This window comes from Stenella coeruleoalba, assembly GCF_951394435.1.
Source record: "Stenella coeruleoalba genome assembly, chromosome: 3".
NCBI classification, from domain to species: Eukaryota; Metazoa; Chordata; class Mammalia; order Artiodactyla; family Delphinidae; genus Stenella; species Stenella coeruleoalba.
The window spans coordinates 168,985,174-169,111,937 of record NC_137148.1 but is presented as its reverse complement, the minus strand read 5'-3'; the positions used below and the strand labels follow the sequence as shown (position 1 = coordinate 169,111,937).

At 49.3% G+C, this 126,764-nt stretch overlaps 5 protein-coding genes and 1 pseudogene across 10 annotated transcripts; 2 read left to right on the top strand and 4 right to left on the bottom strand.

The window, feature by feature from the left end:
- Positions 1–43,884: 43,884 nt before the first annotated feature.
- On the bottom strand, positions 43,885–46,941 carry TNFSF14 (TNF superfamily member 14; the record flags this gene model as incomplete). Of its 2 annotated transcripts, none has more annotated exons than XM_079917236.1 (4): positions 43,885–44,312; positions 44,918–44,959; positions 45,205–45,241; positions 46,723–46,941. In XM_079917236.1, the coding sequence occupies 4 exons, from the start codon at positions 46,939–46,941 to the stop codon at positions 43,885–43,887; spliced, it is 726 nt and encodes a 241-aa protein (XP_079773362.1). The 2 variants fall into 2 exon arrangements, with proteins under 2 accessions (XP_079773362.1, XP_079773363.1); XM_079917237.1 differs by having other exon boundaries at positions 46,831–46,941.
- Positions 46,942–51,316: 4,375 nt separating this feature from the next.
- On the top strand, positions 51,317–52,831 carry LOC307185120 (C-terminal-binding protein 2-like; annotated as a pseudogene). Its single transcript has 2 exons — positions 51,317–51,932; positions 52,140–52,831. The product of its transcript is annotated as a C-terminal-binding protein 2-like (transcript).
- Positions 52,832–56,743: 3,912 nt separating this feature from the next.
- On the bottom strand, positions 56,744–91,612 carry C3 (complement C3; the record flags this gene model as incomplete). Its single annotated transcript, XM_079918717.1, has 41 exons — positions 56,744–56,944; positions 57,034–57,169; positions 57,258–57,341; positions 57,784–57,867; positions 58,030–58,119; positions 58,524–58,629; positions 60,528–60,614; positions 60,733–60,820; positions 62,999–63,050; positions 63,172–63,262; positions 63,386–63,445; positions 63,594–63,752; positions 64,770–64,933; positions 66,408–66,564; positions 69,148–69,246; positions 70,257–70,416; positions 70,688–70,763; positions 71,273–71,476; positions 72,198–72,284; positions 72,381–72,447; positions 73,828–74,040; positions 74,133–74,275; positions 80,058–80,143; positions 80,411–80,522; positions 82,380–82,577; positions 82,759–82,830; positions 83,108–83,237; positions 83,600–83,758; positions 85,046–85,252; positions 85,365–85,574; positions 86,242–86,388; positions 86,489–86,604; positions 86,756–86,882; positions 87,006–87,108; positions 87,205–87,295; positions 87,400–87,482; positions 87,586–87,680; positions 89,694–89,764; positions 89,862–90,024; positions 90,846–91,038; positions 91,542–91,612. 41 exons carry the CDS (start codon positions 91,610–91,612, stop codon positions 56,803–56,805), a joined length of 4,983 nt encoding a protein of 1,660 aa, XP_079774843.1. The 3' UTR covers positions 56,744–56,802.
- A 5,988-nt stretch (positions 91,613–97,600) lies between these two features.
- GPR108 (G protein-coupled receptor 108) lies at positions 97,601–104,327 on the bottom strand. 3 transcript variants are annotated; one of them, XM_079917234.1, is made up of 18 exons: positions 104,188–104,327; positions 103,360–103,479; positions 102,500–102,550; positions 102,188–102,270; positions 101,240–101,364; positions 101,062–101,123; positions 100,907–100,975; positions 100,706–100,810; positions 100,362–100,495; positions 100,178–100,253; positions 99,610–99,683; positions 99,405–99,522; positions 99,188–99,318; positions 99,059–99,102; positions 98,758–98,807; positions 98,493–98,576; positions 98,263–98,390; positions 97,601–98,072 (listed from the first exon to the last, which is right to left on the bottom strand). In XM_079917234.1, the coding sequence occupies exons 1-18, from the start codon at positions 104,305–104,307 to the stop codon at positions 98,000–98,002; spliced, it is 1,647 nt and encodes a 548-aa protein (XP_079773360.1). In that variant the 5' UTR covers positions 104,308–104,327; the 3' UTR covers positions 97,601–97,999. The 3 variants fall into 3 exon arrangements, with proteins under 3 accessions (XP_079773360.1, XP_079773361.1, XP_079773359.1); XM_079917233.1 differs by having other exon boundaries at positions 97,602–98,072; positions 98,257–98,390; XM_079917235.1 differs by lacking the exon at positions 100,907–100,975 and having other exon boundaries at positions 98,257–98,390.
- Positions 104,328–106,408: 2,081 nt separating this feature from the next.
- On the top strand, positions 106,409–115,001 carry TRIP10 (thyroid hormone receptor interactor 10). Of its 2 annotated transcripts, XM_079916334.1 has the most exons (15): positions 106,409–106,527; positions 107,700–107,815; positions 107,900–107,956; positions 108,822–108,969; positions 109,046–109,108; positions 109,312–109,416; positions 109,503–109,631; positions 110,244–110,390; positions 110,510–110,704; positions 111,752–111,919; positions 112,183–112,292; positions 113,792–113,924; positions 114,140–114,282; positions 114,362–114,483; positions 114,594–115,001. In XM_079916334.1, exons 1-15 carry the CDS (start codon positions 106,504–106,506, stop codon positions 114,740–114,742), a joined length of 1,809 nt encoding a protein of 602 aa, XP_079772460.1. In that variant the 5' UTR covers positions 106,409–106,503; the 3' UTR covers positions 114,743–115,001. The 2 variants fall into 2 exon arrangements, with proteins under 2 accessions (XP_079772460.1, XP_079772461.1); XM_079916335.1 differs by lacking the exon at positions 111,752–111,919.
- Positions 115,002–115,840: 839 nt separating this feature from the next.
- Positions 115,841–123,328, bottom strand: SH2D3A (SH2 domain containing 3A; the record flags this gene model as incomplete). The annotated part of the gene is made up of 10 exons (XM_079918716.1): positions 115,841–116,111; positions 116,937–117,122; positions 117,656–117,767; positions 117,856–118,030; positions 118,187–118,302; positions 118,436–118,908; positions 120,416–120,492; positions 120,862–121,211; positions 122,842–122,978; positions 123,325–123,328. 10 exons carry the CDS (start codon positions 123,326–123,328, stop codon positions 115,951–115,953), a joined length of 1,791 nt encoding a protein of 596 aa, XP_079774842.1. The 3' UTR covers positions 115,841–115,950.
- Between the last annotated feature and the right edge of the window lie 3,436 nt (positions 123,329–126,764).

The window sequence follows — 126,764 nt, the reverse complement described above, 5'->3', positions numbered from 1 at the left end:
GGGAGATCAGCTAGGTGCTTTGTGTCCAACTAGAGGGGTGGGATAGGGAGCGTGGGAGGGAGACGCAAGAGGGAAGCGATATGGGAATATATGTATATGTATAGCTGATTCACTTTGTTATACAGCAGAAACTAACACACCATTGTAAAGCAATTATACTCCAATAAAGATGTTAAAAAATGTATTGAACAAAAGTTGATTGCTTACTATAAAAGGTTAAGTGATAAAAGTATGATATAAAAGCATGCGTATATAGTATTATCTCAATATATGTTATATATATATGCAAAGAAAAGTATGTAGGAAAAAGCAAAAATATTAATAGTTATGCTTATTTTTGAGTGGTGGAATTATGAGTGATATTATTTTCTTTAAATTCCCGTATTTTTCAATCTTCATTTGAGCTTGTGACTTTTACAATTCAAAAATAAATTTTCCTTAAAAAAAAGATTTCAAAGGCAAATACAGAACTGATCACTTAAAGGGTAAAGAAACTTAAAATCTGTTATGAAAGGCAGTTCAACTTCTTAAGAAAACTTGTCCTCTTAACAGAGAGAAAAGCCAAATTCAAGTTTTGCACCAACTTACTTTTAAAACGCATTTACTCAATTAAATTTATTCTAAACTTAGTCAATCCTGACTATCCACAAAACTCTTTTCTCAGGGTCACTTTCCACAAATCTTTCATCACTTTCTGTATCCATCACTTTAGTTTCCCATCCAGAAACAGCCAGCTCTAAGTCAGTCCTACTCCCTCTTCCGTTAATAAAATGCAATTCCATTCCTCATACCTTCTTTACTGAAAACACATATCCTACTTTCCTTCAGTAACCATGAACTGTCCTTTATATCATCATTCTGTAGATTGGAGAACATAAATCCAAATAATAACTTCTTGAAAAATGGGATTTCTTCTAGAAAATATCTCAGTGTGGCACCAAACATATTTATTAACAGTTCTAAACTTTTCCTTTCTCTGTAAAAGGAAGCCAGTATTCGGTACTTAACGTTTCACTACCTTATTTTATTCGGAAATGACCTATTCAATAAACTTCCATTATTTAACTTAATTTAGCACAACTCTAACTTTTAAGTTGTCAAATATCTGGAGGGATTATTCCTAAGTAGACAATCCAAAAAAGTAATTATTCCTAAAAATTTACCCAAAGCTCGTATCTCGTTTGCATTTCCTTAAAATTTCTTCACGTTGAGTTATTTTCCTTGCTGACAAATTTATAACAGATGCAACAAGATTTTATTTAGCTTATGTTAAACTGAGGCACAATGAAAGTATACTTAAAAGTTGATGACTCTAAAGACATGTCTATATTAATTAGATCAACAAACAAGCATTCATACCAGGTCTTAATTGAATACTGAATATTTTCCAGTTCATGTGAACCTGAAATTCATGTAGCTTAATTTCTCTTGTATTTAGAATTGTTCGATTTGTAAGTGCTTACTTTTCCTTAAGGCAATTAAATAGAGCTCATTTACAAATTAACCTCAGCAGTATTATCCAAAGACAAAGACACATACTGAGACACACATCTACCCAGACAGACACAACGAGAGATCTAGCTTCATTTTCTAAACTTAGTCATGAATCAGATATCACAATATAAAACTCACTAATTTAGAAATAACAGTTGGAATAAGGAAAAATTTAAAAGGCTTCTTCCCGTTTTTTTCCTCAGTTTCAGGAATTAGAGATGGTCTAGATGAGATAAGTGTTCCTGAGAGTCCTGGTCTCAAGGCACAGGGAGAGAAAAGCAAGTTCTCCTAGAAGGACTTGTTCCTCAGGGTCAGAATTCTGGAAAAAAAAAAAAAGTATTGTAACAAGCTACACGTGCCACTACTGAAGCCAGTGTACCTGGAGCCCGTGTTCCGCAACAAGAGAAGCCACCGCAAAGAGAAGCCCAATCACCGCAATGAACAGTATCTCCCGCTCACGGCAACTAGAGAAAAGCCCACGCACAGCAACAAAGAACCAATGCAGCCAAAAATAAATTTAAAAAAAGAAAGAAAGAAAACAGAACAGAAAAACAAGCTAGCTTTCTCTAACTGCACATGCAAAAAGAACCGTTTTTGCAATTTCAAAAAAAGTTTTATCTTAACCAATTTTCTCCAGAGTCTAAAGAATATTGTGGCCACACTGTCAAAAATCATCTTTATTTTTCTGTAGTCATAGTTTCACAGCTAAAATTTAGACCAGATAGTGCTCAAATTGGCCCTGATAACAGGGGCAGACTGGCTGATAAAATGTTGTCCCAGCAGGGATTGTCCCTCCAGGGATGTGAGATCTTAGTTTGATCAGAAAAATCTGAAGGAGTAAGGGAACTTGCAGGAGTGGGGGAAGCTTCATTTCCCCCGAGAGTTGGGAGAAGTTAGACGGGGATCATTCAGAATGTCAGGAAAGTTTTCCTCAGTCCATTTTCCCATCCTATGGCAGTAAAGATCTAATTTGAAGAGACCCATTTTCAGGCTATTTTTCCATTCCTCAACTTAAATAAAGGCCAGGCAATATTACAGGAGGACCTAAGCTTTCCTTTTCTCAGCTCGTCTGGCTTAGCCGTGCTCCTAGAAATGAAGTCCGGTGTCCCGGAAACGTTACTAGGAGGTACCGGAAGGACATTCAGAGCATCCTCTGCATTTCCTTCGAATCCTGTGTTTGATGGGATTTTCGACGTTCTCTACTCTCCCATCAATCCCTGACCAGACGTCTCTGGTTGACCTGGTCCCTCGTGAGAGGGGTCCCCGATAGGGGATGTTTGCATTCCCAGGGCTCTCCTTGAAGGGGAGCACCGTGGTCTGCTTGAAAGTGGCCCACCCAATAGGCTGTCCATTGCAGTGTATGGACTGCCAAGGCCTGGAGTGAAGGGGGAACTCCCGGAGGATTTGGAGTTGGCCGCAACGGCTGCTTCTCATTGCGGTGGCTTCTCTTGTCGGAGAACGGGCTCTAGGCACGCAGGCTTCAGTAGCTGCAGCGCGTGGGCTCAGTAGATGTGGCTCGCGGGCTCTAGAGCACGGGCTCAGTAGTTGTGGTGCATGGGCTTATTTGCTCCGCGGCATGTGGGATCTTCCTGGACCAGGGCTTGAACCCGTGTCCCCTGCATTGGCAGGCGGATTCTTAAACGCTGTGCCACCAGGGAAGTCCCATGGGTGCAGATTCTTTTCAGTCCTTAATACTACAGTACTGAAGTGAGATGGGTACCAGTCTGGGCATTTACACCCAGCCTCCTGTTTGCACTTTGAGATGGAAATAACAACAGAAACAGCGTAAATAGCCAGGCTGTGTCCCCTGAGGACACTTTAAGATAACAGTCAGGGCAGGAACAGAGAGGGGCTAAACCCTGCTTGAGGAAAAGATCAAGAGGTCACATGTGTCCCATCCTTGGGGCAAGGGAGACACTGCACCTGTGCAGAAAGACTCCTTAGGGGGTCAATAAAAAGGAGGGGGCACCACCCCATGATAGGTGATGCCAAGGCCCCCCATAGCCCTCTGGGCTGGAATCCATCTTGGAAAAAAAGTTGTGCACGCGTGTTGGGGAGGGTCCTAGGGCAGGTCAGGTGTGGAAAAAGAAACCAGATAGTTGGCCAGAGGTAAACAGAGACCCGGAAGAACTGCCCTATATAAATGATGGACCAGCCTCTTTACTGCACTTCTCCTCATTAGGGAGGACGCCCACACCCTTTTCTCTACAGGTGTGTATCTCTGCCTTGCTTCTGTCTTAACTAAAACTGTCTCTCTGTGTGCTCTCCCACTTGTGCTGTGCTGTGCCTCTAATAATAAACTTTGCACCTGTTTTTACAGTTTTTGCCTCCTTGAAACATTCTTGCTTCGAAATGGAGGCAAGAGCCAGGGAAAGTTTGCTTCTAGCTGCTAGCCCAGCAAGTGGCTAGGATTCCTGGTTTTCATCCAGGCTACCCAGGTTCAATTCCTAGGCAGGGAACTAAGATCTCGCTTCAAGCCACCGCTCACTGCTCCCTGTCTGGAATGAGTACAACATGGTCAGAAAGAGGTTGGTTGAATCTGCGGAGGTGGAATCTCGGTCATGGAGGAACCACCTGTAGTGAAGGCTGACTATAAGTTATATTCAGATTTTTGAATGGGTGGAGGGTCAGCGCCACTAACCTCCAGGTTGTTCCAAGGTCAACTGTATAGTAATTTCCTCAAAGAATAAGACACTGCTGACCTGGTTTAGCTGAGCAATGAGCTCATCAGTCCTCTTTTTTTTCAATTTTTGCCACCATCAGTGTGAAGCTTTATTTTTAATTGAGCTATATTTTATAAATTAATACAATAAAATTCATTGTAATTGTACAGCATAATGAGTTCTATCAAATGTGTAAGGTCATATAACACCACCAAGATCACGTTCTAGAACATTTCTGTCGTCTAATCCATCCCTAGGCAACCGCTGATCCACCTTCTGCCCCCCGTAGTCTTGCCTCTCCTAGAATTTTGCATAAGTGGAATCACGCAGTACGTAATCTTTCATGCTTGACACAGTCTTCTTAGCATAATGTTTCTGATTTGTCCATCATGTTATGTGTTCAGTATTCTGTGTCTTTATTGCTAGTATTCCAAAGTGTCCACGTGCCTCCCTTTTTGTGTGCGTTCATCAGCTGATGGGCATTTGTGTTGTTTCCAGTTTGGGGCTATTATGAATAATGATGCTATGAGCATGGTGTATAGGTCTTTATTTGTACATTTGTTATCATTTCTCTTGGGCAAATTCCTAGGAGTGGGATTGCAGGTCATATGGTAGGGGTATGTTTAACTTTGTAAGAAACTACCAACTGTTTCCCCAAGTGTCCATCCCATATTTCTTCTTTTCCTTTTTTTTTTTTTTTTTTGCGGTACGCGGTCCTCTCACTGTTGTGGCCTCTCCCGTTGCGGAGCACAGGCTCCGGACGCGCAGGCTCAGCGGCCATGGCTCACGGGCCCAGCCGCTCCGCAGCATGTGGGATCTTCCCGGACCGGGTCACGAACCCGTGTCCCCTGCATCGGCAGGCGGACTCTCAACCACTGCGCCACCAGGGAAGCCCCTGTCCATCCCATATTTCAAGCAATCTTATCAATAGTGTATGAGAGTTCCAGTTCTTCCACATCCTCAGCGATCCTTGGTATGGTTTGTAACGTTAGTTTTAGTCATTCTTGTGGTAATTTATTGTATTGTAATTTGTAATTCCCTGATGACTAGCGATATTGAACGTCTTTTCATGTGTTCATTTACCATCTGTATATCTCTTTTTGGGACATATCTATCCAATTTTTGGACAGTTTTTTTCACTGAGGTTTTTGTCATCTAATTACTGAGTTGTAAGAATTTGTAAAATATATTCTAGGTACAAATCCATCTCTAGATGCATGACATAAAAATACATAAATATTTTCTCCCTCTCTATGATTGAGTTTTCATTTTCTAATTGTGTATTTAGAAGAGCAAACAATTTTAATTTTTGTGAAGTCCATTATATCACTCTTTTATGGTTCATGTTTTTAGTGTCCTGGTTAAGAAGTCTTTTTTTTTTTTTTTTTTTGGCCACACCATACAGCTTGTGGGATCTCAGTTCCCTGACCAGGGATTGAACCTGGGACTCGACAGTGAAAGTGCAGGAGTCCTAACCACTGGACCACCAGGGAATTCCCGTGGTTAAGAAGTCTTTACTTAATCCCTCTTTGTTTATCTCTTCTCAGGGATCATTGTCCTGTGACGCCTGTTGTTCAATGTCTTAAAATAATCTTTTCATATATTTTGGATAGTGTTTTAGTTGTTTAAGGCAAGAGGGTAAATCGGATCCCTGTTACTCTATCATGGCCAGAAAGTTCCAACTTTTAGCCATCTAAACTAATCACACTCAGAAACAGAGAGTAGAATGGAAGTTGCCAGGGGCTGAGAGGTGGGGGAAATGAAAAGATATTGGTCAAATGAAACAAACATCCGGTTATGAGTAAGTGGTGGGGATCTCATGTACAGCGTGATGACAGTTGTTAACAAGACTATGATTATATACTTGCAAGTTGCTCACTGAGTAGACCTTAAATATTCTTCACCACACAGACAAACATTGTAATTTTTTAGGTGATAGATGTGTTAACTAACCTTATTGCAATATAGATGTGTATCAAATCGTCACCTTGTCCACCTTAAGCTTCTGCAGTGTTATATGCCAATTATATAAGATCATCAGCACCTCAGAAGATTCCTCATAACCCCTTCCCATTGCTTCCAAATCTTGGACAACTCACATGGACGCACAAATATAATTGCATGTCAGCTCTGTACTGATCTGTGAACGAGAAGCCACAGCTGTATCAAAATGTGTGGAATCTCACTCTGCCAGAAGCCACAGCTACTGCTGAAGATTTGGAAAGTCTTGAGCTGTAAACTGTCATTGAGAAGAGAAAAGGGGGTTACCCTGTGGCGTTGCAGACAAACCAAGGAAAGAACACGACAGGGGAACAAGTAACGTCAGCCACGGTGAATTAGAATACCACTGGCCCAATCTGATGGTGAGACGCATAACCCTCTTCTTTTTTTCTCTTTTGGTCGCACTGTGCGGCTTGTGGGATCTTAGTTGCCCCACCAGGGATTGAACCCGGGCCCTTGGCAGTGAAACCATGGAATTCCCCACAACCATCCGTATATTGCTCATTATGATTCATCATTCTTCACCTTGTCTACCTCCTTCAAGAGTCTCTTAAATTGATGGTGACTATAATAGATTGAATTATGTCCCTTTAAAAGATATGTTCAAGTCCTAACTCCTGGTACTTGTGAATATGACTTTATTTGGAAATAGAGTCCTTGTAGATATAATAAAAATGTAAGATAAGGTCATTAGAATGGGCTCTCAATCCAACCAGGATGTTATTCTTATAAGAAAAGAAGAGAGGGCTTCCCTGGTGGCGCAGTGGTTGAGAGTCCCGCCTGCCGATGCTGGGGACACGGGTTCGTGCCCCGGTCCGGGAAGATCCCACATGCCGTGGAGCGGCTGGGCCTGTGAGCCATGGCCGCTGAGCCCGCGCGTCCGGAGCCTGTGCTCCGCAACGGGAGAGGCCACAACAGTGAGAGGCCCGCGTACCGCAAAAAAAAAAAAAGAAAAAAGAAAAGAAGAGAAACAGATTGTGATTCATAATAAAAATATATATAATTTGGTTTTCATCCCTGTTCCTGGCCCAAAACTCCTAAAATCCCTTGGAATTTCCTAAGTGAGGCGTGCGACATAGGTGTCTTTAGTTATTAATGAGGTGACTTTTGGAAAGCACCAAGTGAAGGGGGCGTGTTGCCAGGGAATCCAACTATGTAATCAGAATGTTGGAACTTTCAATCCCACCCCCTGATCTTTGGGAAGGAGAGAGGGACTGGAGGTTGAATCAGTCACCAATGGCCAGTGATTTAATCAATCTTGCTTATTTATTTATTTGGCTGTGTCGCGTCTCAGTCGTGGCATGTGGGATCTTTTGTTGCAGCACGTGGACTCTGTTGCGGTGCGTGGGCTTCTCTCTAGTTGTGGTGCGCAGGCTCTAGAGCACGCGGACTCAGTAGCTGCAGTGCGTGGGCTTAGTTGCCCTGCGGCATGTTGGATCTTAGTTCCCCGACCAGGGATAGAACCCATGTCCCCTGCGTTGAAAGGCAGATTCTTAACCACTGGACCATCAGGGAAGTCCCTAGTCAATCATGCTTGGTTAACGCAGCCCCCATAAAACCCAAAAGGCTGGAGTTCAAAGAGCTTCTGGGTTGGTGAACACGTGGAGATTTGGGGAGAGTGGTGTGCAGGGAGAGGGCTCCATGCTCTTTCCCCATACCTTGCCCTGTGCTTCCCTTCCTTCTGGCTCTTCCTGTTTATATCCCTTTATAATAAACCGATAATCTGGTAAGTAAAATATTCTTCCAAGTTCTGTGAGCCACTCTAGCAAATTAATCAAAAGCAAGGAGGAGGCTGTCGGAATGTCTGATCTATAGCCATGCAGTCAGCAGCACAAATGACAACCTGGACTTAAGACTGGCATCTGAAGTTGGGAGTGGGGTTCTTGTGGGCTGAGCCCTTAACCTGTGGGGTCTGACCCTATCTCTGGGTAGAGAGTGTCAGAATTGAGTTGAATTGCAGGACAGCCAGCTGGTGTCCGAGAATCTCTTGGTGTGGGGAAAACCCACACATCCGGCATCAGAAATGTCGTTGAGTGTGATAGTAGTGTGAGAGTACAGGGGGAGCACAGGAGGAAGGCTGAGTTTTCCCCAAATACACACACACACACACACACACACACACACACACACACACACACACACACACACACGTAAAGAAGGCCAGAGATTGGAGTGATGCAGCTACAAGTGAAAGAATGCCAACCATGACCACCAGAAGCTAGAGGAAACTAGAAAACAACCTCTTCTACAGTCTTTACAGAGAACACGGCCCTGCTAACATGTTGATCTTGGACTTCTGGACTATAGAACTGTGAGAGGACAAATCTCTGTTGTTTTAAGCCACTGAGTTTGTGGTACTTTGTTACAACAGCCCTGGGAAACAATACAGTAACCAACGGTTGCGAAGGCATATTTACAGCCCAGTCAGTATGCAGCTATAATCGTATGAATTTCCGTAACCACAGGGTGGGTACAATGACATAATGAGTCTTTCCACAATCAATAAAATTGCATGGTACAAGTCTCAAAAGTTTCAAGTAACAGAGGTATCGTTAATATGTTACTCTGTTGATATAATTTCACGACCCGTCATTGCATCTTCATTGTCACATACCCCTTGGTTTTTCTGAGTGAACACTGAGCCTTCCCTTCTTGCCCCCCAAAATGTAAATTTCAATCCCTTTCAAATGTAATAGTCTTTTGAAGTTGACTTGTGAGTATAAGGCTCTCGCCTCCCTGTGGACCCCAAAGGAAATATGAAAAATAATTTTGAGGCGGAATATCGAGCCTCTAGCTTTCGGAATTAAAATACTGAGGTATGGGGTTCCCTCCTTTCTTCCTGTCGCTCTTTTATATTTTTTAACATTTATTTTATTGAAGTATAGTTGATTTATGATGTTGTGTTCCTGTGGCTCTTCTAAATGGCAACTTCTGGTTTCAAAGTTTGGAGCCTGTGGTCTTTTTCTTCCCCCCATCAGAGCAGCTAGAAAATCTGGACAATGTATATAAAAAGAATCTGTTTGGATACATTGGGAGGACTAGCAAGACTGGGAAGAGTTGCAGAATCGGGATGCGGCACGAGGTCCAGAGGTCTGCAGCTGCTTTTCACACAGGGGTCGATCCATAAGTTCTGCCAGGGATGACTCAGAGGTGGAGAAAGCAAGCCGGGCTTTCAACATTCTTATGAAGCTGGAGGGACGAAAAATGGAGCTGAGGTCCACCGAGGAGAAGGGGGCCTGGGGAACACCCGAGGCATTTGGTAGAATGAGCAAAACCCAGAAATAGACTAGTTCTCACAGAGTTTAACGCAGATCATCTCAATCCCAGGGGGAATTAAAGAGATCTGGAAGGGCGAGGGGCCCCAGCTTAGCTGCCTAAACAAAGGAGAATATGAGCCTCTCTGGAAATGGATGATTTCATCTCCCAGGACCTCACATTGCCTCTAATTTTTTATATGGGATCTCTGGCATTCAACCAGTTACAAGAAGGCAAGATGGTGCTTGAAAAGCACGAGCCATTCGGCAGTTCAGATGACCTGGAGGGAGCTGAGCTGCCAGGTGTCCAAGGAGCCCATTACGATGAGTTAAAATGAAAGTCACAGTTAAGGCTCTAATGACTGACTGTGATATGAGAAAGAAGCAGAAAGTACTGACCTTCCCCTGTTCTACGTTCCCCAGGAATGGCATGCTGGTGGAGAGTCAGCTGGAAGAGCACGGATGTGGGGGTCGTCTCACAACTATGGGAACCCTGAACAAGAGGTCTGTGCCTTTTATGGACCCAAGGTCTGCGGGAGGGAAAGAGGAAGAGACAGAAGTAGAAAAGTACAATTACTGAACCAGAGTAGAGACGTGTCTTCAAGATTTCCCCTGTCCCTTGATACATGGATGACTATGCTTATATCAGGAACCATTATCAGACGTCTTCACAAGGAATGTACCCGGGCTAGGAATGCAACCACGCAAAAGAGCACGTAGCAAGCACGGTGTGAGAAGGGCAACCTCAACCCCAATACTTTTGCTCAGCTTACGTTTCTCTGAAATCTGTCCACACTGGTGTGGGGAGCTATGATTCCTTCTTTTGCACGCTCTGTAGGTGTAGATTCCTTCATGTTCTTGATGTTTCCGTTTCCTTCCAAATTTCGTGTAAACCAAAAATAACCGAACCACTGCAGCTTGACTAAGACGCGTGCCCCCGCCCTGAATAGCTAGTGTTGACTTAAAAAGTATGGGCAACCTAAAAGTTGAGAGTGATGTTTTATTCGGAGGGAGGTTTTAGGACTTCAAGCCCGGGAGGCAACATCTCAAGTAACCCTGGAGAACTGCTCCCAGGAGACGAGGGGAAGCGAGGGGGGAATCAAGTTATATATAAGTTTTGCAACAAAGGGCAGGTAGTCTGAATGTCAAAAGGTTATTGTTAATTAAAAGAAAACCGGATATTTCTAGTTAAGGAGTCTAGCGATTTTCTATGTATGGGAAGATGCAACAGGGCTCGCTGAAATCATTCCTCTGATATGCACCTCAGCTATCTGGGGCCAGTGTCCCATGTCTCCACACCCTGAGTTTCCCCAGGGCTCGACATAGGGAGTGGCTGCAGTCTGATGGCTGCTAGCCGGCAGGTATTCTTTCCTTCCTGAGTTCCCTCGGGGTTCACCAGCTCACTTTAGGCTGTGGCCGCAATCGCTGATGACTGTGACATCCTTTGTTCACTGGTATGGCAGGAAATATTCCATTCCTCAGATCCTCCTCTTGGTCAGGAATTCAACCAATATTTGGGAGACATTTCATGACTAAATTTTGTCCCATGGCGCTGGGAGGCTCTTCCCAGATCAGGCAGAAATTCTTGTGGCTATGCCGCTCCAGGGGCTAATTTCTGTTGATAATGAAAGATTCTCTGGGTCCTCTGTCTTTCTAGTCTATTATGATCCTGGAGATATTTTCCCCTATTGCTTCTTCCCATACCTAGAGTTGATCTTGGGTGGCCTCAGTCCTGCAGCAGCTTGAAGCAGGATTTCAGTTCCCGGCCAGTGACTGAGGTGGGGTCTCGGCGGTGAGAGCACCAAGTCCTAGCCACTGACCGCTGGTCAGTGACAAGACCCTGGCTCTTCGGCTCTGCAGAAAGAGAATTCCCCCAAAGACGAAAAGTAGTGAAACAGGTAAAGTGTTTATTAGGAGGAAAAAAGAGTGCAGTATGTGTGGATAGACACTTGGGCGGGCTCAGAGAGAGAGTCGCACCCTCGTGGTAGTTTGAATCACTTTTATGGGGCATTTCTTCCGGGTATCCTTTGGCCAATCACTTTGATTTGCCCGGTTCAGAGTCCGTATTTGGTATATCTCAGTATCCTCCCGTGTGTGCGTGTGCACCCCTTAGCCAATATAGATTCTAACGAAGAGGTAGAGGTAGAGGTAGTTGGCATCACTTACTATGGGGTGGCGCCCCCTCCCTTTTTGACCTCCAAGGAGCTTTTCTGTGCATGTGTAGTCATGGAGGTGCCCTGACTGTGAGAATGAGAGATAAGTGGTCTCTTATCTTCTATCTGGGCAGGGCCCAGCCTCCTCCCTCGATTGTCCTACTATTTTCTTTTCTTTTTTTTAATATTTATTTTTTAATATATATATTTTAATATTCATTTATTTGGCTGTGTCGGGTCTTTTTTGTGGTGCATGGGCTCAGTAGTTGCAGCGCATGGGCTCAGTCACACCACGGCACGTGGGATCTCTGTTCCCCAACCAGTGATCGAACCTGCGTCCCCTACATTGGAAGGCAGATTCTTAACCACTGGACCACCAGGGAAGTCCCTGTCCTGCTATTTTCATCTTGGAGTATCGGTCCACAGAGAACAAACTCTAACTTTTTGCCCCAGGGACCCATCTATCTCCTGCCTTAAATCCCCCTGAGAGACGTGAACCTCAAGAAATCTTTATTGGGAAGATGAAGGGCGAAGGTCTGTCTTCTGTAACTCTTTCAGGCTGGCAAGGGGCTCTACCTAGTTGGGGTCACGAAGCTCTCGCCCTGGCTCATAAAGGGGCCCCAGGGTGACTTCTGTTGTTATTTCAGCAGGATCTGCTGTGGGGAGTGGCTAGAGTCCCTGCATCCCCATTGTCCTGTCATGCCCTAGAGAAAACAAACTAAATAATTCGATTAGAGAAGCGGGGACTAGAGATTAGTAAAAGACTATTAGAATCAGAGATTCAAGCAAGGATAGGAATCTGGTTATACAAGGTCGGCATATCTTTGTTAATCTCAGGCTTAAAATTTAGTACATTTGTCTGTTTCTAAAATGGAAGGTCTGAACCTGTTGGTCCCAGGCCTCCTAGTTGGACTGAAAGGTCTTAGCGGTAGATTTGCAATAGCATGGAAGACAACAGAACGCTAGGCGAAATATAACATAAATCAGTATGGCTGAAATGAGGAAGGTTACAAGAAAATGGAAACCTCCCGTCAGAAAGGTTTAAATACCTTGGGGGATCCAGGAGAACAAGTTAGAAAACCAGTTTTCAATTTTCCCACCCAAACTGAATAGTGAGGATTGGTGGTTAATTGTCTGCTGAAGCCAAGTGGCTTGCTGTAGACTTTTCTCAATGCCTGTCTCTACCTGCGAAGAGGTGTGAATGTACACGCCCAACAAGAAGTGTTGGCAGCTGCACGTACTCCTTCTTGTCCTGCCAACAGATAATCCAGGGCCAGTCGGTTGTCAAGTACCACCTTGGCCAGCGAATTGAGAGACTTCTGTAAATTTTTTACTTTAAAATTTTAAAAAATTTATTTATTTTTGGTTGCGTTGGGTCTTCGTTGTTGCGCGGGGGCTTTCTCTAGTTGCGGCGAGCGGGGGCTGCTCTTGGTTGTGGTGCATGGGCTTCTCATTGCGGTGGCTTGTCTCGTTGCAGAGCACCTGCTCTAGGTGCGTGGGCTTCAGTAGTTGTGGCTTGCGGGCTTCAGCAGTTGTGGCTCGTGGACTCTAGAATGCAGGTTCAGTCGGTGTGGCGCACGGGCTTAGTTGCTCTGCGGCATGTGGGATCTTCCTGGACCAGGGATTGAACCCATGTCCCCTGCACTGGCAGGTGGATTCTTAACCACTGTGCCACCAGGGAAGTCCCAAGACTTCTGTAAATTAGTGAGAGAGGTAGCGGTACTGTTAGCTATGGCAGTAAGAGAGACAAGTTTCTAAGGACATGTTGGTGGCCAGCTACTCCCCACCATGGTTACAAGCTGTACCTAGAGAAATAGGTGTCTCCATCTGAGATGCCACCAGGTAAATCTTGAGTTAATTGAGCAAACAGTTTTAATGAACTAGCCCAGTGCTTGGATTCGTTTAAGGAGTGGATCGAGAAAGGAGTAATCAAGATTCCCAGCATACACTGTGTGGGCGTGGAGTTATCAGCATAGGCAATTAGTGGCCCACGGTTTCTTATCTACCTGGCAAACGAAAATGTATCCTGGTGGGGTACAGTAGACTAGCAGGCTTAAGGTTTTAAGGCCCAGCCATTCAATTCTATTGTTATGAAAATGTTCTCCAACCATATGCCCAACACTTTCCATCCACGTCCGTCCTGATACTTGTTCCTTTAATGTGGATCCTTCTTCCTTTGGGTAGCGAATTAGAGTTCGAGCACAGATAGCTAACTGGAATTCTGGCTTAGGAGGGTCCATTATAAAGCGCTGGGGTGCTTTATGCCAATTCTTCATCCTCCCAGTTTGACTTCATATTCTCCTTTTGTTGCTAAGGGGAGGGTTAAGCAAGAGACGTTAGAATTTTCTTCGGTAGGAACATGAACAATTCTGACTTTGTACATTACAGTTCTGAGCCTTGGGTCTCTGGTAGAAGACCATTTTCCATTAGGAACTTGGCTAAAATTCTTTCTGGGATGGACAAGGGGGTCGCTCTGGTCCGTGATGGACTTAGCTCGGGGTAAAAAAATCCAGCGTTCTGTCAACGGAGAGAAGGAAGCAAGAGTTTGTGCAATGCAAACCCGAGAGTTGTCTGTCCATCCTGTGGAGGCATAGAAAAGCTAAAGCAACTAGTAGCTTCATAGGAACACCAGTCAGGGTTATATTTAAATCACCCAGCGTGGGCAGAGAAGTTCAGTGAATTCTGAAAGCAAGGGTGAGGAAGACAATAGTTATCAGAGCATATCAATTATTCTGCAAGGGGATTGGACTGCCGGAAGGGAAAAAGGAAGATAGGGACTCTGGATACTTAGCCTGGGGTCTAAGAAATCTTTTGTCCTTTTTGAATAAGAGCTTCCGCGAGTGGCTCACTCATCCCCCTGGAATTTTCAGGCTGTCCTGGGTCCTCTGAATCCTGTGGAGACTCGGAGGATGGGGTGGATTCACAGGGATGGTTGGAATGCGGATCTTCAGGTTCCTGTAACGTATCCGTGGAGACAAGTTTAATCCTGGACAGATGAACCCAGCTGGTGACCCCCTGGAGTTTAACTGCCGTAGGAATGCTCAGCAGGACTTGCATTTTGGGAGTCGTTGGTCACCAGGGGACTCATTTTTCCAGGTCTTTAAAAGTACCCAGTCTCCAGGGTTTACAACAGGGTGTCCGTGATTGTCATCTGGAAAGGGCTGTACTCTGTTACCGTGCTCTTGGGTAGCCTTCTGGACTTGGTCTAGGTTTATAATGTATCTAAGATGAGCCCGGGTTTCCGGGTTAGTTAGCACGTCCAGAGGAAGGAATAGCCTTCGTATGTCATTTTGAAAGGGCTTAACCTAGGGGTTGTTTTAGGCGTTGCTCTGACCCGTAAGAGGGCTACTTACAGAGTTCGCCCAAGGTTTTCTTTAGAGTATGATTAGCCTGTTCTACTTTTCCTGAGGACTGAGGTCTTCAGGATGAACGGAGGTGGTATTTACTTCCTAAATCCTGCGAAAGCGGTAGCGTGACCTTTGCTACAAATGAAGGTCCACTGTCACCCTGAAGGTGACGGAGCAACCCGAATCTAGGAATAATTTCCTTGAGGAGAGGTTTAGCCACTTTGCTTGCCTTCTCTGTTCTAGGAAGGAAGGCCTCTATCCATCCAGTAAAAGTATCTATAACGACCAAGTAAGTACTGGAAGCCCTGGAAAGAGGGCATCTGAGTGAAATCTATTTGCCAGTCCTCTCCTGGGTAAGTTCCCCATCGCTGGACTAACGAGGGGGGGGGGCTTGAGGCTGTCCCCTGGATTATGTACGGCACAAAGGGCACGGGCTCGAGTAACTCTTTTAATTGTCTCCAGGAGCCCTTTCCCTGTAAAAAGTCAGAAAACAGTTGTAGACATTGCATCTCTCCCCAGATGGAGGGAATCACGTAGCCCTTTAATAATTTTCCATTGGTCAGAGAGAGGTATGAGCCATTTCTGATCTATGTGTCACCCGGCTTCCGTCCTCTTAGTTCCCCCTCCGTCTCATGCCCAGCTCTCTTCGGAAGCTGAGTACATTCAAAGGGGTAAGGGATGGGATTAATGCCATTTCAGTTATGGGCATCAGGGCTGCTCTCTTTGCTTCCTGATCTGCCCTGTTGTTTCCTTGGGAAATTTGATAAGTTCCCTTTTGGTGCCCACGGCAGTGAAGGACTGCTGCCTGTTTTGGTTTTTGAACCACTTCTGTGAGATGTGAACTCCCAGCCCCATATTTTTTGGGGGAATTTCTTGCATTTAGAAGTCCTCTCTCTTTCCAGATAGCTGCGTGGGCATGTAGAACAAGGGAGGCGTATTTTGAGTCGTTGCATATATTTACCATCTTTCCTTCCCCTAGGGTTATGGGTTGGGTTAGAGCTATCAGTTCAACCTTTTGGGCTGAGGTGTTAGGTGGCCAAGGTTTTGCTCCTGTGATGCTAGGAGCAGTCGTGATAGCATACCCTACCCTCCTGACTCCATCTTTAATGAAGCTAATGTCATCAGTAAACCACTCTTCCTCAGGGTTTTCTATGGCCTGGTCGGTCAGGTCAGACCTACAGGCATAGACGCGGTCAAGGGTTTTGAGGCAAGAATGTGAGCTCTGGGTTTTTGGTGGGCGTTAATGTAGCGAGGTTAAGAGTGTGACAGGTTTTGAGGGTTAGCTCTGGGAAGTCGAGGAACAAAGCCTGGACCTTAATGAGGCAGCCTCTAGTTAGCCAATGATGGCCTTTTAACTCTAGAATCCCCTGCACTTGATGAGGGGTCTGGACTTCCAGTGGCTGTCCAAAGGTGAGCTTGTTAGCTTCTTCTACTAATAATGCGGTGGCAATTACAGCCTAGAGACAGCCAGGCCAGCCTCGGGCCATAGAGTCTAGCTGCTTGGAAAAGTAGCCTATGGGCTGAGGAACGTCTCCTAGCTCATGTATAAGGGCCCCCAGTGATGTCCCCTGCTTTTCAGCCATGTACAAATGAATGGGTTTTTCAAACTGTGGAGACCCAGAGCAGGGGCTCTGGCGAGGGCTTGCCTGACATAATGAAAAGCCTTTTTCTGTTCCAAAATCATGGTTCTGTGTCTGGGTCTTTACTGGCTTCATGTAGGGGCTTAGCCATTAGCCTGAATCCTGGAATCCAAATTCTTCAAAATCCTGCCATGCCCGAAAAGGTATGTTTCTTCATCTTTGGAGGGTCTAGGCCTAATATAGCTTGCTTTCTATCTGGAGATAACGCTCTACTTCTGGGGTTTATAATATATCCCAGATATTCAACTTGTTGCTTTGAGATTTGTGCCTTTGTCTGAGAGACCTGTAACCCAGGGCTCCAAGAAAATTAAGGACTTCAACAGTACTTTTTTTTTGCGGTACGCAGGCCTCTCACTGTTGTGGCCTCTCCCGTTGTGGAGCACAGGCTCCGGACACGCAGGCTCAGCGGCCATGGCTCACAGGCCCAGCCGCTCTGCGGCATGTGGGATCTTCCCGGACCGGGGCACGAACCCGCGTCCCTTGCATCGGCAGGCGGACTCTCAACCACTGCGCCACCAGGGAAGCCCTTCAACAGTATTTTGATCTGAGGCCTCCATGGTGGGACTACATATTAAAATATCATCTACGTACTGTAGGATGGCACCTTCTTTTAGGTGTATTTCCCTTAGTTCTCTTCCTAGGGCCTGGATGAACACGTGTGGTCTTTCCCGAAACCTCTGAGGCAATACCGTCCAGGTATATTGTTGAATTTGGCCTGAGGCGGGGTTAAGTCCACTCGAAGGCAAACAGATATTGTGATGAGGAATAAACTGGGATGCAAAAAAAGGCATCATTGAGATCGAATACAGTAAACCATTTGGCGTCCTCAGGGATTAGGTCTAATATAGTATAAGGATTGGCCACGAGGGGATGTACAGGGAGCACTGCATCTATTACGGCTCTAAGGTCTTGTACCATCCTGTATGCCCCATTTGGCTTACCAGCTGGTAGAACAGGAGTATTGCATGGAGACTGGCAGGGCGCCAAGAGGCCATGCCTTAAACATTTATCTCCGAGGGGTTGTAAACCCTTCTTCACTTCCAGCTTTATGGGATATTGTCTGTTAGGGTAGGCAGCTTCTGGCCTAAGGCTAATTCTTACAGATTGGGCTTTCATGGCCCTTCCAGGGATTCCTTCATCCCATACTGAAGGGTCCACTGCCTGTAGAACATGGCTGGGAAGAGGACCTCACTCTTCTGGCTGGTCCGTCTTAGTCAGAGTCAAGATAAGGGGCTGCTCGGGGCCTCCTAGCTGTAATATGGCCCCGAGGGAGTGCAGAAGGTCTCTCCCCAGTAGTGGGGCGGGACACTCCGGTACAACTAAAAAACCATGCGAGATCAACCGTCGCTCAAATTGGCAAGCGAGAGGCCCAGGAAAGCAATGGGTGCGGGGCTTTCCATCAACACAGATCACAGTACAGCTTCCGGAGGAAAGAGGTCCAGCGTGAGAAATGAAGACAGAGTGAGTGGTTCCCGCATCAATGTAAAAATCGATCTTCTTACCTGCCAAGTCAAGGTCTACCCGGGGCTCCTCAGTGGACATAGACATCTCGTTGGGGGGAGCCGCCAGAATCCCCGGGCCGCCTCAGTCGTCCAGCATGGCCGTCGCGGGATCAGGCGTCCCCCATTCGCCTTCGGGACCGAGGGCAGTCCCTCTCCCAATGACCTGTTTGTCTGCAGGCTGGGCGTGGCCCGGGAGGCCTTTTCTGGCAGTCTAGGGCCCAGTGGCCAGTTGACTTGCCTATGTAGCATTCCCCCTTGTTGGTCTTACCTCCAGATGGAGAGTTCGACTTTCTTAGCTCCCTTGGGTTGTCCTGAGGTCGCAAGGTATGGCTGACAGTAACGGCTATCAGTTTTTTTGTTTTTGTTTTTTTTTCGGTACGCGGGCCTCTCACTGTTGTGGCCTCTCCCGTAGCGGAGCACAGGCTCGGGACGCGCAGGCTCAGCGGCCATGGCTCACGGGCCCAGCTGCTCCGCGGCATGTGGGATCCTCCCGGACCGGGGCACGAACCTGTGTCCCCTGCATCGGCAGGTGGACTCTCAACCACTGCGCCACCAGGGAAGCCCACGGCTATCAGTTTTGCATGAGCCCTTGCCTGTCTTTTCTCATGTTGGGGGTATTTCTTCTTCCTCAGCTGATCTCGATTATTAAATACTCCAAAGGCCACATCTAGGAGTTGGGGCATGGGGGTTTGTGGGCCAAATTGTTATTTGGGGGTTTTCTGCTTACTCTCAGGGGTGAGCTGGCTGATGGAGTGCTGTCCCAGCAGAGAATGACCTTCGGAAGTGGAGAGACCTATGTTGGTATACTTTCTAAAATCCTCCACAAGCTGCCCGTGAAAGAGGGCTGGGTTTTCTTTCTCTTCTTGGGTCACTCCTTTAACCTTTCCATAGTTAACTGACTTTTTGATACACTTTCTCATCCCTTCTAATACACATTGAATCATGTGCTTCCTGGCTTCTGTTCCTGCCTGGGAATTATAATTCCAAGAGGGTTCCTGATTTGGGACTGCATCTCCACCCGTAGCAAAATGTTTGGGTTGGTCTCTGGCCAGCTGGTCAGCATGCCCCCGGGCTGCTGTCCAGATTCTCTGTTTTTCCTCAGGGTTACAGCAGGTAGATAGAACTACTTGGACATCCTTCCAAGTTAAATCATAGATCAGAGTTAGGGCATGAAACACTTCAACAAACTTACTAGGGTCTTCAGAAAATCTGCCCAGTTTCTGTCTGCATTGGGGTAAGTTGGTTAAAGAGAAGGGCAACCCTAAGAGGACATAATTTCCCTGATCCTGGGTGATAGGAATCTCCACTGAGAGTTACCCCAGAGGGACTAGCCTCTCTTTCTTGGAGTAATGGAGGGTACGGAGGGACATAGGGAGGCAGAGTTTGGGGTCGGTCACAGGGACCAGAAGTAGGTGGCTCTGGAGATGTAGTGATACTGGCAGAAATTGGAGGAACTGGGTTTCCCTGCTGACAGATGGGAGAGCTGAGAAGGGGATCATCTAAAATGTCGGAAGAGTCTTCTTGTTCCCCAAGTTTTTTTTTTTTTTTTTTTTTGCGATACGCGGGCCTCTCACTGCTGTGGCCTCTCCCGCCACGGAGCACAGGCTCCGGACACGCAGGCCCAGCGGCCATGGCTCACGGGCCCAGCCGCTCCGCGGCATGTGGGATCCTCCCGGATCGGGGCACGAACCCGCGTCCCCTGCATCGGCAGGCGGACTCTCAACCACTGCGCCACCAGGGAAGCCCGGTTCCCCAAGTTTTGAATTACAAGGGCCGTATAGGGCGTGATTTTCGTAAGGGACCATGAAAGCCTGAATATAGGGAACCTCACTCCACTTTCCCATCCTGCGGCAATAAAGGTCCAATTGCAGAATGGCATTGTAATTTAGAGACACGTTTTCCGGCCATTTTTCTCCATTCCCCAACTTATACAAAGGCCAGGCACCGCTACAGTAAAACTTGAGTTCTTTCTTCCTTAGCCCTTCTATTTAAAAAAAATGTCCAAAAAAAAAAAAATAAATAAATAAAAAATAAAAAAAATAAAAATAATTAAAAAAATGTCCAGTTCTTAAGGATAAACTCCAGAGGTGTCTCTTCTGGCTTGGAGGGGGACCCTCCCATGTTAAGTAACCCGTAACCGAGAATGAGGGAGCTCTCCTAGAATGGAAGCCAGTGTCCCAGAAACATTTACCAGGAGGCTTTAACTTGAAGGGGTTCAGGGCGTCCCCCAAATTCCCTTCAAACCTGATGGGGTTTCAAGCATCCTCTACTCTCCCATCGATTTCTGACCAGAGGCCTTTGGCTTTCCTTGGAAACTTGCGCAAGGTGTCTCCCCCAACACGGCCAGCGGACGACATTTGAACCAGTGCAGACCAGTTGCCAGGACTTTCCTTAGGAGAGACCACTTGTCTACAGAGCTTATGTCCTTTGATAAGTCTTCCTACGCTGGGGTGTATTCCTCACGACTGAGCACCTACAAAGTTCGTAATTTGAGCTTTTGGGTAGCGGCCAGCCTGATAGGCTGTTTGTAGCAGTGTGTGGGCTGCCAAGGTCAGGAGTGAAGGGGGTCCGATAGACATAAAGACAAATCCTTGGAGGAACTGGAGTTGGGCGCTATGGAAGATGGCATGGGGTTCAAGGCTCAAGGGCTGGGAGGCGGAGAAATTCGCAAAGTAAATCTCTGGGCATTGAGTGAGCTGGGAGACTAGACAACAGAAGAACCCCAAATCCTTTGCCCTATCTGTCTCACAGCTAAGATAGAATTAGGAATCATCTGATGATTTTGTCTGAAACAGGCAGCACCGGGTTTGGCAGTGGCGGGGATGCGGTTTAGGAAAGATGTCCAGGAGATCCTTCCCTAAGGTGGGAAGGAAAGGCGTCGTGGAGGGTTCCATGTGGGGCAGTGAGAGAGCGAGCAAGAGCGAGAGACCCCCTGGGCTCCTGCACAGTCGGAAATCGTGTTTTCACCATGTCGCAAAGGACGGCGTCAGCTGTCACCCAAACGTTATTTGAATATTCGTGGCCTGGGGAATTCCCCCTGCCACCCTCAGTGTTGTTGGCAGGGGCCATAATGCTGTGAGCAGACAGAGCTTATGCCCTGTGGGTCCTGAAAAGAAAGCAAAGCGAGAGAAAGCAAGCAAGAGGGAAAGTCAGGGACCTCAAGCTGCAGCTGGGTGAAGCCCGCGGTTTATCTCGACTTCCCGAATTCCTGGGTTTTGGCACCAAATATGATCTCGGTGGCCTTGGTCTTGCAGCAGCTTGAAGCAGGGTTTCAGCTCCCGGCCAGTGATTGAAGTGAGGTCTCGGCGGTGAGAGCACCAAATCCTAGCCACTGACCACTGGTCAGTGACAAGACCCTGGCTCTTCAGCTTTGCAGAAAAAGAATTCCCGCAAAGACGGAAAGTAGGAAAACAGGTAAGGTGTTTATTAGGAAGAAAAAAAGAGTACAGGACATGTGGATAGACACACGGGGCAGGCTCAGAGAGAGAGAGTTGTGCCCTCGTGGCAGTTTGAATCACTTATATGAGGTATTTCTTCCAGGTTTCCTTTGGCCAATCATTCTGACTTGCCTGGTTCAGAGTCCGTGTTTGGTGTATCTCAGGGTCCTCCCATGTGTGTGCATGCATCTCTGAGCCAAGATGGATTCTAACGAAGAGGCCTATGGGTAGTTAGCATAACTTACTATGGGGTGGCGCCCCCTCCCTTTTTGACCTCCAAGGAGCTTTCCTGTGCATGTTCAGTCATGGAGGGCTCCTGACTTCGAGAAAGAAATATGTGGTCTCTTATCTTCTAACTGGGCAGGGCCCAGCCTCCTCCCTCAATAGTCCTGCTGTGTTTGTCTTGGAGTATTGGTCCACAGAGAATGAAATCCAACTGTTTGCCCCAGGGACCCATCTATCTCCTGCCTCAGAATCACACTATTACAGTTATTCTATGGAGTCATAAATGTGATCTATTTTTTCCAGATGTTTAACCATCAATTTTGTTGGAGGCCTGGTTACACATTGAGTACTATAAGAGACAAAATCTTATAAAATAGAAGGGATATAAGTAATGTCACTAGTAATATTGATAAAGTCATAGTGCAGCAGGAAGACACAAATCATAAACAATTTGGAAACAAAGAACAAATTAAAACGATGATTAGCACTTCCCCGGTGGTGCAGTGGTTAAGAATCTGCCGGCCAGGGCTTCCCTGGTGGTGTAGTGGTTGGGAGTCCACCTGCCAGTGCAGGGGATGCAGGTTTGAGCCCTGGTCCAGGAAGATCCCACATGCCATGGGGCACCTGGGCCTGTGCACCACAACTACTGAGCTCGCATGCCACAAGTACTGGAGCCCATGCACCTAGAGCCCGTGCTCTGCAACAAGAGAAGCCACCACAATGAAAAGCCCGTGCACTGCACTGAAGAGTAGCCCCCTGCTCACTGCAATTAGAGAAAGCCCACACGCAGCAATGGAGACCCAAAGCAGCTAAAAATAAATAAATAAACAAACAAATAAATTTATTAAAAAAAAAAGAATCCACCTGCCAATACAGGGGACACGGGTTCAATCCCTGGTCCGGAAAGATCCCACATGCCGCAGAGCAACTAAGCCCGTGCGCCACAACTACTGAGCCTGTGCTCTAGAGCCCGCGAGCCACCACTCCTGGAGCCTTCACACCTAGAGCCTATGCTCCGCAACAAGATAAGCCACCGTAATGAAAAGCCTGTGCGCTGTAACGAAGAGTAGCCCCCGCTTACTGCAACTAGAGGAAGCCTGCGTGTAGCAAACAAGACACAATGCAGCCAAAAATAAATACATACATTTATAAAAAATAAATAAAACGTGATTAGTAGAACTGCCACCGAGTCCAAGCTTGGTCTGCTCACTGAATGACAGGCCAATAAATTGGGAGGCCAGGTGTTGAGGCAAAGAATAGCAATTTTATTCAGAAACCCAGGTGTCCAAGAAGATGGCGGACTAGTGCCCTAGAGTACCATCTTATGGGCGTCTGGATGCTAATGTCCTTTATAGAACAGAGAAGGAGAAGAGGTGAGGAAGTAAAGTAAAAAGGCCATAAGTCTTGCAAAAATATCTCCTGGTTTGGCCAGCCTCAGAGAGGGGATGCGTTAATTTCTTTAAAAAGGCACTTTGGTTTAACATTCAGGCTGGTGGCAGTGCTCCCCGAGGGAGGCCATTATGTATTCTTATAGCTATAGACAGCATCCTTTTAGTGATCATAGTAACAAAAGAAACGGGAAGCAAAGGTTAAAGTAAAAGAAACAGATCCAACATAGAGTCAGATTTTGAGCTTCCCTGTTACATAACTAGTTGTAATCCAGTTGCAATAAACCCTAAAGTCTACAGGACAGCCAGCTGGAAAAGCCAAATTCTAGCAGGTTCAGGTAGAGATAAATGCTTCATCTTCGTTTACAAAGGGATGCTTTATCAACTTGTTGTAGGTCATAGCATGAGATAAGGTTGTTTTTTGGAAAACAAAGATTAAGGCTAGTATATTTCCCAAAGTCGTTATAAATCATATTCATCAGTTCATTGAGTCCCATGTAATTAATTCCTGTTGATCTGGATGAAGTCATCAGTTTCCACTAGAATTTTGTCATTTATTACCCAGTTCAGTAGTATTATCTGAAGGCTATCAGAAATTTATATTTGTTAAAAAAAAGTTATTTTTATGAGTCTTTTTGAAAATCTTCATTTTTTAAAAGCATCAGTGTAAGATAATGATTGTCTATAAAAGACAAAACTTAAAATAGCATGGTTAAAGATTCGGGTACAGTGCAATTAGCAGGAAACTTGGATACTTCTGTGACATATAACATTTTAGGATAATAACTAGAATTATGACTGATAAGATTATATCAAAACATATCAGATGTTAAGGATTCCATATCAATTTTGGAATATCTATATTAATGACATTTATCCATACACTATAATTTAAAACTCATCTCCAATCACTTGACAATATTTCTGAAGTAATTTAACATACCAAATAAACTTAATTAGTTTAACATTCCTCTCTGAGATGTCTCAGAGATGTTCCTTCATAGCATCTCAGAGTCAGCTGGAGGCTAAAGGAGCTGTAATTAGATTTTGATATTTGGGAAGTTTGTTAAAAATATCAAAGCTTTAAAACACAGCAGGATTATAGGTCATTGTGAAACGATACTTATTCATTTAACCAAAGTCACAAAACGATGAAAAGAAAACAACAAATACAGATCACTTGAGGGCACAGAAACTCACAGTCTGTTATCAAAAAGGAGTACTCTAACAGAGAGAGAAATTGCAGTCTTGTATTAGCTTACTTAACAAAATCCATTTACTTAGTTAACTTCGATCTAAATTTAGTTAATCCTGACCATGCATAAAACATTTTTCTCAGGGTTCCTTTCCACAGCCTTTCATCATTTTTTGTATCCAGATCAGCCTGTCCCTTATTTATTCATCCAAGTAAAACCAACCAGCTCTAAGACATACTGTCTTTCTTTTTCCTCAATAAAATGTAATTTCATTCCTCTTACCTTCTTTATTGAAAACACACTGTACACTGAGATGCTTATTATTTCTATTAGCTTTAATTACATGTTTAAATTAGAATTCTCAACTCTTAAAAATCTTAATTTCTAGTGAAAACTAAGAAGTAAGCAATTATGAACTGTCTTTTTTTTTTTTTTTCGGTACGCGAGCCTCTCACTGTTGTGGCCTCTCCCGTCGCGGAGCACAGGCTCCGGACGCGCAGGCTCAGCGGCCATGGCTCACAGGCCCAGCCACTCCGCGGCATGTGGGATCCTCCTGGACCGGGGCACGAACTCGTGTTCCCCGCATCGGCAGGCAGACTCTCAACCACTGCGCCACCAGGGAAGCCCTATGAACTGTCTTTTACATCAGCATTCTGTAAATTGATGAACATAAATATCAGTGATTATTTCTAAAAACATTTGTTTTCTTACAGAGAACATCTCAGTGTGGCACCAAACATTTTCATTAATAGTCCTAAATGCCTTTAGTTTCTCTATTTAGTAATTGATATCTCAGTATCTTTTTTTTGAAATTATCTATCTATTTAATAAGCTTCCATCACTTCAATTAGCACAACTCTAGAACTTTAAGTTACCAAATATCTGGAAAGATCATTTTAAGTAGACATTTCTAAAATATATTTTTAAAGAGTTTACCCAAAAGCTCTTATCTCATTTACATTTAAAGTCTCATCATATCAAGTTATTTTCCTTGTAACAAATATTATAAGGTCTTATTTGACTTCTATTAAACCTAGGTATGATACAGTACTAGACTTGATGACTCTAAAGACATGTCCATATTAATTAGATCAACAAACTTTAATACCAGGTATCAACTAAATATTTAATATTTCCCAGTTCATGTGAACCTGAAAGTCATTTTGGCTGGTTTCTTTTATATTTACTTTGTAAGTGCTTACTTTTAAACTAAATAGACCTCTTTATAAATTTAACTTTGATAATACTTTCCAGAGGCAGAGATGTCTCATATGTATAATGTATAGACAGACATATAATATAAATGGGCAAAACTAGAGGTCTCACGGCTTCACTTAAAAAAACTTAGTTATGAATCAGGTATTACAACATGAACTCACTAGTTTACAAAAGCAGTTGGAATACATTAAAGTTGCTTGCTCAGATGACTAAAGCTTTACTATTTGTAAAGTTTTGCTGAAGGAGCATTCCCAGCGGTTGGAATTTTAAAACTGTCACTTTGTCTCTTTCTTTTTTCTTCGTTTCAGGTCTTGCCTGATTTAGCTAATTAGGCTCAGTCCCAGGTCCTTGTGGCCTATATTTACATTTCTGGTTTGTAGAGATTTGCAAGAGAAAGACAGTTGCCTTCAGTTCCCCAAAGAACACATCTGTCACCTGAAGGATACTAAAAGATTGATTTGTCCAACTATATATCAGTGAGAAGATTTCTAACTAAACTGAAATTTATGAGTTCTATGTCCTAGAACTTTAGAGTTTAATTTATCATGACTTCAAAAGCTTGTATAAGGCATTAGCAAAGATCTTCATTCTGAGTTTGCAAGTTAAACCCAGAGCAAAACAACTATTTTTATTTTTATTAGCTCTTGAATGTTAGTTTCCAGTTTTTATTTATTTGTATGGCTCAGGTAACCCTATTGGTTTTCTTTAGATGTTCAATTAATATTTCCTGAGGCACTGATTTATATGCCATGCAGGGGAAGCATTCCCCAGTGAAACATGCCTACCCCACAATATAATTAAACAGAAGAGATGTAACCACCTTATATAAAGCCCATTTAAATAGACCAATTTTATACACTTTCATCTCAATTCTGTCAACTTTTATACGTTTTAACTTTGGTTTTCATTAGGATCTAGGTGGGCTCAGAGAGAGAGTTGAGCCCTCGTGGTAGTTTGAATCACTTATGTGAAGCATTTCTTCCAGGCTTCCTTTGGCCAATCCTCTTGCTTTGCCTGGTTCTGAGTCCGAATTTGGTTTATCTCAGGGTCCTCCCATGTGTGTGTGCACATCTCTTAGCCAAGATGGATTCTACCGAAGAGGCCTATGGGTAGGTTGACATCACCTACTATGGGGTGACGCCCCCTCCCTTTTTGACCTTCAAGGAGCCTTTCTGTGCATGTGTAGTCGGAGAGGTCTCCTTGACTTTGGGAATGAGGAATATGTGGTCTTTTCTCTCTTATCTGGGCAGGGCTCAGCCTCCTCTCTCCTGCTATTGTGGAGTATCTGTCCATAGGGGAGAAACTTTTCAGCCTGGGGCCCATCTATCTCCTGTCTCACTTTTATCTATTTTTGTATAAAAGACTCTGGGATCCCCAGAGGGGCATTGAGCCAGGGAACTCAGACCCTTTGGTCTAAGTCTTGCTCCAAATAATTGCTGGTCAGGTATCTCAGAGTAAATTTTTTTCTAGCTCCTTAGATATATTTTTCAAAACTGGGGTAAATGGAACAGAATTGTTTGGTTTTTAATGCTGGGGACCAGTAGGGGTCCCTTTTGGCCCATTTAACCTAAGGTAGTGTAGTAATATCGAAATTTGTGTTTTAATCACATAAATGTCCATTTTATTGATCCCATTTTAAATAATCATCTAAAGATTTCTTTATTCATTTGAGATAATTCCTTTTAAATTGTTTACCTTGTTGGAAATAGTATCTAGACTTTCCTTACAGGATTTTTCCTGTTAACATTAATTATTCTACTGCTTTTATTAGCATCTGAAAGACACATTGAGGGGAAGCCAAGACCACAAATGAAGCTTCCCAAGCCAGGTTTTCTTTGTTTTAAAGTAAAGAAGTTTTTAGGTTAATCTTTAGATATATTTCTTTCCACCTTTAATTTGATTTTTGTTTTTGTAGGTACCAATAAAACAGCTGTTTATAATGAGAGTGCTCTAGATTTACCAATTCGTTAGTTTCTCCAATTTTAAAACGATCCATCATTTGGCCATGAATAAAATATATATATTATAGTAACTCAGAGGTATTTTTATTTTTATTTTTTTGCGGTACGCGGGCCTCTCACTGTTGTGGCCTCTCCCGTTGCGGAGCACAGGCTGCGGACGCGCAGGCTCAGCGGCCATGGCTCATGAGCCCAGCCGCTCCGCGGCATGTGGGATCTTCCCGGACCGGGGCACGAACCCGTGTCCCCTGCATCGGCAGGCGGACTCTCAACCACTGCGCCGCCAGGGAAGCCCAGTAATTCAAACCAATAAGATGCAAGAGGCTTCTCCATAAGAGAGTGGGGGAGGATGTCACCTAGGTAAAACCCGGAGAGTTTAGTCTCAAATATAGCATGGCAGAGGTCAAGTTCTCAAAACACGTACATACACCTTTACACACAGATAATGTCCTAGGGAAGATCAGGTAGAACATTTACATCTCAAAGACACAGGAAGAGAAATGCATGTGCCCCCTAGAAGGCCTTTGTTTAAAGTCAGAAATCTGAAAAGATATTTTTACCGAGCCAGATTTTTAAACTTAATTTAACTTAACTGCATACTCAATAAAAGAGCCCCCTCATTTTTAGGGCAAGATTTCCTTTGATTTCCAATTAAGTAAGTACTTTTGTGGCTGGGGTATTATTGGAGGCTGGCAATCTATTGTTCCTTTTTCTTTTGTTTTCAAAGCTTTATTTCCCATTCCGAGGTCAGTTTGTCGAAATAAAATTGTTAGTGAGGATCGTGAGGTGGGCCAATGTGCTACGTGAGAGCTTAACTCCTTTAAGTTTTGCCCCAGAGTTGTTTCAGCCCCCTCTAACGTGTCTTGGGTTCTCCCAGTGGCCCAGAAGACTACCACGTGTGCTCAGGTTGAGGCATGGCCAGTTCTTATTCACATCCCTGCTTGAGCAGCTGGTTAATTAAGTGAGTGGGTTTCCCTGTAGGGACAGCTGCACGGCACGAGGTCTTGCCTTCACCACTCCTGCAAGTTTCTCAGTCACCTGAGAAGGCCATTGCCGGCCAGGAGGAGAGTCCCTTCTTTGGAGCTCAGAAGTTCTCATATGATTTCATTTCTTTATTTCGACAAACTCTTTTTTCTTTTTTAACATCTTTGTTGGAGTATAATTTCTTTACAATGGTGTGTTAGTTTCTGCTTTATAACAAAGTGAATCAGTTATACATATACATATGTTCCCATATCTCTTCCCTCTTACATCTCCCTCCCTTCCACCCTCCCTATCCCACCCCTCTAGGTGGCCACAAAGCACTGAGCTGATCTCCCTGTGCTATGTGGCTGCTTCCCACTGGCTATCTCTTTTACATTTGGTAGTGTGTATATGTCCATGCCACTCTCTCACTTTGTCACAGCTTACCCTTCCCCCTCCCCACATCCTCAAGTCCATTCTCTAGTAGGTCTGTGTCTTTATTCCCATCTTACCCCTAAGTTCTTCATGACCTTTTTTTTTTCTCTTAGATTCCATATGACAAACTCTTTTAAGGTAGCCAATTCAAGGAAAAATTATAGGCTGGTCTTCCCCCTAATAACCCACCTTAGTGTTTAACTGAGAAAAGTCTTCCTGAGGCAGGAGATAGATGGGCCCCAGGCTGAACAGTTTCTCCCCTGTGGACAGAAACTCCATAATAGCAGAAACTCCATAAAAGCAGGATGATGGAGGAGGCTGGGCCCTGCCCATATAATATCAATGTGACAAAATATCACATATTCCTCATTCTCAAAGTCAAGGAGACCTCCCTGACTACACATGTGCAGAAAGGCTCCCTGAAGATTAAAAAGGAAGGGGGAGCCATCCCATAGTAAGTGATGTCTACTACCCGTAGGTCTCTTTGTTAAAATCCATATTGGCTAAGAGATGTGTGCTCACACAAGGGAGGACCCTGCGATATTCCAAATATGGACTCTGAACCAGGCAAATCGAAATGATTGGCCAAGGGAACCCAGAAGAAATGTCCCATAAAAGTGATTCAAACTCCCACGAGGGTGCGACTCTCTCTCTCTGAGCCCACCCATGTGTCTATCCACACATCTTGTACTCTTTTTCCTCCTAATAAACACTTTACTTGCTTCACTACTTTCCGTCTCTATGTGGAAATTCATTCCTACACAGCTGATGGGCCAGGGCCTTGTCACTGGCCACTTGTCCCTGGTGGTCTAGTTAGGTTTATAATTGTTATATCCTCTTGCTGCATTGAAACTCTACCAATATATAATATCCTTCTTTGTGCCTTGTAATTTTTTAAAATTTAAAGTCTATTCTGTCTGACAATAATATAGCCTCCTAGCTCTCCTCTGGTACTATTTAGATGAAATGTCTTTTTCCATCCTTTTACTTTCAACCTCTGTGTGTCTTTGTAGCTAAAGTGAGTCTTCTGTGGACAGATGAACCATGTTTTTTGTATCCAATATCCCAACCTCTGCCTTTTCAGAAAGTTTAATTCATTTACTTTTAAAGCAATTACAGTAAGTCCCCTACATTTGAATGAGTTCCGAGAGCCTGTTCTTAAGTCCAATTTGTTCATAAGTCCAACAAACTTAGCCTAGGTACCCAACTCACAAAATCGGCTATAGAGTACTGTACTGTAATAGGTTTATAATACTTTTGACACAAATAATACATAACAAACAAACACAAAAAATAAGGAAAACATTTTTAATCTTACAGTACAGTACCTTGAAAAGTACAGTAGCACAGTACAATAGCTGGCAGAGAGGGACTGGTGAACATCAGGTGAACAGGCAAGAAGAGTTACTGGCTGGAGGAGAGACAGGAGGTGGGACATGGTAGAGCTGAAGGATCGTCAGCAGTAGGAGACGGAGGGCAAGCTGCAATTTCACTCACGCCTGACGATGACGGAATGCACGTTCGCGTCTTCTAAAGTTTGCAACTTGAAGGTTCTCATGTAGGGGACTTACTGTATCGATATGGAAGGACTTCCTTCTGCAGTTTGGCTATTTTCTGTATATGTTTTGTTCCTCATTTCCTCCATTACTGCCTTTTTTTGGTATTTAATGGACTTTTTGTAGTGTACCATTTTGGTTGCCCTTCTTTTTCCTCTTTCATTTCTCTTCAAAAATTATTCTCTTAGTCGTTGTCTTGGGGATTACAACCCAACCCCTTAGCAACCTTATGACAACTTAGTTTTAATAATACTAACATATTTTCAATAGTATACAAACACTTTGCTCCTATACATCCCTGTCCCTCCCCCCTTTTTTTGTTAATATGGAAAGATGTATATTATTATTAAGTGAAAGCAATATACAAAATTACATTTTTGTATAAAATATATATATACACCTGTATATATTTTAAAACATAATGGATGCTAATACACCCAAACGGTAACAGTGGATAGATACCTCTGAGTGATTTTTACCATTTTTTTCTTATTCTGGATTTCCTTTTCTAAATTTTCGACAATGAACCTGCCTTTCTTTTGTGAAAAATATAGTAATATATCTTATAAGTTTTACATTATTTTATACTGTTATTAAAGTATAATAAATAAAAACTGTAATAAAAGAAAGGGTGATTTTACTGGCTGTCCCTGTCCCTCTTTCCAACCTTATCTCTCGTCTCAATTCTTGATGACTCCCAATAAACATGGGCTCAGCATTGCTACTATTCATTTCAGTATTTGCAAGTATTTACTAGCTTCAGAGAACCGTACTAGGTAAAGCGACGTAAAGATGAACACTTACGTTCCCCAGTTTGTTTGCGCGCACACCAGAATTTGAGGTGCGTGGAAACAGGGAGTTCTTTACCTCCCTCTTTCATTTATTTTTTTCTCTTTTAATTCATCCATTCATTCCTAGCTTGGGGTCGTTTATTTACTTGACATACGCATGCGCACTCCTGGGGGATTCCCCTCTTTGTCCGTCGGCCCCACCTCCTGAAGCCAACCATCTGCCGGGTCCAGCAGCTTGCCCTTGATTGGTGGCCACGGACAGGGCCTCACCGTCCATCAACGTTGGCAGGAAAGTGGCCGCGGGGCAAAAGAATATACTGTGATCATGGATTGGAAGACAATATTGTGAAAACATTAATTCTACATCAACATCTATTGATCTATAGATTCAGTGCAATCCCAATCAATATCTTAGTAGGGTGTGTGTGTGTGTGTGTGTGTGTGTGTGTGTGCGTGTGCGTGTGTGTTGGTGGGAATACAGAATGGTGGAGCCCCTATGGAAAACAGTATGGAAACTCCTCAGATAGAACTACCTTACCGTCTAGCAATCCTACTTCTGGATATAAACTCAAAATAGTTGGAGTCAGGATCTCAAAGAGATACCTGCACTTTTATGTTCATTGAAGTGTTATTTACAATAGCAAAGGTATAGAAACAACCTAAGTGATCACCAGTGAATAAATGGACAAAGGAAATATGATATATACATACAATAGAATATTTTTCAGCCTTAAGAAAGAAGGAAATTCTGCCATTTGCTACAACATGGATGAACTTGGATGTCCTCACGGTACTTGAAATAAGCCAGACACAAAAGGATACTGTATGATTCCACTCATATGAGGGACTTGCAGCAAACTTACAGAGAAAGGATATAGAATGGTGGGTGCCAGGGGCTCGAGGAGGGGGAATGGGGACTTACTGTTTAACAGGTACAGAGTTTCACTTATGGAAGATGAATAAGTCCTAAGATCTACTATACAACATAATGCATATAGTTAAAAATACTGTATTGTACGCTTCAAAAATTTTGAAGTGGGCAGATCTTATGTTAAATGTTCTTATCACAAAAAAATAGAAAAGAAGCTTTTAGAGGTGATGTTTAAGTTTATAGCATTGTTGATGGTGATGGTTTTAAGGGTGTTTATCTTCAAGCTCATAGAGATATGTACATTAAATATGTACAGCTTTTTTGTATGTCAGTCATGTCTCAATTAAAAAGTAAATGTAAGTTGTTTATGTTTTTTTAAAACTTTTAATTTTATATTGGAATATAGTTGATTAACAATGTTGTGTTAGTTTCTGGTGTACAGCAAAATGATTCAGTTATACATATATGTGCATCTATTCTTTTTCAAATTCCTTTCTGAATTAGGTTGTTACAGAATACTGAGCAGAGTTCCCTGTGCTATACAGTAGGTCCTTGTTGGTTATTCATTTTAAGTATAGCAGTGAGTACATGTCAATCCCAAACTCCCAGTCTATCCCTCCCTCCCACCCTCCCCCTGGTAACCATAAGTTCCTTCTCCAAGTCTGTGAGTCTGTTTCTGTTTTGTAAATAAATTCATTTGTATCACTTTTTTTTAGATTCTGCATATAAGCGATATCATATGATATTTGTCTTTCTCTGTCTGACTTACTTCACTCAGTATGACAATCTCTAGGTCCATCCATGTTGCTGCAGATGGCATTATTTCATTCTTTTTGATGGCTGAGTGATATTCCATTGTATATGTACCCCATCTTCTTTATCCATTCTTCTGTTGATGGACATTTGTTTAATTTTTAACGACTTTTTAAAAAGTTTAAACAACTTTTTAAAAAAGTGAATTTACAATCCCTGGTTACTCTTTGCTTCTCTGTGATACTTGAGTTGGCTGTTGTTCCTTTTGATTAGTAATTTTCATTTTTTAAATAGTATAAGAAGATTTTTTTATCCTAAAATGTTTTTGGATATCAAAAACATTTGATAAAGACATCAAACAGATGTCTTTATGTGAGATGATGCACATAAAAAGAAAAAAAGTTTACCAAAAATCTCACTTTAACCGCTGTATGGAGAATGGCCTGTAGGGGGTGAAAGTGGATACAGGCAGACCATCTCGGAGGCTTTTGGAGATGAAAAAGACTGAATAACGCTAGATTTGGATAGATTACATTTATAAATGAAAGTATCTGAAGAAGCTAACACAACATTGTAAATCAACTGTACTCCAATACAAAATTATTTAAAAATTAAAAAAAAATAAAACGTCTAAGGAAATGTCCAAAATAGGAATAGGACGTGTAATTTCTGAACTGAGTGTAAGAAAAAATTGGAATGAGAAAAATCCCAAACAAGGCAAGGAAGGAGAGAAAAAAAAATATCTGAAAGCACGTAATAAATCCAGACATATTAGTAATTGCAATTCATGTAGATGGTCTAAGTCAGCACTAGTCCATACAGTGGCCACAAGCCATATATCACAACGGAACGTTTGAAATGTGGGTGGTCTGAATTGAGGTGTGCTGTTAGTGTGAAATGTACCCCAGAACTTGGAGACCTGGAATTAAAAAAAGGTAAGATATTACTAACTTTATATTGATTCCTTTTGAGGCAATAATATTTTGGTTATGTTGTTAAAATAAAACATATTATTAAAGTGAATTTCACCATTTTGTTCACCTTTTGACTGTGACTGCTAGAAAAATTTAAATGACAGAGATGGCTCACATTACATTGCTGTTGGACAGCATCAGTACAATACTCGAAGTAAAAGACAAATATTGTCAGACTGGATAAGAAAACTTAAAATCCAGTAACATGTCGTTTGCATTTAAACTTAAAAGGTATAATAAGTTGCCAGTTAAAGGATGTAAACAGCCAGAAAGAAAGTTGATTTAACCCTGTAATTATTGGACAACATAGACTTTAATGTAGGAAGCCTTACTAGATATAACTAGCTCTCTGTCATGAAAATATAACAGTTCTAAACGTGTATGTGCTTAATAACATAGTCTCACAATAAATAAAGCGAGGATCGACGGAACTCCTCAAACATGTGGATGATACGAACTGAGATGTGCTATTGACGTAAAAATGCTCTGCAGAATTTGAAGACCTGAAGTGGGGGTGGGGGAAGGATCTAAATGACGTTACATTAGGTAACTACACCACTAAAGTGGGAGATTTTTAAAGCATCTCTCTTAGCAATCCATAGCTCAAACAGACAAAAAATAAGGATATACCAGACAAGGCGAAAACTAATTCGAAAAGACACATGCACCCCTATGTTCATAGCAGCACTATTTACAGTAGCCAAGACATGGAAGCAACCTAAATGTCCATCAGCAGAGGAATGGATAAAGAAGATGTGGTACCTATATACAATGGAAAGTTACTCAGCCATAAAAAAGAATGAAATTATCCCATTTGCAGCAACATGGATGGACCTAGAGATTATCATACTAAGTGAAAAGTCAGACAAAGACAAATATCACTTATATGTGGAATCTAAAAAAATGATACAAATGAACTTATTTACAGAAGAGAAATAGACTCACAGACATAGAACACATAGTTACCAAAGGGGAAAGGGGAGGGAGGGATAAATTAGGAGTTTGGGATTAACAGATACACACCACTATACATAAAATAGATAAACAACAAGGTCCTACTGTATAGCACAGGGAACTATATTCAATATCTTGCAATAACTTATAATGGAAAAGAATCTGAAAAAGAATATATATATATACACATACATGTATGTATGTATGTATAACTGAATCACTGCTGTATACCTGAAACATTGTAAATAAACTGTACTTCAATTTTTAAAAAGTAAGGACATAGATTTGAACAATACACGAACAACCTTGATCTCGTGGCCACATGTATGAAACATGCACAGAGCCCCCGAAAAATACACAACGAATATTTGGGGAGCTGGTTGGAATGTAAAATGGTGCAGCCACGATAGAAAAACAGCATGGTGATTCCTCAAAAAATTAAAAAGGCCAAGATTTAGTTTTTTTGAAAAGAAGAAAAACGATAAACTTCTGGTGACATTGATCAAGGAAAAACAAAGAAAAAGTGAAAATTAGAAATATCATCGGGACTTCCCTGGTGGTCCAGGGGGTAAGACTCCGTGCTCCCAGTGCAGGGGGCCCCGGGTTCGATCCCTGGTTGGGGAACCAGATCCCGCATGCATGCCGCAACTAAGATGTCCGCATGCCGCAATTGAAAATCCTGCGTGCTGCAGCTAGCACCTGGCACAGCCAAAACAAACACGTAAATAAATAGTTTGAAAAGTTGGGGAAAGTAAAAAACATAATATTAAAAAAAAGAAGTATTATTGATAAGAAAGGGGACATAATTACAGAGGCTGCAGAGGTTGAAGAAACATTAAAAAGACATGGAGAATGATTTTATTCACCAATATGGCATCTATTCACCCATGATTGGGAAAATGTAGATAAAATACCCACATTTCTAGAAAAATATAACTTCAAGAACTCGGAATCAAGGAAAAACACAAAGTCTAAAGAGCTTAAAACTCATTAAAGAAATTGAAGAATAACTTTAAAATCTTGCCATACACACACTCACACACAAACCTTCCCCACAAATAAGGCACCAGATCCAGATGTTTTTACACGAGAGTTCGACTACATATCTGTGTAGCTAATAATGCTAACAGCACACAAACTAGTTCAGAATACAGACACACACACACACACACGCACACACACACACACACACACACACACACAGAGTTTCTTTTATGAGGCCAGAATTGCCTTAATACCAAACCCTGACAAGGATAGTATGAGTCAGAAAAACCACAGACTATCTCCCTTCTAAACACAGATGCAAAAATCCTCTATAAAATACCACTCAATTGACTCCAGTAATGTATTAAAAAGATATCATGACCAAATTGGATTTATTCCAGGAATAAAAGTTTGGATTAATGTTAGAACACTGATGAACATAATTCACCACATTGTCAGTCTAAAGGGGAAAAACCATGTGATACTTTAAGAGAGGTAGAGAAAACATTTAATAAAATTCGACATTTATTCATGATTTAAAAAATCTCTTAGCAAATTAGGAATAGAGGGGACCTTCCTTAGTCTGATAAAGGCCACCTAAAAAACCCTACAGCAGATTCATCATTAATGATAAACCGTGAAAAGCATTCACTTAAAGATCAGAATCTAGACAAGGACGTCCATTTTAGGGACTTTTTTTTCAGTGTTATTGTGATGACTGCAAACGTCTATTACATTGTAGATACCGGCAACAAATGTTAGAAAATATCATTTAAAAAAGAGATGACGTTGATTACAGCAGCAAAAATGTAAAGCACCTAGAAATAAACCTAAAAATGGTACAAAATATTTATGGAGAATGTTATGAATCATTATTCAGAAACATTAAAGAAGACCTAAATAAAAGGAGAGTTATACCATGTTTGTTAACTGGATGAGTCAGCGTTATAAAGATATCTGTACTCTCCAGTTTGATCTACAGATTCGAGGCAGTTCCAGTAAAAATCTCAACTGGGTTTTCCATGGAACTTGACAGAGTAAAGGACCATACATAACCAAGATAATCCTGAAGATGTAGAATAAGAAGGGCTTTGTCCTCCCAGATAGCAGGACTTATTGTATTCATTATATTAGTGGAAGCAGTGTTGGTACAGTATTGGTACTAGTCTTGGTACAAGCACATCGGCCAAAGGAGTAGACTTTATCATCTGCCTGGCTTCCTTTTGGGACATAAAAGATGCTCTCAGAGGACTTTCTTGCTATCAGGACAATGTACCCGTGATAACCTATTGCTTCCTCTAAGCTATATATAAATCTGGCATATATATTAGCCCTGTTTTTTTTTTTGGTTTTTTTTGCCTTAGTTCCACAGATTTTACTCTAAGATTGGGGTACATCCTACAATGGATGCCTACATGATATGAATTAGTGGGGTGTTTTTTTGCCAAAATAGGCTGTTACTAAGGTTAGAGTTTGATTTAGAATCTATGTGTGTATCCATTCATTCAACATCCATTTATTCATTCTTTGTTTGTACATCCATCGGTCCATCCATCCAATCCACCCACCCATCTATCCACCGCCCATCCACACATCTATCCACCCACCCATCCATCCACCCATCCATCCATCCATCCATCCATTCATCCATCCACCCACCCACCCATACTTTCACTCATTTACCCATTCATTCATCCATCCCCTTACTTATCTATCCACCCATCGAAACACCCATCTATTTATCCATCTATTTGTCTCCCTGTCTGTCTGCCTGCCTATCTATCTGTATGGTTATAGAAAAGGGCTTACACAGTCTATTAGTTACCTACTGATGCATAACAAGTCACCCCAAACTTAGTGGTGTAAAACAACAAGTGTTTAATTTGCTCATAATTCTGTGAGTTGGCCCGGCAGGGCTTGGGGAGGATGTTAGTTTCAGCTCTATGGATTGGGGCAGCTTATCTGAGGCTGGTGGAACTATACGGATTGCCTCTCACATCATTTCATCCTCCAGGGCTCTCCGTCCACCCATCCTCTCTCACCGGATAGCTGTACTTCTTCACATGGCCCCTCGGGGCTCCGAGAAGACAAACGTTGGAAGCTACTTGGCCTCCTGAGGACCAGAGTCTAGAATTCCTGGGATTTCCATAACATTCTGTTGGTCAAGGTCAGTCACAGTCAGTTTATTCAACCGCAATCATCTGAGAACCTATTGTGTTCCGGTTATGAGATGGAAAAAACAAGACACATTCCCTGACCGCAAGGAGCTTGTCTTATGCTTCCTGCACTTTCTGTAGAGACTCAAAATGCGCTCACACGTGAAGCAGGTCTGAGGTCTCCATCCTTTGTGGGTGACTCTTCTCCTTGCCCATAACAGGTAGACTTTTTCTAGACCCCCTCAATCAGAATGGACTACTTTTCCAAGCTTCAGGTTCTGGGCAGGGGCCCCAGTTCCCTTTCCTTGGTGTCCTATAGATCTGAGCCACATCGCTGACCCTAAGGGTTACCACATCCCCATTTCTTTGTCCCCGAGAGTCTACTTTTGGGACCAATCCCCACCCCCACCCTGATCCATTGACCAACAGCCTCTCCCCCCCGCCCCATTGTCACTCTGGCTTTAATTTCTCTCTTCCAAAAGCATCTAGGGATGTTTCTTTCTTCAAGTTCATCTATATGTTGTAGTATTTTATTATACTTTATTCAGCATGTCTATGAGTTTGTAGTAGGAGCAGGGTCTGTCTGTGTCAGCTGAGGCCGCTCTCAAAAGATTGTGTTTCCGCAAAACAGGCTCTGCAAGGGAGATTTGCATGGTGGAGGTTAGTTGCCAAGTGCTGTCAGGTTCAGCGTGTGTGAGGGTGTGAGCGCAGCAGGACGCGGCAGAGGGAAGTGCTGGGCTCTGACAGCAGGGGCTTCAGTGGGTCTCATGGGGAGCTCTGAAGCCAGGGTGGCTCTTCAGAATTATCCCTACGTATCCCCCCCCAATTCTGGCCAAACCCTAAACCTCTCCATTACTTTATGCTTTTGGAGATCAATGCCAGGCGGAGATTCTTAGGTTATTCCTGCTTTCCACCATCTCTTTTTTGAAGAAGTGAACATACAAAGCCAACTTCTGCCCAAATGGGGAAAGGGATGGGAGAAATGAATAATGATAATGTCAACAACGATGGCCAATGTTTACTGAGCACCTAGTATGTGCCAGGAACTGCTCTATTAAGCACTTGGCATATCTTAACTATGCCTAGGTAGTGGGGTGGGGCAGGAGGGTGGTTAGGGTGATATATTAGTTCACTGGAGCTGCCATAACAAAGGAGCACAGACTGAGTGACTTAAACAACAGAAATTTGTTTTCTCACAATTCTGGAGGCTGGAAATCCAAGATCAAAGGGTTGCAGGGTTGGTTCCTTCGGAAGCCTCTCTCCTTGGTTTGTATAGATGGCCACCTTCTCCCTGTGTCCTCACATGGTCTTCCCTCTGTGTGCATCTGTGTCCTAATCTCTTCTTATAAGGACGCCAGTCATACTGGATTAGGGCCCACTTGAATCACCTTAATTTTCTCTCTTAAGGTGCTATCTCCAAATACAGTCACATTTTGAGATACTGGGTGTTAGAGCTTCAACATATGAATTCTGGGGAAGACACAGTTCAACAGCCATGACAGGGCAGGAAGTTCCTGTGCTCTGCTTTTTGGAAAAAAACAACCTTGGAAACATGGAAGGTTCCCCCAGAGAAGTTCTAGGGGGACTGAAAACTAGAAGAGGCTTGAGTACTGCTCTCTGTTGCAGAGAGGCTGCAGGTCCCCAAAAAGGAAATGACTCAGTGGTGTCTCTGGGCAGCTGAAGCCACAGAGAGCCTCAAAGAGTTTCCTGTACCTAAACCTGGCTTAAAAGTCAGCTTCACGAACAAGCTTCAGGAGTAGCAGAGAAAGTACCACTTCTGATAGGTCACAAGGAGGAAAATAGAGGGTAGGCGGATCAGAAGAGACGGGGCACCAGTGTGCATGTGTAGCTAGAGAATTAGACAGATCCCTCCCTCATCCTTAATGCCTTGGCATTTCCTAAGCTCCCTGGAATTTCGGCAGTCTTGGAACAGGAGCATGTGGGGAGCTATGGTTCCCAACTGACTAATATCAAGGTCTCAGCATGCCAGTGCAAAAGGATCTTTGCATAAATTAAGTTGCGTTATGAATAAAAGGAAGCTGAATTATTTTTCACTCCTTGTGAGCTGAGATTCATGTTTGCTACACACATGTCTTAGTTTGGGCTCCCAAAGAGGCAGAGCCTGAGAAAAGGGCTTGGGGACAAATCTTTCCTCCAGAAGGAATGCGGCCCCCTGATACCTTGATCTGAGTCCCATGAGACTCAATTCTGACTTCTGACTTCCAGAACTGTAAGATAACAAATTAGTATTGTATTAAGCACCAATAGGAAACTAATACAACTAGGAACTCTCATTTTTCTTGAAACTCATGGTCCTCTAGGCTGTCATATATTTTCCCACCTTTGATAGAAAAATGACTTAACCTCTCTGCGCTTAGATCTCCCCACCATAAAATGGGTATTGTAACAGTACCCGCCCCCACCATTGAGAATTCAATGAGTTACTGCGAGTTAATGCACTTGGCACAGTGCCTGTCATGCAGTGGGTACATGAGAAGTATGACCTATAATTAAAGATCATTATTATTTTAAGAAAAACAATCATGCAAACATGATGAAGAAAGGCAACTGACATTCAGCCTTCAAGTGGGAAACCGCAGGGAGGGGTGGAGACCGTTGTGAGCTGGTGAGCTCTTGCCCTGTCCAAAGGGGACAATCGCTACCCAGCCTGAGTTGTAATAACCTCCAACTTGCCATGAAATCTGGATTTGTCCACGTGGAAAGTTTTGTAATGTTTAAACACTGGCTATGAATTCCCATTTGAAAAACACTCTCAGTGACTTAGACGTGGTCTATGGATGTAAGGTCACCTTATGTAATAACTGAAAAGAACCCGACATTTAAATGCGCACGTGGTTACAACTATGCTCACAAAAAAAAATCTGCTAAGGACTAAAGAGGCCAAGGATGGATCCCAAAATCACCCAGCTGGGAAATGGCAGAGCAGAGATCTAAACCCAGGTGGTCTGGCTCTGGCGTGAGACCCATTCTGTTTCTCCGAGATGATGCATCTCAGTGTTTGTATGCAGTGAGATGTAGCAGGGAAGGGCATCGTGTCATCATAGGAAATTAAGAAACAATGTAATCACCATTATTTTGCCTTCTATTACCTCTGGATCCTGGCAAGAGATGGACAGAAGCAGGAGAGTTTCCTGCCCCTGGGCTGGGAAGGAGTCTGAGGATAGCAGACTTTGGGTCTTGAGAGAGTTGGTGGGGCGGGAGGGTGAAATCTGAAAAGACACCAGAGGTGAAAGCGGAAATCAAGTAGATAGACTTCTAAGAAGTTGTAAAGTAGGTCACTGGCTTGGGCTGGGGCCTTGCTGCTCCTGCACTTTATCTGAAATCAAGGCCCCTCCCAGGAATGATCTTCGGAGGCTAAACTTAGAGGTTCCATCCCCAGGCAGACGCTGGTGGCTGCTGGTGGCTTCGATAAGTTCCCCACGCCTTGGTCTCCTCATTAAAGCCACAGAAACAGAAAGACCATGATGAGAGTAAAGGAAACTCCAGCTTGGGTGGGGTCTGGGCATCTGGGGCTGTCTCATCTCCCACCAGCCCAACACAGGCAGAGAGGCACGAAGCTGTGTGCCTTTGGTGCAGGCAGAGTGGGGGACGCATCCCTGCCTCAGTCTCTGCATCTGGAACATGGGGGCGACAACAGCTCCTGCCCAGGGATCTAGATAAAGGTGTGACTTGCACGAGATGCCTGGCGTAGGCGACGTGCCTGACAAATGCTCTCCTTAACGTTTGTAAATCACTTAGGGCACTCACACACGTATGGCTCTCTTACTGTGTACCAGGCACCATACCAAATGGCTTTTTCCTCATCAGATTTAATCTTTACAATAAACCTAGGAGGTAAGGACTCTTGTTACCTAAGAGGTACTGAGAAGTGATGGGATTTGCTCCAGGTCACTCTGCCAGGAAGTGGTAGAGTAGACTTGGAACCCAGGACCATCTGATCACCAAGCCCCCTTCACCCCTGTACCAGGCAACGATGTCAACAACAATGTCAACAATAACAAGAATGATTCATTCGCCTCTGAGGTCTGAGTCTTCATCCTAGGCTCCAGGGAAATCTTACTTCCTGGGTCCATGCTCATTTGCATAAACCATTTGATTTGTACGCATATCATTATCTGCCCCGCCCCACACTCTTTCATGCCCCCAGTTACTCCAAGCTTCCGACTGGCTGGGTAGACTGCCAATCTGTGCTGGAGATCTGCAGTTAGGGTACTTGGAAGTGTGTAGCCTCTACTTTCTCAGGAATTGTAGATTTGAGGCTAAGGCAGACCTGGGCATCAGGTCTCTGGTTTCCCTGCTAAGCTTCCTGCATGGAGTTGAGTCAGCTGGGTTCGTATTTCTCAGCTGTAAAAGTGACCTTTGTGGGTCATTCCATCTATCCCTATGCCTTCATGAGCCGTCCTTCCCCTAAGAACTAGACAGATCCAGGTGCAAAGTTCACCATTTATTTCCAAGACCAGTGGTCAAGGGGACCAGGGCTACAGACTAAGTCTGGTCCTCACCTCAGTATGTATATGTCTTGGCTAGGAGGAACTTGAGGCTGTGTGTGTATTTGTGTGTGTGCCATTGTGATGCTCTGTGTGTGATGGGTGTGACTGTGAGACAGCATGTGGAAGTCTGATGTGAGAAGCGTTGTATCCTGTGTGTCACACGTGGTGTGACTGTATGGCTTGTGTGGGTGACTGAGGCTCTGATGATGACTTGTGTGTGACTGTGTCCTATGTGGTTGTAATGCAGTGTTTGTGATTGAGGGCTTGTGATGCTATGACTTGTGTGAGGTTGTATGAGAATCTGATGCTTTGTGTGTATGTGTCTGTGGTTGTGAAGGAGTGACTGATCTTGTGGGGCTGTGATTCTCTGTGATGCTGTAGCTGTGATGGTAGCTTCTTTCTTTTCTCCCTTTCTTTCTTTCTTCCTTTCCTTTTTCCTTCCTTCCTTCCTTCCTTCCTTCCTTCCTTTCTTTCTTTCTTTCTTTCTTTCTTTCTTTCTTTCTTTCTTTCTTTCTTTCTTTCTTTCTTTCCTCCCTCCCTCCCTCCCTCCCTCCCTCCCTCCTTCTCTTCCTCCCTCCTTCCGTCCCTTCCTTCTCTCACTCTCTCTTTCTTTGTGTTTTTTTCTGCAAACATTTTCCAAGTGGCTCTGTGCCAGGCTCTGGCTTGGGTGCTGAAACAGTTTTGCTGTCCTGATGGAATGTGAGCTCTTAGCAGAGCTGGGATACAGCCAACTGGTTGATGATTTATATGGGAGACAGAGACCAGCCACAGTGGGAATATTTACACCATGGAAATCGACAGATACTACAAAGCCTCTCCCCTCCCAGAAAACCTGGTTGTCAAACATCTACCAGCACATCCCTATGCCTGCATCTCTGAGTGTAACTTCATGGCCAGGCTGTGGTGTGGCCACAAGCCCGTAGGTGGGACTTGGGTAGGTGACTAAGACCATGGGTGGGGCTGGGCGGGGCTCTCCACTGGTGGGTGAGTCCTGGTGATAAATCTGCCCTCCCCCACTCTGCCCACACTTGTGAGAATGGAGAGGGTGATAAGACGTTTCCTGTTCTCAGTCAACTCCCCGGACCCCCAAGTCCCACTTAGTTCTGAATCAGAAGTATAAATACCCACCCCTCACCCCTTTTTCCTGAATATCAGGCAGATCAGCTTTACCCCTGCTTGGGGCTAACAGACCCCCAAGTCTCCAGGTCTGTGTCTTCAGTGTTGTCCATGGCAGGGTCTGCAGTCTCCTCTGGTTCTTCAGAGGTGCCTGCTGGGTCTTTCACCTTGTGGGATAACTGGGTTCTTGGTCCCGGTGGTCCCCAATTAGCTCTCCACCTGTCGAGTTTGGGGTTCTTCTGGGCACACTCCAAAATCTCTGCTTGTTGGTTTTCCTGTCTCCCGAGGCACCCTCTGAGGTCTCTGTCTGTCGGACTCCGTTCAGTCTACCCTGGCTCCTTCCTTCACACCATGAACGCCCCGAAGTAGGACCGCGTACCATCGCGGACTCGCACCAGGCTCTCATCAGGCACGCGCACCACCACCTCCTCTCCGGCATCCAGGTGGACCACTCCGCCCAGGAAGCTGCTGTCCCACCAGACCCGGGGGCTGCCTGCTCGCCCACAGGGTGACCGCCGGCTGACCAGCAGCTCCAGCTCCTCGGGGTAGCGGGCCGTGCGCTTGTAGAGGCCGTGGGTGATGGGCAGGCCGCCGGTCAGCCTCTGGGGGCAGCCCACGCCGCCCAGCTGCACCTTGGAGTAGATGTAATAGTAGCCGGCCTGGGCGATGACCAGGGCACCGTCCCGGTAGGTGAGGCCCCTCAGGAAGGCCAGGCCCAGTTTCGTCTCCCACAGCAGCGGGCCCCCACTGCCTGTCAGGCTGGAGTTGGCCCCTGCGGAGGGAGACAGAGGGGGAGCTGGTAGGCACGGGTCCCACGCTTGCTGTGTGACCCCAGGCCAGTCGCCACCCCTCTCTGAGTGCCACCCCCTCTGTGCTAGACTGTTCCCACTTTATCCTCACTTTACAGGTGGGGAAACGGAGGCCCAGGAGGTGACAAAATAACGTGCTTATCACACATCTTAACTCGTTTCATCCCCTTCTTGCAGGTGGGGAAACTGAGGCACAGAGCCATTGATTTGCCCAAACTGTCAGAAGTTGTAAGTGGCAGAACACATCCTGGCCCAGTAGGCTTATAACCTCTGAGTTCTTCAGTCTCCCTCTCTGTAAAATGGAGCTCTGAATAGTATCGGCTAAGGATTTAATGAATTAATAGGTGGAAAGGACGTCACGGTGCGTGCCACAGAGTGAGCACTGGTACGAGGGTTTATTCAATAAATAAAATTAGGAAATTCACAGACCTAGGCAGTGCCTGTGCTCTGGGCAGCTCTGTGAATAATTAATGAATGAAGGAATACGCTGCCATGTTGGGGTGTCTGTCTGGTCTCCCCAGGACACGCTGAACCCCTAGCCCCTGCCAGGACTTGGGGGCCCCCTCACCTGTGAGGTGTGCTGTCGGGTTGGCCCGCTGGGGCCTCCGATCTGGGGAGAGAGGGTTAGAAGTCAGAGGGGTAAGGGCCAGCCTCCAGAGGGGTCATTCAGTCCGCCTCCTGGTGTCAACCCCACCCTTTCCGGAATGACCCAAACTTCTGCTTCTCCAGCTTGGGGGACGGGCATCTGTGGGGCTTAGGCCAGTTGTGCAAATCACCTTGGGCAATGGGCTGAAGGGGTGGGGGCAGCGTGGGAACCATTCCATCCCTTCTCCTGGGACCAGGACCCTGACTCACCTTGCACCAGCTGATCCCAGGATCCTGCACCTCTGTCCTAAAAGTGCAGAGCAGCCCATGGTGAGGATCTGCGGGGCCCACGCCCTGGCATCACTCAGACCCGTGGCTGAGAGACACATGCAGACCACGGGCACAGACATCACCCTCAGACATATCCAAGGCCACGTGCACACCCCACCTCACACCCCGCCGCCCAGCGGGCTCTTAACCATCCAGTTCCTCAGTTTTCCCCTCTGTAAATGGACACGTGAAAAGTGCCTGCTTCAGATTCAGCGAATTCTCATGTGAAAAGCATATTATAGTGCCCGGCAGAGAGCAGGTACTATAAGGGTTTAGTAAAAAAGTGCTGTCAAAGACACATGGCCACCTGGATGGCTGGACACTTGGACATAAATGCTAACGTGTGGATATGGACACATGGGCACAGACCTGGACACTTGTGTGACACACTGACAAGTCACACGTGGATGCAGGTACGTGGGTTGCGTGGTTTATGGAGCCACGTGGGTCTGGGCACACGGAGATGCAGAAACAAAGACACATGATGTCAACACATGGGCTGTAGACAGGTGAGCACATGGCCGTGTGGGTACCTGGGTGCAGGACAGCAGCACAGTTCCCGCCATGAGGAGAAAGGACCTGGAAGCAAAAAGGCTGAGACCACATGGGCGTGGCTTGGCACACACAGACCCACAGGTGTGGCAGACAGACCGACGGAGACATCCAAGGCCAATGGGAAATGGATGCAGAGAGAGATTTTCACAGACTCGGACGCAGTGGATTAGTGACAGTCCCAAAAATGGTGATCTGGTTACGGCTGATGACAGCTAGCCATGTCAGGGACTTCCCCTGTGGTCCAGTGGTTAAGACTCTGTGCTTCCAGTGCGGGGTGTGCGGGTTCCATCCCTGGTCTTGGAACTAAGATCCCGCGTGCTGCGCGGCACGGCCAAAAAATTAAAAATAAAAATAAAAGTGGCTAAATGGAAGAGTCCGATAAATATTAAAAAATAATAATAACTAGCCATGTCAGAATGTCGATTTCAGGGGTTACAGACAACACAACTGTGTTATAAACGTTAAACTTCTTAAAGGCTTAGATTTTGTTAGTTCCCACCACTAGAAGAAATGATAATTATGTGATACCAGAGAGGCATTAGCTAACACTACAATAGCAACCCTATTGCAATATCTATGTAACAAATTAATATGTTGTACACTTAAACTTACACAATGTCCTATGTCAATTATAACTCAATTAAAAAAAAAATGTCAGTTCCCATCGGTTGAATGCTTGCTGTGGGCCAGCTGGGCACCACACACATAATGTCATATTTTATTCCCTAGGAAGATGCTTATTATCACGCCCATTTTACAGATGAGGAAACTGAGGTTCCAAGAGGTGAATTAACTTGCCTAGGGCTGCTCTCAGTCTGTCCTCCATTCTGCACATACACACACACACAGATGCTCAGTGACACTGGCTTCGAGCCCCCCCACCCCCACCCCAGCACCACTTACCTGCAGGGGAGCGGCCATCACCTCCAGGCGCCAGTGTAGCTGCAGCAGGAACCAGCCCTGGACAGCCACTCCGGTCGTCAACAGCAGCAGCAGGAGGCCCAGGCCCAGCCGGGCTGCGCTGCAGGGCTGTCTCCTGCGTCTGTGCCCCAGCCTTGTGAAAGGGATGTCCGTCTGTCCATCCACCATGAACACCGAGGGCCTCACCACTGTCTCCTCCATGCCTGAGCGGATGAGGCCCCAAGACGCCCGGGGCTGGGCTGGCACGGCGGGTCCTGCGGGCTGGGAGGAAACCACGATTGCCCAACACTCCTGGGCTTTTCACGCTGCTGACAGGCGCCTGTGGGTCCCGGGCTGCCCCTCCCCCTTCCCCACTCATCCTCCTCTTCTTCCTGTCCCCCCACCCCTGGCCCGGCCCCATCTCTCTCTCACTCAGAGTCTCTCCAGAAGCATCTGAAGATGTGACTCAGGTGGGGATGGGAGAGGGAAAGCCCCAGTTTTCCCTTCTGGCCGTGTCATTCACATGGTTGTCAAATACTGACTGAGCACCTCCTGTGTGCCAGGCACTGTTCTAGGTTTGGGGGCACAGCCATGAACAAGGGAGACAAAAGTCCTTGGTCTTATGGAGCTCCTATTCTAGCGGGCTGAGAAAAACTAATAAGAAACCCCCAAAAGAAAACACTATTTAGTGTTTGAGATGGTGATAAGAGCAGTGGAAAATACGAGTGGTTTGTGTGTGTGCGCATGTGTGGGTGTGTATATGCGTGTGTGTGCATGTGTGTCTGTGTGTATGCATGTGTGTGCTGTGTATGCACGCATGCATGCGTGTTCATGCATGTATGTGCAGGTGCAGGTGCGTGCTTGCACGTCTGCATGCACATGTGTGTGCATGCATGCAGGTTTTAATTGAAATTCACAGTCAGAGGGTAGAGCCACTGTCTACTCAGCTAACTAAACTCAAGGCCTGGGAGTCGTCCTGGACCCCTACTTCCGTCCTGTCACGACATCCTACCCTCAGCAGGCCCTGTTGATTCAACCTCTAAACCAGATCTCAAATGCGCCCACCTGTTTCCATTTCCACTGCGACCACCCTAAGTGCTATGAACTGGATGTTTATGTGCCCTCCAAATTGATGTTGGTACCCTAACCCCCAATGGGATGGTATTTGGAGGTGGAACCTTTAGGAGGTGCTAGGGCATGAGGGTGGAGCCCTCCTGAATGGGATTAGTGTCCTTATAAGATGAGATATAAGATACATGCTCTCTTTCCCTCTCTGCCATGTGAGGATACAGAGAGGAGGAGGCCAGATACAAGCCACGAAGAGGGCCAGGAGAAGGGCTCTCACTGGAACTCAACCACTTAGGCACCCTGATCTCAGACTTCCATCCTCTAGAACTGTGAGAAGTAAATATCTGTTGTTTAAGCCACTCACTCTAGGGTGTCTTGTTATAGCAGCCCGGATGCACTAAGACACTCAATTCTTCTGGGTGTATACCTAGGGTTGGAACTGCTGGCATCATGTCTTGCTTGGACACTTGCAGTAGCTTCCCAAATGGATGTACTACTCTACCTCTTGCCACCTTATAATTCATTCTCTACCCTGGAGCTGGCATGGCCTCGCTTATTTCCTTATTTATTTATTTGAGGTAAATTCACACCACAGAAAACAAACCATTTTAAAGCAAGCAACCCAGTGTCCTTTAGTACATTTACAATGTTGTGCAACACTACCTACTTCAAAGCATTTCCAAAGTAAACCTTATAACCATGAAGCAGTCGCTCCCCAACTCTCCCACCCACAGACCCTGGCAACCACGAGTCTGCTGTCCTGCTCTATGGATCTACCTGTGTTGAACATTTCAAAAAAAATGGAAATATACACTACGTGGTCTTCTGCGTCTGGCTTCTTTCACAGAGGATGTTTTCAAGGTTCATCCACATCGTAGCGAGTGTCAGTGCTTCACTCCTCTTTAAGGCTGAGTAATATTCCAGTGTACGACGAACCACATTTTGCTTATCCATTCCCCCGTTAATGGACATTTAAGTCATTTCCCCCTTTTGGTTATTCTGAAAAGTGTTGCTACAAGCATGTGTGTGCATGTATTTGTCTGGGTTCCAGCTCTCTATTCTTTTGGGTGTGTACCTAGGATTGGAACTGCTGGCATCAGCTTTTAAACACGTAAGTCAGGTCTCACCTCTTCCATGTTTAAAATCTTCCAATGACCTTCCATTGAGCTTGTGGGAGTTGGCAAATTATGGCTCATGGGCTGAATCAGGCCAGGCTCATGTTTCTGTACAGCCACGGGAGCTGCTCTTGGGGGCTGACACTTCAGTGGGTGGTAGGGTCTCAGATGGGGCATCCTCCTCCGGCCCCTCTTCCCCATTTTGCTTCCAGTGCCGGCCTCCTTGGCCAGCAGCCAACGCTCACCCCTGTCCACCCTCTGTAGCTGGTCACACTGGCTGCCACCTACGGGTTGGCCTGTCCTCTGTCATCAACTGCTGGGTGTTGAGTGGACGAATCTCATTCCGGGAGTTGGTGACTCAGCATGTTGTCTCCACTCTGGCCAGCTAATCCACATGAGACAGCTGGAATTTGGGAGAGAGAGGTTGCCTGGGATCTGGTTGTCACCGGAGCAGAGAGAAACTGGCCTCAGTGGTCATCCCACACCCTCTCCACTCACCTGGATCTCCAAGTCTTGGGCCCATCATTCTTCATCCAGAGAATGTTTCCAGTAGCAGAGCACAAATCACATCCTCCACCCTGGGTGGCCCATCCCAAGCTAATGGAGCCTATGGCGGGCTGGAATCTTCCTCTCATTTTATAAGTACCTTTAGAATATCCTCTATTTTATCTCTCGGTCCTGAAAGGCTAAAATATTTACTATACAGCCCTTTATAGAAGAAGGGCTGTTTGCTGACGTAAGAATAGACATTAAGAGGAACTCCCTGGCAGCCCAGTGGTTAGGACCCTGCGCTTTCACTGCCGAGGGCACGGGCTCAGTCCCTGGTCAGGGAACTAAGATTCTGCAAGCCAAGTGGTGGGGCAAAAGAAAAATTGTAAGCCAACTATACTTCAATAAAATAATTTAAAAAAAGAGAATAGACACTGAGCGGTCTTCATTATCTTGAAGCCCTTGCACCCGGGCATCTAGGGCTTTTTGTACTTGCTGTTCCCTCTGCATGGAGCAGTCTTTTCCAGATCCCCCATGACTGGCTCCTCCTTGTCATCTATGTCCTGACTCAAGAACCCCCTCCTCACAGAAGCCTTCCCTGACCACCCATATTAGGCAGGGTTAGTCAGATAAATAGAACCAATAATGTACCTCTGTATCTAATATCTATCATCTATCTATCAATCAAGAGAGAGATTGATTGATTGATTGTAAGGACTTGGTTCATGTGATTTTGTAGCTTGGTAAATCCGAAATCCGTAGGACAAGCCAGCAGACTGGAGATTCAGTTAAGAGTTGATGCTGTGGTCTTGAGTCTGACGGCAAGAATCTGCACACTGCCAGCTGGAATTCTTTCCTCCTCAGGAAACCCACTTTTTCTCCTCAGCCCTTCAATTGATTGGAAGAGGCCCACCCACATTATCAAGGGTAATCTGCTTTAAGTTAATTTAATTCATTAATTTATTTGGCCACACCACACTGCATGTGGGATCTTAGTTCCCCAGCCAGGCATCAAACCCGTGCCCCTGCAATGGAAGCGCAGGGTCTCCACTGCTGGACTGCCGGGGAAGTCCCATGGGTAATCTGCTTTTAAAGTCAACTGGCCATAGGTGTGAATCACATCTTTAAAAATACCTATAGGGGAGAGTTAGCTGCTGGAAGTCCCGTCCAACCCCAGAGCCCCTCCTGTCCATAAATAAGGAAAGCTGGCATCTCCTGCCCCCTGAGAAGAAACTCCAGGAGAAGCAGAATCTTCCTGCTTTGGGTTTCATCACCTGAAACGTTTTAAATCAATGAAGTTGGAATCTCTTAAAAGGATGGGGGCTTCCCTCGTGGCGCAGTGGTTAAGAATCCTTCTGCCAATGCAGGGGACACGGGTTTGAGCCCTGGTCTGGGAAGATCCAGCATGCCACAGAGCAACTAAGCCTGTGCACCACAACTATTGAGCCCGCGTGCCACAACTACTGAGCCCGTGTGCCCAGAGCCGGTGCTCCACAAGAGAAGCCACCGCAATGAGAAGCCCGCGCACCACAACGAAGAGCAGCCCCCGCTCGCTGCAGCTAGAGAAAGCCTGCGCGAAGCAACGAAGACCCAATGCAGCCAAAAATAAATAAATAAAATAAATTAATTTAAAAAAAAAAAAGAAAAGAAAAGACGGACAGCCCATGACGTGAACTACAGAGTTTGTGGACAAATTTATATTGGGTGCTTAGTGGCATAAGGCCCGCAGACTCCTGAGAGGGTCCCAAAGTTCTTAGAGGACCACTTGGGCTTTTGAATGAGAGAGGTGCAAAGTTCGATAAATAATGGCCCTTGTACGGTCCAGTGGTTAGGACTCCACACTTCCACTGCAGGAGGCACAGGTTCGCTCCCTGGTCGGGAACGAAGATCCAGAATGGTGCGTGCCCCGCGACCAAAAAAAAAGAATGGCCCTTGTGGATATGCACAAAGTCAAGCGACAGCGATTGGACAGAATCTGTGAAGGTATCCTCCCCTAGATCATGAATGGGCCTCTTGCACGCCCCCACCCCCCGGTGGCGCTGCTCCATGGCCGAGACCGCACAGTGGAGATGCCCATCCTGAAGGACCTGGCCACCGTGGCCTTCTGTGACGCACAGTCCACTCAGGAGATGCACGAGAAGGTTTTAAACGAGGCTGTCTGTGCCACGATGTACCACATCATCACCCTCACCGGGGAGGACCTGAAGGAGTTCAAGGCCCCGAGGGTGATGGTGCGGATAGGCAGCAGCTTCGACCACGTGGACGGCAAGGCTGCGGGCGAGCTCGGGATCGCCTCGTGCTAACATCCCATGGCGGCCGTGGAAGAGACAGACGACTCCACCATCTGCCACAACCTCCATCTGTCCCAGGGGAACCCACGGCTGTACCAGGCACTGCGGAACGCCCGTGGGTACAGAGCGTCGAGCTGATCCGGGAGGTTGCCTCAGGGGCAGCCTGCATCCGTGGGGAGATGCTGGGTCTCACGTGCTTCTGTCGCACGGGGCAGATGGTTTGGATTCAGCATCATATTTTATTTTATTTTTTTCCAGTTGTTCCAGCACTATTTATTGAAATGATATTCCTTTCCCCATTGAATAGCTCTAGTGTCTTTTTTTTTTTAACATCTTTATTGGAGTATAATTGCTTGACAATGGTGTGTTAGTTTCTGCTTTATAACAAAGTGAATCAGTTATATACATACACATGTTCCCATATCTCTTCCCTCTTGCATCTCCCTCCCTCCCTCAGCATCATATTTTATGACCCCTACTTGCAGGATGGGATCGAGCCGTCCCTGGGTGTGCAGAGGATCTATACCCTACAGGACTTACTGTATCAGAGAGACTGCATCTCCTTGCACTGTAGTCTCAACGGATATAACCACCACCTCATCATTGATTTTACTATAAAGCGGATGAGACAAGGGGCATTCCTAGTGAATGCCACCCGCGGAGGACTGGTGGATGAGAAAGTCTTAGCCTGAGCCCTCAAGGAAGGCAGGATACGAGGGGGCGGCCCTCCAGGTGCACCAATCGGAGCCTTTCGGCTTTGCTCAGGGTCCCTTGACAGATGCACCACATCTCATTTGTACACCTCACAAGGCCTGGTATAGTGAGCAGAGACCAGCTAGACAATCACATGTGGCATGCCAGAAAGCTTAAGAAACTGTGTGAACTAGGAATTCTTGGTCATAACAGCACCCTGGTCCGTAATAGATCAGCGAGCAATTCATCCAGAGTTTGACGGTGTCACCTACAGATGCCCGCCAGGCATCATGGGCGTGGCTCCGGGAGGACTTCCTGCAGCCTTGGAAGGGATCATGCCCCGGGGCATCCTGGGGACCCACAACCTCCCCACGGTGGCACACCCTTCCCAAGCTCCCTCTCCCAACCAGCCCACGAAAACATGGGGACAGCCCAGAACACCCCAACAAGCAATAGCAGAGAGTGAGGAAAGGTAATCATTTGGATACAACTGGCACCAAGAGACAGTGAAAAATAGATGAACCAAGAGAAAAGGAATTTGACAGTCTTTTAAGCTGATTCTGGACATTTGCATCATGGTCGGTGTTAAAACCACAAAAGAGCTAGCGACAGGGGCAAACTGAAGATGTCATCTGCTTACAGAAGCACGGAAAAAGACTGGACGTGATTTAGTAACGACCAACTTCTGTTATCGTGAGTTAAGGTTTTCATCTGTGCATCCAATCACAAAGAGTAAATAGATCTTGGGACTTCCCTGGTGGTCCAGTGGTTAAGATTCCACACTCCCAATGCAGGGGGCCCAGGTTCGATCCCTGGGCAGGGAACTCGATCCCACATGCCGAAACTAAGACCTGGCACAGCCAAATAAATTTTAAAAAATACTTGAAAAAATTACATTGCCAATTTCTTTAAAAAAAAAAAAGAATAAATAGATCTTTTTCCTTTATCCGTCTCTTGGGCACAGCAGGTCCTGAACCCCTTGCTCTGGAATGTTGCATCAAACATCTTAACATTGTAAATCAACTATACTTCAATTGAAAACAAAGAAAAAATTAAAAAAAAATTAAAAATCCAAAAACCGGGCTGCCGTGGTGGCTCAGTGGTCAAGAATCTTGCTATCAATGCAGGGGACATGGATTCCCCTGTCCCCCGCCCCCCCCCCCCCCGGGAAGATCCCACATGCCGCGGAGCAACTAAGCCCGTGCGCCACAACTACTGAGCCTGCTCTCTAGAGCCCGAGAACCACAACTACTGAGGTCCCTTCGCCTAGAGCCTGTGCTCCTCAACAAAGAGAAGCCGTCGCATTGAGCAGCCCACGCACCGCAACAAAGAGTAGCCCCCTCTCGCGGCAACTAGAGAAAGTCTACGCTCAGCAACGAAGACCCAACGTAGCCAAAAAAAAAAAAAAAAAGTTTAAAAATAAAAAAAAACCAAAACCCAAAACCCAACAACAAAAAACAGTTCCAAACATCAAAATAAAAAATAGTAAGAGGAAATCACCATCCTGACTCTAGTTCCTTCAGTCCATGGGGGCTGACTACCTTTTTTGCTAATAGGAAGTTTAAACTACTACAAAATGGGGAGAAAACTGTTTGTGTTAGACAACCACAAGCATAGGATTAAAGACAGTACAGGCTTCTGTACAGAGAAGCCTCACCCATCTGAACTGCATACAGAGCGGGTATGTTGGTTGTGAGTTCAATAATGCCTTCTGATGATGCAAAAAAAAAAAAAGTATTAAGTTTCACAAGCTCTTTATAATCAAAAATATTTTCTCAGTTTCATATCCTCAGCTATTTTATTGAGTGGCAAGTCTTGAACTGAAAGTGTTCAAGAAGAATAATGTTGCATTATATCTCAGGAAATATTTTATGGTAACTTGTCAGATTGTCTATGAACAAATGCACTTTTTTAGACATTGATAAAGTCTTCTTTTCTTCATGAGATATTTTATATAAGAATACTTCAGGTGTGTTATTAGATGTGACTGATTTTAACAAATTCTATTAGATTTATATCAGCTAGTTACATGTTGTATTCATAGCCTTTTGTGAATCACCGCCTTTTTGGTTAAAAGATGGCCTATTTTGAGCCTTTGGATAGGGACATTCCAGTTTCTTTTTCAAGTTTTAAAAAAAATAAATTTATTCATTTAACTTATTTTTGGCTGTGCTGGGTCTTCCTTGCTGTGCGTGGGCTTTCTCTAAGTTGCGGCGAGCAGGGTCTACTCTGTTGCAGTGCGCAGGCTTCTCATTGCGGTGGCTTCTCTTGTTGCGGAACACGGGCTCTAGGCGCGTGGGCTTCAGTAGTTGTGGCTCGCGGGCTCTAGAGCGCAGTCTCAGTAGTTGTGGCGTACGGGCTTAGTTGCTCTGCGCGGCATGTGGGATCTTCCTGGACTGGGGCTCGAAACCATGTCCCCTGCTGTGGCAGGTGGATTCTTAACCACTGCGCCACCAGGGAAGTCCTGACATTCCTGTTTTGTGACTAAAAAACCTTCAAAACTGTCCCAAACAGAAAAATAATGGCTATCAGAAATATGTTTTATTTTAGTGTGTTACCATGACTGTATTTGTTTATTGTAAAGGTGGACATTTAGTGTTCAGTGCAGTTTTCAATAAAAAGTAAAAATATTTCAAAAAAAAAAAACCTTCTGAGAAACATTTAGCCTGATATTTGATCAAACAACTGGTCACCATAGCCTAACAAAATTGACACATAAACTGAACCATCCTTCAGTCTAAGTGACTTCACTGGCTGGCCCCGTTGCAGGCAGGCTTCCCAGGTCACCCTGATCTCCTTTCCTTTTTGGATACCCTCACTGTCTGAAATCAACTCCATGCTGTCTTTAGAATGTAAGGTCCTGTCTGTGCTGTTCACAGCCTAGAAACATAGATGCTAAAAAAAAAAGTAAAAAACAAAAACATCCCACACATTAAAGAAACAAAGCAAGAAAAGAAACGAAAAATTGCACATAAAGGAGGGCAGGGGGGCCTGGCAGATGTCAGCTGTGACACCTAGTGAGTAATGAGGATCTCTGTTGTCTCCCCTTGACGGGGGTGTCCGGCAACTAGAGGCTGGAGGGAGTTGTGGTAGACTGTGAGTCAATTTCCCCAACATTCCTGAAGTTGGGAGGTGGGGTTTCCAGGACCCAGGGTCTTAGGGGAAGGGGGCTATGCAGGCGTGACTTCCAGGTTCAGGAGGGTTTTCCTGTGATGACCTTACCGAGTCGGAGCCTGGATTCCACCCTCAACGGTCCTCAAGGGACCACAGGTGGAGTTAGAAGAGGCACTTGGGGCCCCTTGACAGCCTCACTCAACTGTGGCTGCTGCCCCACCATGTGTTTCTGGTGAGGCTGTGACCACAACAGCCCCTGCACTCCTTCTTCAACCGCTGAGATACGAGTCACATCTCTGGCTTGGTCCCTCAGGGCTCCAGCTGGAAACATCACCCTGCCTGACCTTTACCGCCCCCTCCAGGCCCAGCCGCCTCACACAATCTTACCAGTCTGTTCAGGCCCATCTACAAAGTGGTGACCTGGAGGGTGGGGTGAGTTTAGACGATGCAAATGGGATGCGTGAGACGGGAAATGGAGTGAAAGTGAGCTGCAGATGAGAGCAAATGGGATGAAGATGAGAACAGGTGAGGATGGCAGGTAAGGATGCAGGTGAGCATGAAGGTGAGAAGGCAGAGGAGGACTGGAGAGTTCTGATGCTGGTGAAGACATAGGTAAAGACGTAGGGGAAGGTGCAAGTGAGAAGGCAGGTAAATACGCAGGTGAGGATGCAGATAAGGACGCTGGTAAGAATACAGGAAGACATCCAGAGAAGAATGTAGGTAAACATGCAGGTCCTCACACTGATGAAGATGCAGAGAAAATACAGGTGAAGATGCAAGTGGAAAGACAGGTGAGAGTATAGGTAAGCATGTTTGTAAAGATACAGGTAAGTTTACAGGTAAAGATGTAGGTGGGGGAAGCAGGTGAAGATGCAGAAAATACAGGCGAGTGTACAGGTTGAGTGTGCAGGTGAGAGAGCAGGTAAAGATTCAGATGAGATCCTGGTAAGAGTTCAGGTGACAGTGCAATAAAGAGGCAGGTAAGGAAGGTGGTGAGAACTCAGGTGAAGGAGCGGTGAGCTGCTGGTGAGGATGCAAATGAAAATTCAGGTACGGATGGAGCTGAGGTGCAGCTGAGATTCAGGGGAAGATGCAGGTGCAGGTGAGGTGCAAGTGAGGCAGGCACGTGCGCCGTAGGTGAGGAAGCCTGCGAACTTGCAGGTGAACTACAGGAAGTTCCTGTAGGATGGAGCTGAGCTGCAAGTGAGGCAGCGGGGGATCACAGCTGCCTCTCCCCCTCTCAAAGAGCTCCAGACTTTGGGAGACTTGTGAAATAGAACTGGAGCTTTATTTGGTGGACAATCGTGGTGGGATCAGTTGGGGCAGCCAAAGACCACCATGTTTTCGGTGAAGTTGGCCAGGTCCTGGCACAGTTTCTGGTTCTCCTCGTCTTGGCATTCATCCGCTTCAGGCCACAGCTCCACCCAGGTGTCCTTCCCGATGATGTAGCTGATGCTGGGGGAAGAGAGACAGGTCAGGAGGGGGAGGGGAAGGGCGGGGGGGGGGGGGAGGCGGGCACGCGCAGGCGCAGGGCGGGCACTCACTTGGGTTTCTCTCCCCACAGGTCAGAGGAGATGCCCCACACGAGGTAGTGGGCCCCCTCCTTCAGTTTGAGGGCTTGTCTGCACTTGATGTGACTGATGAACCTACGCTCCTGTTTAACTTGCACCTCATCGGAGCCTGAAGGGGAGGGAGAGGGAAGCTGAGCTGGGGGGAGGGACGGACACGGGGGAGGAGGAGGCAGAAAGACAGCAGACGCAGGGCTAACCTGATTTGATGATCTGCTCGATGACCATGATGTAATCGTCAAAGTCATCCGACAGCTCCTTCCTGAGAAGTCTGGTCTTGTACACTGTGGGCGGGGGAAAGAAGACAGTGTGGGTCCTGGGCAGGGTTGTCTGTGGGGCGCCGTCACCCAGCTCCTCCCAATCCGATACGGGCAGGACCACAGCCAGGCAGGCTCAAGCCCCCTGCCCGCCCCCCACCGCAGTAACATACCCAGCCACACTCACAGCCATGCACACAATCACAGCCGTCCACAACGACAGTCACAGGCACAACGACAGCTGCTCCTGTCCACGGACAAACTCCTCTCTCACACACGCCCACATACCATCCCCCTCATGACCACGGTTCCCCGTGCAATCAGAGCCCCTCACAACACATCACACACACAACCACAGCCACACGTAGCAATGACCACACGCGCCGTCACACCTCCGCTCACACACAACCACGCATGCGCGCGCCGCCCGCGCACCCCCCCCCCCCAGCCCCGCCCCCGCCAGACTCACCATAGTCCACGCCCGGCTCGCAGGCCTTGTCCAGCCGGTCCTCCAGGGTGACCTCGTCCTCCGTGTGCTGCATGAAGCAGTTCTCTGTGGGGTGGGTGGGTGGGCGGGGGACACGGTCTAAGTCCCGCTTCTCGTTCAGGGCCTACCACCCATGAGTATGCCCAGCCCTCCCGGGTCACCGCCCCCACCCCGTGGAATCAGGGGTCCAGTGGGCGTGGCCACCCCTCCTGGCGCCTGCGCACCCACCCTCAGCACAGCGGCATGTATCTTTGTGGCAGAGTTTGTCCAGCATCCCGTCCTCCTTCTCCGGGTGGTAGAACCGGGTGCAAACTTCATCTGTGGGCAGACGAGATGGCGAGGGCTAGGGCCTCCACCCCAGAGACCACAGCTGGGGGGTCTCAGTTTCCCAACTCCAGTCCATCAGACCTGCTGAGGCCAGGTCCCCAACCCTGGGACCCTCAGACCCCTAAGTCCCATATCCCCAGGACCACCAGACTCCTAACTCCTGGATTCCCGGGACCCGCCAGACTCCTAGCTCCTAGATTCTTGGGACCCCCAGACTCCTAGCTCCTGGATTCCCGGGACCCTCCCAGACTCTTAACTCCTAGATCCCTGGGAACCCCAGACTCCTAACCCCTGGATTCCCGGGACCCCCAGACTCTTAACTCCTGCATTCCTGGGACCCCTAGACTCCTAATTCCCAGATCCCTGGGACCCCAGGCCCTAGGACAGCTGCTCACCCAGGTTGTAATAAGAGTACACCTTGACTGCCCCAGGCTGTATGAGCCCCACGTTGAAGTACTGGTGAACTTTGAAGGATAGACAGTCCTCCAGGCTGTGTGAGACCTGGAAAGGAGGAGGAGGTTGGTCAAGGGGGTGACATGGGAGGAAGTCCAGCATGGGGTCTGGAGGTTGGAGCAGTGGTGGAGAAACTGAGGGCTCAAGGAAGGATATGGGTGGGCAAGATGGGGGGGAGCAGGAATCTTTGCCAAAAATTAATGAGCAGTTCATCAAATCCATTTCTTTTTCTCCACGGCGCATGGCTAGTTTACACGTCTCAGCATGTTTTGAGTTCCGTGCGGCCATGTGATTGAGTTCTGGCCAAGGATTGCTATCTATATCCTTAAACACATTCCATGGTTAACAAGACTGCAATAGACATTTGAAAGTTGCTAAAAGATTAGATCTTAAAAGTTCTTAACACACACATACACACACACACACACACACTTTATAACTATGTGAGGGGATGGATGTAACTAACCTTATTGTGGTAATTATTTCCCAATATATACACATATCAAATCATTACGTTGTACATCTTAAACCTACGCAGTGTTATATGTCAATTAAATCTCAATAAAGTTGCAATAAATAGAAAGGAAGAAAGAAAAAAGAAAGGGAAGAAGGGAGAGATGAAGGAAGGAAACAGATATACATATATATGTACATATACATAGGCATCATGTATATTTGGAGGAAAATGCTAACCATTAGTGAATTGGGGTAAAGGTTATATGGAACTTCTTCATTGTGCTGTGAAATTTGTCTGTAAGGTTGAAATTATATAAAAATTTTAAGGTAGAAAAATTAAAATACAAAAAAGAAAACCATTAAAAAACCCATCTCAAAAAAAAAAAAGAAAGAAAGAAAAAACCCATCTCATGCACAACCCCGTTTTCTTCTAGAAAGGATGGATCCAGCAGAGGAGTCCAGAATCCCAGGGGAACCCCAAGATGGAAGGTACGTGGATCCCTGCGTGACCACATGGAGCAGAAGTCCCCTTCCTTACCTCCTGTACCAGCTGGACTTTACACAAGTGGGACATACAAGTCTCTTGTGTTGAGACCCCCATATTCTTAGGGGTTTTATTATAGTAGCTAGTGTTGCTTATGCTGACTAACATGGGGTGAGGGTACAGGGAGTTAGCAGGGAAGATATGCGGATACAAGAAGGGGAAGAAATAAGCAGGAAAGAGAAGGAATTATGTTCAAGATAAAGACAGCAAGAGAAGGCTAGATGGAGAGAAAATAAGAGAAGAGAGAAATGCTAGGGGATGGGAGCAAGGGAAGTCCTTTTTCTCCACCGAGCACTTTTTGTTTTAAACCAAGGTGGTTTTTTTCAATGGTTATTCAAGACTCTGATGAGAAGAGGCTGGAGGGAGCAAGTGAAAAATGAGGTTGGAACATGAGTGGTCAGAAGGTGAGTTGCAGGCTTCCCTAGTGGCGCAGTGGTTAGGAATCCGCCTGCCAACGCAGAGGACACAGGTTTGATCCCTGGTCTGGGAAGATCTCACATGCCGCCGAGCAACTAAGCCCGTGTGCCACAACTGCTGAGCCTGCGCTCTAGAGCCCACGAGCCACAACTACTGAGCCCGTGCACCACAACCACTGAAGCCCGTGCGCCTAGAGCCCATGCTCCGCAACGAGAGAAGCCACCGCCATGAGAAGCCTGCGCACCAAAACGAAGAGTAGCCCCTGCTCACCGCAACGAGAGAAAGCCCGCGTGCAGCAATGAAGACCCAACGCAGTCAAAAATAAATAAATAAGACAAATACATTTTTTAAAAAAAAAGGTGAGATGCTTCTAGAAGGTGGGTTGACCTTGTTTTACATGCCCTTTCGTCCCACACCAGCATCCCAGACCCTGTCTCCCCTAGGCTGGGGCTGGCCTGACCTGGAGACAAGGCCAATGGAGAAGCAAAGGCCAGCCAGGTAGGGGTCAAGATGCCAGTGGAAGCCTTACCTTGTCCAGGTAGATGATGAGGGTGTTCTTTGTGGAGTCTTTGTTCAGCTCATACTTAGAGATGTATCTGTCGACACCAGTGCTCAGCTGGGGAAGGGCGAGGCTTGTGAAAATCCCTCCTGCATCCCCTTCCCTCCCTCCAGCTCCTTCCAGACCCTGGGCTCCTTCCCATGGATCCCAGCCCCCGAGCCCAAGACCTTCATACCAGTTTGAGGTCGTCAATATCAGGAGAGAAGCCCGTCATCATGGATATATCCAGGATTGACATAGTGGCATCCTGGTGTCCCAGGTACCTGGATGGGGCAGGGGGAGAGGGGTTGGGCCCTAAGGTGGGGTCACTGCCTGAACAAGGGGGTCATATCAGGGACTGAGGCCTCTAGTTCCCACAGAGCAGCATAGAGTGAGGTTCGATTTTAGGAAACATTCCCCCAAGGGGAATACAGGAAATGTAGCATAATGACCAAGGTGATTAATTGCTCAGGTTCTGAAGCCCAACTGCCTGGGTACAAATCCCAGCTCTTTGTAACATTTGATGAGTTACTTAACCTCTCTCCCTGCCTTAGTTCTAGAGAATGAAGATATAAGAATATGGGCATGTTCTCACTTTGCATGATTCCGTTACCATGGTCTAGTTCAATAGCATCAGTCCCTCAGCACCATGGTTCAGATTTCAGTACCACGGTATATTCATCGTGAGTAATGACATAAAGGACAAATCTTGTTGCTAGCTCTTCACTCCACCAATCACTTCATAAATAACAGATGCACCTCACAACCAGTGACCAATCACATCCCTTCTTTCAGAGTCTGTTGGGTCACTGAGCATCCATTCTTCAGTTCACACACAGACAGCAAGGAGTGAGTTGTGTCACTCCTTTCTCTCACAGTGGAAAAAACCTGTGTGACATTTTACAAAAATGGATCATTGAAAGAGGGAATTGGCCAACAAAGATGAAAGCACAGCCATGAAATGAAGAGTGATAACACTGGAAGTAAACTTTGAGTAAAACATAAATGGAGTTAGAGAAAAAATAGAAGACCACGGGGAGGTTGACTCTGCTGCCATTTGCAAGACGAGCTACGTGGTCAGAGGAACTTAGTGAGGCAAACTGATCAACACAAGTGAGGAAAGTGGTTGTGACAAAAAGGATGTGGATGTCCCAGAGGAAGGGACGCCAGCAAAAACCATCATCACATTAAAGGGTCTCTTGGATATCTGATGACATTGAAAGCTCAAAGAATGAAATATTGGAAGTTGACCCAAACTTAGAAGAGAACGTGACAATTCACTATGGCACGAAAAGATGCTTGCTTTATCTCACAAGTTAGACAAAGAGAAAAAAGGAGACACTGTCCCAACCACAGTGCTTTGGAGAAGTATCTTACAAAGGGGGGAAAAAGGAACCCAACCAATTGTTGTCTCGGTGTTCTGATGTTTTAAATTACAGTGTACTCAACAAATACTCATCTTACTATACTTTCGTTTCTCCAGACCTTTAAAACTGGCAGTGTGAGAGTTTTTGATGTTGTGACTAAAATTTTTAAAGGTCATGGAAAACCATAATTCAAAAAGCGTCATGTACCAAAATGTTCATTGCAGCTCTATTTACAATAGCCAGGACATGGAAGCAACCTAAGTGTCCATCAACAGATGAATGGATAAAGAAGATGTGGCACATATATATAATGGAATATTACTCAGCCATAAAAAGAAACGAAATTGAGTTATTTCTAGTGAGGTGGATGGACCTAGAGTCTGTCATACAGAGTGAAGTAAGTCAGAAAGAGAAAAACAAATACCATATGCTAACACATATATATGGAATCTAAAAAAAAAAAAAGGTCATGAAGAACCTAGGGGCAAGACGGGAATAAAGACACAGACCTACTAGAGAATGGACTTGAGGATATGGGGAGGGGGAAGGGTAAGCTGGGACAGAGTGAGAGAGTGGAATGGACATATGTACATTACCAAACGTAAAATAGATAGCTAGTGGGAAGCAGCTGCATAGCACAGGGAGATCAGCTCGGTGCTTTGTGACCACCTGGAGGGGTGGCATAGGGAGGGTGGGAGGGAGGGAGACGCAAGAGGGAAGAGATATGGGGACATATGTTTACGTATAACTGATTCACTTTGTTAAAAAGCAGAAAGTACAGAAACTAACACACCACTGTAAAGCAATTATACTCCAATAAAGATGTTTAAAAAAAATAAAATAAAGGTCATGGAACAGTTGTAATTTCATGGATGATTAAGATGACTTTGTACAGACTCAGCTTACATTGTCATTGCCAGTCTCACACTGTCATGCAAAGTGAGGACTGCTTGCTGTCTCCTTGTGGGTATTTAGCACAGGACTAGATGCACAATACACTCTCAGAAAGCATTCAGCATCACAGTTATTATTTGTAAGAAGTCTTGCTAGAGACAGAGGGATGGCCAAGATGAACCCCAGTGACCCATCTCTTACCTTGTACAGATGTCAAGGATCATGGAGCTTCTGGCATCCTGAGGCTTCTTGACTAGAAACACAGAAGACAGAAGGATGGCGTAGGGGGTTTCCTGGGTTCTGATCCAAGAGGGAGGGAGACATTAGCACGGGGGTGGTGGAAGGGTGACAGATAGGGTCTGGACTCCTTTTACCTCGTTGGGGGGCTGGATGTAAGGAAACCCGGAGGTCAAACTTCTTGCAGGTGACTTTGCCTTTGAGTTTGGCGTGGTACACGGTCACCACCTGGCGAGATGAGAGGGGAGACAAGGTGTCAGCCCACTTGACTTGGGAAGGAGAGGGTGCCTCTGGGGCAGAGGAACCTAGAGAAAGTGGTGGGCCAAGAAGGTGTGGGTTCCCGTTCCTTACCGACAAGGTACCCTGTCCTTTCCCTTGAGCTGTTAATGTGAAATCCTCATTTTCCTTGGTCTGTGGGGAGTGGGGAGAGAGAAGAGAGAGCATTGGGAACCAAGCCTTCCCCTGGCTGTGATGGGCATCTGCCCTCCCTCCCGCCTCCTAGCAAACTCTGACTGGCATGGAGGATGAAAGTGATGAGGGTTTGGCCAGGTGGCTATACCTCTTCTGAGCGCAGGAGGCTAGCAGATTCCCAGACGATACGATGTCTGATCTGAGAGCTGCGGCTGGGTAGTTGGATGGACACATCCAGGTTCAGCTCCTTGTGATCAGGGACATCCTTCTGGTACTGGGCCAAGGCTTGGAACACCATAAAAGTGGCCTGTTGCCCATGACAGAGAAAGAGGGTGAATCTAGAATCTACTGAAGGATGAAGAGACTCAGATCAGACTTGGGGCCCTGAGGCTGTGACCTAGAACCCACCAGAGAGGGTGAGAATACGACTGGGGGTTGCTGGATACCGAGGACATGTCCTAGAACTCTCTGAGTGAGAGAGGTTCAGACCAGAACTTGGAGACACTGGGAACATGTCTAGAACCCACCAGAAAGTATAAACATAACACTGAAAGTCTAGCCACACTGAGAAGGTGGTCTAGACCCATCCAGAGGAGAGAGTCTGAGACAAGAGTTTAGAGGCACTGAGAATGTGTCTAGAACCCACTCATGAAAAAAAGAATAAAATTGGAATCTGGGAACACTAAGCATCTGATCTAGAACCCAAAATTGGAATGTGACGCCGAGAATGTGATTGAGAGCCCACCAGAAAGAAAAAGGGTTAAACTGGAATCTGAGGTTGCTGGAGTTTGAGGTTACTGAACCCATGGTCTAGAACCCATTAGAGACTAGAATAACTGAGAACCTGGTCTAAAACTCACAGTAAGATGCGGTAACACTGAGAGCTTGATGGAACTGAGAACATGGCCTAGAGCCCACCAGTGGGAGAGAAAGGCTTGGATAATGGCCTAGAATCATTAAGAACCTGGTCTAGAACCCACCAGTGAGACAGGATAAGATGGGAACGTGGTAGAAATGGGAACATGGTCTAGAACCTACAGGAGGAGAGAGAGGCTCACACCTGAACCTGGGCCCTGAGAACATGATCTAGACACCAGGATGGAAAAGGAGGCTCAGAACACAGCTTGAGGCATCCAGAATGTAGTCTAGAATCCATAGATGGGTTTGCAATTAAAAAAAAAGAAGATTTCTCAACTTCATTCCAATCATCCTGCCTCATGGGACAGAAGCACTGCCTCTCTTGGTCTCGGTGTCTTCTCCAGAAAGCTAATGGGAGGCCATAGGAGGTTGGGATGCAGGTGCCTGGGGGTGTGGGGCTACTTGCCTGCGTGGAGCCGTAACCACCTCCGTAGTATCTCTGCTCATTGAGCCAGCGCACAACAGGAGGCACAGAGTCAAAGTCTTTGAGCATCAGCAGAGCCAAGAGGGCGTAGGATGTGGCTTCCACGTTGTAGAGCTTCTGGCCAGGCTCCTCCCAGCGGTTCCTTTCTGCAGGGAGAACCCCCACCCCATAATGCTCACTGCTCTGTCTAGCCTGTAAATAGCTCAGAGAAACCTCAGAAAAAGACTCATACTAGACCTGTTGGTGTTCAGGTGTCCTGGCCCACATTCAAGGTCCTCAATCTGCTGGCTCCTGCCTCATTCTCTTCCCTCATTAACCTTCACTTCTCCATTTGAATTCTGAACTGCAGCCCCACTGCAGGAGATTCCCTAAACTTGCCATGCTAATTCTTACCTCTGAGCCTTTGCATATTCTGTTCCCTTGACTTGGAGCACCTTTTCTCCATCTACTCCTGGTTGGTTCTTACCCACCCTATACAATTCAGCTTCAATGGCACCCCAAGATTGGGTGAGGCCCTTCTTCCTGCTGTCTCTCAAAGTATCCTGTGCTTCTCCCATCCCAGCACTGTGATGCTCTACAGTAACCTATTAACTCATTTCTTTCTTCAACTGGAGTGTGAGGCCATAATGGCAGGAGCTGTGCTGTATTCACTGTGGTGTCCCAAGTGCCTAAGAAAGTAACAATGGCAGAGACTGTCACTAAGAACCATACCCTCCTCTTCCTGGGTACACAGTTGGACTACATCTCCCAGATGCCTTTGCAGGTAGGTATGGCCACATGACTGAGCTCTGGCCAATGGAATGTGCACGGCAATGATGGGGACCCTTCCATGTCTGGTCCACCTCCATTGCACAGTCTTCCTACTTCCCCTTCAGCTTGGATGGGATGTGTTCTGAGGCCCCAGAGTGGCAGAGCCTGGAAAAGATAGAGGCCTGGATCCCTGCATTACTGTACGGAGGAGAGCTGTTCACCAACAACAAACTTTTGTTGTGTTAAGCCACTTTAGTATATGTTACATTACGTTACTTGAGATATCTTATTATCAGTGAGTGCAAACATGATACAGTGTCATCACTGTGCTGAATTCCCCATGGCATTATCTTATCGGATCTTAATTACCCTTGAGATAATGATATTATTAACAATATTAAAGGCAACGATGCTATCAGTGATAGAGCTCTTACAGTATGCTAGACCCTTTTCTACTTGCATTATTCATTTAATCTTTACAACCACCCTATGACATAGGTATCATTTTAAGATGAGGAAACTAAGGTCCAGAGAGGCTAAGCAACTTGTACAAGGTCAGACAGTGAGAAGGTGGCAGAGTGGGATTTCAATTTATATCTGTCTGATGTCAGAGCCCATGTTCTTAATGACACCTCACTGCCGTGTCATAGCAAGTACTCAACACACAACATTCAACATTGTTGAATAAACTGTGCAATGAACCTTCTTGTGTGGCTTACATTGAGAACTTTTCACACCATAGTCATCCATCCCAGCTCAGCTTGGAGCTGTCCATCCCAGTGCAGCTTAAAGCCATGCATCCCAGCTCGAGAGGGCCACCCTCACACCCCAGCCATGCATCCCTCTTTACCCCTCCAGGCTGCCCCTCACCTGTGGCTGTGTTCAGAAATTTGTTGACGAGGGCATCGTCCAGCTTGCCCAACAGAGCCAGGGCGTAGCCAGCAATGGCCACAGTATATGGTCTTTGCAACTCTATGTAGTGGTCTTCAAGGAAGTCTCCTGCCTTAGTGATGCTGCCCCCCAGGCTCTATGAGAAAGAGGATTGGGTGCTCTGGTCAGGTGGGCGTTGCTGCCACAGAGAACTGGTAAGGATCACATAAGCATCACTTCTTGGGCACCAGGTGGTTTCTGTCCTTGGGACCTATCTGCCTTGCATCTGTCTATTTTCAAGGGTTTCCCATTGTGAGCTGCTTTGTTGCTGAGGACCTAGTCTGTGCTGGGGTGGGGGGGGGCAGGGGAGTCTATATACCCTGTGTTGTGCTAGTAAATGTTTAAACAACATTGTTAACAACCAGCTCTCCAGTGGAGGCACGGGATTGGGGGGTGGGTGGGTGGAGGGGTTGCTATTGCCAATTACTGTGGTGTAAAAACTTCCACGATTGTCAATTTCAAGCTACTAATGTGATGTCCCTGAACACGCAGTGGGGAAGAGATGTCCCCAAAAGGCACTCGTGAGCTAGTAGGAGGCAGATTCAGCACACCAAGGGAACACCTCTTATCCAATCATTATCATCATCACAGCTAGCTCTTACTATGTCCCAGTCATATATCCGCTCATTTAATCTCATAAAATCCTATGAGACGGGTATTATTTTCATCATTATCCTACTGCACAGATAAAAATACTGTGACCCAGAAAGATGGGGATTGGGAGAAGACATGATTTGAAGTGTTTGCTGATTTCCCTGGTGTCAATACTATCATGGCTGATTTCAACCCAGCAATGTGGCATCACTGAATGTAGATTTGGGAAGAGATGGGCAGTAACACAACATCATATAATGTTTCCACCATACAGATACAATAGACAAAAGTAACCTCAAGAGAATATGATAAAAGGTAGCAAAATATTTAGGAAGTGCTACATTTTAAGTGTTTATTACCTGTGTTTTTAGTGTTTAATGTTTGCAGTTTAACTGTAAGTTGATATAATTTAATTTTTAACAATGATTGTCTTTAACAACCAGCTTGCAAAGTCCTGGAAATTTAACAACTGGCTTCCACAAGCTGGGCAGCATCCTGTTGATTTAAATGCCAGCAGTCTGGTTCCACAGCCTATGCCATACTTCATTGCTGTGTTGTAGAAGAAACAATCCTTTTGCCTGCCCAGCTATCCCTCCTACATCTGTCATTGACTGTTGTAAGAATACCTCCTCCCTTCCATTCACATGGCCACAGTGGAAGCAGCCATATTTGCCCACTAAGACCTACTTCCTGGCCTCAGCTGATTGGTCCAGGGGTGAATCCTGACCCAAGCTGAGCCAATCAGAATCCTTCACTGGGAATCTGAGCTCTAGCCTTGGTCTGACTATTTCGCCAAGGAAGATGGCCATGTTGTGCCAGTCAGGCTGGATGGCAGGGAAAAGTTGAATTATTGGGCGAGAAGGGAATGAAAGACATGTGACAACATGAAGAACAAAGCATCCTGGCAGAGTCCCTGAGGCTATTTTCATTTTTTTTTTTTGACTTCACAGGCATGTGGGATCTTAGTTCCCCAACCAGGGATCGGACCTTAACCACTGGACTACCAAGGAAGTCCCTACTTTCATCTTTGAATTCGATAAATTCTTAGATCCCTAAAATAAAATTCCCATCTATTTTTGTACAATCTAGGTCACATGTATGATAACTAGGACACATGTGTGACATCTAGGACAACTCAGAGAGTCCTAAAAAAAAGCAAAGATTATTATACCCATTTTACAGATGCACACACTGAGGCCCAGCAAGGGGAAGTGCCTGAGAGTCAGGATTTGAGGTCAGTTCTGTCTGACCCCACAGTTCTAGTGCTCTTTTCTGCTATAATTTCTCTCAAATCTTCAAGGTTGGAACCAGGAAGGCCTGGGTCCCTCTTGGGCATAAAAGGTAACAGCCCCCTCCCCTCCACCTCTTTTCTGGGGTTCTGAGGAGGGAGAAGCAGCTGGCTGAAGAGGAGGTCCTAGAGGTTCCCCACTAGGGCAACTAAAATTCAAACAACCCACTCTCAAAACCCCAGGGCAAAGCAGAGGGAGTGATTACAGATTCTCAGGAGCCTGTCTTTCTAAGCTTCTCTGCTTCAGAACCAAAACTAGAGGAAAAGGGGATAGCAATGAGCCAACATTTTTAATGCTTTTCCTTTTGGGGTCATGGACCCCTTTAAAAATCTCCTGAAAGATCCCTCAGACTAAGGTAATAATCTTGAGGATTCCGCCCCCACTCCCCTTTTAGCTCTGTGTCCTGAGTTTTCTTTAGGGAAGCAGCAAGGATACAGATGTAGGAGTGTTGTGGAAAGCAAGCTGAAGGGACTTTTGTTGAAAGTGGCTACAAGTCTCTGACAATGGTAAAGCAGGCAGAAAGGACCTGATCTTTGATTTCTCTGTGCCTCAGTTTTCTCTTCTGTAAACTGGGGATAATAAGAGTAGCCTACCTCTTGGGCTGTTACAAGGATTACAGGACTTAAACATGTCACACTCTTAGATGAGTTATCTTAGTTAGATACTCTTATGGCTGCTGTGGTGGTTGCTACCGCACTGGGAGGACTGGAAATGGCCCGAAAGCAACACCTCACCTTCCCAGGTGGATGTATCCTACGTGGGGGAGAGGAAGAAGGGAGAGAGCGGGGGACACTTACGTTGACCTGTGCCTCGCAAATGTCTCTAGCCTCCTGCAGCGCGATGAGAACAAACGCCGTGAGGGACACGTCTTTCTCCTCGGGATTCTTGAAGCCACCCTAGAGGAGAAGCAGGAAACAAGGATAGGGTCACCAGTGTGTTCCCACACGCCAACCAACCCCCCTGTAGGATCAGCCGGTTAAGGCAGCGCTGGGTCTCTTCCCAGTTTCTCCCCAGGAGGGTCAAGCTCTTTGGTATTCATTCATTCATTCTGCAAATGTTGCTGATGGTGTGGTTGAGATGTTGGATGAAAACCAGACTCCGGCCCCAGCCCTCATGGAACTCCCCATCTGGTAGGGGAGACAGATAGGAACCAACCAGCTCATCAACAAATATATAATTACAAACTGATGAGTGCTACACAGGAGAAGTGGATGTGGCATTGAGAAAGGACAGTGGGAGTGTGACTCAGTCACGGAAAAGTGTCCCTGAGGGATGATAGCTGGAACCACAATCTGAACAGTGAGTAGGAGTAAACTCTCAAAGAGGGCAGGGGTTAGCATGCCAGGCAGCAGGAACAGCATGTGCAAAGGCCCTGTGTCTGTATAGAGCAAGGCTCCCAGCAGTACAGGTGGAGTGTGGAAAGAAGGAGGTAAGGCTATGAGGCTGGAAGCCTGAAAGGTCAGGCTAAGGCATCAATTCTCCAACTTAAGCACACCTGGTGGGGGTGGTGGGGGGGAGGGTGTTAAAACTTAGATTCCTAGGCGTTGCCCCTAAATTTTCTGGTTCAGTGCATCTGGAGTCCAGCCTGAGAATTTCTGACATTTTGCATTTCTAACAAGTTTGCAGATAGTACTGATGCTGCTGGCCTGGGGAGCACACTTTTAGGACCACAGCTCTGAGTTCTGTGTTTAAGAGCGATGCAGAGCCAGGGGAATTTCGTTTTGCACCAGATCCTGTAGGTCTCTGGTTTTTGCAAGGGAGGAATGACACTTTCAGTTCCCTCATTTCCCTATTCCCACACACAGTGAATTGGGGCAGTGGGTGGATGACGGAATCTTCCTCCAGTCCATCCTGTGATGCTCAGGTGCCCTCCTCTCCCAGCCTGCTCCGAATCTCTGCCTCTTACAATCATTTCTTTGTGTATCACGGGCCCATCCTCCTGGAAGACTCCATCAGGCTTCTGCTTCTCTAGGATCAGCCATTTGACGGCCCCACAGAGGACCTGGGAGTCGATGGCGATGAGGTTGGAGGCCAGTGAGAAGACCTTGACCACGAAGGCTGTCAGCCTGGTGGGTGGGTACAGAGCATGAGCCAATTGTCTCTGGGATCCGGAGACTGGCATCCCAGACAACCAATGAGCAGAGAGAGGCAGGGCCTAGCCTGGTCGGCCCAGGTTCCCTTCCCGAATCTCAGGGCCCAGCGTTGCCTGCAGGTTACACAGCGGGCTGGTACCTTGACTCTGGGTGGCGACCCGCCTAGACCACCCCAGGCCGGGATCCAGGCCCCGCTCAGGGAGGTGCAAGGCTGAGGATGAGCAAGCTGATCGTGTAGACTCACCAGGTGCTGGCTGGCCGGTTCAGGAAGGCGGCGTAAGCCGAGTTGGGTTGTCTGTAGGCCAGCTGCTGGGTGTACCCTGCAGGGAGGAGAGAAGTGTCACTAGAGGCTGCGTGGAGGGGGTGGCTGGGGTGGGTAGGCCAGGTAGGGGAGGGGCTTAGAAAGAGGATAAAGATTCTGTGAGGGGCGGGACAGGGGCCCAGAGAGGAAAGGTGGGGCTCTGGGCAGGGGGCGGGCGTATAGGAGGGAGGGGAGCTTAAAGCGGAGAGGGACTCAGGGTGGGAGGATCAGAGAGAAGAAGGGGAAGGAGTTCTCGGAGGAGAGGGGATTCAGAGAGAGGAGGGTTCTCAAAATGGGTTCTCAGGGGCAAGCGGGCCTCAGCGGGGGAGGGAGCTCCGAGAGGGGCTCAGAGAGGGGTGAGGGAGTGCTCTCAGAGGAGGGGCGGGGCCTCGAGATGGGCGGGGTCTCAGGAGTGGAGGGGGCTCAGAGGGGCAGGGTCCAGGGGTGGAGGGGTTTCATAGGAGCGGGTCTCAGAGAGGTGGGGTCTCAGGGCCGGAGGGGGCTCAGAGGGGCGGGTGGGGCGCACACCCTTCTTGATGAGCTCCAAGGACTCCTGCCGCTTCTCCAGGCCGAACTTCTCCCACTGTTCTGTGTTGTCCAGGTAGTGCACCGCGATGACCGTGGGCGTCATGCTGATCATGTTCTGCTCCCCACAGCCCGAGGGGGTTTGGATGAGGTGCTTCAGGCGCTCCCCGTTGATGGCCTCCTCTGTCAACTGGGCCACTGGGGTCCCTGCAGCCGGGCGTGAGGATGGCACTCAAGTCTGGGGCTGCCCCCAGCATTTCCAGGCTCTGACCAGCCAGGGCCCAAGGGGTCAGGGACAGCTGGGAGCATGTCAGTGATGGAAGTGACGCACGGCTGAGTGGCTAGAGGGGGCTCTGCATTTGTGGGCGGTGGGAGTGGGCTTCTGCTTCACAGGGGAACTCCGGTCCCTGGGTCCTCTGGTTACACCAGTGGTAAAATAATTCCAGGGACAACAACCATGAATACTTTTATCATGCTTAATGCTATTGGCTAGGCTCTGTTCTAACACCATACAGTATCTCATTTAATCCTCCCAACAACCCTTAGATATCCATACTATTATTCACCCCTATCACAGATGAGGAAACCAAGGGTCTCCTCCCAAAACCTTACAGCTCTCAAGTTGCAAGGTGCCTTTCCAGCTCCGTCTTGCCCCTTCCTGCCCCAGTTCTCCATCCGAGGCGATTAAATCCAGAACTTCTTCTCTTGAACTCTACTGCTTCTTTATCAGCAAAAGCTATTTGCTGAACTAAGTACTGCCTGGAGCCTTCTATAAAGCAGATTAAGGAGGGGTTCTAGCTGAAGAGGAGGCGGGAAACACAGTGGTTAAATACTCCTGGGATTAGATGGAACTGGGCTCCCTGCTTAGGAGTCATGGCCCCCCAACACCATTCTGGGTCCCCTGGGATTGGGGCCAAGGGCATCTCACCTTGCAGGAGGATCTTGGTCTCTGACTCCGTGCCTGGGACTTGGTCACTGAGATCGGCAGCTTTGATTTCCTCTCGCTGCACTCCCTCTGCCGGGTGAATGGGAGACACCGATGGCACCAGCCCCCTCCCACCCCACCCTGCATCACCACCCAGGCCTCACCCCCTCTGCCTCGCTGACTCACTTTGGCCCAGATGTTCTGGATCCAGTGTGCGGACGGCCACAGTTTTGTTGACTCTCATTCCTTCTGGCTGGACAGTGTTAGGGGTAGGGGGAGTCGTGTGAATAAAAGGGCAGACAGACAGTCAGCAGGGCACTGTTCTTGGGATTACTGTAGCATAAGGCATGATGGCCTCCACCTGACCTTAGCTGTATGACTGGAAGTCAGTTACTTAACTTGTCTGTGCCTCGCTTCCTTCCTTATAAGGAGGTAATATAAACATCTACCTCGGGCTTCCCTGGTGGTGCAGTGGTTGAGAGTCTGCCTGCCAATACAGGGGACACGGGTTCGTGCCCCGGTCCGGGAAGATCCCTCATGCCGCGGAGCGGCTGGGCCCATGAGCCATGGCCGCTGAGCCTGCGCGTCCGGAGCCTGTGCTCCGCAACGGGAGCGGCCACAACAGTGAGAGGCCCGCGTACCGCAAAAAACAAAAACAAAAACATCTACCTCATACCCACTGTTGTGCAAATTAATAATAAAATTATAAATTAATAAAGAAATAACAAGACCTTTAGAAATCTTCCTATGTGCCTAGAAGATTGCTTTCCTGGGGTTAATTCATGTAATCTTCACAACAACCCACTGGCGTGGGTACTGCTATTATCAATGCCATTTTAAAGATGGGGTAACTGGGATACAGACAGGTGAAGTAACTTGCCCAAGGTCACACAGTGAGTAGAACAGAATTTGGGCTTGAACCTGGTACTCTGCTCCAGAGTCTGTTTTTAAACCAAATGCCTCTCAATGGGCTAAATAAAATTAAAATCTAAAAATAAAACAAATAATATAAAAGTAAAACAAAAATTTTAAATAAATAAATAAGAATAAAGAAAAAGAAAAAATAAATGAAAGAATGTACATAAGTACTAACACAGTGGCTGACACATAAGTGCTCAATTAAAAGAGGGGCTATCTTAATTAGAATCAAAGGCCCAATGTGAGCCGTCATGTGTCTACAGATAAACATTTTTATTTTATTTATTTATTTATTTGGCTGCACCATGCGGCTTACGAGATCTTAGTTCCCTAACCAGGGATCGAACCCGGGGCCACAGCAGTGAAAGCGCTGAGTCCCAATCACTGGACTGCCAGGGAATTCCCACCAAGATTTTTAAAGTCAAAAGAAAACTCCTATGCTGAAAGGTGTTACAAAATGTCATATTTGATATTAAAATATATTTTAATGAAAAAAATATTATTGATCTTTGTTTGAGCTTTTGGGTGCACCCTAAAATTGTGTGCCCAAGGAGAATACCTCACTTGCCTCACCCTAATCCCGGCCCTGCTTCCAAACCTCCAGGACTCCTGAATTTCCTAAGGTTGGCCTGGGTCTCTAACCTGGGTTGACAGCACAGGGAGAACAGGAGCCTTTCCTGAAGGACGAGCGGCAGCAGGTACCCCAAGGACTCACCACGACCTTCAGGGTCTTCTTGACGCCATCACTGATGAAGTGGTTGTAGACAGCAGCCTTGACCTCCACCTCATGGAGGCCGACCTTCAGGGGCACAATGACATAAGGCACGGGCACCGAGGACTTGGGTGGGATGATCAGAGTCTGCTGGTGGCGCTTCTTGGCCGTTGCCAGGCTACAGAAGGCTGGATTGTAGAGCAATTCCACCCTCACCTGCCGGGGAGAGAGAGTATCAAGTCAGGGGAATGTACCACAGACCCTCTTCTCCAAGCCCCCATCATGCTTCCATTGCACCAGGGGCCCACCTTGAGCTCCTCCGCCTCCCGGTAGTTGTAGAGGACGGCTCGGATCTCCACCTGCTCATTGCGCACAACAGAGTAGGGTAGACGCAGGTCAATGAAGAAATCCTGCATCACCGTGACCTCATAGGGGTCAGCCACACAGATCCCTGCCCGGGTGGAAACAGAACATGAAGTGTCAGGGGTGGGGTAGGGGGTGGGCCAGGTGGACTGGATCCAAGTTCAGGTCCAACTTCTTGCCCCTACCAATGTCTCAGTGCTTACCTCTGACCACTGGAGCTGTCCCAAGGTCAGCCTGTCTTTGCAGAAGCCCATAGACGAACCATCATTAATGGTGATAACTTACAGATGGTGGTGGTGGCGGGGAGTTGCCATGATTTAATGGTTCCCATTTTCTCTGTAATTTTACTCATAGATAGATATGTAGGAGGGAAGAAGGCAAGCATAAATGAAGGGTCTATATGTACGATCTCCAAAATGGTAGCCCCAAGTGGTCACTGGGCACTTGAAATGTGGCTAGCTCGAGTGAGAACTGGATTCCTACTTTTATTTCCTTTTAATTCACTTAGATTTAAACTTAAAAAACCAATGCTCATTGTGAATGTAATAAAAACCACTGAATTGTACACTTTCAAATGGTGACTTTCATGTTATGTGAATTACATCTCAATTTTAAAAAGGATGCTTGATTCAGTGATTGGAAAACTTTTAAAGTTTTTAGTTTAAGTATGTTTAGAACAACTTGGATAGGCCAATCTACCTTTTCAACTGTAAATTTTATGGATCCCAAAATACAGATCAGAGTATTTTCAATGAAAAGCTAGCATCCTAATTTAGATGCACTGTCAGTATAAAATACATGGCAGATTTCAAAGGCTCAGTACAAACAAAAATAAAATACATGGGCCTTCCCTGGTGGCACAGCGGTTGAGGGTCTGCCTGCCGATGCAGGGGACACGGGTTCGTGCCCCGGTCCGGGAAGATCCCACATGCCGTGGAGCGGCTGGGCCCGTGAGCCATGGCCGCTGAGCCTGCGCGTCCGGAGCCTGTGCTCCGCAACGGGAGAGGTCACAACAGTGAGAGGCCCGCGTACCGCAAAAAAAAAAACAAAAAAAAACTTGATTAATAAATTTGAGATATTAATCGGTTATTCTTAAATATTAATAGATTTGCTATTGTAACATGATTACTGTGGTAGTGGTTTTGCAAATTTTTACAAAATGTTGAAATAATAATATTTTGGATATATTTGGATTAAATAAAGTGTATTATTAAAATTGATTTAATCTACTCCTTTTTTGTGGGGCTACCAGAAAATTTTAGATGACATACACAGCTTGCATTATATTTCTAATGGACAGTGCTGATCTACATTGTAAAAATTAATGAAAGGACACCTCAACTAAAATTGGAGAAGGGAAGGCCTGTAGAGGGAGCTCTGATGCCCTACCACTGACTTCAGTTATCCCAAACAGGAAGATGTTATCCCAAACAGGAAGATGTCAACAGATCCCAACAGGAAGAAGCTTCAATTACAGACCCCAACTGGAAAAGATGTTTGCACTCCCAAACAGAAAGTGCAATTAACTTAACTACAGCAGGAGGAAGGAAGATTTTCTTCCTGCCCAGCAACAAGCCCAGCCAATGAAAACACTGCAGCTCAGCCAATGAGAAACTGTCTTACCTGAATTGTTACTTTCTTCCAATGAGGACATTTTTCTCTTGCTGATGACTTGTTTGCCCTACCCTTCATTCTATAAAAACCTTTAATTTTGTACAACTCCTCTGAGTATCTCTCCTTGCCAGATAAGATGCTGCCCAGCTCATGAATTGTTTAACAAACCCAATTAGATCTTCAAATTTACTCAGTTGAATTTTGTTAACAACTGAGCAAAACGATGCTCAAAAACAGTGGTTACTTGTGATACAACAGTTACCAGATTAAATGTAAGCAAAGTGTTGATGCAAGTGAAATTTGTGAAAACATTATCACATTAATCATAATGTTACACCAAGAAATCTATTAAGATTGGAGGGAATTCCCTGGCGGTCCAGTGGTTAGGACTCCCTGCTCTCACTGCTGAGGGCCAATCCCTGACTGGACCAGGGTTCAATCCCTGGTTGGGGAACTAAGATTCCATAAGCCACGCACCACCGCCAAAAAAGAAAAAAAAAAAGATCTGATAATTTTCCGTATTCTTCAATGGCAGAAAAAATAATAATCAGAGGCTTGAACAAAATCCTTATTTCCCAATCGACAGTCATTTACTCATCACCCTCGGGGGGTCTGCTAGAGTCACTGGTTTAATTTACCATTTCTTACTTACTATTCACATTTTTAAACTCAAATTTAATTTACTACAGTGCATGAGAACCCAGGTTCTTGTGCTATAAACAGGTTACCTCAAGGAAAACAAAATGATTTTGTTAAATACTAGTTGGCTTGTGTTGCCCGCAGAAAGCTAGACCACTCTCTCTTCGTTTAAAAAAGGAGTTAAACAAGAAGTAGAGACAAGGTAAAGACATCCTTGCACTAGACTTAGCTTTTCTCCTTGAATGAGACGGAAGGAAGAATGGAAAGAGAACCAAAAAAGGAATGACTTATGATACACATTTCCTGTCACTTCAAGGCAGTGAAACAATTATTCTGTGTGATACTGTGACAGTGGCTACAAGTCATGCTGTATTTATCCAAACCCATAGAATGTACAACACCAAGAGTGAATCCTAATGTCAACTATGGACTTCAGTTCATAATAATGTATCAGTATTGGCCCATCCACTATAACAAACGTACCACACTAATGCAAGATGTTAACAATAGGGGAATCTGGGGGAGAGAGGGGTACGTGGCACCTCTCTATACTTTTTGCTCAATTGTTTCTGAAAACCTAATACATTTTTAAAAAATCTCTTTGTTAAAAAGAAATGAGGGACTTCGCTGGTGGTCCAGTGGTTAAGAATCCGCCCTCCAATGCAGGGGACGTGAGTTCAATCCCTGGTCTGGGAACTAAGATCCCCCATGCCACAGGGCAACTAAGCCCGTGACCCACAACTACTGAGCATGCAAGCCACAACTAGAGAGCCCACGTGCTCTGGAGCCAGTACAACACAACTAGAGAGAAGCCCTCACGCCAAAACGAAGAGCCCGCGCTGCAACTAAGACCCCACGCAGCCAAAAAGTAAATAAATAAATAAATATTTTTTTAAAAAGACATGGCTACGCCAGAAACTAACACAACACTGTAAATCAACTATACTTCAATTAAAAAAGAGAAAGAAAGAAAGAAATGACTTCTGATGCCTGCTTTGTGTCATTTAAGAGAGCGTCTATGCATCTCCGAAAGGCATTTACCCTTTGATCCCTAAAGTACGTTCGACTCCAATAATAAAAATAATAGCTCACACTCATTGAACATTTACAATGTGTCAGGTACTATTATCACTATTATAAAATCCCAACACTTTGAATAGGTACTATTTCTATTGTGCCTATTTTACGGATGAGCACAGAGAGGCTGGGTAACTTGACGAAGGCCACACAGCTGCCCCGAGGAGGACCTGCGATTTGGACACAGGCACTTGGGCTTGGGAAGCTCCTTGCTTTTAACCTTACTGACTCTTTAATTCCTAACAGCTCACAAGTCTAAAAATTTCAAGTTCTATTGGTTATCATGCTTCAGTCTTTATTCTGAAGTTTGGATTCCTGAAAGTTTCATTCACTTGTGATCCTGGGCAAGTCACCTTCTTTCCCTGGCTTCAGTGTTCTCAGTTGTAGGAGAATCATAGTACCAACCTTATAGGGTAGTTGTGAGCATTAAATGAGGTAATATGTAGAGGGTTAATGATGTTGAAAAGACATCACAGGCAAGATCTAAAAACCACAGGGATTCTGCCCCCCCCCCTCCGGGGACATTTGGTAATATCTGGGGACATTTTGGATGTCACAACCAGGGAGATGGGTTGCTACTGGAATCTAGCAGGTAGAAGCCATGAAGATACCCAACATCTTACATTGCACAGGACAGTCCCCTGCCACAAAGAATGACCCAGCCCAGAATGACATCAGTGATGAGATTGAGAAATGCTGGTGCAGGGAAGAACTCTTCCAACATTCATGTCCATACAAATCTCCTGGGGATCAGGAGATGTTTCCAGTGATAAAATGCACATTCTGACTGAGCAGGTTAGGAGTGACTAAGATTCTGAATGTCTAACAAACTCCCTGGTAAACCTACTTTACCAGATTGCAGCTGGCCCAGGGAATAGGCTTTGAGGGGCAAGGATCTAACTGTGGTTTTCAACTTTTTTTTTTTTTCAAGCTGCAGGAACTTTTTTTTAGGTAAAGGGAACCTCACACACAATCTCGATATATGGAAATGTACAACAGGCAAATATGAAGATGCTCTGATTTGAAACAGGGATGGGGGTCCCAAACTAGAACAGTGCTGAGTGGCTTTGGAGTCTCAGGCAGAAGGAAAACTATGTGCTCTGTGCATATGATTTCATCTGCCATCATCACTTGTTCAAGAGAAATTAGCAGAAAATTGCAATACCTTGCATTAGTAGCAAGATAGACAAAGAAGCAGATTTTGAAAATCTTGAAGCCAGGAAAGTAAAATGACAATAAAGTAAAATTTATGATAAATTACAACCAAACAAACTTATACTAGAGTATATTAAGTTCTGAGTTTGCTATAAATAAAATACACTTAATGTTGTGAGTTTTAATACACCTAGTTTTAAAATGTTTTAGTGTTTTCAATAGTTTTTCAACCTCTTTAATGCTCTGGAAAAAATTAACCTTTAGAATATACATAAAACATGCACATGGGACACATCTTTCCTTTTACCTCAAACCCCATTATGGCTCGGCACACTGCTGGTTTATATTTAAAATCTGGATATTTTGTACAACATGTTTTTTTTGCACTCATTTTGATTTTTTTCCAAAAAACCTATTGCATGAAAATATGATTTATCTTGATGACTGAGTGTTTTGGCACCCGCTTAATTTTGCATTCAAAGTCAGTGCCTCACTCTCCTTGCCCCATTCTCAGACCTGCTGTAAGTCATCCGTATTTGGCTAGGGTGTGTCAGGGTCTCACACCCAGCCCTTGGTGGCGGTGGGGCGGGAGGGCAGGGGGTGTACACATACACCTTTTTTTGTCGTGTTTCACAATCTAACCACCAATGTTTCAATCACATTTCATCCCGCTTCCTCTTTTAGTTTTTCTTTGTTGACCTGTTTTTTTTTTTTTTTGCGGTACACGGGCCTCTCACTGTTGCAGCCTCTCCCGCTGCGGAGCACAGGCTCCGGACGGCATGTGGGATCTTCCCGGACCGGGGCACGAACCCACGTTCCCTGCATCGGCAGGCGGACTCTCAACCACTGCGCCACCAGGGAAGCCCTATTTTTTCTTCACTGCTTTACCCAGTATCATGGCAACATCACCCCTGCAAAGTTTTTGTTGCTATAAATCAGTCTGTATGATACTATGATGGTGAATACATGTCATTATACATTTGTCCAAACCCATAGAACGTACGAAACCAAGAGTGAACCCTGACCTCAGCTAAGAACTTGCAGTGATCATGACGTATCCATGTATCCTTCGATTGTTACAAATGCGCCATGCTGGTGGGGGATGTTGATGGTGAGGGAGACTGTGTCTGTGGTGGGGAAAGGGGTATATGGGAAATCTCTGCACCATCCTCTCAATTTTGCTCTGAACCAAAACTGCACTAAAACTAAAATCTATTTACAAAAAGCACCATGTCACTCACATTCTACACTCTATTGCCTCTCCAGGAACCAGAGGAAAGTGTCAGCCACCAGGAAACAAAGGATCTGTCAGGATTGAATGAGAAAATGCCCGGGGCGGTCTGGGGTCCCGGCCTCCTGAGGACCAGACCACCATCCTCTCTCACCTTTCTTGTCTGACAAGCTCACAGCTAGAATCTCCCAAGTGGTGATGGAGTCTTTCAAAAACACGTTCATGAGTTTCGTGGCGATTCTGGATGGGGGAGGGGAGGCATTAGAAGATACCTAGCATGGTGGAGGGGGAGAGCTGGTAGGGAGGGGCCCCAAGGGACAGGGTTGGAGTGGGGCTGGCAGGTGGGCACGTGTAGGTAGCCCCAACTCTTCTAGGCTAGGTTGCGTGATTCCACAATGATTCCAGAAAAGAGGGGGCATTGAGGTGCGTGCAGACTCAATGTCCAGTCTGGGGTGATGATAGGGGCTGGCCTGGGGGTGGGTGGAAGTGGGAGCATCCCAGCCTTACCCATTTTTGTCTGCGATTTTAAGGTCCTCAACAATGGTCCACAGCCAGCTCTCTGGGAACTGGCTTCGGGAAATGATGTCCTCCTCCGGGATTATTTCATCATCCAGGTCACCTGCGGGGGGTGGGAGTTAAAACAGACCCACTTTCCCCACTGTCCCCTTTTAGATATTTATCTCTATAATACCCTGGAGGGATTCCTCGCAGCGACACACCCAGGGTCACGTGATCACTTCCGGGGACCCTAGGCACATTTGCCTCTGGGGGTTCCTTTCTCCATAAAAAAAATTAAAAATCATATTTTACAATTCTGTTGGTAGAAAGGTGAAAATAAGCCAGGCTGAACTGCATTGATTTTTTTTCCTGTCTTTGATTTCCAAGGGAATGAAAACATTTGCATGAATCAGCCTCTAAAAGCATCATTGGCCCCCAAGCACCGTGCCTGCTGTGTCTGATGGTTACGTCCATCCTGAAAGCAACGGGGTGAGCTGAGAGATTTCCCCAGACTTGGTGGAGATTGTTGAAGAGATGGTGGCCTTTAAATGCCAGCTTGACCCCATCTGCACGTAAACGAAGCCGGGCTGGAATAGAGTTCAACCCTGGCTGGGCTTTCCTCAAAAAACGCTGAACAGATTTTAATTTGGTTCTGGGTCTGCCTAACGACAAAGTAGGTGGAATTCCAGAGATGCCCAAATCCACCCATCAAAGTGCCCTTGGGGTACTAACTTTTAATCAACCCTCTGTCTCACCCCAATTGGCTACAGAAATGACACAATGCTGGAAAAAAAAAACACAAAACATCCGTGTGCGTAAATTATACCCCAGTAAATCAGAAGTTTTGTCCAAATTTCCTCTTTGCGAAAGAAAAGTCTTGGGTCACTGGAGCAGACAGCACCATGTCTAGTTATTGCAATTTGCAAAGAGACTGAAGGTAGAAGTCTTTGTTCATGCGTGTTGGGAATCTTGGTGTCTTTGGAGCGGGGGAGGGGTGGAGGAGTTGCTAGCTTTCCAGATAAAGGGATTTAGACCTACTTGACCACTTTGGCAATGGCGGCCACTGAGAGGTGTCTGCAAACGTTCAGTTTTGACAAAGCGCATCCTGGCAGAAAAGTCCTTCTCTTAGTCGAGACATATTAAAAGATGTTTAAAAAAAGGAGGGATCAGTTCACACCGGGGTCCTCTGCCTCTCAGCAGATGGCAGTGGGGACTCTTGTTAGTTCTGTAAATACCACTTTGTGGTGGAGACCATTCTGGTTTTGCTTGAAATGGGCTTCTAAGAGAATTTTCTTTTGGCTTTGCTTAAGACTGACTTGGCCTGAGATATAAAGTTTCAAGTGTGTACATCCAGAACTGAATGAATGAATGAATGAACGAACATCGATTAGGCGTAAGTTAGGCACCTCTCTTTGGAAGGCAACATGAATTAGTTTTCTTTGGTGAAGGCAAGTCTAGAACCCATCTTAGTCTTCCCATTGGCAACTAGTGTGACAAGCCCTATCATCTAGAACGTGCCCTCAGACCACGGATGTCCTGGGCACTGCTAAGGTCAAACTTCAGAGTGACAGGGCCAGCGCCAGGATGACCCTCCCAGGCAGGAAGTTCCTTTGCCTCAGGATGAGCCTTCCAGGCAAGGGAAGAAGGACCTAGTCCCCCATTGGACTGGGTCCTTCTTCCCTCAGACCTGAATCACCTAGCTCCTCATCTGAAGGCTTCTTTTTTCCTCCAACAGGCGCCTCCTCTCTCCTCGGATAAGCACCTCCCTCCTTGGACAGGCACCTCCCCCCTTGGACAGGCACCTCCTCCCCCCTTGGACAGGCACCATCCCCCTTGGATAGGCACCTCCCCCCCCTTGGACAGGCACCTCCTCCCCCCTTGGACAGGCACCTCCTCCCCCCTTGGACAGGCACCTCCCCCTTGGACAGGCACCTCCTCCTCCCTTGGACAGGGGCCTCCTCCCTGCCACCCGACTCACTCCTGGCCAGCTCCAGGGTCCCGTCGCGGCTGTGCTGCAGCCGCAGCTGGGCGATGTATTCACAGCAGTCCAGGAAGGCCTTCACGCATGCGTCGCCTTGCAGGATGAACTGGGCCCGGCGCTGGCACGGGAACTTCATGGGGTTGTCCCGCATGCCGTCCTCACAGCACTTGCGCAGCTCCTTGTTGTACTGACCGGCTGTGGGAGCACAGATCCCCCGCCCCGCGCGCCCTCAGCCTCGAAGCAGGAGGCACTCAGGACAGACCCCAGGGAGAACTTCCCCACGGCCAGGCCCTCCCCCTCCCTCTCCGTCTGGGATCCCGTAGGGGCTGGATCTCGGGTGGGAAGCGGCGGGCGAGCGCCGACGGAGGGCTCCCACCTTTATCCATCCTCTTTTCCATGAGCTGCACCGAGCGGCGTCGGCGGGGGGCTGGTTTCGGGCACTCAGGATCTACGGGCAGGTGGACCGGGAACCAGAAGGATTAGGCATCTACTGTGTGTCCTTGGTTTCCTCCCCACAGTGGCCCCCCGTGAGGTCGGGGTGTTATTGCTCCCATGTGACAGATGTAAAGACTGAGGCTCCGAAAGAAATAATACGCCAGATGGTGGCGGAGGCGGGACTTCAATACCCCCACCCCCATCCCAGAGCGCTGCCCTTAACCTGTTCTCAGTCTCTGGGAGGTGGAAGCCCTGCCCCTCCCTAGCCCTGCTGCTGGCTGCATCCTCACCTGTCCTCTGGCTGGTCTGTAGGCCTTTGCTGGTCTTGAGGGCCAGCCCTGCATCCGTGAAGACGCCGGCATAGTCACTTCCACTGCCTGGGGTACAGCCAATGTCTGCCTTCTCCACTACGTCCCAGATCTGCAGTGGGGAGTGGAGGCCGAGAGTGTGGCGAGATCGGGTCAGCCGTGCCTCCACCGATTGGCCAACACGTCCATCCAACCCCACCCCATCCATCCTCATCCTGGTCCCCAGGCTGGCCGGCCATGGTGGACCATCTGGAGTTAGACCTGGAGCTGTGTCCATCCCCGGGACCATCCCCAGCTTGGACCCTTGTCCATCCACATTCTCATCGTCAACTTGACTTCAACCCATCCCCGTATCTGCGTCCATTCGGACCTCTACACTTAACCCCCACTCAGACCCATTTGTTCCCCCCAGCACCATTCCCCGCCTCAACCCAACGCCGTCTCTAAACCAACCTCAGCGACGCGGGGGCATACCTTACTCTGCGTCAATTTGTTCTTCTTATTCAGCACAAACACGCCCTTGTCCACGGCCACCAGCCCCACTCGGGACCCCTGGTCAGCCTCGATCTTCAGGGTTATCTGTTGCCCAGGCCTATGGTGCTTCTCTTCCTTCCCGCCATTTTTCACCACCAGCTATGGTCAGGGGTGGGGTTGGGTGGGGGGACGTTTGGAGGGGAGGGAGGGAGAAGTCAGCCCTGCAAGGCCCTGGTCTCTGGAAGCCAAAGACAAAGGAGGTCCTGGGCTGGACTGAAAGGAGAGAGAGAGGAAGGGAGGCAGGCAGAACCGGCCTCAGGCAGAAAGTCAAGAAAAGAGAGAAAGCCAGCAGCAAGAGAGATACTGAGTACAAGCTTCCAGTTACAAAATAAATGAGTCTTGGGGATGAAAGTCAATAACCACGTAGTATCTCTGTATGGTGACACACGGTCACTCACTAGACTCATCGTGGTGAACACTTTGAAACGTAGAGAAATATCGAATCACTATGTTGTAGACCAGGAACTAACATAGTGATGTAGGTCAATGGTACTTCACGACAAACAAACAGACTCAGAAAAAGAGATCGGATTTGTGGTTACCAGAGGTAAGGGGAGGGGGAATTGAATTACAACTTCCAGTTGTAAGATGAATAAGTACCAGGGGTGTAATGTACAAGATGCAAATATATAATTAACGCTGCTGTACGTTATATATGAAAGTCATTAGAGGAAACCCTGAGTTCTCAGCACAAGGGAAAAGATTATTTTTTCTATTTCTTTAATTCTGTACCTCTATGAGATGATGGATGTTCACTCAACGTACTGTGATCATTTCACGATGTACGTAAGTCAATTCATTATGCTCTACACTTTAAAGTTAGTGCTGTGTGTCAATTACATCTCAATAAAACTGGAAGAAAAAAGGATACTGAGACTGAAACATAAAGGGAAGAAAAGAAGAAGAGAGAGGCAGGAACCCTGCAAATGGAGGAGAGGAACAGATTCAGAAGGTTGGAGAGAGGTCTTCCCTGGTGGCGCAGTGGTTGAGAATCCGCTTGCCAATGCAGGGGACACTGGTTCGAACCCTGGTCCGGGAAGATCCCACATGCCGCGGAGCAACTAAGCCCATGTGCCACAACTACTGAGCCCATGTGCCACAACTACTGAAGCCCACGCGCCTAAAGCCCATGCTCTGCAACAAGAGAAGCCACCGCAATGAGAAGCCCGCGCACCGCAGCGAAGAGTATCCCCCGCTTGCAACTAGAGAAAAGCCCGAGTGCAGCAACGAAGACCCAACACAGCCAAAATAAATAAATAAATAAAATAAATTTTCAAATTTTAAAAAGGAGTTGGAGAGAGACAGAGCCAGAGGGCCCAAGATGGGGAGAGTGACAGCCAGGTGGAGAGTCCCCAGATGGGCACAGAGAGATGCCACAAAGCTTACCGTGCCCACACATGAGTCCTTGACATCCACCCACACGGAGTCGGCCACCACCTCCCACTGGTTGCTGCTGGTGATCAGCGTGTAATAGGCCACCAGGCGGAAGGAAGGGATGAAGTCCGGTGTGATGGTCATGGGCAACACCACCAGGTCCTGGCCGGGCTCTCGCACCTGCCGCCCCACCTTCAACAGCTTCCCCTTGTTCATGACCTGGGGAGAACAGGTCGGTATAAGTATCGGAAAGGTAAGAGGGAGGATGGCGGGGGCAGCCGGGATGGTGGAGGGCTCCCGGGGGTGCTGGGTGTTCTAGGAAGCCACAGACCAAGTAAGTGTAGTAGCGGATCTTGGCTTGGTGCCTGGGGTCCGTGCGCAGGTGGAAGTTGACATTGAGAGTCTCCCCAGGCCTGAGCTCCACTCGGGGCACAGAGAGGTGCAGGTAGTTGTTGGAGTTGCCCTGGGTGTTGTAGGGTAGGGCCTGCATGGTCCTAGTCGCCTGTCGCGCCTCTGGGATATTCTCCTTCCGCGTGCGTACCTGGGCGAGGAAAGATGGATGCATGCTGGCCCCCCAGAGATGTCCACACCCATATCCCTGGGACCAGGGAACATGGTATTTTATGTGGCAAGAGAGACTTTGCAGATGAGATTAGGTTAAGGATCTTGAGGAAATGGGGAAGAGATGGGATTATCCAGGTGGGCGCAATGCCATTGCAAGGGTCCTTATAAGACGTCTAGGCAGAAGGTAGGACCCTGCTGTGCAGATGAGAACCCTTCTATGCATGCAAACTACCATATATATGTAGGATGGATAAACACCAAGGTCCTACTGTATAGCACAGGGAACTAGATACAGTATCCTGTGATAAACCATAATGGAAAAGAATATGAAAAAGAAGGTATATACAAATATATATATATTCAGTCATATATATATATATATATATAACTGAGTCACTTTGCCGTGCAGCAGAAATTAACACAACATTGTAAATCAACTATGCTTCAATAAAATAAAGTAAAAAAAGAGCCCTTCTATGTAAATGAAAACATCTCTCTGTGGATGGTACATCCCTTTAGGCAAATGAAAGGACCCGCCCTGTATGCCCAGGACAGGATCCCTTTGTGCAAACGTCAGGACCCTGCTCTATAAAATCAAGCCCCCTGTCTCCTGGTGTGGGGTCGCGAGGCCGGCCTGGACTCACGGTGATGGTCAGGGGCTGCCGGTCGTTGCGTGTGTTGATGCTCAGCTTGGCCACACCGTCCTCCTGGGTCAAGGACTGCACGTTGGTGCCCTGGGTCACCACCGGGATGTGGCGGGCAGGGGAGCCGTCGGGGTTCGTCACGAACACCTGTGGGTGCAGGCCAGGTGGAGGGGGTTCAGGCAGACCTAGAGGCATGGTCAAGCTCAGGAGCGGTGGAGGGGGTTTGCAGCCCCGCCCTGGGTCTCACCATGAGGTCGAAGGGCATGGCGGGTTTGAAGAACTTGGGGGTCTTGGTGAAGTGAATCTGGTAGGGGGAGGTCACGATGGGGATCCCGGTACGCTCTGCCTCCACCATGTCGCTGCCTGAGGGGGGCCAATCGTGAGGGTGGGCTCCTGGGCCACTCCTCAGGACCAGGCCTCCCCCCTCAGATTGGACTCTGCCTTCATACTGGGCCTCCCATCTCAGACTGGACCGTACAGTGGTGCTGGGCCCCTGCCCTCAGCCTGGCCTCACCTGAGCGCAGGATGACGGTGACAGACACGTATAAGGACTTGCCCACCAGGGCGTCGGCTTGGGAGGGCTGTACCCCGTTCAGCAAGACCTGTCGTTGCAGTTTGGCCTCCCCAGTACCGTCAGTGATCTGGGGGAGACAGTGAAGGCTCAGCGGAGGCGGGGGTTGGGGTGGGGAGGGGGGCTCAGGTGCGGGAGGGGCGCTGATGGGGACAAGAGTGGAAGAGATGTAGAGGGGGCCTCTGTCAGGTACCGGAACACGGGTGAGGGAGTGGGCCAATGAAATCCTCCGGTCGTTGTCCTGGACTCCAAAGATGACGAAAGCCGTCCCGTCCACATTCTCCCCGTACAGGAACCTGTGAGGCGGGAGAGCCTCAGATTCTCCCCCCTCCAAACTCCTGTGGGCTGTGGCTGAGCCCCTCCCCCCAGCTGGTCCCTCCCCTATCCCTCACCTGGCAATGATGTTGACTTTCAGGCCGTTTGGGTCATCGATGTAGTAGAATTTCTCTTCAGGCTCCACTTGGACCTCAAAACTGGGCAGCACTGGGGGAACAGGTCGTGGTGGGCAGTGAGCCAGCACTGGGCCCAGAATTATGTGCTCCCCCTCCTTCCCCACGCTCCCACCCGCGGCTCCCTGCTCCCCTTACCGTATTCCTTCACCTCAAACTCGGCAGAGAAGACCTGCTGCGGAGAATCTTCGTAGTGGGCTTTGATCTTCCACTGCCCCATGCTGTGGCGAAAGCAGGCTAGTGATCTGACCAGACCTAGCAGCCCCCCACTCCCTCTTCTGGGGTAGGGGAGCCCTGAACCCCCTCCTGGAGAGCGTGACATACTTGACCAGCTCTGGGATGTTCCAAGACAAGGGCAAGATGCCAAACTGGTTGTGAGAAGACAGGGAGTCCCGCTTGATGGGAATGCCATCGGGGGTCTGTGGGGAGACAGGGAGAGAAATGGCTCTTCAGAGACCAGGCTTAGCCCTTTGGCTCTCCCCTCCCTCTCTGTGTCTGGACACTGTGTCGTGTCTACAGGGGCAGTGGTTAAGAACATGCACCTGAGCCAGTCAGCCTGGGTTCAAATCCCCACTGTGCCACTTACAAGCTGTGTGACGTGGGCAAGTTACTTAACCTCTCTGTGCTCAGGGTGCACATCTAGAAAACGGAGATAATTATAGCTCCTATGTCACTGGTTTGGTATGGTGATCAGTGTCTCTCTGAAGACTAATAAAAACTAGCGTTTATCACCTACTTTTGTGCAGGACCCTGCACTAAGCGTTTGATTTGTATAAATCACACATAATTGCCCACATTTGCCTTTTTTGACCTAAAGCATAGCAATGTCGCATGGCTTGACCTAACACACATATCATTTCATTCGTTGCCAACAGTTAAACAACAAGAGGACATCACATAGGAATCTGGTGTTCCGGCTTCTCTTGGAAATTGGGGTAATTGTGGATAACGTGCTCCTGTCGGCACAAGGTGACATTTCATGGGAGCCGGGCAGCTCTGTGCCTTTAGAGGAGGTGTGTGTTGTGTTCTCTGTTCCTCGCGTATCCCACAATCCCTAAAGCCAGCTCACAGCCTTCAGAACCTGGTCCCTGTTAGGTTTGTGTGATCTCAGTACATACTCACGAAGACCCCGTGAGGAGCACATACTCCATTCCTTCCCTTCCTTCTCTCTCCGTTCCTCCTACACTTGTTTTTCCCTGCCCATCGCTCCCCGCTTCTTTCTCCCCTCTCCTTCCCTCTCTCCCTTCTTCCAGTAAGTTTTTATTTACCCTACTACCTGGCAAGCATGGCGTCAACAGATAATTCCTTTCCGTTTGGAATTTAAGTTCAAAGGATGTTGGGAGAAGGTGCGATTAACAAATGAATAAATCCAATTTAGAAGATGCTAAAGGGAGATGGCCCGGAAGGAAAATAAGAGTGGAGGAAGGGAAGATGAGAGTGGAGTGCCTGTGTGTGTGTGGGGGGGGGGGTTGGGGGGGACGGGTGAGAGAGGGGGTGTTGCAATTTTTTTTTTTTTTTTTGCGGTACGCGGGCCTCTCACTGCTGTGGCCTCTCCCGTTGCGGAGCACAGGCTCCGGATGCGCAGGCTCAGTGGCCGTGGCTCACGGGCCCAGCCGCTCCGCGGCATGTGGGATCTTCCCAGACCGGGACACGAACCCGTGTCCCCTGCATCGGCAGGCGGACTCTCAACCACTGCGCCACCAGGGAAGCCCTGGGTGTTGCAATTTTATGGGGCGCTCAGAGAGGTCTCACTGTAAAACTGGGACACTGGTGATATTTGAGCAAAGACTTGAAGGAGGTGATGGAGCAAGCTGTGTGGAAATTTGGAGGAAGAGGGTTTTTTGGGTAGGGGGAATAGCCTGTGCAAAGGTCCTGGGGCAGACTGTGCCTGGGCTGTTGGAGGAACAGTGAGGAGGCCGGTGTGGCTGGAGCAGAGTGAGCGAGGGGGAGACAGGGAGGAGGTGAGGGCTTGGAGGGGACGGGGTAGGTAGGGCCAGGCCTAGTGGGCAGCGGGGAGGACTTGGGCTTTTACCTCGAGGGAGGTGGGAGCCCTGGAGCGCCGCGGGCAGAGGAGGGGTGCTCACAAGCGCCCTCTGGCTGCACTAGCCGGAACAGACTACATAGAATTAGCGTCTGTCATTATCCCAATCTTCAGATGAGGAAAAGGAGACTTGGAAAGGTGAAGTGACCTGCCCAGAGTCAAACAGTGACCAGGGGTTTATCGGGACCCAGAATCCACGGGCGCAAGCATCTCTCTACGTAGTCTCCCTGGGCCCCCGCCCCCTCTCCCCATCTGTGTGCCTCTACATATTTCTTTGCCTTTAGGTCTCTGCTGCTGGGCCTTTGCCGGTGTCTTCTTTCTCTGTCTCTATCTCTTTGTCTCTCCCCGAGTCTCTGCCCCGGGTAGGTCTGGGGCCCCGGTTGGCTGGTACCTCAATGCTGACGATAACTGTCTGGCCCACGGGCAGCAGCTTGTGGTCAACGGTAAAGATCCGATAGAGGACTGAGACGAGGCGGGAGAGAAAGGGAGAGCTGGGTGAGGCCCTGCCCCTCCCCCCAGCCCTGCCCCCGGCCCTCTCCAGCCACCCCCAGACCCTTACCCGTGGAGCCTGGGGTGTAGATGGTCTTGTCCGTCTGGATGAAGAGGTACCCACTCTGAAGGCTTATCAGCACCACCTTCTCCACCAGGACGTTCCCGAAGGCCGCCTGGACAGTCACGAATTTGTGCCCCTTCTCTGATTTTAACTCCTTGCTGGCCGGGATCTGGGCATGAACAGGGGATTATTAGGCTCTAGGGCCCCTTGTCTTTGGCTGGATCCACACCTGCCCCTCTTCACAACAGAGCCTGCCCATCACTCCTGGTCTCCCTTGTTTGCCAAGGTTTGGGGAAAAAAAGGGTACTTGGAGAGAGGGCAAGGGCAAGAGAGGGGGTGGGAGTCAGAGGGAAGGATGGGAAGGGGGAATCAGACAGTGGGCTCAGAAGAGGGAGGGCTCAGAACGGGAAGGGGACTCCGAAAGAGGAGGAGACTCAGAGAGGGGAGGGGCTCTGAAGGGAGAGAGGGCTTAGAGGGGGAGGGGCTTGGAGAGGAGGGGCTCAGAAATGGGGGGGGGGGCTCCGAGATGGTCCTGCTTGGAAGGGGGTGGAGTTGAGAGAGATAAGGGGGCTATGTATAGCACAGGGAACTCTGGTCAATATTATGTAACAACCTAAATGGGAAAAGAACTTGAAAAAGAATATATACAGGTATATGTATCACTGAATCACTTTGCTGTACACCTGAAATTATCACAGCATTGTTAATCAACTCTACCCCAATATAAAATAAAAAGTTTAAAAAAAAAGGTGGAGGCACCTCAGAGAAAGCACTGGAAGAAGCAGCGGGAGGGGCTCAGCAAAGAGAGGGACTCAAAAGGGGCGGAGATTCAGAGAGGGGAGGGGCTCAGAATGGGGAGGAGACTCAGACAGAAGGGGCCGGGCTCAGATAGAGTGGGTGGGGCTCAGAGAGGGAGGAGGGGCTCAGCAGCCGGAGCGCTCAAAGAGGGGGTGGGGTGTCAGCGGGGCTGGGCTCCCCGTGCGTGCCCACCTTTATGGTGACGGTGCCCAGGTAGCCATTGGCACTGTTCAGCTCGGTGTTTTCGCTGGACAGCACTTGTTTCTTGGACGGGAAGTCGTGGACAGTGACGGCGACGGGTATATTCCCTTCCCCTTCGTGGGCCTCCAGCACCACCGTCTCCTCGCTCTCCAGACGCAGGATGTTGGGGGTGATCATGGAATACCTGCCAGAGGGGAGCACAGGGCATGGAGCTGTCATGCCTGGAGCCCGAGATGCCAGCCCTATCCGGTTAGCGCTCTGCCCCAGCCCCTGTTCCCACAGGGGATCTGGTGACCGGCAGACAGCTCAGGGGCTTCAAATCCCATCAACTCCTGAACCTTCAAATCAAAACCACCAACTCTGGGAGCCCTGACCCCTAAATCTTTAAACACCCCAAGTCTCTAAACACCCAACCCTGGAACACCCTAAACTTCTCCCTAAACCTCTAGCACCCCAGACCTATAAATACAGCCAACTCCACCTCCTCATTCACATACACCCATACGAAATCCCTAAACCCTTAAATCCTGAAACTACAAACTCCCAGATCCTATGAAGTCCAAACTTCCCGTCCACAGAATCACCCAACACCGCGCATGCGCCCTAAACTTGCAGGGACCTGTACCCACAAATGCCCACTCCCATCTCAGAAGCAGCCTTGTTTGGGGTCGGGCTGTGACTACTCACATGGGGTCCCCCAGGGCCAGGGGGAGACTGGCCAGCAGCAGCAGCAGACTGGGACCCGAGGTAGGATGCATGGTGCCAGGACAGTGAAGGGACAGAGGGACGGAGGGACAGAGAGACAGAGGGGCAGGGGGAGGAGTGAGCAGAGCTTGCTGGAGGCTGCCTTTTATCTAGCTCCCGCCTTTCTCCCTCCTCAGCCCAGCCCTCCACTCCCCATGGGCTCCCCACTCCCTGGTACTGCCCCAGATTTCTCAATAGTATTTACTAAGTTTTTCAGTCTGTGGGGCAGCATGAACTTGGGGTAAGTAACCCGAGGGCATGTCCTCCTGCAATAGGAACACAACAGCCTCCTGCCCTGGGCTCCCTCAGGGTCAAGGCCAGCTGGTGAACAGGGATCTTTCCCTGTCACACCCACTTGGTAGTAGAGGAAAATTGAGGACAGAGGGGCCCCCCCACCCCAGATATGTGGGCCTGATCCTCAGTCCACTTTTGGCTGTGCATTTATTCACCAAACCCTCCCTGTGAGTCCATCTCTATGCTGGCAGCTGGAGTCCCACTTCTAGAATCTTCCATGCTGGGGTGGGGGTGGGGGACAGAGTCCAGCACCAAAGCTCGTAGCCCCATGGAGTGCCTTCCCCAGTGGAGAAGAACTCAGCTTCTTGGGGGGTCAGGGAAGGCTTCTTGGAGGAGGGGACATTTCAGCTGGGCTTTGAAGTATGTGTAGGAGCTCACCATCCAGGTAAGAATGTTTTCTAGGGCAAGGAGAGCCTGGAGCTCCCTTCACCTCCTCTCATCAAGAAACCTGAGTAGTGGAACTTCCCTGGCGGTCCAGTGGGTAAGACCCTGCACTTCCACTGCAGGGGTCACGGGTTCAAGCCCTGGTCGGGGAATTGAGATTCCCCCATGCCTCAAGCTGTGGCCAAAAAAAAAAAAAAAAAGAGGCCTGAGTGGCTGTGATGGTTTATAAAAGTCATAATTGAGGAAAGTCCCATGGCTAGCTTTTGTGTTACATCAGCAACCTCTTAGCATATTATTATTATTATTAAAAAATGTATTTAACTTTTTGCATACTCCTATGGTTCCGCATCTAAAAATAACCTTCCTCCTGCTCCTATCGCTAGCCATCAGGGTCTCAGACATGACCATGTAACCAAATCTTGTGTTTCTTTCCAGAGGTATCTTATGTGTTTACAAATGTTCACACGTTTTAAAAGCAAACATCAGCAAAGCTCTACACACTCTTTCTTCTGGTCTCCCTGGGTTACACCTTTTGCTGTTTCATAAACAATTTACCTTAGACATTGTTTAATATCAGTGCTCAGAGAGCTTCCTTGTTCTTACAGGCAACTGCCTAGTATTACATTGTGTGGAAGTAACCAGACTGGTGGACAGACAGACTTCCTATTGTTACAAAACCACACTCCCTCCAGGGAGTAATCTTGAGCTTGCATTATTTCCGGCTCTCACAATTATTAAGTGGTAAACTTTGGGCAACTTACTGATAACCACCTGAGCCTCAGTTTCCTCCTGTAAAGTAGGATTATAACAGCAGCAACTTCAAAGGGTTCTTACCACAACGAGAAGAGATAATTCTGGATCAAAGCCTGCGTGCAACGGTAATCTTGCTAGATACCCCTAAATTCTCCTCCATAATTATATTGATTTGCATACTTGCCGGCCCTGCACAGAATCACCAATTTCCTCATGGCCTCCCCTTGAGGGCATATTGGCAAAACTTTGTATTTTTGCCTCGGTGTCATTTTAATTTGATTTTAAGTTGGGCATCTGGCGGAAGGGGGGATGTGAAGTCAGGTGTCGGAGGGGGATGGTGTGTTGATGGGGGATCCAGACCCCTGGAGGGCTGTTTTCCAAAGCTTCCTTGGAGGGGTTAACGGGGACCTCACTCTGATTTCCTGTAAACCGTGCCATTTTCCTGGTCATGCCCCCGTGCGCCAAGTAGGGGGTGGCGTGGAGCAGTAGAACAAACCTGGCTTGTGTCTGCTTTGATTGCGACACCCTTTCTTTGGAAGAGGAGGCGGGTGAGGCAAACACCTGCTTACTTTCCAGATATGGGGTTCCACTTCTGAAACTGGGAAGGGGCCACCTGCTAGGATTCCCCCAAACCCCAATATTTATCTTCCTCCCCTTTCCCCCCACCAAAATACCCACCCAGTCTCCTGGTTTCATTATATCCTTAAAGCATTCAGGGTTGTGATTTAACAACCTTGAGAAGGAATTCCTGCTGGCCTCGGTCTCCCTGCAAGCCTGGCTGCTCCTACCCCAGAGCCTCTGTTAGTACATCTGAGCAATGGGACTGATGGTAGTTCCTGCTGTTTTGACAATTAAGGGAACACAGATGGCTTGGAGCCCTGGGCTTGGAGAGAAGGCTCATGGCCATGGTGGTGGAGGTCTGGGAAGGGTCCTGCCCATGACCTCCAAGAATTGACCAGAGGGATGGAGGTGAAAATGGACCAAGGTCTCCTGGAAGGGAAGGAAACCAGAGGAATTCTTCCAGGCTTTTTCCTGGGGAATGGACATTTGCGCCCAGAAGTTTGGGAGGGGATGGCGGACAAGATAAGCCAGCAGGGGAGAGAGAGAAGGAGGGAGAGTGAGGCTGCTGGGCAGCTTCTAAGTGGGATATCTAGGAGACTCTTTTTTCTTTGGCTGTGCCACTCCGCTTGCGGGATCTTAGTTCCCCGACCAGGGATCAAACCCAGGCCCCCTGCCCTGGAAACGCGGAGTCCTAACCACTGGACCGCCAGGGAATTCCCTCTAGGAAACTCATACCGACAAACTATTTGTTATTTACCTGAAATTCAAATTTAACTGGGCATCCTGTATTTTGTCTGGCAACCCTAGCTGGGGTGCAAAGAGAGAATAAAGGGAAAAATGGGCATGATTTCTAGGTGGGGGGAGCCCAGGTACCCCCTTCCCCTTCCCTGCACCTGCCTCAGTGCCGTTATCTCCCGGATGTACCCCATCCCCACCCTTTCCCCATACAGGCGCCGCCACGCCAGGGAGCAGCAGAGACCCCCCCCTCCCCCCCCCCCCACGACCCCCGCCGGTTCCAGGATGGGTGCTATACTGCTTTCTCGGAATCTTCCTCCAGGACCCAGAGCCAGGCCCTGCTTCCAACCACCCCCGCCATCCAGCTCCCTGCCCCACCAGCAGCCTGGACTTCCCCTTCCCAACTCATTACTCATTAACTTGTGGTTAACCTTGACCTGATTAAACCCATCCACTTGCCCTCTGGCTCCTTCCTTCCACCACCTCACACAGCATAGCAGAGGCCTGGGCACCAGGGACCCTTTTTTTTTTTTGGGCTGCGCAGCAGGGCTTGTGGGATCTTAGTTCCCCGACCAGGGATCGAACCCAGGACACCGCAGTGAGAATGCAGAGTCCTATCCACTGGACCACCAGGGAATTCCGGGCCAGAGGTTTTGACTGCAGCTCTGCCTTCTCCCAGCCTCGATTCCTCATCTGTAAATTAGACATTCACAACCATGGAACCTCCCTCTGAGTCTTGGGGTGACAGCACGTGGCATCAGGCAAGCTGAGTCCAGTGCCCAGCACATGGCCAGCGCACAATGTACTTGAATTTTATTTTTACTAACACCTGCTCCTCTTCTCTCTTGTCTTATTTCGGTGACAGTCCCTCCGGGCCTCCAAGCCAGAGTTCCCCCCCCCACCCCCCGCTTCCTCCCTCTCCCTCATCCATCCCCTGTGAGCAGCCCTGTGACCCCTAGGCTGTCTCTCCCAACCCATCCTTTCTCTCCATCCCTAAGGCCCCAGCCTCCTTGCTGTAAACTCACCTCTTCCAGGTCATCTAGTCCACAGCAACTGGGCATTTATTTTCTAAAACACACCTTTGCATTCTTTCTATAAAATTACGATGCATGATACAGGAATATGCGCTAATGACTGTGAACATCTCAGCGACAGCATCTTAACGATTTTATGCATCTAACTTGTTTATTCCAGATGCCTTAGGTGCTATTACTATCCCCGTTTTACAGATAAAGAAACTGAGGGCTTTGGCCACTTGCCCAAGATCCTCTAGCTGGTAAGAACTGAGATTTGAACCCGGCAGCTGGGCTCCAGAGTTTGTGTTCCTAAACCGTATGAGTTTCTGACTGCTGCTGTAACAGATGATCACAGCCCTGGTGGCTTAAAACAAGACATTTATTGGGCTTCCCTGGTGGCGCAGTGATTGAGAGTTCGCCTGCCGAGGCAGGGGACATGGGTTCGTGCCCTGGTCCACATGCCACGGAGCGGCTGGGCCCGTGATCCATGGCCGCTGAGCCAAAAAAAACAAAACCAAACAAACAAACAAAAACACTGGAAAACAATACATTTATTATGCTGCAGTTCTGCAGGGCAGAAGTCTGAAACTGAGCTGTCAGTAGGGCTGTGTTTCTTCTGGAGGCTCTAGGGGAGAATCCGTTCCTGGGTTTTTCCAGCTTCTAGGGGCTAGTGGCTAGTGGCTAGTGGCCCCTTCTTCCATCTTCAAAGCACATCACACTAGCCTGTTTACAGCATCACATCTCATTCTCTGATCCTGACCCTCCCATCTCCCTCTTTTTTTTTTTTTTTTTTTTTTGCTGTACGCGGGCCTCTCACTGTTGTGGCCTCTCCCGTTGCGGAGCACAGGCTCTGTGGCATGTGGGATCTTCCCAGACTGGGGCACGAACCCGTGTCCCCTGCATCGGCAGACGGCCTCTCAACCACTGCGCCACCAGAGAAGCCCCCGCCTCCCTCTTAAAAGGACCCTTGTAATGACAACGCACCCACTCGAATAATCCAGAATCATCCCTCATTCTAAGATCCTTAATTGAATCACACCTGCCAAGTGCCTCTTGTCATGTAAGGGAACATAGTCACAGGCTCTGGGGATTAGGGCGGGGACAACTTGGGAGAGCCATTACTGCCCACCCCAGCATGCACGTGGTGTAAAACGCCATCCCTGTACTACCACGTCCCGCCCTGCTCTAAACTCTTCCTTGGCTCCCGTGGGCCCCAGAATCAAGTCCAAGTGTGTCTGCCTGCTTTTAGGCTTCTGCCAGCTGCTCTTGCCCTCCCACTGGCCAAGCCAGACCTGCAGTGGAGGTTGCAAGCTATTCTGGGCATTGCCTTGCTGCATAATTTCCTCAGTCTGCAATGCCTTCCCACTTCCTTCTTTGTCTGGCTGGGCTATATATTCATCTAGGCCCTAGTTAGACACATTTCCACTTGCAGGAAGCCTTGACCCCAGCCTGATTCCCTCCCCCTGGCCCATGCCTGTGGTCCCCACCAAGGAGTATTTTTCAGAGCTCCAAAATAGGTTCAGAGCGTTCTAGTTAAAGAGTGAAGTGGGGCGGGGGAAGAAATGCATCGTGGTGGTCTGCCCACAGGTGTGCGTGCAGGTGTGTGACCAGGTGCATCTCTAATCTGAACTCCTCAAGGTTCAGAGAAATCCCTGAAAGGTCAGCTGTGTTGCAGGGCACTGTGCTGAGCCAGACTCCCATTATCATGTGTGATGCTCAACTCTATGGGGTCTCCATTTTACATGCAAGGAAACAGAGAGGTTAAACCACTTAACAGTCACACAGCAAATGGGGGCAAGGTCAAGAGGCTTGGTGGCAGGGAGGCTAGGTGCAGAGGGGCAGCGCACGCAGCTCTGGAACCAGACTGCTGGTGTTTTTGAGTCCTGAGCCTTCTAACAACTTGTTTGCTGTGTTACCTTGGGCAAGTTACATAGCCTTTCTGTGCCTCATAAGCTTTTCAAGAGTTAAAGACCCTGGAAGCCTTAGAATAGAAGCCTTAGAATACAGCACTCAGCCTGAGCCACTTAGGAGTCACCCAATCACCATTTTTTTCTCCCCTCCAGTCTTTGCACACGCTGTCCCCTCATCTGGGCCTGCGTCTTTCCCCACTCTCTCTGCTCCCCTCTGATTCCCCAGGCTGGGTCAGGGCCCTGTGATGGAACCGTCTGGTGACACCTTGAGTGTTGGGCCCTGCCCACCCGCCCCTCCATGCCCGCACGGCCAAGCAGCCGATCACTGCTCTGTCTTCAGGACCCGGCACAGGGCCCGGCACGCAGTGGTCGCTCAATTAACATTTATTGAATGTGCAAAGCAATGGATACTGCAACCTCTCCCCGCCCCGTGCCCCCAAAGGATCTCTCAATTTCAAACCCCTGCATTAGCTCTCAACCCCCAGAAAGGCAAGAAACTGGAGTAGCAAAACAGATCGGTCATTATTGTACAGTTGCAAGTGGGGACAGGGTGCTCAACATCTGTGAGGGAGGGGGGCTGTCTGTCTTCTTCTGAATGGGCTCCAGGAACTCAGGTCCCAGGGAGCTGGATGCCTTGTGAGCACTGGCCCCCTCCTCCCCACACGCTCTTTGGGAGAAGCCGGAGCAGGGAATGTGTGAAGAGATGGGGATGAAGGGGGATGAAGGAGTGTCCGAGGCAGGGACATGATCACAACAGCTCTCGCCTGCTGGTCGTTTTGTTGACTTTGGACAGGCCTTCCCGGAACCCAGAATCGGTCATTCTGCAGGCAGACAGTTAGGGAGATAATCCGTGAGCCGAGGGGAGCCAGGCCCCGCCCATTCAGCCCACCACACCTACCCCAGAGCCTCTTGGCCCCGCCCCAGGCTCCACCCACCTGCCCCCACAGCCCCGCCCTCCAGGCCCCTTGCTGCCCAAGCCCCACCCACCCCAGCCCGAGGGCTCACACTTGCTTCATCTGCACATCCTCCTCGTCCTCCTCGTCCTCCTGGGGCAGCTGCAGGTACGGGTTATCCCTTGTGGGCTGGAACTTGTAGCCCGTGAGCACGAAGAAGGCGAGAGTGGAGCCCTCCACCAAGAGCTGGGGGCCAAGGGGGCAGAGTGGGAGTGTCAGGTACAGGCCCCCACCTCCACCTCCACTGTCTGGGCCACCCTCCGCCCCACCTGGGGCCTCAGTGCTCACCTGGTACAGCCACTGCCACTGGAAAGGCACGGCCACCCGCAGCAGGATGGCGATGATCCGTGTGAAGTAGATGTAGCAGATGACCTGCAGGGACACGGGTGGGCACAGGGCTGAGGGACCACTGGGGATGCCTGGGGAGGGGGGCCGGGGATTATGGGCAGAGGGCGGGGCTCCGGGGGACTGCAGATGGAGGGGTTAGGGTGGGTGTGCCAGTGGGCTGGTTGTTTCCCCTCCCAAACTTCCCGAGTGAGCACAGGGCTCCTACCATGACGTAGTAATGCCGGAAAAGCTTCAGCTTGGCCAGGTTCACTGCCACTGAGGGGTAGGCACAGAGAGTGGGGGTCAAGGGAAGGAGGCGGGGGGCAGGACGAAGGGGACAGGGTGGAGCAGGGCTGTGGACAGGAGGACATTGGGGTGAGTGTCTCAGGGGCATAGCGTGGAGGGGGATGTCCCAGGATGGTGAGGGGGTGGAAAGGCAGGAAGAGGCAGTCAGAGGGGATGGAAGGGGCATCCAGGGGTCAGCAAGAGGGACCAGGAGCAGGCCGAGGGCCGAGGGCACAGCTCACCCTTCCCATCAGTGCCAGACGTGTCCTGGAGATGCCGGATGGACCTGGGAACGAGTGGGTGATGTGGGGGGCAGTCAGCACTGCCTCCACCCGTGCCTGCAGGGGAGGGGGTCGGGTGGGGGTCCTCACCAGACCACGGGGAAGAGGATGGCGCCGCAGCAGATGAGGTCCACCAGAAAGAGGATCTCCTTCCAGACGCCGTAGTCGCTGGTGCCCTCCTCACGGGACTCGATGACAATGTAGGCCACGTTGGCCAGGACCTGCGGGGCGGGGGTGGGGTGGGTGGGGTGGGTGGGCCCAGCCTGCACTCGTGTCCACCTGCCCACCCTGGGGCCTCCATGTGCACCTGCAGCGAGATCACGATCCCGAACACCTTCTTCTCCTTGTCGGACAGGATGTACTTGATGAAGGCCCAGCCGGAGCCGATCAAGGCGATGGTGATGAAGAGGAGGGCGCCCTTCAGCCTGGCGGAGGCGGGCAGGGGCTGTGGTGAGACTCGGGGGCCCGCCTCCCCTGCCCGCCGCCTGCCCCCGGCAGAGAAGGGCACTCACAGATGCGTGATGTAGTGCATGACAGCGAGGCCCTCGATGGGGTGGCCCTGGCTGTTGATGAAGTAGTAGTTGATCTGGAGGTGGATGGACGGATGGACAGTCAGACGGATGGACGGGGGGATGGAGATGGTGGTGGTTTGGGAACACCGACAGTCACTGTCGGATGGGTGGCCAGGAAGTGGACTGAACAGAAGGTCACGATCAGGATGGTGAGTGGACTGAGAAAGGGACAGTCACAGCCAGAACGGCGGCCGCACAGATGGCTGGACAGTCACAGCCTTGACAATGGAGGGAAGGTCACAGTCGGGTGGATGGACAGTTAGACAATCAGCCCGGTGGACACTCACAGCTGGACCCACAGACAGTCAGACTGAAAGGTGGGCGGTCACAGCTGGACAGGACTGGATGCACAGCCGGCCACGGTGATAAAATGGATGGACAAATGTATGGACAAATGGAACTCCCAAGCCCAGGGTCTGCAGAGATTTGAGGAGTGGCTTGTAGGGGCTTTTTCCTGGCCCCTGACACCCCAGCCCACCCCATCCTGCTCCCGGCCCAAGGCTCTCACACTGTGGAAGAGGAGAGAGACGCTCTTGGTGAAAGCCAGGGCTGCCATGAGCCAGTGGATCTTGAAGACGTTGTACCTGGCAGCGGGGTCGGGGACAGGAGAGAGTGGGAGGGCATCGGTCAGGGGTAGGAGTGGGAAGGTGTGATGAGGGGAGGTGGGGAACCCCCAGGGGCAAAGGCATTACGTGTTCTTGCAGAGGATGGACACCCAGAAGATGCCGGAGGCCAGGAAGCAGGCGGACATGACCATGTACAGCTTGAAGAGGGGGATTTCCGCCGCCGACAGGAAGCCCTCGGGGTTCTTCTCCCGGATCATTACCTGGGGAGGGGACAGCGGTGGGCAGGGGGATCGCGCGCTAGCTCCAGACTTGCGGGGCCCTGAGTGTGAGTCTGCGGCTCTCCCGCTCTCTCCCTGGCCGACTCCCTGTTTCTGAGCCTCAGTCTTCCCGTCTCCCAAATGGGCACGGAGTACCTGGCCTGCAGTGAGCGCTCCGCGAACCTGCTGCCCACCCTCCTCACCCCTGCTCACCGTGATGTCGAACGGCTGCTCCCGGCCCGGCACCGAGTTGTAGCAGTTGTGGAAGTTGAGGTTGTACTGGCCTTCCTCGGCCCTCGAGCCGATCACCACGTGGAACTGGGCGGTGGGGCAGACAGAGGGGAGAGGAGGCCTCAGCATGGGTGGTCCCCGCTCTGTGGAGGGGAGGGGCTGCAGGCACCCCCGGACACTCACACTGAAATTGTAGGAGTTGTTGAGATGGCCCAGGCCCAACACCAGGTCCTGGTCCTTTCCACCAATGCCCTGAGGGGACAGAGGACCTCCATGGAGCATCAGCTGGCCCCGCCTGGGGGCGGGGCTTCCTCCCTCCTGCCCTGGCTTCCCCATACCTGCTGGTCGGCTTGTGACCCTGTGGGTTTCAACTTGGCCTTGTTGGGTGCAGTAGTGGTCCCTGCCAGGGGCAAGCAGGTGACTTTAGAGATAGACAGACAGCAGAATGATGGGCGGGACGTGTGGAGCGGCCCTGCCCACCCGCCCCTCCATGCCTGCACGGCCACCCTGACTCACCGCCATCCACCTTGGGGTTGACCCTGTGCTCTGACTTCGGGAGCTCTGGTTCGGAGGGCGCTTCGGGGAGGAGCCCGGGAGAGATGAACAGCTTCTTCTGTTCCCCATACTTTCGTACCTGGACCCTGTGGGATGAGGCTGGGAGGCTGAAGGCTGGGGTCAGGCACACCTGCTCTGCTGAGGGACTCAAGGGCCCCTGGGGCCCTCTGGGGCTCAGCGTCGGGCTCCATCAGTGGTCCCCAAGTTGCAGCATTTGGCCACCACCCATCAAGATGGCTGCTGCATCCCTGAGCTGCCTGTACCGAGGACTAGTTGTCACTTCCTGTGACGTTAAGTCACTCATTCTACTGAAGTACACACTATTTAAAAAGCAAATGCTGTACATACAGAGAGGCAACAGAGTATCTTTGGACCCTGGGTTCAAATCCCAGTTTTCAGCCTCAGTTTTTTCATCTTTAGAATGGGGATAACAACAGTCTGAGCAGTCAATGAGTTAACACCTGTAGAGATCCCAGGATGCTGCCTGGCGCACAGGGTGCATCCTACACGCACAAATGACTTGTATTAATTCTCACAACACTCCTCTGTGTTGGGTCTTCTGCCTTGAGACCCTAATACTGCCTGGGCACTCCTCCCCTCTCTCCCTCCCATAATCAGAAGGCTTGAAGGCAAAATTAAAAAGCGAGTGACAGGAATTCCCTGGTGGCCCAGTGGTTATGATTCGGTGCTTTCACTGCCGAGGGCCCGGGTTCAATCCCTGGTCTGGGAACCAAGATCCCACAAGCCACGTGGTGCGGCCGAAAAAAAAAAAAAGCGAGTGGCTTTCTCCAAAGGAGTCAAGGTTCTTTCTGGCTGGTTCTGATTCCACCTGATCAGCTCATGTGGGTAGCACAACCAGGGAAACCCCAATGACGGCTCTCTAGGGGAGCCGCCAGCCCTCCAACTCACTGCAGATCCTTGGTGTTGATGAGGAAGACAGCCAGAAGGTTGCTACTGTTTTTCCGGAGAGGACAGTCGTGAGGGTCCCGGCTCTGGAGAGTGGGCAGCAGGGAGCCTTCGTCACCCCCTCCCACTGGTCCAGCCTCACTCTGCCTTCCTCCCCATCCACCCGGGCAAGGGAGGGTCTCTCCCTGCTCCCCCCTCTGGGAAAGGACAGGGATCTTTGGGTTCCAGATGCTGACAGACCATCCTGCCCTTCCACCACCCCTGCCCCTCCACACTCCCCCCCTCCCCCCCTCCACCTCTGCCCCCTCCACTCACTGAATAGGAAGGAACACTGCCAGATCGAATACGGGTCAGACTGAACCCCACCTGGCAAGAAAAAGAGATGATGTGAGGGACACCAGCAGGGACCTCCAAGCCACCTCTATCAGTGGCAATAGTAACGTAACCTCGAATTTCCTCAAAGCCTACTAAGCGTGAGATTCCGTGTTCACTCACTTCACTGACTTTTCCCATCTGCCCCCAGCCCCCCAACCCTCTTCCTTTAACTCCTAACCATCCTTGCCCCTTGACTGGGATGTCACTTCCTCAGGGAGACCTTCGCTGGTCCTCGACCTACCCACCCTGTTTCCCCCCATTTAAAATGTTGATGTAAAAAATAAATTAAATAGAATGTTCATGGCTCCCTGCCTTGGGCTCTGGAAGCCAACACACTTGGATATACATCCAGGCTCTTGGACTCTGAGTAAGCCACATGCCCCTGAGTCTGTGTAAACACCTGTAAAATTGGCTTTACAGGTGTAATATTTTCACAGCATCCCTGAGAGGTGGCTATGACAGAACAGACTCATGGAAATAGATTTGCATGGTACCTGGTACCCAGCGGGCGTTCAATAAACACTAACTTCTCATTTCGACTGCAGGAACTGGGGCTGTCTTGTTCACTGGTAGGCTCCCCTCCCCCCAGCTCAGTGCCTGGCACGTACTGCATGAGAAATTATTATTCCCAAGTTACACATGAGGAAACAGGCTCAGAGAGATCAAGGGACTTGCCCAAGATCATATGGGTGAGAGGCAGAGCTAGGATGTGAATCCAGAATTGGGGCGGGGGGAGGGGGGCGGAGCTCAGAAATTTGTGCACCTCTCCCTCCTCCAGCAAACTCCTCAAAGCCCCTCACCAATGGGGCTTTCTCATCTGTCTCCTGGAGGCCCAGCCGCAGGAGGCTCAGGTCCACCTCCAGAGAGCCGTTGGTGTAGAAGCCAAAGCTGTTCAGCTGGATGTCTGCTCGCTTCTCCCCCTGCCAGAGACCAAGAAGGCAGAGGCACCTCAGACTTCCCACCAGCCCAGCCCCAGGGCTCTAGCATGAGGTTCCCCCAAGGGCTTCGGGCCCCTCTGGGTATCTCTATATTTAGGACAGGTCCAAAGGGTGACGGGAGAGGTTGAGAGGGCCAGCTCTGGAGGCCATAACCTTAATCCCAGGCAGGGACAGGCTGGCTCCGGATCCTCTGGCCACTGTTCGGAGAGTCTAGGATTCGAAAGTCTGGGATACCTGGAAGTCTCCCTACCTGGGTAAGCATCACCCGGAGAGCAGAGTTACGCATCTTGGGGTGCCTGGCCCTCACCTCCCGGAAAATGTTTAGATTCCAACTGAGCCCCCAAGATCCCAGTGAGTACCCAGAGGACCCTATTCTAGAACCCCCAGGGACTTCCCTGGGTGGCGTCAAGGGTCCCTAGCGTCCCCAAAGCAATCCCAAGAATTTAGAGGACTCAGAGTCCGCCGTCTCCGGAGATGAACCCCCCCCCCCGGTGGGCGGGGCACGACTACAGCGCGGCGGGCCAGGCAACTCCAACAGGAGGACCGAGGGGGCTCCTCGGACGAGACCACTCCGGACCTGGAAGCGGGGGGCGCCGGACCGCTCCATCCGGACGAAACCACTCCAAGCCAGGGGCTTTTCCGGGCCGAAGCTGCGACCCACACCCCAGACCGCCGCGCGGCGGGACTCACCGTCAGCGTCAGCCGGTGGATGCGCCCAGAGCAACCGCCTAACAGCAGCAGCAGAAGTAGCCGCTTCCCCCACTCCGCGGGGCTCCCGCGGGCGAGCCCCCTCCTCTCGCTCACGGCCATCTCTGAAGCCAACGCCTCCCCCGACACCGCCTCTGACGCCCTCAAGCCCGCCAATCGCCGCACGGTGGGGGCCGACCCTTCAGCTTTTTTCAGCCCACTCAACCAATCAGTAATCGCCTCCTCTCGAGCCCGCACCCTGTACGACACCAAATGGACAGCCCGAGCCCCGAATGGAAGTGCTGATATCGCTTAACCCCGCCTCCACGCTCACCAATCACTAGAAAGATTGTCCCCGGATGTACTCTGATAAACAGTCCATCCAACCAATTGTGATGGATCTGATGTCCGGCCCCTAAAGGGGAATTCCTCCATCCACTCTTAACTGACAGACCCGTTCAGAACTACATTACCCAGAAACAGCTCAAGGGGACGTTCAATAAACTACACTTCCCAGTATCCCTAAGGACGGACGTCCCCTTTCTTACCCCGGGGATGTGGCTCCCAGCCAAAGCTCAGGCTTTTGGTAAACACATGCATTTGCTAAAGCCTGTCCTGTTCTCCTAATCTTCCTGATCCACAGAGAGGCCAAAACCTGGCCCCAAGCTAAATCTTGACCCTACGATGACCCATGATCCCAGGCTGAGTCACCAGCCTTAGGTGGACCCTTCTGTCCTGGAGTGAGGCAACTGGAGGCCCATCCCCAGATCCCAGGCTGGTCTTGAGTCAGGCTGAATCCCGGCCCCAGCCTGAGCCCCCTACCTGCAGCTGAGCCCTGACCTCCGCCGAAACTTAGACTCCCCGACCCCCTACTACCCTCAGCCTATACTGAGCCTTAATCTCTGGCTGAGCTTCCACCTGGACTGACCTCAGATTAGGACTGACCTGTGGACCTTAGTTTGAGTCCCAGGCCTTCGACTGGGTGGCTGACCCCTCTGCTAAGCCTCCTATCCCAGTCAGACTCCATCCCAACTGTGGTGCCAACCTGGGATGAATCCCAGCTTCATTTAGAGGCTGAGACCCTACTCCCAGGCTGAGCCACTGAGTTCCAGACCCCAGGCTGAATTCCTGATTCGATCTGATCCTCTAACCTCCGGAGCACGTCTACTTTGTAATTTGAAGTTTTCTAACTCAGAAGCCACCAGCAGGTGGGGCCAGGTCCTCGCAGAGCCATCTGTCCCAGTGTGGGCTCCTGGAGCGATCCTCCTGGGCTCCTCGGTTTTGTGTACTGGGAGCCTGCGGGCTCAGAGCCTAACTTGTCCCCGGGGGCCCGGAGCCCCCAGCCCCAGCAGGGCGACTGTCACCTCTGTAGCCAAAGAGAAAGCACCAGAAGAGGGAGAGGATGAAGGAGGTTGCTACTAGGATCTCTCCCCTTTCATCCCAGTGCCTCAAAGGGATTAACAACGTGTGAACAGACTTTTATGACAGGGACGACAGACTTCCAAGCCCCAGGGTTCTAGGGGCGTCGGGGGTGGAGTCGGAATCCCAGGGTCGGTGCAGACAATTAAAACTGATTGTGCCTTAATGGATGCAACTGGAAAATGGGCAGGTGCAGGCTCGAACTGGACGGGAGCCGGGGAAAGGCCTGGGCCCGGCGCCCCAAGGACAGCTCGTCCTTAGTTTCCAGGCGCAGATTTGGGGAAGGAGGCAGGATGCGGTGGGGGCGCTAATGGACCAGGCCTTGGTGGAGGCGCGTCCTGGACAGGATCGAAGTCCTCCCATCCGCCCTGTGGCCGGAGGGACCAGACCATTAGTGGGACGAACGTAGACGTCTGGAGCCGGGCCGGCCCGCAAGAGCGAGGTGACCTCAGCTTCTCCCTGCGATGGGGTGGGGGAAGAACCTCTTGGGTTGGGGTTTTAGTGTCTTGGCCCTTTAATGAATGGTTGAAAGGAAAAAGGAAAGGAAAAACAATCCAGGGCGGGTTAGGTGTGGGGAGGACAAGAGGGTCCTAAGGGATTTGGAAAATGGGTGGGGGTCCTTTAAGGAGTCTGTCCAGTGGCTTCGGGCGGCAACGTTCCTTTAAGAGGGGGCGGGGCGTCGGTGGGGCCCCGCCTCCTGGGGTGTGCCTCACCTTTAGGGGGCTGCGCCGGAGCTCCGCGCGGGCGGGGGCGTGGCAGAGCCTATGGGGCGTGGCAGAGCCTGGAGTGGGCGGGGCATTAACGGGGCGGGGCCGGGCTCAGCGCCCTGGCTGAGTTTCCCGGCGGCGGGCGGTGGGGACCGGGTGCGGCGGCGGCGGCGTTGGCATCGGCGGGAGCAGCATGGATTGGGGCACCGAACTGTGGGTGAGTCCGATCCGCCCGGCTCCAAGTTCCTCCCTTCCTGGGGTCCAGACCCCCGCTTTGCCCCTGCAGTACCCTAGAGGGGTCTCTGCGCTTTCCCTTCCACCGACCCCTTGGAATCCCCGCTTTCCGCCCTCATTCGGAGTTTCCTAGGGCGTTTCAGGACGCCCGGGAGCGGAGGGCGACCCTGCCGGAGCGGCGTAGGGAAACTGAGGTACGGGGTTTATAGTGAGGAGGGCAAAAGAAGTCCTGGGACCAGGCCGGAGCGGCCGGGAGAGGTCACCTATTTTGAGCGCCCTGACTGGGCCGGCGGCTTATCTTACGGCCCCTGGGCCCCTGCCCGCCCTCCGCCTGTCCGACTGGGGCGGGGGAGGGGACCCTCTGGCCACTATCAACCCCACGTGGGACCTGGAAGTACAGACCGCCCTCACGTTGCCTATAATCAACAACCAGGGGCTTGGGACCCTGTAGGGGGAAGGGGGCTGCGAGGTTCGGCCTCAGCCCCCTCCCCCAGCCCGCCCTAGGCACTGGGAGGGGCCGCCACCTGACCGCCTCGAACCTGTGCCCTGGAAGTCCCAGAAATTTTCCCCTTTCCTAGCCGGGACCTCTGACCCCTCCTCTTTCTGGGGACGGTGGCACTCCTCGGTTCCTGGGTGTCCCAGGGTAACTAGATCGCCCCCCACACCAATGCTGGGATTTCTTTTGGAGGCGCAGTGGAATCAGTGAGGGAAACTGAGTCACCCTTCGGGGCACCCGGGGAAGCATGGCAACCGGGGGAACCTGGTGCCCACCCTCTGGCCATTCAGAGGCCCCCCAGGCTGCAGGGAACCCTGCGCCTCTGGCCCTGACTCACGCCGGGCCGGCCGGATTTTCTGGAATCTGGGGGGGATTAGGGGAGCTGGGGCAGGGGGAGTGGCCGTGTCCCATTCCACACCTCTCTTGCACGTCGGGAGAGGGGACCCTGTAGTCCAGCTGGGGCCCCGCCCCTGTTCCCTGGCCCTTCCCGGGAAGGGGAGGGGGTTCCCGCGGGTTTCCTGCCTCCCCCCGCGCCGCTCCGGGGCGCGGCCGGGAAACCACGCCTTCTCGGAGCTTGGAGCCTGGAGGCTCCCCTGCCGCTTGGTCGGAGGCTGTGGGGTCCCAAGGTCTTGACCCCAGTCCTCCCAATGCCCCGCTAGGATCAGTTTGAGGTGCTCGAGCGGCACACGCAGTGGGGTCTGGACCTGTTGGACAGATACGTGAAGTTCGTGAAAGAGCGGACGGAGGTGGAGCAGGCTTATGCAAAGCAGCTGCGGTGAGACCCTAGGGTGGCCTCGCCCTGGGGTTAGGGGGAGCGGTTGGAGGGCTGGGGGCTCAGCCTTCCTGCCTCTCTCCGTAGGAGCCTGGTGAAAAAATATATGCCTAAAAGACCTGGCAAAGATGACCCAGAATCCAAGTAAGAATGAAGAGGGGATTGATGCAGGGCTAGATTTGGGAGGGCAGGGGGTAAGGGAGCCACTTCTTCTCCCTCAAGCTGGGCCACCCAAACAGACCCCTCACTTCTCACCCCAGTTCCACCTAGAGGTATGAGCTTGGATGCAGAAACCGTATTACCTGTGTTGGAATTCTAAATCCACTACTTTCCAGCCAAACTGCTTCCGCCAGTTGACTCAAGTTCTCCGCCTCTATTTTCCTCGCCTGTTAAATGGGAGAGGCTCCAACAGTTACTAAATGAATGACTCTGGGCAAGTGACTTAAGTTTTATGCCTCTGTTTTCCTCTCCTGTGAATTGGGGATGATGATGATGTCCTTGTAGGGGCTCATGTGAAGATTAAGATAACGTGTTTAAACAATGCCCAGACCATTTCACTTTATTCCAGGTCCCCAGGTCCAGAATCCAAAAAGCTCTAGAAATCAAAAGTTCTTTTGGTCACTTGTTTGGAGGCAACCTCCGACCTGAACTGACTTGATGTTTATTACGTTCATTGCGGTCTTGGTTTTTATCCCACTTAGCGTGGACATTAATATTTCTCCTTGCAAAAACATTTATAGTATTTGGTTACAGGATGCTGCCGCTGACACCACTAGGGTGATGCAAAAAGGTGGCGTAAGCATCATATCCCGTTTCTAAAACCCCCCAAATTCTGAGAATTGTGAGTCCTTTGTCCCCCCCAAGGGTTGGGGATGCAGACCAGAATACATCATTGCTTCTGGGGTGAATGTCTTGGGGCTCACATTTTCTCATACAGAGGTGGGTCCTGGGGCATGTGGCTCCTGGGGACCCTGACCCTCAGCCCCTGTCCCCCTCCACCGCATCCCAGGTTCAGCCAGCAACAGTCATTTGTGCAGATTCTCCAGGAGGTGAATGATTTTGCGGGCCAGCGGGAGCTGGTGGCCGAGAACCTCAGTGTCCACGTGTGTCTCGAGCTGGCCAAGTACTCACAGGAGATGAAACAGGAGAGAAAGATGGTGGGTGATCCCCTCTCTGGGATTTCCCAGGGGCCCCTGAAACCAGGGTGAGCCTTATCACCCCTTCTTTCCATAGCACTTCCAAGAAGGCCGTCGGGCCCAGCAGCAGCTGGAAAGTGGCTTCAAGCAGCTAGAGAATGTGAGTTTGTGGGTGTGGAGAAGCGTGGCTCTGGCCCCGAGCAGCTGGGTGAGGGTTGCCAATCCCCAGAGGTATCCTGTTTGGCCAGGACGCCACCTCTGCTGTGGGTTTCCAGCCCCGACCCCCATTTGCTGGGTGACTTCCCACCGGTCCGTGAAACTTTGGTTGGTGGCTCCTTCATTCTGGTTCTGTCCCCAACACAGAGTAAGCGTAAGTTTGAGCGGGACTGCCGGGAGGCTGAGAAGGCAGCTCAGACGGCCGAGCGGCTGGACCAGGATATCAATGCCACCAAGGCTGATGTGGAGAAGGTGCCTGTGGGGTCTGAGACACGCTTGGGGGTCAGGGTTGGGCAAGGCTGGAACTGGGCCATGACCCCCACCTCGATATTCCTCAGGCCAAGCAACAGGCCCACCTTCGGAGTCACATGGCAGAAGAAAGCAAAAATGAATATGCAGCCCAACTACAGCGCTTCAACCGAGACCAGGCTCACTTCTATTTTTCCCAGATGCCCCAGATCTTTAATGTAAGTGCTCCACACCCCCAGCCCCACCTTGCCCCTGAAACCTCAGAGTTAACCAACTCCTACACATTTGTCAAAACCCTGGCTGTAATGCCCTAATCTCTAAATTGAGAAGGAATTAGAAACAAATAGTCAAAGTGTGCTCCGCTTTTACTCAAGCTGTTCTTTCTGCCAGATTTGTCTTTCTTTCCTTTTGCAACTCCTGCTTATTCTTCCAAGCCCCAACTCTAACAACACCTCTGAAAGATCTCGAATTTCCCCTCTTCTGTTTCAGCCTTGTACTCTGCTCTCTGTCCCAGCCCTGGGACTGGCAGTATTGGTGCTGGGTCTGCTTTTTCTTGAAATCCCTGGCTTCACCTCCTTTGAGAAGCCTTTCCTGACTCCCTAGGCAAGGGGAGGGGAGGTCCTCAAATTCTCCTCTGAAATCTCCCTGGCCTCCTGTTTCTTCCCTGACCACACTGAGCTGGAAGTCTCTGTGTTCGATTCTGTGTTTCCCTGCCAGACTGGGCTTGGGGCTGGGGCCAGTGTGGGTCTCCATCATGCTCGTGTAGTGAATCACTCTGCCACCGGCCCTTCCATCAGCACCCCTGAGACCCCACACCCCTGTCCCCGCAGAAGCTGCAGGACATGGACGAGCGGCGGGCCACCCACCTGGGGGCTGGGTACAGGCTCCTGTCCGAGGCTGAGCTGCAGGTGGTACCCATCATCGCCAAGTGTTTGGAGGGCATGAAGGTGGCCGCGGATGCTGTGGATGCCAAGAACGTGGGTGCCTGGTCCCAGTGGACCACAGGGGCGGGGGGGTGGGAGAGGGCAGGAGGAGAAGCCCAAAGGCTAGGCACCCAGTCTTTCCCCTGACTGCCCCTCACCATCCCCTCCCCCAGGACTCCCAGGTCCTAATCGAGCTGCACAAGTCAGGCTTTGCCCGCCCGGGCGACGTGGAATTTGAAGACTTCAGCCAGCCCATGAACCGCGTGCCCTCGGACAGCAGCCTGGGCACCCCCTCAGATGGACGGCCTGAGCTCCGAGGCCCGGGCCGCAGCCGAGCTAAGCGCTGGCCCTTCAGCAAGAGGAACAAGGTGGGGGCCGGGGCCCTTGGGGTGGAGGGGATGGGTGTGAGTGGAGACAGCAGGGGCCCCCACTGAGTCAGCCCCAGCCGCCGGAACGCTGAGTCCTGGGCAGGAATTTTTCTCTTGGCTGCTGGCCCGGGCTGGAGGGAAGGAAGGCGGCCGGGCAATTGGCCTGGGAGTCCCCTGAGGCTGGGGAGTGGGGGGCAAGGAGGGGGGCCTGTGGCGTCTGTCTGCTGCTTCTCAGGATGCTGGGAGAAGAACTGCTTTGGGTATTCAGGGCTGGGTGAGGGATTGGGACTCCAGCCCTAGGGACTCCCCCCTGGGTCTCTCCAATCCTCCGGTGCATCTCTGGGCGCCCCACCCTTAGGCTGGTTTTTCTCGGGATCTTTAGCTTTCAGTGTCAGGCACATACCTGGACACCCTTGGCTTCTTACACCTTTGACAATCCCCATGTCCCTAGTTTATACCTTTTGACTCCTGTTTTATACTTCGGATCCCTCTTGGTGTATACTTTGATACCCTTCTTCAGTTTATACGTACCGTCCCCCAGCTTAAACCCCAGCTGTAACCCTTTTGGTATTTCATGCCTTTGACCCTTCTCTCAGTTTGCCCTTGACGTCTATGGCCCCATATTTGTCTGAGACCTTGATTCCTGCATGCTTCTCCCTCCATCTTCTAGACTGTGAGCCCAGAAAGCTGGGGAGGGGGACAAGAAACATGGGCTTCCCTGTACCCCCAGTCTCCATTCTAGAAACTGGACATAGGATGCGAGGGAGGTGGAGGGTGGGGGAGGGGTCTGGCCTTCTGGCTCACAATCTAATTAATGCCCTCCTGCCACCTCCCAGATTTTTGTGTTGCTCTCTGCATGCATTTTCTGTGTGTGTGATTGTGCATCTTGAGTTGTGGTTTTCTTACTTTTTTTTTTCTTTTCTTTTCTCCATTTGGTTTTTTTCCCCTTTTTCTTTATTGCATCCATTGTCCTTCCGTTCATCCGTCCTTGTTCTCTACGTCCTCCTGCCCCTCCTGACCCATGTCCTCCCTGGCCCCTGCTGGTAGCCGTGCCCTCCACCCCTCTCCCCCCTGGGGGGCCCCCTGCCCTCGGCATTACCTAACGGACCCCCGTCCCCCCGCTCCGGCCTCGACCCCTTGGCCATACTGAGTGAGATCAGTAAGTCAGTCAAACCGCGGCTAGCATCCTTCCGCAGCCTTCGAGGCAGCCGTGGGGTAAGTGAGGCCTCCGGGGGAGGAGGAGTGGGCGGCCCCAGCCTGCCCAGCGGCCGGGTGGCGGGACCCTGGGCTCGCTTCCTGCCGCCGGCTGGGCCCCCTCCTTCCACGGCCCCACCTGGACCTGCTTTGCTCTGTGCATGGCCTTGCCCCCCAAGAACCTTGGGTGGGGAGGAAGGTGGACTTGGTGTGTCTTAGTCATGTCTTAGACCCTGGAAGCTCAGACTCTGTGTTCCCGAGCTCAGCCTTCTTCCACCTTGCAGACAGTGGTGACCGAGGATTTCAGCCACTTGCCCCCGGAGCAGCAGAGAAAGCGGCTTCAGCAGCAGCTGGAAGAACGGAACCGTGAACTACAGAAGGAGATCGACCAGAGGTAAGGTGAGGGGGTGGGCAGGTAAGGAACAAGGTGAAATAATAAATGAATTACATTGAAATGATACTCGAAGATCTCCTCCCCGACAAATTCCAGGCCCTGGTGGGTTTCTAGGTGATTCCTACCACACTTAAAAGAAATGGTGACTTCCCATCTTACAGAAGTCATTCCAACAAACGGAAGAAGAGCGAAAGCTGCCAGCTCATTTAGGAGGCTGGTGGAATCTCAGTTCCAAAATTGGGTTAGCAAGAATTCAAGAAGGTAAAATTATGGACTTATTTAATTAACTTACGATCTTAGATTGCAAAATCCTCGCCAAGCAAGTCCAATGGCGTATTAAAAAAAAAAAAATCACGCGGTGGTGGTGATCGCTCAGCCACATGAATGAATTTAATGCCACTGAACCATACACTTAAAAATAGCTCAAATGGGAAATTTTATATTATGCATATTTTACTGCAGTTAAAAAAAAAAAAAGACCACAAAAAAATCATGATCACTCGGGTGTTATCCCAGCAATGCAAAGATGGTTCAATATCAAAACATCTATCCGTCTCACTTACTTCATTAATTGGCTAAAAGAAAAAGAAGCATACGGTTATTCATTTAATAACTCAAAGCACTTAACGTATTAACGATAAAGAAACCTGCCAGATGAAAAAAAGAAAATCTTTACTCATTCTTTCCAAGCAACAAGATTCTCTTCCCAGTCCTCTTACATAATAAGAATGACGTTTGCCACTTGTGGACAGACAGCCAAATGATGTTTTGCCGTTTGCACAGAACTTCTTGTACAAAAGCGGCTTTTATTGGTGTAAAGTTCCATTCGAGAACTCTATCATTCCTGAGTTTTTATCATGGGGGGATTATGGGTGGAGTCCAGGCGGACTGGCCTTGAATTCTAGTTGTTCCCAGTTTCCTCATCTGTCATGTGCATCAGGTACTAGGACTGGAAAGAAGTTGAACCCAGGTTTGACATAGTCCAGAGGACCATGCTTGTAACCATTTCATGGAGGAAGTAGGGACAGGGGACTAATGATAGTAATACTTAGCGTTTAGAGAGTGTTGCTGTATGCCAGGCACCATTCTAAACCCCTTACGTGCATCACTAGAATTCCCGTTTTCCTGAGAGATTGTGAGTAGAGGTAGGACCCTGACTGTCCTGTTTAGTGCTATATCTCTAATGCCTAGGACAGGTTCCTGGTATGCAGTATGCACTCAATATATATCTGAATACATAAAGGCACTGTTCTCATCTTCACAACAACTCCCAGGAGATATATAGACATAGCTATATAGATCCCATTATTCTCTTTTTCAGACAAGCACACTGAGACACAGTTTCAGTAACTTAACCCAAACTCACATAACTAAGAAATGCCCACCCTGGGATTTGAACCCAAGCTATGAAGCACTGGCTGAGCTCCCTGAAGCAAAGCCCACATTTTTTGTTTGTTAAATCACATGGGATTCTTTCTCCTCCGTCTGTCTCACCCTAGGGAGGCCTTGAAGAAAATGAAGGATGTATATGAGAAGACACCCCAGATGGGGGACCCGGCCAGCTTGGAACCCCGGATCACAGAAACCCTGAACAACATCGAACGTCTGAAATTGGAAGTACAGAAGTATGAGGTCAGGGAAGACCCTGGGGAGGGGCGGGGCCGGCAGGCCTGGCTGAGTCACTTCTTGGGGGAGGGAGGGGGACAGGGAGGTATTGGGGGGGCTGCTTCAGCTGTTTCTCATCACTGCCTTGGGTGTGCATGGGTGATCTCAGGAAACCTCCAGGCCAGAGTGGGCTGACCCCAGAGCCTGGCCCTGGAGCTGACTGTGCGGTCCCCTCCTCTCAGGCTTGGCTGGCAGAAGCCGAGAGCCGGGTCCTAAGCAACCGGGGGGACACCCTGGGCCGGCACACTCGGCCTCCAGACCCCCCAGCCAGCGCCCCACCAGACAGCAGCAGCAACAGCAACAACGGATCACAGGATAAGGAGAGGTGAGCAGGGAGGCCGGTGTGGGTCTGTCCCCGGACCCCGGGTGAACCTGTCTTCACCTGCTTTGCCTTCTCCAACCAGCTCTGAAGAGCCCCCGTCCGAGGAGGGTCAGGATGCTCCCATCTACACGGAGTTCGATGAAGATTTTGAGGAGGAGCCTGCATCCCCCATAGGTCACTGTGTGGCCATCTACCATTTTGAAGGTAAGGACAGCCTGGGTGGCGCATCGGTGGCTTTGGGGGCGGTCTTTGGGGCTGGGTTCTGTTGAGATCCGCCTCCAGCAGACCTGAGCCCACTGCCGCCCCCGTGACAGGGTCCAGCGAGGGCACCATCTCCATGGCCGAGGGCGAGGACCTCAGTCTCATGGAAGAAGATAAAGGCGACGGCTGGACCCGGGTCAGGCGGAAACAGGGAGGTGAGGGCTACGTGCCCACCTCCTACCTCCGTGTCACACTCAACTGAACCCTGCCAGAGGCGGGAAGAGGGGGGCTGTTGGCTGCTGCTTCTGGGCCACGGGGGGTGCCCCAGGACCTACGCACTTTATTTCTTCCCCCGTGGCTTCAGCTGAGACCTGTGTAACCTGCTGCCCCCAGCCCCACCCCCCAACTCCTCACTCCACATGGACCCGCTGTGCCTTCTACCATCGATGTACATACTCATGTTTCGAATCTTTTCTTCCTGCCGCTCGGCTGGGGCCGTTTTGTTTTATATAAAAAAATGATGGAAAGCTCCTGTAGTCTGTGCCTTATTAGGAGACTTGGATATCAAATACCACCCTCCTTAAGGGCCACACAGGGAACGAGGAAGGGGAAGCGAACTTGGGGACACCATAGACAAACCCTGCCCCTTCTTAGGAGTTGGGTGCTTGTCTCTGACTCTAGTAGGGAAGAGGGTGCCAGACATCACCCCTTTGGGGTTCACTGCAGGTCACCAAGGACAGGTAGCACCTGTTGAGCGCCTACTGTGTGCCAGGCATTCTTCACCTATGAACTCATTCAAACGTTGAGCTTTCATCCCCACCATAACCCCTAGAAAGTACACGGCCCCACTTTTACGTTGAAGGCCAGCACAGAGAAGTCAAGTGATCTAGTAGAAGTCACACAGCTTTTTTTTTTTTTTTTCCCCCGGTATGTGGGCCTCTCACTGTTGTGGCCTCTCCCGCTGTGGAGCACAGGCTCCAGATGTGCAGGCTCAACGGCCATGGCTCACGGGCCCTGCCGCTCCGCGGCATGTGGGATCCTCCCGGACTGGGGTACAAACCCGTGTCCCCTGCATCGGCAGGCGGACTCTCAACCACTGCGCCACCAGGGAAGCCCAGTCACACAGCTTTTAAAACATATTTGAACTCAGGCCTCTTACAGATCTGCAAGTTCTCTTTAACATTAAAAGCCACACGTTCACCCTTTGTGGGATATGCGAGGGGGCATGTGGGAGAGGGCGTCCAGAGCCTCCAGACATCTGGGTCTTCTAGTGTGGGGAGGAGGCTGCCCTCCGCCAGGATCAGTGTGCCTTTTTAGGGCACAGGGTGGGTTCTTGCAAACCAGGTCCCCTCCTGTGAGGCAGGGTGCAGGTCCCCACTGCATTTGGCTGTGTGAGGAAGCTTGGGCGGCTTCCTTGGTCTCCATGGAAGCCTTGGTATCCCAGCGTAAAGATGGGGGCGGTCAGTGCTCTCAATGGTCAGGCTCCAGGCGCTGCGACAGGACGGTGAGGACGCGCTGGAACTTCTCAAGACGTGTGGCCCACGGCGCCCCAGCTCCTTGGCTCCCCCAGAGCAGCCTCCTCAAGAAACCAGTGGTCAGGGCCTCTCTCAGCTCTGGGTGGGGCCGGAATCCTGGGGGCGGGGCCAGGTGGGGCTGGGGGCAGGGCCCAGGCAACTGCCTTGCCCCTCCCACAACTGCCTTGTTCCCTCGGGACTTTGACCCCGGAGGGACTCAGCCTGAGATTACCTGGACATCTGGGTAGGGTTAGCCGGGAGGGGGCTCCTGAGTCTGCAGCAGTGGGGGTGGGGTGGCTGAGGGGCTCGGTGGGTGTACCGGGGCAGTCTGTTCCTGGGGCGAGATCCTGGGGGACCCACTTTAGGGGTTGTGCCTGGAGATGGAGCCACGCCCGAGGGTGGGATTTGGGGTCCGGGCCGTCCTTCGCGACAAACTTGGGGGGGGAGGAGGTTGGCCCATGTTGGAGGGACAGGGGGGCTAAGGTCACCAGTGAAGGCAGGGACGACCCAGGTCGGGGATCCTGGAGGCTGGTCTGCCCCAGGGCAGGAGAGGGGTGTGGCTCTGAGCTCTGCGGGGGCGCCGTTCTATTCTACCAGGTTGAAGGTCTGAGTCATTTAGGAGGGAGCTGGGCATTCTTGGTGGCGGATCGAGATCCTCTAGGCGCAGGGCCTTGCCAGGTGGAAGAGTGGGAGTTGGGCCCTGTGGGCGTGGCTCTGGGGGGCTGGGCCGCCCTTTGGGGGCAGTGTTTCCGTCTACACTGCAGGTTGCGGCGCGTGTTAGGGTGAGAACCCCGTGGGGCCGGGCCGTCCCAGTTTGGGTGGGGCTCTGGGAGGCGTGGTGGGAGGCTCTAGTCCCTGGCCCGGTGGGTTTGGGGGCACCGAGTTGGAGCATGAGGGGTGTTCCGGGACCCTCTGGCAACCCGGCGCAGAGGAGGCGCTCACCTCGCAGGCGCCGAGCCGCCGCCTCGCGGAATCTGGGCGCGTCCCGGGCCAGCAGACGCGCCCGGTGCAGGGTGCGCAGCAGCCGCTCGCAGCTCTCGTCCAGGGGCCCGGGGAGTTCCTCGCCCTCCAGCAGGCGCACCGCGGGCGCCACGTGCGGCAACGCCACCTCCCCCGGGTCGCAGGGTCCTGTTGGGGGAAGGGTCTGGGCTGGGCTACGGGCAGAGGGCGGGTCCTAGGGTGAAGGGGTGCGACATACATTGGGCCGAGGCACCCTAGGACAAAGCAATGGTTGGGGTCTGGGTCAGAAACAGAGGCTTGAGCCTGGCCCAGAGCAGGACCGGGGAGTGGCCTAGGGCAGGGGCGGAGCCTGGGACAGAGTGAGGGCGGGGCCTAGGGATTAGTTCCCGACCGAGACTCGCACAGAGGGCGGGGGTTAGGGCGAGGAGGGCGGAGCCTTGCTTAAGGGGCGGAGCCTAGGACCGAAACAACGGGCGGAATGTAAGGCCAAGGTGGAGCCTAAGACAGAAGGAAGGGGCGGGGTTTGGCACGAGACCCAGAGGCCAGAGCCTAGCATAGAGCTGGATGTGAATCAGGGGCCGGGCCTAGGGTAGGGGGCGTGGCTTAGGAGAGAAGCAGGGGCGGGGACCTAAGACCCGGGCGGGGCTTAGGACCGGATTGGGATTCCGCTTAGTTACCACTCATCGAAAGATGCTACTCACCGGCGCCCTCATCCAGCGCCCGCATCAGTGGCTTCAGCTCCTGCTCGAAGGCCAGCGCAGCCTGGGTGTGGCTCCTTCGCAGCTGGCGCCACGTGCGTTCCAACCGCGACACCTGGAGGAAGAGAGCTGAGCCCGCCTCCTCTCCACTTTTTCCCATCACTTGCTCTCTGGCCTCCTCCCCATCCCCGCTTCCTACGCACCTGGGGCATGAGCAAGGCGCCCATGACCGCGGCCAGTCCGGGCAGGTCTCCCGCCGCCCCTGGCCGCAGCGCCAGGGCCAGCTCCACCAGGCCCCTCAGGGCGGCCGCGCGCTCCTCCAGCGGCCCTGCGCAGCCCAGCACTGCCAGCGCCCCCGCCAGTGCCAGCGTCTCGAGCCTGTGGAGGCGGAAGGCAAGGGTCTGGGGGCAGTGGGGAGGTTTGCAATGCGGGGGTGAGGAGGGACAGTCGGTGGCATTGCCCATGCCCCACCTCCCTAGGGGACCGTGAATGGGGAGATTTGGAGACCCTAGGGATTCCAGGTGGCTGGCTCACCTCTCCAGCAGTTCCAACCTCAAGCGATGCCCATGGGGAAGTGTGAGCAGTTCCAGACCAGAGGCGACCCCCATGGCGCCCCGCTGAGCCTTGGTCACTCCCAGGAGGCCAGTCGCCTGGCGATGGGGGGCCAGGGTAAGAGTAGAGAAGTCAAGGGAGCAGGGTGAGTATACAGATGTGAGGTGGGGTTGGCCCTTGTCCTGGCTTCAGCCCCTGCCTGGGGAGGAAAAACCTCTGTAGGTGACCCACCTGGCAATCCACCAACAGCAGGTGGAGAGCGGTGCTCCCAGGATGGTGCTCCAGGAACAGGCCATGGAGAGTATGCAGGACTTCAGTTTCCAGAGGCCGATTCTGGGAGCCCAGCAGGCAGAAGGGGTTGTCAGGTGGGCAGAAAGAGACCTCTGCCTGCGATCTTGCAAAACATCCGTCCTCCTCCTCAGCCTCCCACCATGGTGCCTCTGGCTCTGGGCAGCTGTGGCCAGCAGGTGTTCCCTGGACCCTGGGCACTCGGGGCACCAGCTCACAGTACGTTGGGGGGCATCCAGAGGCATCAGGCAACATCAGTGAGGATGTTCGAGGTGGCTTGGTTGGTGCCTTGGCATGAAGCTGCCCATCAGAGGCCCTGAGGCTGTCAGCAATGGACCCCAGGGGAACGGGCACCTTTAGCAACACGGAGTCACTACCTGTCCGAGGCAGGGCAGATGCAGGCATAGTGGAAGCTCCTGGGTGTCATACAAGAGGGGGTGAAAGAGGTACACAGAGAAGATAGCTGGGAGGGGTCAGTGGCTTCATGGGCTACTAACCTCCTGGTTCATCCACTCATTCAGCCAATAACCAGGTATCCCAGCCTATCTTGGTGCGGCTTTGAAATTGAACAACTTCACCAACATCGATGCTACACACTTACCAATGGTTTGAAAACGAACTTTCTCTGACACGTATGTAGTTTTGCAATTTTTGAATACTACATTGCAAGTTTGAATTCTTTGTTTTTGCCCCTCTGATTGAAGATGGTAAGCCCTGACTGTATGAAATTAAAATGAAAAATGTCATTCAAAATTCACAAAGCTACATAAGCATCAAAGAAACTGAATTTATCAAAATTTCAAATGATGTCTTCTGTTAAGTTTGTGGCATATTTACTTCTGAGGTTATTGGAACTTAAAACTGCACCCAGACTTTTGGGAGACTCTGTATTTACTAAGCATTTAAGTCGACCCTGTTATAGGGGCTCAAAACCTCCCCACGGTTCCCAGCTCGCTCTGAATAAGGGCCAAAGTCCTCATATTAGTCCAAGAAGCCCTCACAGTTTGAGCCCAATCTCTCGTGACTTCCCCCTCACTCCCAGTGTTTCTGCTACACTCACCTCCTTTTGGTTCAGTGAACAGTTCAAACTCTTGTTCTGGCCCCAGGACCTTTGCAATGGCTGTTCCCTCTGCCTGGGTCATTCTCATCCAATTATCCACATCGTTCCCTCCTTCATCTCCTTCAAATCTTTCTCCATGGGACCTCTCCTAACTACTACTTAAAATTGTAATACTCATTACCATTCGCATACTCCTTACTGTGTCCTGCTTTTAATTTTTAACCCAAAGCATACGTAATTGACTCATTTTTGTTGTTCATGGCCCTTCTTCCTCTAGTAGGATGTTGGCTCCACTTGAGCAGGGATCTTTGTCTTTCTTGTTCATTGACATATCTCAGCACTTAGCAGAGTGTCTGGCACACAACGAGGGCGCATGTTGAATTGGGGGGGGGGTGTGGACAGGGCAGTCAGGGTATAAGGGAGACTCCTCCTTTATGTAGGATGGTCAGGATCAGCTGCTTTGAAGAACTCACATTAGATGAGAAGGAGTCAGCCAGGTAAAGATTAGGGAATGGGCTCTCCAATGGTGAGAAGCAAATGCAAAGGCCCTGAGGCAGGAACAAATTTGGAAGGTTCCAGCAACTGAAAGGAAGACTACGTGGCCAGAGTGAGTACGGGATGTGAGAGGAATTATTAGAGAGGTCAGCCGTGGTTAGAGAACAGAGGGCTTCTTGGAATCATCATAAACCCACATTTTTAAGCACCTACAAAGTTCCTTAGTCCTGTGTTTTTTCATCACCATGACAACATTGAGAGCATCACCATCTCTTTTTTCCAGGAGGTTAAGTCACCTGCCAAAGTTCACTTGGGTAGTGAGTGGCAGAGCAATCTCTGAGCTATGTATTGTCCTGGAAGACCCTTACCTGAACCAGGGTGGTCTTCTGTTGGCTGCCCCATATGCTCCAAGCCTGCGGGCTGACTGTCACTCCGCTTCCTAGCCCTGGGGACAGAGATGGGGGAGATGTGTTGTCCTACTCTGCGCAGAGCAGCCCCCATCAACACCCGTAAAACCTTACATCCCATCATTCGGAACCAGTGGATCGCAACCAGGGTGCCTGATACCCCCAGGGGACACTTGGCCATGTCAGGAGACATTTTTGGTCGTCACAACTAGGGGGAGGACGTACAGAGGATTCTACTGGCATCTAGTAGATAGAGGCCAGGGACGCTGCTGAACATCCTACAATGCACAGAACGGCCCCCCACAGCCAAGAATAATCTGGCCGCCAATGTCACTAGTGGACAGTGCCGAGGTGGAGGACCCTGGGGGGTGTTGGGTGTCGTCAGGGAGGTTGGGAGCCTGTGGTACCTGAGTGGCTCTGTCCAAGCCGGGCCGTCTGGGAGGGTGTCTTCACTAAAGCTGCGTCGAATAGGTCCTTGCCGCGTCACTGGCCTGGATGCCACAGCTCCCGTGGCCTGGGACAGTGTACGCTGGCCGGTCACATAGCTGCGAACCAGGGCAGGCAGGCTTGGGAAACGCTCATCCTCCAGCTGAAAGAGGGCTGTGGGCCGGCCTGGCCGGGGGCGCAGGGCCACACGGAACACCTCGAAGTGTAGGACTGAGCCCCGCCAACGGCAGGAGATCACAGGGTGGCCCCCACGGGACTTAGATGCACGAACTAAGAAGTCACCATCTTGCTGGAGGAGGGCCTCAGCCTTCTGGGGATGGAGGACAGGGGCAAGGGGTTTAGGCATAAGCCTGTATCAGTAGTTAATGATGACTCCCCACCCACTCAGAAAAACCCGGAGACTGGATACCATTGTGTCAGACCATTTCTTCTTTTTTCATAGGCATACCTCTGGACTACATTTCCCAGGCTCCCTTGCAGTTAGCTGTCATGTGACAAGATCTGGCCAATGGTATGAGGGCAGAAGGGCTGTGGGGAATGTCCCGACCTGACCAATAAAATTCTCCTGTACAATCCTACAGGCTCTGTCCTGTCAGTTGATGTCTCCAAAGCCCTAGGGGATGGCGAAGACACAGGATGGAAAGGGCTTGGGTCTGACTCATTTTGGAGCTCTGCATCCCCTCAGGTTGTGACATGAACTAGCCCTTAAATTTTTTTTTTCTAATATTTATTTAGGCTGCACCGCGTCTTAGTTGCGGCATGCGGGATCTTTAGCTGTGGTATGTGACTCTTAGTTGCAGCACGTGGACCCTTAGTTGCAGCATGCATGTGGGATCTAGTTCCTCGACCAGGGGATCAGACCTGGGTCCCCTGCATTGGGAGTGTGGAGTCTTGCCCACTGGGAGTGCAGAGTCTTCCCTGGACCACCAGGGACCACCAGGGACCACCAGGGAAGTCACACCCTTAAATGTTGATCAAGTCTGGCTGGTGACATCTTGGGAATGTTTTTTACAGCCACTAGCCAGCACTGACTTATGCAACTTCCAACCCAAGGACATGCACTGAGCTTGCTATGCAAATGTGGCTTCCAGAAAAGCCATTCACTGGGTCCTTCCAAACAGACTGTGGCCTTTAAATCAACCTTTAAAATAATGGTCAAGCAGTCTTATGCCAGCCATGGTGGCTGGTGTGAAAACAGGGGCTGAGGGCCACAACATTGCAGAGGGGAAAAGTGGAGCTGGTGATGGGGGCTGGGGACTGGACAGTATGCACAATGGGCACATGTATAGCCCTTGCTATTTGCCAGGCACTGTTTTAGTTGTAAAATGTATGAACTCACTTCATCCTTTACCAAGGTCAAGAGGTAGGTACTATTATGCCCATTTTACAGATGTGGAAACTGAGGCCCAGAGATATCGAATATCTTGCCCTAGTTCACACCCAATGTGAGTTGTAGGGATGGGACTTGAACCCAGGCTGTCTGGTGCTAAAGTGTGGTGTTTTAACCACTAAGCTACACTGCCTCTCATGATTTGATTGGATACCCCAGGTCCTGGAACTCCTGAAGGTGACCCCTAAGTTGGAGATGAGGGTGAGGAACTTTGGATTGAGAGGGAGATGGGCCCCTGGCGGCCACGGGTGGCCTGGGATCCAGAGAGAGAAAGCAGAGCCAAGGGGTGGTTTGAGGGGTCATTAGGACCCTCTTCAATCCCCAACACCATCCTCAACACCTTCCCAAAGGAAGTGATAATTTAAATATAAGAAGTGACATGCCACACCAACGAAGCTTCAAGACAGTCCCCAGCCCTTGAGCCACTCTTTCCGATAGACCTTGACCCTAAGCCCCTCATCTGGGATCCAGGAGTACCCAGTAAGTCAAAGGTCAAAGGGGTGAGACTCCCCATCAGACGGTCCTGAGGTCCTGCAGGAGGCAGCGGTACCTGGCGGGACAGTGGGCCGTGGTACCAGGGTTGGCCAGCAAAGTCCTCTCCATCCTGTGGCACCTGCATGGAGCTCTCAGGGGTAGAGGCTGCAGGGGCTGTGCTTTGTACTTCCAAAAGGCCCCAGTCTTCCTCATCTGTAAAATGGGAATAGTTACTCCTGAATCCTGAGCATCCGGCTCAGCCCTTCCATGTTCCTCATGGTTCTGAAGACAGCAGCCCATATCTTATTGAACCTTAAAATGCAACTCTCTCTGTATATGCATATATAAAAATATATATTGTATTTTAATATAAAGTATATCCTTACATAAATTATATATAATATATTAAAATATTTAATGTATACTATATAATATTTTAATATAGAATATTTATATTTAAAATATATAAATATAATTATATATAAATATTTATATTTAAAATATATAAACATTTTTGTATAACTATTTATATATTTATACTTTAAGTTAAAGATGTTACCCATAGTCCGATTATATATCTTAATTATAAATTATATCTGAATTATATTTGAGATATATATATATATATATATATCAGATTAAAATCTGGCTATGAGTAACTTTAATTTAGAATAGGCTGTGATTTCATGGAAAGAGTCATGCCTTCACTGGGATTCTTGCAAAGGGAAAAGACCTCTGCATTGCTTTCAAATGTAATGCAGTTTTTTAATGCAGATGACATACTGCTACGTTTTGGCGAAATTTAATTAACAAATTCACTCAAACCAACATTCATGGGGCACCCACTGTGTGCCAGATGCCCCTTCTCGGCACTAGAGACCTAGCAGTGAACAAAACAGACCAGAATTCCTGTCCTTAGGGATGTTCTAGTAGGGAAGACAGGGATTGGAAAAAGAAGTAACTAGATGAGGAAGTATAGGATAGATCCGAGAGACCTAAACAAGAAACTGAAACCAGGGATGGGGTATGAAGATTCAAGGGGTGGAGTTAAGATTTTTCCATAGGGTGGCCCGGGAAGGTCTCTGTTGGTGAACACTGGGAGGATTTTGAGGGAGCAAGCCAGGTGGTTCTTGGGGTGAAAGAAATTGTAGGCTGGGGAGAATTTAATTTACTAAAGTCCATAGCATCTCAGCCACCTATATGCATACTCAAAGATTCTTAGATTGTACAGAAATCTAACCCATAGGTGCCTTTCCAATGTAAGGCCACTTTTTCTTTTTTTTTTTGCGGTACACGGGCCTCTCACTGTTGTGGCCTCTCCCATTGCGGAGCACAGGCTCCGGATGCACAGGCTCCGGATGCACAGGCTCAGCGGCCATGGCTCACGGGCCCAGCCGCCCCGCGGCATGTGGAATCTTCCCAGACCGGGGCATGAACCCGCGTCCCCTGCATTGGCAGGCGGACTCGCAACCACTGCGCCACCAGGGAAGCCCCATGTAATGCCATTTTTAAGGACATGAAAGGGTCATATTTTTGTAGACTTGTCAGCAAATAAGCATTTGCAGATTTTCATATTTTGGAGCAGATCCATTTCCTTATTACTGCAGTCAAATTTAGGTCTCAGATGCTTTAGGACATGTTAATCATGGCGCAGGCCTCAGGCCCCGGTGTGTCTCAAGTGTCTGGTGGAAAAAACTGCCCTGGATGGGAGGGAAGCAAGCGGTTTGCTTTTTGCTTCCCCTGCCCCCAAGATCTTCTGGGCCTGGCGGGGTCTGCAGGGAAATAGCACCCGGATTCTTATGACCTGAGTCAGCTGGGCTGAGGGCCTGAAAGGGTCAGGAAGTTCCCAGACTGGCCCTAGGTGGCTTAAGGGGCGGGGGAGCTGAGCAGAGTGCTGTCTCCCGGTGCCACATACCTGAAAGCCAGGTGTGTCTCCTGGATGCCTGAGCACTTCCTGTTTGTCACCTGGGCCAGGCCCAGCCTTGGTCTTAAGAGTCCCCGGACTCCAGCTTCCTCTGTCTTAAGTGCCCCTTAGTGGGTGTGGTGGTGCGTTGCTGACAAGGCTCTGATTAGTTCAGGGGGAGCTCAGAGGGGGCACAGGTCAGCCACAGGCCAATTAAGTCATCCACCTGCCCTGCGTCCTTTGGAATAATTTCTGGATATCTGGGCAGAAGAGAGAGGAACAGGGCAGAGTCAGGAGAGGGGGTGGGTGAGAGGCAAGCTTGGCGAAAGGAGGAAGGGGATTATTCATGCTCTGTTGGCCACATACACATACACACATGTGCAGGAGGGCAGCCACCTGCACAGAGACACAGGGACACAGGTGGACGCGGAGCCTCAAACTTGAGCAAACATTGACTGGTTGAATGCTTACTGCGTGCCAGGCTCTGTTCTAGACCCTGGAGAAACAGTGATGAATGAGACCAAGGCCCTTCCGGTGGGCAAGACACAAAACAAATAAGCGCAGGATGAATGAAGAAGGTAATATCTAAGGGTGAACAATGAAGGTGATAAAACAGGGAAATGTCAAGGAGGCTGGCTGGGGCAGGCCACCTTAAACAGGTAGTCAGGAGGCTCTCTCCCACCAGGTGACGTAGGAGCTGAGACCTCAGTAGAGGGGAGACAGTGATGCAAAGATGTGGAGAAAGAGCAGTCCAGGTGGGGATACGGCAAGTGCAAAGGCCTGGAGCTTGCTTTTTACATCTTACATCATCAGGGAGGCTGGTGGGGCTGCATGCTGTGAGCCAGGAGTGAAGTGGAGAGCAGTAAGATAGGCAGAGACGATGCAGGAACTGGTGGACCTCGAATTTTCATCTCAGTGGGGTGGAAGGGCAGCTTCGGGACGGGACGGGTTTGAAGTGAGGGAGGGGCACGATCTGGTCTGTGGTTTAAAAACACCGTTCAGGCAAAAGTGGAAGCAGGGAGGCTTTCCGTGTTGCACAGAAAACACGCTTGGAGGAGGACGCCCAGGTACACGGACACGCGTGATACACAGCGTCCCAGTTAGGCGACCCCTTTTACGTTCGCGGACGCACGTGGACAGACACCCAGATCCTCCCTGAGAGCTGGTGGCCCCACCTGGAAAAGAGAACTCCCTGCCCCAGTAATCTCCCGGTCCTGGATCTGCCTGGGGCCCCTCACTCACCTGGGCCGGGACCCGCGGAGCTCCCAAGAACCTGGGGCCTGGCGGAAGCCTGAGGCTCTGCGGCTCCCGACCCCTCCCTCCCCGTCCCAGCCAAGTCCAGCCTTCACCCGCCACGCCCGAGGGGAACCGAGCCCCAACACCTGGTCCCCCCCATTTAAACCCCGCCCCTCCAGGCCCCGCCCCTTCTCCAACCGTAACCTCCGGGCTCTCACCCCGCCCCCTTGTTCTCGCCCCGCCCCCTTAGAAACTTTCTTTTCGCTAACCACGCCCCCTTCAGATAAAACCTTCTTCCCGTAGACCACGCCCCCTTGGGAAACTCCGTTCCTACTAGTGGACCCCGCCCCCTTAAATTTGCCCCCGCCCTTCTCGGGCTGACCACGCCCACTCATCTCCTCACTCCTCTTTTAGTTCCGCCCCTCAGAGCCAGGCCCCTCGATTCCGCTTAGGGCTTCCGGCTGGTCCTAAGCATCCCTGGCCCCTTGGGAAGGGGCAAGGCGGTGTCTCCTAAGCCCCTCAGTGTTCCGGGCAGGGGCGGGGCGGTCCCTACGGGCTCTCTCGCCTGGCAGGGAGTGGTGGCGGCTGTGACGTGACCGGGTGAGCTTCCTCCAGACCACCCCCCTCGGTTTCCGGGAAGGAACCCCATTGGGTGTCGGGTTTTGTGGAGAGAGATGCGGGAAAACACGACAGCCTCTCCTAGTAACAGAACGTTGGAGCTGATCTAGACTCTGGCAGGACTGGGGGGTAAACTTTCAGGTGGTTTCCTAAGTGGAGGGAAGGAGGGGAGGGGGGTTCCATCCTGTCGCCCGGAGACAAGGGTGAGAAAGGTGGGGGAGGGAAGGATCTGGAACCAGACA

What these genes read in the sequence shown, in the direction of transcription:
- GPR108 (XM_079917233.1), bottom strand. Translation starts at nt 104,307, where the DNA reads ATGGCCGTGAGCGAGAGGAGGGGGCTCGCCCGCGGGAGCCCCGCGGAG. An exon ending in TCCGGCATTACTACGTCATG is followed by an intron (nt 98,577 to 98,757) that starts GTAGGAGCCCTG and finishes GTGTCCCTGCAG; the next exon opens with GTCATCTGCTACATCTACTT. An exon ending in AGTGGCAGTGGCTGTACCAG is followed by an intron (nt 98,391 to 98,492) that starts GTGAGCACTGAG and finishes CTTGGCCCCCAG; the next exon opens with CTCTTGGTGGAGGGCTCCAC.
- TRIP10 (XM_079916334.1), top strand. Translation starts at nt 106,504, where the DNA reads ATGGATTGGGGCACCGAACTGTGG. An exon ending in AAAGATGACCCAGAATCCAA is followed by an intron (nt 107,957 to 108,821) that starts GTAAGAATGAAG and finishes ACCGCATCCCAG; the next exon opens with GTTCAGCCAGCAACAGTCAT. An exon ending in GCTTCAAGCAGCTAGAGAAT is followed by an intron (nt 109,109 to 109,311) that starts GTGAGTTTGTGG and finishes TCCCCAACACAG; the next exon opens with AGTAAGCGTAAGTTTGAGCG.